Raw genomic sequence first — 144,179 nt, forward strand, 5'->3', positions numbered from 1 at the left:
TGTGCTCCCTGCAGAGCCCTTCTGCCTCCCCGCAGGTAACGTTCCCCATTCCTTCTGGGTTAGCTCGAGGAACATTTCTTCTGAGTTCCTTCTTCATCTTTATGGCCCTTGCTCTGCTTTTATTTCCTTGTTATCCTGTAGGTGGGGAGATCAGCGTACTACACACTCTTCATGATGTGACCTACTTGCTAGTGACTTTATCTCTAGAAAAGAAGATTTTGCATTATCAGTATTTCTTTGTCCTGATCTGTCCTGCATACAGTCCTGATCTTGTTTGCCTCACCCGTATCTTCCCTGGGAGGGCAGTGGGCAGATGTTTGCATGCCTGTAAAGGAACACAGCACAGCTGCTGAGGTGGTAAGAAATTGGTCCAGGGCAAGATCTGAATTTCTCTGGGTGTTTTCCAGGGGCAAAGAGCCTTGGAAATGTTGGTGTTTTGTTGTGTGTGTTTGTTTTTTGTTTTGTTTTAAACAATCAGAAAAAGGAGAAATCAATACTTATACCAATGCAAAAGAACACTGTGTTTTGCCACTCTGCTGGCTTGCAAGTGACACCTATAGTCATGAGTGCAGAGCTCCTTCCTGTTAATGGGCTCCTGGGAGGGACAGGTCCTGCTGTTCTGCTGCTGTTATGTGCTGCAAATTAATTGGCAGAAGAAATATTGTTTGGTCCTCCTGAGAAATTGGGTTTGAATGGGAAGACGTCATTAAAGCTTTTCTTTCTTTATTACTTGTATAAAGTAGAAAACAGTCATTCATGAGGAGTCATTCTGGTGGGTCACCATGAGGTTGCCTGGTAGTGCATTTTGTACCAGCATCTGTCCAAAGGCTGCAGGTAGCACTGATGCTTTCTCCCCATGTTACAGAGGATAAGATTGACTCACAAAGATGTTCTTGCCAACTTCTTCAAAAGCATTCTGAATCATAGAACGGCCTGGGTTGCAAAGGCCCACAGTGCTCACCCAGCTCCAACCCCCTGCTGTGTGCAGGGTCACCAACCAGCAGCCCAGGCTGCCCAGAGCCACATCCAGCCTGGCCTTGAATGCCTGCAGGGATGGGGCATCCACAGCTTCTCTTCAAGGGCTGGCTGTGCTGGCAGTGAGATGCACACCAGGTTCCAACATGAGGAGGGATCAGCTGCTGTTCTTCACAACTGGAAGGGCAGAACAGGTCGTTACGTTGAGACAGAATGAATTCTGTATCACCTTTAGCTTCTAAATAATTCCTTACCATTAATTTCTTAATTGTGTCGCCTATTCCTTTTCCAGAACATTTGCATTGTAGCGCATTGCTATTTAAGACAATATACATAAGAAGTCTACTTTTGTTTCCAGCATATGCTGCTGTTTTTTTTTCCTCCTTCATTTGAAAGAGGAGAAGCAGAGGAGGAAGGAAAAGGATTTTATTTTTTTATTGCACTGTAGCATTTACACAATTTCTCTAAATAGAGATTTGGGGAGATTTTTCACCTTTTTCCTCTCTTCTTAAGGTTTTCAGCACCTCAAGTAGCCAAAGCAGTTAAAGTTAATACTTAATGCACCACACTTTAAGAGATAGGCATTTCTTGCAGTCAGGTCTCAATTAAGAGATAAAAGACAAAAAGTGCAAAGCGCTTGATAAAGCTAAGAATACAAGGACCGGCATGGAAGTGCTTGAAGCTGTCCATAGCGATAACTGGATAGCCAGCTGGAATCTTCTTGAAATGAAGTGGGTGCTCTAACTTATCAAATTCCACATATGGGGAAATTATTGGTGCCTACAGGGGTGATTAACACTAACTCAGTGGGTCAGAAACAAGCTGGGATAAAGGTGAAAACTGTATCTGACTATCAACACCAAATACATCCATTTAGAGGAAGATAGCGGTATTTTCTTCGCCTCTCTATATATCTTCAGTTGTGCAGGTTGTCAGGGTAGGCGCAGAGGAGAGGCTGCACATATAGAGTGTGCTGTATAATGTGCAAATTGCAGTGCACATTAAAATGTAATCTATTTTAATAAGTCATATTAAGATTACATTTTAGATAATTGTGTGTTTATCTTATACAACAAATATTTGCCCTGCTGCATATACTCTCTGTCTCTGTCACACTCTCTCTCCCTTTAAATTAGAAGCACCAAAGGAGGAAACGCTGTAGTCAGTGCTGTGGCAGTTAGCTTAAAGCCTGGATTAAGGCTCTGTGCACTGCTTACTTGTGAAGTTATTTGAGTTTGGGTTGGATGCTAGGAATTATTCCTTCTCCAAAGGAGAATCAGGTGCTGGAATGGGCTGCCAGGGAGGTGTCACCACCCTGGAGGTGCTTGAGAAACATTTAGCTGTTGTACTGAGTAGACATGGTTAAGCAGGGAAGCCACTAATGAAAGGCGAGTGGTTGGACTGGTTGGTCTTGGAGTTCTTTTCCAGCCTTGGTGATCCTATGAACGTGGGTTCAGGGTTCACGTGCTTTTGGTGCTTTGGCTTTTATGGCTTTATTCATCATCTCACTCCTGGTTTGAGTGGTTACTCTTGCTTACTATGTGGTTACTGTTGCTTACTATGTTGTTGTTTCCTGAGAACTGTGGAGCTGCCTGAGGTTTTTATTAGCAGTACTGCAGAGATGGAAGCTGATCACAAGTTGACACCCGCAGTGTGTCTCAGGACCACTTATGGCAATGGTCTGTAGTGCAGCAGAACCGTGATCCAGCCGTAACCTCTGTGGTTTAAATGGTTAAACTGACAATGTTTGCTTTTTATTTTGGATCAGAAGCTGAAAATTCAAATCACGAGCTGCTGGGCCCTTTGCTGCTGTAATACGCAGCTATTTCTTCTATCTAGACCACCACAAATGCTGCATGTCTGTTGCAGCTGGGGGTGCTGGATACCTTAACTTGGTGTGTGTGCTGTAGGGGTTGTTTGTTCAGCCTCAGATCCCACCCTTTTTTGCTCATTCTGTGGATAATCCTTTTCATTTTGGATAAATCTTTTCCCACCTTTTCAAATAGGTGGTAATTTTTAAATGAGGGTTCGCTCGTTTGGCAGAAAATTAATCAGCGGCTGGAAAATGAGACAAAATCTTAGTAAGGAAGTGTTCAGGAGCAACCAGCTGAGCAGTGGGGTCAGCAACAGGACTTGAGTGAAGCTGGGCTGATGGTGGCTGACCCTGCCTGTAATCTTTGCTCTTGAGCATCGTGCTGAATGTCAGTAGGTTATAGTCACAGTCACATCCCTCGGCCTGGAGATCTGAGGGTATTAAGCATCTTCTTCCCTGGCCACAAACAAACTAACAGATACAAATGGCTCTTAACCTTCATCTCCATGAGCTCCAAAGGACCAGTGTGAGATGTCTTTGTCCCTCATCGCTGCAGAAGTCCAAGGACAATGTGATCAGTGGGCTCAGGGGTTGTGCCTCCTTATCTGCAAACATCTTCTTACGTTCCCCTTCCCTTAAAAACCCAGGAGAAAAAAAAAAACAGTGTTTCAGTGTTTTAGTGTAGCCCCTTCTACCCATGGGTACTTATGGTGAAGCAGTTCCAAACTCTTGATGTGAAAAAGAATAACATCTTATCCAGACAGTACTCGTATCTGTGTTTGTTTTCTGTGCGTTGCATGTTGTCAGTAAAAGGAATTTTGGGGGTACCACACAACCTTTTCTTCTTTGATGTGTTTATTTTCCTCTTGCACTTTTTTGCCATGAAAATTACACAGAAGAAACAGCATTAAAGCAATGCCAGATTTAAATAGTTCAGCATCTCTGAATCGGGATGCTCGGAGTGTAAGATAACCCCTTAATAGTTGCGTGCTTTATTTCTCTTCATTAACAGTGCATCATTAACACTGTTACCCCATTAAAGGAAATGCTGTAATTTGCCTGAGGTAGCAACAAAGGCAGAACAGCAGCATCATGTTTGTGCTCTGACTGCAGTGTTTGCATGGAGCAATAGAGAGGCCTGATGCTACCTGGGATGGGGTGATGCTGTTAGGAACACTGGGGGAACTTAGTAGTAATTGCTTAATATTCCCTGCCTGGAGGCATTTTGTGTTGCTGGGGCTGCTGCCTGGGGAAAAACCATCTACTCCTCAGGGAAAAAAAGTTGAAATATCTTAAGGAAGCGTGTTATCTTCTGAGTATAAAGCAAATGTTAATCAAAGTTGTGTCTTGCTAAAATGAAGTAGAAAGCATAATTGTACTCCTTGCATTTGTGGCTGGAGGCAGCATAAATCTGAGAGTGATCAGCAGTACTGTCATGGTAAAACCCAGGTTGAATTGGGCTCTGGGCAGCCTCATCTGCTGGGTGACAGCCCTGTCCACAGCTAATCATTCCCAGTCAAAGATAAGCCAGAAGCTGTTGCTCTGTCTTCTTATTTTCAGTAGTATGGGTTGGCACTTCCAACCTCACAGCTAATATAGCAGTCTACATGGGCTTTTCTTCTTTATAAGGAACGGGGCAGAAGGACAACCCACATTCCAAGGCCTGTTTGATAGTGTGCCACAACTTGAGTTAAGCAGGTGGCCGGGTGAGATATAAAGGGCTTGCTAAACAAAGAATTTTTATTTCCTGGTTTGTGCCTGCAGGGGGGGAATAATGAAAGCAAAGCAGAAATCTGACAGCCAAAGAGCATCCCGAATTTTTAAATGAGCTGTTTTATAGCTGTTTTATAAAGCTATGCAGATTAACTACAATTTACAAATAAAAGAGGCTTTTGCAATGATGAACCCTTAAAAAATGAACAGAATGTCAGAGTGGTCCATTATACCTTAAGAAGTTGCTTTCTGAGGCTGCCAGAATAAGCTGCCCTCATCTGCCTGGTTCTCATCTGCAAACTGCAGGTAGCAAAGCTCGGTTGGGCCGCGTGCTTTTTGACCTACAGAAGTATGAAGTGGTGCGCAAGTGGTGGTGGCTCTGTTTCTCAGGGAGGTGAGCAGCTTTGGGGTGCCCCATCCCAGCCTTCACCTCACCTGCTCCATAATAACAGCATCTACAAACCATGAGCTGCGCCGTGAGCTCCGGCGGCGAAACTGCACTGAGCAATAAGCAACCCTTGCATTGCTGAAATTAATAAAGTTAGTTTGAACCTCAAATGTCACCTATTTGCTTTCCTATTTTCATAGGTGATTTCACTAAGCAGAAGCACTTGCTAATCCCACATTCACATAGATAGAAGGTCAAAGTTGGTCAGTGAGCCAAGAAATACCATATCAGGGTTTCTTTCCTCTCCAATTGAAAGAGGTATAAATTGTGGAATTAGTGTATTGATTGAAGGCTACAACTTCAAGCAATCAGTTTTTCTGGCTTGACAAGATTATTTTATCCTACTTTTCTTTTATTATTATGTGTTGTATTTGAGTCATCCTTCAGGCAGATGAAGTGACAGCTTGATTTAACTCAATAAAATCCACCAGTTAGGAAACCTACTGAGCCGAACAAAAGATGAAAACGGCTGCGAGGGGAAGGTGCACAGTTAGTGTAAGCAAGCATAGCATGCTGAAAGAGGGCAATATTAACCAAAATTATGCTCTAATCAATGCATTTCCTTGGGAACTTGGGAGAAATGTGTAGGACCCTTGTGCTGGGCCAGCAAACAGAGAATGCTGTGGGTTTCTTTGGTTTAAAAGATATCTATAGATATTTTTTGCAGTGTTATTGAAAGTGTGCTATTTAGGAAGACACTGTACAAAAGAGTGACTGAAGGCTAGTTGTTTCTACCTCTGTGTGAACCTGTTTGTAAATAAAGAAACACAATGGCCTGGGTTAAAAAGGGCCATAACGATCATTTAGTTTCAACCCCCATGCCATGGGCAGGGTCGCCAAGCAGCAGCCCAGGCTGCCCAGAGCCACATCCAGCCTGGCCTTGAATGCCTGCAGGGATGGGGCATCCACAGCCTCCTTGGGCAACCTGTGAACAGTGCGTCACTACCATCTGGGTGAAAAAGTAGCACTGCTTCCTCTTCCTTCCATTGGATCTGCTCCCTGCAAGGTGAGCGATTCCTTTCAGTAGGACGGCTGAAGGCAACCTCCTTCCAGTTTTCACTGCTTCTTTGGGAACAGCATTTAGGTGTTAGGACCTGAGGGTGCCGTGCAGCACCTAGAGAGATGCTGTGTATAAATAAAGCAGCCTTATGGTCCACTGTGCTGGCTGTTAACTGAGCATAGCTGGCACAATAAATCAGAATTGTTGTACCTTGTCCTATTCTGGGAGGTTTCCTGGAGCGCTGATACCGCCCTCAGCAATTGGCCTTGATTTCCCTTGGGACTGCATTGCTGTTTGATTTTCTTTCTGTAAAGAACTTTGCCCAGCAGCAGGAAGATGCGGCTCCATCAGTGTCCCTCCAGGGGCTGCTGGGGCCTGGGACCCACTGGCTTTTTGGGTGTGTTGGGGGGGGAATGGTCCCAGTTCCTCCTTTCCCTGCCCAAAAACCTCAGCGTGCATTAAAGCAGTGTATTTGGAGAACAGCTTTATTTGGGAGTGGAGTACAAGATCAGAATCCTCACTGCTGACTCATAAATAATCTCCTGCACAGTTTCCTTGCGGAGCCTTTGGATTTACTAGCAGAATGTTTTTTGCCGCTTTAAAGAATATTTTGCATGTTTGCAGTCTGAGACATTCAGTTGTGTGAGAACTGCTTTCAGAGTTACATCTCACGGCGTGTAAATACATATCGAATCCCCTGCTCTAAATAGCGTTCCCGTGGCTAATAACAATAATTGTAAACCAGTTGTGTACCATTAACGTGGCGCACCTGACTCCCTTCCACGTGGTCTGAGGACTCTGCCCGTTCCATTTCAGCCCCTGTCATTAAGGTGAGGTTAGAGCACGCAAAGGACAGCCGTGATTGCCAGTTCCATGCTGAAGATCAGTCTGCTGCGTAATTATTTCAAAAGACATGGTTTGTGACTTTCAAGGAGGGAGGGCGGTGCATTAACATTTGTTAACTTGTGTGTAATTTCTCCCACCCAACATTTCTTTACCATTTAAAGTTGTTTTCGTCTTTCTGGGAAGAGAGTGTGTTGCCTTGATCTCCTTAAGCTGCAGTTTGGTGAATGACTTGTTTAAATTTAAGGAAAAGAGGTTGTTGATAAGTATAGTTTTCTAATACTCTTCCTCAGCTGTCATTTACTTTGACTAAATTTATTTAAACCACCTTAACCTTTCAGAGAAAGGCCAGGAGATGTTTAAAAGAATAATATGTGTCTGACATTTTGGTTTACCAAAAGGACACCATCATAATTCTGTAGTGCCTCTGTTAAAAAATAAGCGAAGAAAAGGAAACGAAAATCTTTCTCTTTCTGCTTAATTTTGAAAGAGTGGAAGGGAATGTGATAGATGGCTGCATTAGGAAGTGGCCTGTGAAGGTGGTCACCAGCTGCGTGGGTCTGGCACTACACCAGGAGATGCTGAGCACCCTCCACCCATTGGCTGTCTTTCTCTCTCGGTGTTTGGTTGGCGAGCACTTGCTCTGCCTGATGCTGACCTCTCTTTGCCTTTACCTTGCCATGCCTTTACCTTGCCATGGTGCTCCAATGTCAGCCAGAGTTCCTGACACACTTCAACCTAATTTTGCCTTTCCTTCCAAGTATTTCTTCTAATAGCGATTCCCATTTCAGTGTTCCAGAGCCGTGCTGATTTCTTCTCAAAAGTCTTTAAGATTTAAAGATCTCTTCTAGCAGAGCTGTACAGCTTCTTCCACTCATGTTTTTGCTCTCAATGAAACTGTGTGATACTGAGAATCGATAAGCAACGCAAACACAAAGGTTTTACATGTTGTAGTTTTGTTATCCTGTGATTGCAGGTGCAAAAGTTTCAATTAAGTCTCATATTTTTATGGGGTTCTGGGAGATCAATCCAGACATACCTGGATTTTAGCAGTGGGTGAAGTGACCAAATATCATCATATATGTCTGTATGTTCAGCCTGGAGAAGAGAAGGCTGTGGGGAGACCTCATTGCAGCCTTCCAGTACCTCAGTGGAGACTATAAGCAGGAAAGGAGTCAACTCTTTGTAAGGGCAGATAACAGCAGGACAAGGGGAAATGATTTTAAGTTGAAGGAAAGAAGATGTAGGTTGGATGCCAGGGGGAAGTTCTTTGCTCTGAGAGTGTTGAGGTGCTGGCACAGCTGCCCAGAGAGGCTGTGGATGCCCCATCCATCCCTGGAGGTGTTCAAGGCCAGGTTGGATGGGGCCCTGGGCAGCCTGGGCTGGTATTCAATGTGGAAGTTGGTGGCCCTGCATGTGGTGGTGGGGGATGTGGAGCTTCGTGATCCTTGATGTCCCTTCCAACCCAAGTGCTTGCATGCAGCAAAGCTTGGCTGTGTTTGAAGCTCTTTGGTGCAGCCCAGGTGGGGTGAGGCTGAGCAGGAACACCTCTCCCTATCAAAGCTGGCTCTGACTGAAGCACCACCCCTGCCCCAAATGCTGCTCTGAGAACTTAGCAGGGAGGTGAGGGAGCTGATCTGTAATCAGAAAATTCCTGTTGGTGTTTAATGCTTCTGGGGGATTTATTAAATGAGGGAAAATAGTAAAACTAGAACGAGGCAAAACTAATGATGCTACAAATGTGTAGGTTCTATTTCACTGTTTCATTATGCAGAAGCAGAGTGGATCATCTGTGAATCCTGTCCTAAAATCTGCTCGAGTTATTGTGCAGAATCCCATTAAACCCATTAAAATTGTTAAGTAAGCAAACACTGCAGAGTGAACAAGTGGTTTTGGGTTGAGAATCTCGGCTATGTAGTTGATAAAGGATCAGATGTGTCGTTTACTTTCACTTTTAAGAGGTGAGTGGGTGGGAAAATACTACTTTCTGTTGAGTTGCTGGTTTGCTGTTGTTTTAACTTCAGCCCAGCTGCTCCAAGGGCTCAGCTTGCATATAGTACTTTAACTGTGTTGTATTGGTGATGATGGGTTGATGGTTGAGTTTGCTGATCTTACAGGTCTTTCCTGACCTTAATGATTCTACGATTCAATGATTCTATTATTTGTGTGAGATTTTATTGTTTACTCCTTTGTAACATTCAGAAGGTGTAGTGATGTCATGGCCGTATACGTGCTCACATTATTGCTAGTATATGATTCCTATGGTAGAACTGGCATAATGAGTTCCTGTACAGGGTGAACGCTTCATGATATTCCAGCTTTCCTAGGTGGTTCTCTGTAGTTTCTTGTTTTGCTCAATCCAAGAGTGGTAACAAAACCAGTTTTTGTAGATAAAATCTTGGGCAGCACCTCTGGCCTGCAAGGAAAAGAGCAGCCCGTGAGTTGGGCACAGGAGCTGCATTAAAAGTAATTGCTAATTTCCGTGAAAAGATTTTCTTCCGCTGAACAGAAGGGTTAAAAATTTTAAAGGGATGCGTTAAGACGTGGTTACAAAATGACAGAAATCAAAGTCTGCAGACTTCACACCATGGCTGCGGATGCACTCCTGCCCTCCTGTCCTTCCCAGCCGCTGTGTGAATTAGGGGCAGTGTCAGCTATGGCTCTGCGCTCCCCAGCTTTTGTCACTTTGTGTCACAACCTGAAGTGAACTTTAAAAAAACAGAATACATATCTATATTTAATATTCATCTTCAAGCCGTAATTCCTGTTAGTAAAAGTGACATTTTGTAAAGTTCATTTTTTTTAATTTTTTTTTTTTTTACAGAGAAATCTCAGGCACTTAAGAAAAAAAGAAGTAGGCATTAGATAATGGAACAGTGGTGTCTCCAGGCTGGCAGCCATCCCCGCAGTTTGTCATTTCAATATGCAAATACCTGTGAGAAAGATATTTGATACTTCCTGCGTTATTTAGCCTGACCCAGGCGACCAGCTGCTTGGGAACTGAATCCATCAGCGCGTGCTGCATCGTAACACCTCTGCAGCTCCTTGGCATCCAACGGCCACCCCATGTCTGTGCTGCTTTTGATGCTTCTGCGTGGCATTTTCAAGCAGCGGTGCACCATGAAAACCTCTGTCGGGTTTATCTCCAGCTGTGGTTTCATGGGTGTGTGGCACAGCGTGGGCACCATGAGCTCTTACCTTGTGTGTGCCCGATGAGTGATCAGATGGTATCGTGGCGTGGGAGAAGTGGGCTGGAGATGCGTGATGTCCGTGGCTCTTCCAGGAGTACCCAGTATGGCCACAACTCCTTACTTTGAAGGGGTGGTGTAGTAAGAGGCAGCTGCCCCTCTGTGGAATGAGGTTAGGCTTACAGGATACAAGACTGGTTGGAAAAAGTGATGGAAAAGGCAGGTTTTGACTGTTTATGCAATGTTGTTGAGTGAATTGTAATGTAGAATTTATTCCTGCTGGGAAGACTGTAGAAGTGCCAGTATGTGCTCCCACCATCCCAACTGCTGAGCGGGTTTGAGCTCTTCTATTTTTCCACTCTCAGGAGGCAACTAGCAGGCAAATGATTCCTTAGCCATCTCAGGCCTTGAGAACAGCAAGCACACCAACGTCAAATGCACTGTGATGAGTAGGAGGGGCAGCAGGAAATGGCCTTGTGATGCTTCTGCATGAAGCCCCATTGCTTTGGGGTAAGCAAGGGAGAGGGTTTTTGGACCTGATTTGTTTCCCAAATGGAAATGCGGCCAACTGGCCTTTAAAGTTGGATATTCTTATGCCTTTTCATTTACAGGAACACGACAGAAGGAAAATGTGTTCTCCTGTACTTTTCTTAGGGCACAATTATCCAGATCCTGTAATGTAAAAAATGAATTTGATACTTGAGTTGGGAGATATGGAAAAAAGACCAAACTACCATTAAATCTGAAAGTTTCAGACATGACTGTCATGATTAAGGCTTGGGGTTTATTTAGCATATATCTATTGTTGTTGTGAGAATAAATATCCTATATTTGAGGGGAGGGGGTTGGGGAAGTGAAAAATGAATAGGATTTTGCTAAGATGTGTGTTATGATTTTGCTTCATCCAGAAATGTGCTACTATGGGAAATTAGTAACAAAATAACCTATGTAGTTTGTATGGGTGGTTTTATGGAAGGCAGGCAGGCTCTGCGAGTGTGGTACCTGAAAGCATCTGGAGGGCATCAAAGCTTGAACTGGAGAGAACCAGCACTCCTCTATGACTGTTTCAGCCACTGCAATCAGCAGCCTTATTCTGAGCCTTGTGCCAGCAGACTCCAGTATCTCCTTTAGATAGCAGCTTTTAGAAGATGAAGCAGACCTACAGACAGGGTGCCATAGGAGGTTGCAATGTTGCAGCCACTAGCAGCCCCTGTAACTGATGGGATGTAATTCAGGGTGTGCTTTAGTACTAATGGAGCAGTGGAACTTGAGAATGATGTTGAACTTGGTGATCCCATGAGGTCCCTTCCAACCCATGTGATTCTGTGGCTTTATGCTGAGAGATACAAGCACGGTCATGTCTTGTTCTTGCTAGCTAAATGCCGGCTCAGGTATTTGAAGTTCAGCCCTGACAGGTAACTTTCAGGGGACACCTCTGTGCTCTTTGTGTCTGTTGGACAGGAATGACCACTGCCCACAGCTGTGCTGCAGCCAGCCTAGGGGCACCTGGACACATCACCATCCCCTCATCCCAAGTTCTGTCCTCGTGATGTTTCCATCAGGCAGCATTTTGCCATCTTTTGTGGCATTTAAGGAGAGCTCTGGGTCGGTGCTTGTAATAAAGTGCATCTTTAATGGAATGACTTGGTGATGGAGAGTGTAGGATCCCATAAGTAAGGAGGAGAGGGGGACCTGTTTGTCACAGTCTGTGCCTGCTGTCAGCAGCTGATTTTTGTCGTACCTGAGCTGAGTGCTGTAAGCCTCCTGCAGGGGCAGGTCCCCTTCCCTTGCAGTGATGCTCCATCAGGTGCCTGGTGTCACATCCCTTGTATGACAAACATTTGATGTGACACTTATGCACGCAGGTTGCTCCAGAGATATTTTTATAGGTCAGACTAAATATCACACATCCAGCCCTTCAGTCAGGTAGTGGAGCAGGCTGTGATTGCAGCTAATGGTCTTGGAAGTTGCTATGGTGCCTGGTAAACAGCAACCTGCGGCTTCTGCTCTCCTCTGCACCCAAGCAAGGAGGCAGGAAGCGTTGGGGCCATTGGGTGAGTGGGCACCAGCATTAGCTCCAGGTCACTCTGTGCAGTCAGCTAACCCAGCTGGCTATCATTTCTATTTATTTCCCCTCCCTGATGGACTCTCACCTGCTAGCTGCCTTCTCCTCAACCCCACATTCAGCTGTGTCCAGCTGCTCAGTGTCTGGATGTACTGTGCCAGGCCCTATGTAGCACACCACAAGTCAATGGTTTGTCTCCAGCTAAGGCTTGTGGTGAATGCTTGAAAGAAGAGTGTATGGCCACGAAGCAAAGGAGAACGTGAGCAGGGGGGGCCTTGGAGGTGTGTGCACATTGAGATGTAGGCAGTTATGCGGTGTGCAGCAGTGCAAAGCCCTGCCTGAACCGCTTGGGTCTGTCCCCATTGGTGCCCTAATGCAAAGAGTGTGATGTAACAGCAAAGCTGGTACTGAGAGATTACAAACCATCTAGAAATTGGCTGTAGCTGTTGGGGTGTTTCGTCTGATGACAAACTGAGGATGGTGATAGTTAACATTTGGAAATGTAGCTTCATAAAACAAATGTGGTGGGTTTTAATTTTCCTTTAGTCATCTCCCAGCTCTCTTTTGGCTGATGATTTACAAGATGGGCTTTCCTGGTATCTCTGATGTCTTACAGGAGACTCTTGGGGAAGGGAGCATTGCAATGTGAGAGCTAGCAAGCAGTGCTCTGCTTTGTCCCCCTCTTCCTCCCATGCTCGTTGCTTGCTGTGGAGGTAATTCAGCACTGGAATCTCTGATTAGCTCAATTTTCAATTATGCTTTCCTGTCACCTTTAAACAACCGCTGCTTAACCCACGTTACAGAGAATGAGTTGCAGATTCAGAAACAGATATCTACCCAATTATGTTCTTTTATGTATTCCAGATAATGCCAAACAGGGTTTGTATTTACTTACGTAGGGCATTCTCAGGCTCTGTGTGCTGTGGGTGTTTTGTTATCTCCAGTTGACGCCACGGGGACTCTGTTGCAATGCTGTCTGTGAACAGCTCTGTCTAAACATCTTAAATGCTTCTAACATAAATACAGAAAAACACCGTGTACCAATTATTAAACCGGCACAAACGTCTTACTGATTTTAACAGCGTTCGAGTGGTAGTTTGTTCTTCCTTAAGGTAAACAAGGAATCTAATTGGAATGCCTCAAAAAGATCTGCTAAGAGGAGCACCAGAAAGGAAGCAGCCAGAGGTGCTGTCTGGAGGGTGGGCAGGGGAAGGCGCTCATGCAGGGAAATGCTGCTGTGCTTTGGAATTTAGGAAACGAGTGTAATGTGTGGAGTTTTGGAAGTGTAAAACTCAGAAGAAGATGGGAAGCAGCAGGAGAGGCTGAGGAATGGAGGATGAAGACATGCTGTGTGAGTGTTGTTTTATTACTTAATGAAATAGTAAAGTGAAGAAAGAATGTTAATTCACTGTCATTCATTGTGCTGGGCACTCACCAGTACATATGAAAATCTTCCTGGCCAAAGCTGCCCCTCAGCCCTTGAGCAGAAAGGTGCATGGATCAGAGGGGAGCAGGGGGGGCCCGCAGGGTGTCCTGCAGAGCAGTGATGTGCTGGAAGGACAAAGCTGGGCAGGGAGGATGGCTGAGGTTCTGCAGATGGGATGGGTTCAATGTGTGCTCTGGAACCAGAGCCATGGGTTTGCTTTCCATTGGTTTTGCTGAGGATGATGTGGGTTATGGGAAGCTGTCAGTGTTGATGAGTTACAGACCACGGGTTGTGCTGTGGTGTATTTATTGGTGCATAGGTTGGATGCTGAACTTAAAGCTAAATTGGTGCTTTGACAAACGCTACCCCTTTCATCAGGGGTTATTGGTTTGAAATGCAGAGCCCAGCCTTTGGGTGAGAGCTGAGGGGTTTCCTGGGTAGGGGAGGGGACAGTGCAAAGGGCTGGGCAGCCCACTGCCCTTGGGTTCTGCCATCCCATATTCATGGTGCCAGTCCTGCCGTCATCTGGAAGTGATGTTCGATTTACCCCAGATTGTTCGAGCAGAGGTGGCTGTCTCCAGACTCCCTGTCTATGCCTTTCATCCAGTTCTGACATAATTTATTGGAAACAAGGGGAATTGTTTCAGAACAAGCATCCCTGACAGCTTGGCAGATTGATAGAGAGGTTTTCCGATTTCATCTCTTTTCCTACTTATAATGATGCCTTCTGACCACTTGCCAATCTCTCAAGTACCGTTGGTGTCATGGTAGCAGATGCCGAGATAGCAAGTTCCTGAGTTAGTGTTGCAAAGAGGAGCTTGTTTAATCAATTGTGCCCTATCTTTTGGCTATTTATCCTCTTATAAAACTACTAAGTCTTCTAGTGACATGCAGAGTGTGTGAACTGTGAATTTTATTCAGCCTAGGAGGAACCTCAGCCAATGTACTGTGGGTGCTGAGCTGGCACTGAGCAAGCCGTGTCAGTCAGAACCCAATCCTGCAATGGGCAGAGAGGCAGAATTCTCATAGTCCAGGGGGTTGGAGCTGGATGAGCACTGTGGGCCTTTGCAACCCAGGCCATTCTATGACTCTATGAAGGTGTAACTTATGGTCCCATGAAAAAGGTTTAATGAAGTATTTTTTTCTCCTTTTCAAGTAAATAAACATTTTATTTTGGATAAACTGCTAAGCATCCAAGTAGTTCTTGGGATCAGCAAAAGCCCATTTCTCTGTCATGGTCCATACCCCTGTCTGGTGGTAACTGGACTCTGCTGATGGCAGGAGAGACCCAACGGTTTGTGCCAGCTGAGGCTGTAGCAGCTATTTGAAAAGGCAGGAACGGATCATGGCTCTGCTCTGAAGTCGGTTTAACTGAAATGCAAAAGATTCTTGCAGGTTAGGTGCACATTTAATTAATTGTAATCCAACCTCCCTAGACAAACCACAGATGCTCTGCTTATTTAGCACAGCATCTCCTAACCAGCTGCACTCATCTATTCCCTAATACTACCCTGTAGCTAAACATCTGGAGAAAGCTGGGAAAGAGAATAATAAATAGTGCAGACATCCAACAGGGCAGACACCTCCAAGTGACTGTACAGCAAAGCGAGGTGTGATTGGGTGTGTGGGTGAGAAGCCAGGCTTGGGGCCTAATGCAGCCTTGGGGAGAGGAGCATCCCAGAACCAATGTAGATAATGCACTGATCCAGCATCTGGTGGTCAGCACAGTGGCTCACGCTCTGTATTTCATCGCCTGGAAGTGGCCAGTTAAAATATTAACATGCAGTTCTGTGAGCTCAGCTGGAGACAGAACATCTCAACTGCATGGATGGAGCACTGAGATTTTTAAAGTCATCCCCAGACACCATTCTTTTGGGAAATACACCTCAACATGAGGACACCTCCAATTTCACACTGGGACCTCAGGATTTAACATAGACATTTCATAGAACCACAGAACAGCCTGTGTTGCAAAGGCCCACAGTGCTGCACCCAAGCTCCAACCCCTTGCTGTGTGCAGGTCACCAAACCAGCAGCCCAGCTTGCCCAGAGCCACATCCAGCCTGGCCTTAATGCCTGCAGGGATGGGGCATCCACAGCCTCCTTGGGCAACCTGTGAACAGTGCACGTAAGGAATTAACATGTTTGTGGCTGTCTAAATTAAAAACAAAATCTTTTATATGTATGTGTATACAATTATATATATATATATATAATTTATTTATTTATTGCTTTTATTTATTGGAGTCATAGAGGAAGTCAGCAACATTTTAGTAGAAAAAAATGATAATTGGCACAAATATTCATCAGAATTGCAGCTCCAGTCTGCCCTACTTGTAGTTATGTTTGTAGTTATGTAGTTATGCTTGTGATGCTTCGATGAGTTCTGCCTTAATTCCCTATTAGGTCTTCCATCATTATCTGAGTGTTTGGAAAATGTTTTTTTATGGCTTTCTGTTCTGCCTTGGAAAGCTTTCCAAACCATTCCCAGAATTGTTGTCCCATCAATTAAATTACCCCATAAGTAAATGTTATCTATCAACTAATCTGGGAAGAATGGAAACAGACTGATGTTGCTGTGCTCCTGATGCTCATCAGATGCTTTGGATGTGTGTCACATTGCTGCAGCGGGTTGGTTAGTACTGGTTTGTCTCCCCGCTTTGTGGCCCTACACAGGTTGTTAGTCCTGAATGGAGCAGGGCCCAATTCCCTGCTCCTCTTGTAAGGCTTCAGGTGTGCTGCTGCTTTGCACTCCATCCCTTTGACATCCCCAAGGTAGCAAGACAACTAACTTGCCCTTTAAACCAGGGGATAAACCTGCAGGCACGTTTGGAGGAGGCTGCACTGCTCCCCAGACCTTTGTTCTGTCCTTTCCCACCCTCCCAGCACATCTCCAGCCCCGCGCTGCTGCGTTCTGCAGTGCCAGCACCTTCCTCCTCCCCCTGCCCTTCTGCGGCCGCTGCGGGAATGGGAAAACGCTTTTCACCTCCAAAGGCTAACCAGCCCTTTTCACATTCCTTTAAATAGGTATCAATACCTGGCTTTTACAAACAGGAGAAATTAAACTTTGTAGCATTTTGCTATTTGAATGACCTACTCAGTGGAATTACAGTGGCAAACTAATCCTTTAGGAGAGATGGCTCTATCAATCTTTGGATTTTTCTAATGTGGAAGCTACTCAATTGCATCTCAGAAATCAGGGAGGTAATTACTCATGCAGACAGCACAAAATGAAAAAAAAAAATGCAAGTTCTGCTGAGTATCCCTTTTAGAACAAGCAGTGGAACAAGGAAAACAACCTCTATAATCAGTCAAATTCTTCCACTAATTTTTCAGGTGTTGAAGGCTATAGTGAGGATACATGCTATGAAAGTTAACAAAGCAAAGTGGCTCTAACAGAGGGTTTTACCGGAGAAAAATGCCTCTTATTAGGCAAACATCCTCTTCTGGATCCAGTTCTCCGTATTACAACTTCATTGTTGAAAACAGACGTGCTCTGAACTGAATGTATTTGCAGATCCCTTCCGTGGTATTGGGCTGCCCTCTTCCATGAGGTATCTGACATGAACAGGGGTAATGTTGGCTTTCAGGTAGGCACAGACCAAATTCTGCAGCCTGGCTCCAACACAGCATTGCGATGTGAAGGCGTTTCTTTCTTTCTCTCCTGTGTGGGATCAGGCTAAGTGCAGCCATCTGGTCAGGTTAACCTGAGATGAACCCAACTTTTGGTAGGTTTCTTATAACGGTAAGACATTTGTTTTCTCATCCTATGGTTATTATTTATTTATTTTTGAAGTGCACATTCTGCCTTGTGCTAAACAAACAAACAAACAAACAAAACAAGCTACCAAAAAAACCCAAAACAGATAAAACTGTGTGAAGGTCGACCAGATTTGGTGGTTGGGGCAAAGAAGGCAGCTATTGCCACGGTTGTTTCCAAGTCCTTTGCCAGCACATCTCCTGCTCCATTCAACAGCAGTGCTTTTCCTGGTCTTCCTTCCTTCTGCAGGTGACAATCATGGAACTGTTCAGAAATGCTCAGCTCTACTTTCCCTTCCCTTTAAGGTGCAAAATATGTTTTTAATGTAAGCCACATACCCTTAAACATGAGCAAAAGATTAAGCAAATACTTTGGAGAGCGTTACTGTATTAAGACAGCAGTGACTGCCACGCGCTGTTGTTGATGCCAGTGTGGGCCCGGTGACGTATGCAAAGATCTTCTTAAAAGATTCATGAAGTGAGCAGTCGTAGTTTTTGTTTAAATCTTGAGACTCCCAAGAAAACGAGGAGGGAGCGGTGCTGCCATCAAATGCGCTGTCAGTTAGACTAAAAATCAAAGGGATGCTTTCAGTGTATGTGAGGGCCCAGAGGGTCTCTCAGTGACTTCATGCCAGATGCTGGAGCAGGGGTGAGGTCTGCTCAGCGCCCACCCTGAGAATTCCTTCCGTGCTCTGCTGTGTTTGGGAAGCCCAGCTTGTCTGCTCACATGTGGTTCCTAATTGGAAATAATGATACTTGGGAAATACTGAGTGAGCATAAATGAAGAACGCCAAGTCCCAAAGTTCTGCTAGCTTTCTTGATTACAGTGAAGTTACAGCGACGTATGCCCATCCAAATCCAGCTGTGAAGGGTTGCAAAGGGAAGCCTTTTCAAATTCCTGCCATTGCTTTGTGTGCACATCACTCAGCTTCTATGTAGAGTTGCTGAAATCCATTCTACAAAAACAAATGCTTTAGAAGTCATCCTGTTGGATATGAATTTCTGCTTATTATGAGTGTGGTTTTCTTGAAAGCAAAAGCAGGAGTGCTGCACAACGGTGCTCTGTGCTGGCCGAACACTGGGCACCTGGAGCTCTGTGCAGGCTGCCAGCATGTGCCCATCCCCAGGGATGCTTCCACCCCACTCCTTCTCAGAACTTGAGCTCTGGTGTCAGGCAGAGGGGAAACACTCCCTGAGAGCCTGTGCTAAAGCCAAGAGAGTCCCTGTTCCTGAATCATAGAATGGTTTGGGTTGGAAGGGACCTGTAAGATCCATCTCATTCCAACCCCCTGCTATAGGTAGGGATACCTCCCTCTAGAGCAGGTTGCTCACAGCTTCATCCAGCCTGACCTTGAGTGCTTCCAGGGAGGGAGCATCCACAGCCTCACTGGGTAAGACTGAAGACTGAAAACCTCTGGGTAGGCGTTGCAGGCTCTGTAACCCCTTGTGCACTGGGGATGTTTATTTTTCCAACCTACTGCTGTTCCTTTTGACCCCTGTCATTGTCTAGCTGCATTCATGTCTGGGTGCCCTCAGAGATAACTGGGTTTTGGTTTGTTTTCTGGGTTACTTTTGGTAACGGTGCTTGGCTCAGCCCTCTCTAGCCCATGTGCATGGGGATGAGGCAGGAGCCATGGAGGTGAGCATGTCCTGAGATCAGCTCCATCTCTCCATGCATTCTGAAACAAGGAGACCATGCTTCTGGTCTGGGCAACAATGTTGATCTGTCCAAACCTCCCCTGCTTTCCGCTGACAAGAAAAAAGACTCCTGGCTTCTGTCCTAAGCTGGTAGCACTGCTGTGTGTGTTACCGTTAAACGTTTCCATCACCCAACTCGTGGAATGGTTCGAGGCTTAATTATGCAGTATCTGCAAAGCACCTTAAGATCTGCAGATGAAAGGCTCCACAGAAGTGCAAAGTATTATTTTTATTGTAGGTTTCACAGGCAGAAGTGGGTGCGTGCTTGACCTGATAACGTTAAAAGCCTGGTGGGTTTGCCAAGCTTTAATATGATCTGTTAAGGCAGAATTAGTGGGGTGTCCGGGTCTGAAGAGCCACGGCTCTGACGACAAAGGATTCGTGCTCCCTCGCTGCTGCAGGCACAGCTCTTGTGCAATTACTGCTGGGGTTTGTGGAAGGAGAAGGAATTTTTCACTGCCTTTTTTTTTTGCTCCTTATTTTTACTCATCCGTAGCATCCTTCTACGCGCTCACACCGAGTGGGTGTTCGTTCCCATTTGATATAAGCAAAGGGTTTTTATTTTTAAAACAAGGCAATAATCCTTTTCTTTTTTTTTTTTTCTTCCCAAGCCTTGCACAACGTTTGCCAAATTTGGAAATATTCCCTCTTTCTCATCAATCCATCTTACATTTGTGTGTAATTGTTAGAACTCGTGTCATAGAATCACCAAGGTTGGAAAAGACCTAAAAGATCATCCAGTCCACCACGTGTTAGCAAACATTTGCATTGTTTCATCTAATTATTTCTACAGCTGATCTTTAAAAGTAAAAGATGAAATTAAGAAAATTAGCAGAGGTGAGAGATCAGCTCTCAGCACACACACATTTATATGTATACAGGCACGCTCATGTATGTGGCTGTATGTGTGTGTGTGCGTGTGCTCCGGTGATGTCTGTGTGGGATATAAATAAAAGCTTACGATTCGTACTCACTTCACTGGCATGAAATCACAGATCCACCCCCAAAGGCGTTGCAGTAATTGCTGGAGCAAGAGCAGAAAAATGGAAATAATCTTTCAAGGGTATCGTTTTCTGAAAGCAAGAAGCTACAGCATAGCTTGCTGTTGGTATGTGTGTAATGGAAGTGTTCGGAAGGTGGGCAGCTCCTCTGTTTTGGGACTGAAATCTTGCCTGCTCCTTGTGCAGTACTGGGAGATGTGATCCCGTTATAATGATCCGTGGTACTTTTAAGGGATCACACATGTTTAAAAGCACATATTTGACGCCAACATTTTAAATTGTAAAGTAAAGCAGAAGCATTTTGTGTGGTGTGTTCTGCAGAAGGAGCTCTCAGGAGAAGAAGGAAAAACAAAACATTGCTTGCACATAATCCGCTGCATGGATCGTGTTCTTGTAAGGGAGTTTAAAAACCGTGATCCGATTAAAAATGCTGGATAGAGCTGAATTTATCTGTATTGGCGTGTTTAATTACAACCTCAATATATGTCGACATGATGCCCCAGAAAATAATGCAAGCTAAAATAAGTAAAGTGTGTCCAGGTGAGTTTGCAGTTGAGTGTTACTGCCGTGCTGTGTAGGTCACTGCATCGTGCTCATCTTCACACCGGGGTAAACTTGCTCTGTATTCTGCTCACAAAGCTTATACTGTTTATTTTTCTGTTTTCTGGTATCTACCAGGTGCTGCTCGGTCCAAACTCATGATGGAGTCCCTTCTGCCATGGAGTTGACCACAATGCCCCCCAACACTGGGTGCTGGGCGCCGTGCAGATGTGCCCCAAGGACGCCTCCTGCAGCACCAGGTGTGTTCCACCTCTTGCTTTGTGCAGCACCCAACCTGGTCTAACAACCAACCTCCTATGGGCAGCTGTATTGTTGCTGTTTTTTATGTGACAAATGCTGTTGATGAATGTTTTCTACTTAGTTAATTAGCAGAACAGGGACTCCAACTGGCCCTCTGTTGGTCTCAGAGTGGTTTAGCGACTGTAGGTTTCACTGGTTGCTATCAGTTTGTATTTACTTTCTGTGTCATCTTCTGCTTAAATGACACACTGCAGGACTCCTCATGCTGAATAACGTCTTTCTGGTTGCTTCTCCCCTAAAGAAAATCAGTGTTCATGGCTGTCTCCCTCCTCGCTCTGCCCTTTAGCCGATGTCAATCCATTTTATGTTACATTTCTGTCTATTCCGCTTCCTTTCTTTCTGTAGACCTCAATCTCCGTGCAAAGACCTTAATCTCTGATGTGGAACTTTGTCAAACACTGTCTGGTAGTCTGGAGGCTGGCTGCCCAGCATGGGGAGGTGTGAGCCTGAAGGTGACAGTGTGGCTGAGTGAGGAGCAATGCATTTTTGCTGCTGCAGAGGTTTCGGGCTGTAGCCCCGTGCATGCCCACAGACACCACTTTGCATTATTGCCCTTTAATGCAAATTAATGCCCTTTAACCTACCCCCCAAAGCACTTTGCTTTGCCATGAGAGCGCAGTGTGTGAACAGAACTGCTCAGATAAAATTGGTTGTAGAGGAATCATAGAATGACCTGGGTTGCAAAGGCCCACAGTGCTCATCCAGCTCCAACCCCCTGCTGTGTGCAGGGTCACCAACCAGCAGCCCAGGCTGCCCAGAGCCACATCCAGCCTGGCCTTGAATGCCTGCAGGGATGGGGCATCCACAGCCTCCTTGGGCAACCTGTGAACAGTGTGTCACCACCCTCTGGGTGAGTAGTTTAGTTCACATTTTGCAGTGCTGCTGAAGACAGACTGTGTTATTTTCCTTGAAGTGTAAGGAAAAGTTAAATTGAGGGCAGGAAAAGTTGTGTTGTGGTTTTTTGTGTTTATTTTTTATATATCAGATTTAATTTGTTTAGGAAGTAAATGTTATCAAATACGTGCAAAGAAGCACTTGAAGTCTGCAGCGTACTGCTAGTTTTGCCCCTGCCAAACACTTGGAAAGTCTCTTAATCTTTGTGTGCATCAGCACTATAAGACAGGTAGTGCTTATCAGTTTGTGAGGGATTTTGCAGCCTTTGCATGCCAGACGCCTTGGAAGCACCAAGAACTTTGGTGCCTGTGGTTTCTCGCTAACAATTCCCCTTTTCTGTTCTTACGATTTTTTAAAAAATATTTCTTCCAAGCAATAAGTAAAACAATGCCACAAAAATGCAATAAACAAACCCATTAGTGAGCCTGCCCTCCATCCCAGCCTGCTTCCCTTCCCACGTTCCTGGCCAGACAAAGGGGAAAATGAGAAGTTGCTTTCCCAGCGCGGGACAGCACAACCAGAACCACCGCGAAGCAAGGCAGCGCGGTGCATTCTCATTACTCATCAGCTAATTGTTCTGTGCATTTCCAGCTCTCTGCTCCCACACCTACAGGAGCTTGCTGACTCCAGTGCCGCGTGCCGCTCTATGCAGCCAAAGCTCTTCTGATGGTCAGGGAATGGATTCAGCCCACCAAAATATGTTGCATGTTGCAAGTGGAATTTGCCCTCTGGCCTTCTGCTCCCCCTCTCCTGTGACCAACAAGTGCTGTTTTCTCCTCTCTTCCCCTTGCTGGTGAAAGCTGCCTTTAGCTCGCTGCGGGTTCTTGGTTTGGAGCCAGTGACGAGTTTCCTTCACGCCTCCGTCTGCTGTGCAGCCAGAGGAAAAGCAATGTGTGCCATTTTCCTCTGCAGTGGGCAAAGCCGCTGCTTCCCAAGCACCCTCCCTGCCCCACCAGGGGGGGGGGGGGGGGGGGGGGGGAGGGGGCACCGAACAAGCCTCATTTTGTCTCATTTCTTAGTATCTGTGGTGACACAAAGTGAAGTAGTGATAATGGAAATTGAGTCTTGGGCATCAAAATATAAACCAATTGATAGTGAAAATCAGGAACAGGAGGGCAGGCTAGGATGAGAGTGATGGAATGAGAGGTGTTGACTGTAAGTTGCGCTAGAAGAGGTTCAGGTGGGATACTAGGAACCATTCCTTCTCCAAGGAGCAGTCAGGCAGTGGCACAGCAGCACAGGGAGTGAGGGGCCACCAGCTCTCGGGGTGTCCCAGAGCCGTGGAGATGTGGCACTGTGGGCAGTGGGCATGGAGGGAGAGGGAGGAGGGTTGGACTTTTCCAACCTTAGAGATTCTGTGATTCTACGACTATAAATACAGCAAAGCACAGGAGGTGACTGCACTTGTGTGGTGTTGCTGTGTTAGTCTGTGTAGGAAGCTGTGTCTTGAGCTGAGGGTTTGCTGTGTTCGGGGAGCCTCTGGCCCAATGGCAGTGCTGATATTCCCCATAAAGGCTCTCCCTTCTGTCCTCCCAGGAGCGGCATCCCCCGCTCTGCATCCTTCACTGACACTGGGGGACTCACTATTGGAATGGTGGTTTTGTAGTCGAGGGTGCTGCGAGGAGTTCACACCATTCTTCTGTAAAGTCAGGCTGCTGTGGTCTGAAAAACTTTGTGTATGTGTTGGTAAGAAAAATCTCTGAAAGAATCCTCTCCTTGTGAGAAAGAAATTCTTTTCATGTGGTGCTGCTTTATCAGTGCCATGCAGGCATCTAAAGCAGAGGCTCAGGAGGAAGAGCGGATACAATTAGAAATGGGATCCAGAAAGCGGGTGCTGGGAGAGGAGAGCTGTATGCTCCCAGCACTGGGGCAGGGCTGGCTGCAAGCTGGGCTCTGCTCACAGGGTGCAGGTGGAATGGGAACATCTTTGTTTTTTATCCACACTCTTCTGGAGTTACATAGCCAAAGTGTAACATTTGGTTTCAAAGCCGGATGGAAAACGCAGTCTTTCATCAGGACAGCTCTTTTGTATTTCGTTATTAACCAGTTATCAGTCTTTTGTTGATGATTTTTTTCCTGCTTTATTAATGTAGCTGAGCTAGCCCTGATTTCTGCATTACCTTCAGCAGAATGATGTTTTTTCTCACTGTAAGACTAATTCTCGGTACGTTTTTAGCTGTGATTTTGGAGTTGCGTCATTACTAATAATGAGAAGGTGAGCAATAGCTTCATTAATATAGTGCAGAAGAAATGAATAAGATTTCCTTTTGCTTGTCTTTGAAACTGTGTCACCACTGCTCATCCAGCATGCTGCTGCTCCTTGAAATACACTTGCAGGATCCATTCTTTCATAGCCAGCTTGTTTTCTGTCTAACATATCCACATCCACCCACAGAGGCCAGTAATAAAGAACTGAAAATTAGCTGGATTTTGGCAAACTTTAAATCTGTTCCTGCGCAAAAAAAAATCATTTTTAACTACTTGTGGGAACAGGGCATTAAAATGAAAGGTAAGAAAGCAGCAACAGGTGAAAAATTAAAGTATAAATTTCCATGTTGCAATTTCACGTGCAAATATTGCTCAGTTCATATTTAATTCCAATAGAACTAAGCCTGCTTCTTCCTTCTCTTTATATTGTTTTATTGGAGAAGATGCTGGCCTGTATTAGCCACTTATTAGATAAATACAGGAAAACTGCTTGTCATTTATGGGTTTATCTGTTATCAGCGCGAACATCGGATGGAGCAGCCTGATTTCAAAGTGACAGCTGGTGGGACCTCTTCTTGATACATGCTAATCCAGTTTTTATTATGGAAAAATTGCCTGTGCTTCCAGACGGTGAAAGGCAGTTACAAGACTTAGCTGCCGAGGGTGGAACCTTATGATCTCTACTCTAACAGCCTAAAAATGAACTATTATCTGCCAGCGTAATAGCATCCTGATAAAATACAGACTGTGGGTAATGGATGGCACGAGCACGTCAGCACGTACAGTTACTCTTAGGGTCTCTTTCGTGCAGTAAATAAAGAATAGCCGGTTCTGCAGCAGCTCCAATTCGTGTGATGGATGATTGGGTGGGATTGGTGCACACACTGTGCTGCCTCTGGAGGGGTTGTGGTGCTGGGAAGGTGTCCCTGGGCTCTGGGGACCCCTGGGGCTCTTTGGTGGGAGGCAACACTTCAGATCAGAAATGGTGGTGACTGGGAGCTGCCACAATGCGGGGCTGCTGCTCCTTTCCGAAACCCCAACCCAGTCAATGTGGCACTGCCTGTGGGGTGGGGAGGAGCGGCTCGCTGGGGGCTGAACCGCCAGGTGGAGAAATGGGCTGTTTGTTGCATTCTTCCCACATTATCGGCCTCTCTCTAAAAATATTAATACAGCTGCTATATAACAGAGCGTCGTTTAATCAGGAGTATAATAGATGCTCTGAACTTTGAAGAAAGGCCAGCGAGGAGCTCCAGTCTCAAAATAGTGAGGTAGCAGCAGGAGATGGGGTTAAATATGGCTTTGAGACGTGGTGAGCAGTTGCTTTTGGTGAGGCTGTCTTACGTATTTCAAAGAGAAATCAAGTGCTCAGGCACAGAAGCAGCGTTAGATGCTCAAGAAGTAGCTAATTAAGCTCCCAAAGATGCACGGTCCCCGTTCCATATGGTCTGTGCATGAACCACACGCAGGGACCGGAGCTGGTTGTGTGCTGGGTTAGAGAGACTTTATGAGAACAGAACGGCCCCTGCAAAGCGCATTGGCTGCTCTGCCATCCTGGTGCAGCCGACAGCCTGGCCAGAAACATTTTTGGGAAGAGCGTGCCATCGCTCCTGTGAAATGCAGTTCTGGGCTGCGTTGGGGGTTGATTTTGTTGGGAAGCTGGCTATGAATTCATTTCAGTGGCACTTATTAATAATCCCCATCCCTTTTGCTATGGTGGGTGCGCGCCGCTCCCATCAGAGAGGTTTTGTCCTGGGCTCCAGGGTGGAAATACGTTTTGTTTTCTGAGGATGTTTCCCATACGCAGGGATTGTGCATGCTATTTTCTTTACTCCATGTACTACATCTATCTGCGCATATGTGATATTACAATGAAAGGAACAAATTCTGAGCCTTAAGAGAGCCCATTGGGGTGCTGGGTCCCATGGATGTGAGGGGGCTCAGCACAGCGCTGTGTCCATGGTTCTGAATTCCCCAGGTTCTGAGGATTTAATGCGTTTGAATGCAGTTTTCTGTGATTTAAATGCAGAATTATTTCAGTTCCCAAACTGGGAGGAAAATAGCCGACACTCTTTTTGCTGCTGCTCCCCCTCTTCTTCCCCCCCCCCCCCCCCCCCAACCCGCCTTTTAAAGGAAAGAGCTTTATCTTAATTAAAGTTTAATTAAGGATCACGTTTGGCAGTACTTTTCACACCGATCTCCACCAGCAGATTTTCTAAGGCTTAACTTTATCGTGCAGAAAATCCTCTTTTATTACTCCCAACCTGTTGTAAAAGCTGTTGGCATGGCGCGGTGGCTGCCTCATTCGGTGGCCTTGTTTGCCGCTGGAAAATTCCCAAGTCTCCAGAGATAGCACCACTGTGGTTCAATTTAATATCTGTCCCATCACTACAAGACTCCGGCTCATTATTAATGATACTATTCATTAATTTCTTGTTGGGCTGATGTTGTTATTTATTAAAATATTAAAGAAAGCTCCTGAGACACATACATAATGAGGGACACCTCCATTTGGTGAGCTGCACCAGCGGAGGGAATGAATGCAGCACAGATTTAGCCGTGCCGTATCCCTCCCTCATTAGTCCTGCCGCATCTCTGAGTGACACCGTAAATTCATTTCACACACTGTCCAATCGGAGCCTAATACAAATGTGGGGCTCTTTTTTTTTTTTTAATGAGCCATTCCTATGCAAAATGAATTGACTACTGTCCGACTCATCTAATCGGCGCGTATTTGGGGGAAGGACTAAATGGCCTACATTTATATAGGAAATAAATAAAAGTCGGCTTATTTTTTCCCTTTCCAGTCTCGCGTTTGGAGAATTTCAACATCATAAATTCTGCATTTTAAGAACCTGCCGCCTCAGTTAACTGAATCCCAGCATGACATTTAGACGGGCGATGGTTGTGTTGAAAAGAAAAAAGCCTCGACAAGCAGTTTGTGCCCAGTGCCGGCCATTTGATGTGTCTTTCCTCCCATCCCAGGTGTAGCACACGGAAGGCCCCGCAGCACTTGATGTATTGCTCACTCTTTTAATCAGGGAGGTTTCTGACCGCGCTGCTTTGAGTGCGAGGCTGCACGGAGGGAACCGCGCAGCAAAACGCATCAGGCAAACTTGGAATTAGTTGAGCCATGACGTCACGTGCTTGTTCTGATTGCTGGGAGAGGGGCTGGTATTAAGGGTCTTTTTTCAGGCCAAATGAAGATCTGCATGACAATCGAGGTAGCATCTGAAGGTAAAGTTTTAATTTGTTCTATATGGTTGTTATTTCCACCCTGTGCAAATAATTACCGCAGTGAAGAAATACCTCAGTTTTAAGAGGATTAACAGGGTGTAATTGCAGCCTGGTCTGCTCCCTCCTTTAATAACTATGCTCTCCATCCATGCTCAGGGCAGCAGCTTTGTGTGCTGCTCGAGGGCTCTGTGCCAGGACCCCCCAGCCAGGTGCTGATCGGGATGGTGTGTCACAGTGTCACACGTGGGCATGGGCTGCAGCGCTGCGCCCTGCTTTTTGTGGCATGAGGGGTTGTGGTGATGCAGGATGGGGTGCTGAAAGCAGGGGCTGCACGGCAGTGAACGTTGCTGTAGAAAGTAAACTGCAGAGCACTCCTCTTCCTTTCCTACTTGTCAAGAAATATGAGGTTCCTGATGTGACCAATATATTGCTTTAGTGATATCTCTGCAAATTTAGAAACTCAGCTTGTTTAAACAAAGTCCTTTATTATATGTTCCTTGCTAATAGTCTGGCTTGCCCGCATGAACTTACTCCTTAACTTGGTTTCTTTCCTCAAGGCTGACCTCTGTGGGGTGTGTTTACTCATTCCCATCATACCTACAGCGATGTGGTGGTCCCATGCTGTGCACTCCTGTTCCCCGTGGCCCTCAGTGGGGTCTGATGGTCCACACTGTGCTCTCCCATGCAGCTCTCCAAGGCAGAGCTGTACCCAGCAGCCAGGCTGCACATTCCTTGCTGTGGGAGCAGGGTTGGCTCAAGCAGTGCAGGTGAGCATTTCTTAGATTAGATACCAGTGTGATGATGTGTCAGCCTGGGGTAGAAAGCTCAGCAACCTTGTGATTTTCCCCACAACTTCCCCACGTTAAACATGAAGTATTTTACTAGGCAGGTCTGAATTTGCATCTTCAGTAAGTGATGTGAGAGGAGGTTTCCTTAAGGCAATCCGTGAGTACTCTCAGAGGTCACGGTTAGGCTTTGAGGTGCACCTGACCCACCTGTGGCAGGGTTTCCCTTTTGCCTTTGAAAGCTTGATTGAGTAGGGTGGTATTATTTGACAACTTGCTTAATACCCTGTTCACACCTTCACTACCTCTCTCATGTGCATGCAGACACAGTGTGTGACTTGAGGTCACCCAGTGAGATAGTAAAGGACCAGAAGAACCTGTGGGTGAAATTCTAATTCTGCCTGCAATGAGAAAAAGTCTGTTCTGAACCTAAAAAGGAAGGCATGGTGCTCAGATTGATGGAAAGTATTCCGGTGCTCCTGTCAGAACTGTAACCCATGCTCTTTGTGCTTGAAGTCAAAGCTCAAGATTATTAATGATAATTAAAAAAGATTGGGAAGTCTGAAAGCAAAGGAGAGAGCAGATTTAATAAAACTCCTGGAAGGAAACAGATTCAGAATGCTGTGTCCCTAAGATCTGAGAACACTGGGAGGAAAAGGAGCCTCTCCTTGCAGTCTCAGAGAATTGCTGGACCAGCTGAGTGTTCAGGCACATTTCTGTGTGTATGTTAAAGAGGTTTGGACTCTGCTCATCAAAAATAGCGATGTTTTTTGGATGAAACATTGAAGGTGAATGGCACAATCAGAGTTCTTGCGTTAAGGGAGGCTGTGGATGCCCCATCCCTGCAGGCATTCAAGGCCAGGCTGGATGTGGCTCTGGGCAGCCTGGGCTGCTGGTTGGTGACCCTGCACACAGCAGGAGGTTGGAGCTGGATGAGCACTGTGGGCCTTTGCAAACCAGTCCATGCTGTGATTCTATGATCATTTCGTCACCAGTCCCCCTGTGCTGCTGAGCAGTGCTGGCTTGTTCAGGCACTGAGCTGCTGTATTGCCAAGTCAGTTGTTAAAAACTGTTACAGGATGACACCCCAAAATTTGCTGACTGTTAACAGAAAAATCTTTGCACAGTTTTGTTTCGATGGCGCATTTTATTGCTTAATTGTACCTTTCCAAGCTACTATAGGTTGCTACAAGTTTTTCTTGCAAAGCTGTGCTCCAGAACATAGTTGCAGTTTTCCATACTTGCATACTATCCATGTAACACTCCAAGGCTCTCATTTAAAAGCCAGGAAGGCTGGAACTGTTGAGCACCAGCAACTGCCCAGCTCACCTCTGAGCTGTCTGCATGGAGAGCACCAGCATTGCACCTGGCTGCTGTGGCTGCAGTGAGTCAGTACTGACTGCTTTCAGAGAGATGAAGGCATCGAGCATGGCACTGTAATTAACAGCCCCATCCATCTGATTGGAAAATAGACCATTTTCCATGAGAAACCACCCTAACAGTGCAACGGTTCTGATTCCAAAGACTGTGATTTTCTTTAAATTCTTTCCATCACCTGTTGTGAGCTTTAGTCAGCCTGTGTGCCATAAGCTCTTACAGCAGATACACTGCCAAGGCTGGCTGCTGCTTGGAGCCCGTGGGCAGCACCGGCTGCTGGGGGTCTGTGGGGCTCTGCAGGAGGGTTAATAACGCCCAGGGAGTTGGGAAAAAAGGAAGAACTGTGTCTCTTGCAACTTGCAAGGCTGGGAAATGCTTCCTCGTGTAATTTTCTTGAAGTTAAAGTCGAGGTTATTAGGGTTCACTTAGCAGATAAAGTTTGCCACAATTTTCCTGGTCTCCGCGATAAGATGACAAGATATCTAATTTATAAAAGCAGAGCAGTGCGCTGAGGGCTCTGAACCATGCTTGAGGGATGCACCGAGCTACTGCCAGCTCTTCTCTTTCCCGTGTATTTTTATTTACGAGGAAATTTGAAAGCAACGTGCTTGAACTTCACTCGGTAACCCTCAGAGCTGCTTTCAATTTGTTTCTTTGTAAAACAATCCATGGTGGCTGCACGGAGCTGAGGCAGTGGGGTGGGATGGGAAGCAGTGCTCACTGCAGGATCCCATGCCCCATTGCACTCCTGGCCCCATACCTACATGAAACCTCTGTTTATCCCCATCCATGGGGATAAACACTGTGACGCCTTCTACCATCTTATTTAACTTAGCTGTTTAATTTTATGTATTTTATATCATCTGGTTTCGTAATACCATAAAAGATACCTATAGGTATGTTACATATAAACGTGTATATGTTCACTGTTTTTGAATAATTTGAGGCTGAGGGATGCAAATTCAGCTGTAGTTTTAGCAAGAGGTGTGAATTCTGCTGCTTTCCCCCCCTACACACACACACAGGAAAGCCCTCCTGTTGCCCTACTGGGAAAGGTACAGGCACAGCTAGTCAAAACACGCCCTAAGGCATCTGTCTGCTGCTGGATCTTCTGGGTCTTTATGTAGGAAATGAGGGAAGGCCTTGGCATCAGCAATTTGTTACCCACACGAGTAATTTAGGTCATGCTCAAGTCACAGAGTCATAGAATGACATGGGTTGGATGGGACCTCAGAGGTGATGGAATGGCATCTTCTGAGTACACTACATAGGTGGACCTTCTTGATGCTCTCTGCCTGCTGTGGGTTCTGCAGACTCCAGTCAGTCCTGTAGCACTTCTCAGGAAGCTTTAAAATCTTTAAACACTGTTTGTGAAAGCTGAACTTTAGAAGAGTTGTCCTATAATAGATTGTCCCATTAATGGTCTTGCCAATGGTGTATGCATAGATAAAATCACCCTCCTTTTTCTACTTTGATAGTCAGTTTCCTGTTGCTTTCATGTTATTACAAGAAGTAGAGAGAGGTTGAAGTTATTTCTATCTTCTTTTGGTTTTATGAGTGGGAGAGAAGAATTACAAGCTACCTTCCTTGTCAGTGATGTTTGTTGTCTTAATGAGGGAAAAATAGCCATTAACTGGCCTTAAGCATGTACTTGAATTTCACTAAGTGTTTTCTTTGTGTAACTGAGGACAGGTTACAGATCAGAATTAGTAGCTACTGGATGTGACCAATTTATAAATGCTTCATTTGTAAGATTTTCTGATGCCACAATGTGTATCTTAAATTAAATAACTGATCATGGGAACTCATCAAGTGCTTGATTTTTAGGTCTCACTGTTTCACCCAAGGTAAAGGCGAGAAGACGTGTCTCAGAGATGCAGAAATACTCTCAGCTGTTCCAAATTGGTTAATACCTCTTCATGCACAGCCTAAAGTGGAGCGTGTCTTCAGGCAGCTCTTGCATATTGCACAGGTTGCGTAGTAGAAGAAAACACAAGGACAGTAGTATGTCTAAAGAAGGTGGAAATAAACAAGAGGCTCTCTTTGAACTCTAATATACCTCTGTGGCACATGAATGTGGCACTGCTTTTCAGGAGATAATAATTAACGACATTCAGTTGGCTTCCCTTATCTTAAATTAGGGTAAGCTTAAGGTCTAAGGACTCTTGTGCTGGGTGTCTGGAAATAATGGCTGTGGAGTTCAGGTTTCTTCAGCATTGTGGAGTATTTATTTTTCTGTTGAATTTCTACTTCTTGCTGTGCACTCAACCTCTTGTCTTTCACAGCTGAAAGAAAAAGTGAAGATACAAATCTGTGTTTCACCTAAAATTTTGTTAGATGGGTGTTTCGAACAGTGGATTTATATATATATATATATATATATGTGATGTAAATATATATATATATATATATATATATATATAAAATGTCCTTCTTCTAGGCATATTTTGCTTTCAAGGGCAGTTTTTAGCAAGGAAATGCATGTAAATAGTAAGTCTTCTGTCTAAAGTTGCTATTTATTCGTTCTGCAGTTGTGCTGGAATACAGAGGCTCATTCAGGACACCTCTGTTACATGGAGACTCTTCACGCTGTTGAACTCCAGCGCTGTACTAAATTTTATGTTAAACAAAAAGTGCTTAAAGCTTTGAAAACATTGCAAGAAGAGAAGCGCGGGGCTCTGCCTGCTTGCCAAAGTGCGAAAATCATTTTTATTCTCTCCTTTTCAAACTCCCATACATATGCTTTGTGACTGTAATTACGCTCCTTGGGGTGTGCAAGGCAAAAGGTGGTAGTCAGGTGAAAAACAACACTGGGAGATTGATGATGCTGTGTTTTGTTAATACAGTGCAAAAGATGCTAGAAGATTATGATGCTCACATTTGCCTGTTCTATTACTGTGGTCTAAATGTTGTTTCCTCAGTGGCTTCTGAGCTGATATTTCAGTTATCTCAACTGTCTTTATTAAAAAAATGATTAAAGCCCCCCAAGAAAAATGAAAACAGGAGAACAAAATAATCTCGCCCTCATTTTCTATGAAACCATTTTAAAGGCTCTCGGGACATTGTTTTTCATCTTCAGATTAGAGATGTGTGCTTCTTCAGATAATCTCTTCTGCATACAATATGGGCTAATGCTGCCTACCTGGGTGCAGAGGGGAGCCTGAAAATACGAAGGCAACTGATGAAATGAAGGTTCCCGTGTACTTTTAATTGGACAGACTGCAAGTTTCCCTAGGACAAAGTCAGATAAAGACATATAAGAATAGATCTGAAATGTAAGCAAGTGGTTCTGCTTCTGGTGTAAGCAAAGCCTTTTGATTAGCAGTCATGGATTATAAGAGGTTTAACAGCTTTTTGTTTTCCTGGGCAGGTGAAGCACTCACAGTTTCTGAGTGAGTCCCCAGTTGTTTCATGCTGCTGTGTGCATCCATGGTCATGATTCTCCTGGTGGAATTCCAGTGGTGTTTCATTTAACGATACTACTGAACTCCTCATTACTATTTTTTTTTAACTTCTTAGCTGTTACATGTGATTGTTCTGTATTATCTCCTACCTTTCTTCTGGGACAAAAGGGCCCAGCTTAACATGCAAGGAAAGCTCGTTTTTTATTCCTGCTTCTTATTTGCAGTGACGTGCAGTTGGTGTATGACCTGCCATAGATATTGCATGAGAAATGTGATTCCAACAGCATGTTTACCGCTCTTGCTATTCCCCTGCCCAGGGCGGTGGTGGATTCACCGACCCTGGGGGTGTTCAAGGAATGTTTGGATGTCATGCTGAGGGACTTGGTTTAGTGAGAACTGTTGGTGATGGTGGTTGGACTGGGTGATCCTGTGGGTCTTTTCCATCCTTGGTGACTCTGTGGTTTATGACATGCCTGCCCATGGAATTACGGCAGGAGCAGCTTATGAGTGTAAGCTACAAAATGGCAAAACCAGGACGCTCTCGTGTCCGAAAGCACAGAGTTTGTAAAGGGTAATTGTATAACGTGACTTCCAGCTTACATGGTAGTAATTTGGAGCTTCTTGTCATTACTGGGATGAGTTTGGCAGGTGAGGGTTTCCATGCACCTGGCTACAAATGTTACGTGTGTTTTGGCTGGGTCCCTTTGCGTTTGGGTTTTTAAGAAGACATTTTAAAATCAAAATTGTATAAATTAGATGATTTAAAAATACTCAGTGTCCTGCTGGTTCTCATTCCAAAGTGGCTGTCACCTTTTGGCCATTTTTTAGCAACAGGGCAATTCTTAGAACTCGGGGTCAGCCATCTTTGCGGTGTCCTCCAAATCTCCATGCTGAGGTGCTTTAGAAGTCCCAGCTTGGTGTTTGTTTGATTCCTGCTGTTGGAAGGCATCATTCTGCATCTCTGATGTCGGGCTGGCAGAGACCCTTTTGCATTTTCTCAGTAGCTTTGCACCCAAAACATCAATGCCCTCATTTTTACCTCGGTTTGACGAGGACCGCTGTCACATATTACAGATTAAAATCACATTCAAAGTCTTTGAGTTTTGAGCTTTACGGTAATCCAGGCAAAATCGCCATCGCTCATCTGATTCTGCACCCCCCTTTTTTCTAAAGCTTTTTGCCACCTGCGTGGAAGTCCCGCTATCTGATTTTTTATATGCTGCTGCCATTAGGCTGAAATGATTTTTCCTCAGTTTGCTCAAAGACAGATTTAAAGTCAGGTCCCAGAGGTAGCAGGAAAGTCGATCCCCTAAGCTACTCAGTCGTTGTTTGCTTTTTTACATGTAATATCCCATTTCTAAGCCAGAGTGTAATTTAAAATACAACACACACCACAAAAATACGTCCTTCAGAAATGTTGTAATTTGACATTTAATGGAAATTAACGGCTTTTATTGTCAAGTTTTCTTGCACTCCGGACCTGAAGAAAGGATAAGGGTATCTGGGATTGTTTAGAAATATTTCCCAGCCTTTTCTTTTGGCCGGAGTTCCCTGACTTTAAATCAGTACAGCTCTAGAATAATGCTGTTGAACTCATTTAAAATACATCCAAAAATATATAATGTTGAGTGCATTAATTCACCTAAAAATAAAATCTCTCTCTGACCTCGTAGTTGTGTTTTCATCCCCACTGAATACGCGCAGGTCTGCAGGGAAATACCCATTAAACCCTCACATTTATTGCAGAGCTGAGAGCAGCAAAGGGTTACTTCAGCCCCGGCATTGTAAGTACAAGCAACAGGACTCCATTGGCTTTAATTTGTCCATGTCTTTCATTTGATACTACCAGTATTAATAGCTTCGCAAGGAAATTCTGCAGTCATTAATCATAATAATTAATCAGATCCAATTATATTGCATATAAATGCGAACAAATTGCTGAAAAAATAATGATCTATCACCAACATGTCAGAAGGAAAAAGAGACTAAAATAGTAATTAGAAGCAGGGCTGTAGTTGTGTACAGGTACCCCGCGACTGATTTTAACAGTAGGATCATCTGATGATGTAATTAGTGGGAAGAAGGTCCGGCTGGTTCTGCGGCAGCCCCCCACATACTGGGGGTGGGGGAGCAAGAAGTCATCTTCCCTTCAGTGACCGTTTTTACATTCACCACCGATTCCCTGCTTTTGACAAAGAAGATGCAGGAAATGTGGCTGTGGTCATTTTACACCAAAGTTTGGCTCGGTGTATTTCCAAAATCCCTCAGAGCCCCTCTCAGGCTGGAGAGGAGCAGCAGCATTTCCCCCCTCCCACCGCCCACCCCCCCACCATGAAGGTGCCATTTAGTGAAGATTTGTGCAGCTCAGAGGAAACACTCAAGTGGGATTATCCTATAACAGGGACCCTGCTCCCCCAGGTCCACGCGTCCGCTCCTTTCCCTGCAAGGCAGACTTTCAGTATGGGCTTTTTGTGTGCCGTGGTTTGTTGTGCACGCTGCCGATGGGTGCACGTTCAGTGAGTATTAAAGCATCCCCTTTTAGAGAAAGCACCCCCAGATCTTCAAATCCTTCTGCAGCGGTGCAGTGGATTACACTTGAAACAGTTAAGGACTGATGAGCAGTTTTGTGATAGATTTTCTACTCGAAAATAAATGTGAAGTTCATCATAGTTTTCAATAGTAAGCACTGCACTTTGCTGCCTTTGATCTCAGCGTTGTGACTACTACAAAGAAATAAAACCTTATCTTACCTTTTCCAGCATCTACTGCGGAAGACCTCAATAATGCATAAGAACATCTGGAAGTGCGGTAATTTCAGCTATCAGAGATAAGAATTGACACAAAACAGGTAAACCCTACAAAGTCATCGTGTTGAAATGAGCTGATTAAGGTCTGCTAACATAAAACATCATGTAGAGTATTTCCATGCTTGCTACATCTTCCCATTTTATATATGAAAAAAGGAATGCCAATTATTTAATCCCTCTCGGTGTGTTTAATAGGTTGATTAGCTGGGAGCTATATTATATTTTTCCATAAAGAGACGGAATAGGCTGCAAATCTATTGCCGTACCCATCTATTTCGAGCTAACCGTGAGTTCATAGAAAATACATGGGCATAGTAAACAGGGTTTTGAAATGACAATTTTTTACTGGTTGCAAGTGCTAATTGCTAGTTTCTCAAGGGTATAGAATTAATCACCTGCTAGATTTACAGTCTCTAGGTTGAGACCTGAGGATGGAGGCAATAAGAAAAGCTCTTGAGGGACATATCATATGGTGAGTCTAAATATCAGTCTCTATGCATATGTAAATTGGCAACAAAGTTTTTTCAAAGCTCAAGTATGCTAATTTCAAACAGGCAAGACTAAAGCTAGCTTTTAGCAGCTGTTTAACGTCTGCCTGTGGGTGGTAGAGAGAGCTTAAAATACAAGCAAACAGTGGTGCATAAGTAATTAAGCAACATTTTGCCGGGCATAAATAATTCTGTTTATATTGCTCTTTGAAGAGTATAGAATACAAAATAACAGATCAAGTGCACCTTTGGTCGCCAGAGGTTAACTGCTCTTCCTCTTCACCTTTTCCTTGCTTTCTGATTCTTTTAGAGAAGAATTAAGTGGGGGTCGGTGCTGTTCCCTGTTACTTGTATATCGAAGGCAAGTTTAGGATGTGCCATTTTGGTGGCTCAGTAGCATCCCCAGATGATTCCTCATCCTAGGATAAACTTTTCTGGCGATACGGGGTGGGTCTGATGTGGACCTGTATCTGTATTTCGAGCACCGTGCTTTCCCCAGGTCAGACAAGGCTGGTAAAATTATGCTAGATTCACTCTTTTGTTAAACTTACAGAAATTGGTGAGTGGACTCGGCTGCGTTCAAGGCCACAGGGCTGCTGATGGGCCGTAGAACAAACTAATCAGGCTTCAGCAGTCTTCGTAATTTAAATTATCCACTGTGTTGAGACCATAGAGGAGTTGTTGTGATCACATTCTCCTGAAACCCCGAGCTCCCGATGCGGCCGAAAACAAAGTGCTCCCAGAATTTGGCTGGATGCTCTGGGTTAGCAGGATTGGCTAAAAGCCTGAAAGGCTGCAACAGGGGGGTTTAAAACATATCCTGTTGGATTCAGTAAGGAGCTTGAAATTAATCGGAAGGAAGATGAAAGATTTAACGTGATTTGGAAACACCTCCTCTGGAAAAAGGATTATGAGTACTAACAGTGATAAGAGCCGGGATTTTAACACTTGATTTTGATGAGATGTTGATGCTTTAAGGAATGAATAGGTGAAGCGCTAATGGTTACGAGAGGAAGCTGTGCGTGTGGATGTGCTGTGTTGCTATAGCAAAGGCTCGTGTAGGTATTGCCACCCTTCAGACAGTGACCAGTTTGCTGTCCTGAGAGGGCAGGAGGCTTGAAGAGAGGGAAGGGATGTGGTGATTTGCTGGTTGAAGATGTGTTTAGTGTTTGCAAAGCAGCACAGGTGCCCACGCGTGGGGTGACTTCCCTTGTACACAGCAGCTAGGGCTGACACTGAGCACAGCCTGGCCAGGCTAACTCAGGACATGGCTGCCAGCCTCTCATCATTCCAGCTTCCCTCAGCATCTCCTATTTCTCTGAGTTTAATTATTCATTTCTTAATTCCCTTGCATCTCCCTGCAGCACCCAAGGGTAATTTGTCATTGCGTCTGGGGGATGTGGTGTGGATCAGGCATTGCACCCATGGGGATGGGTGGGAGGGCACTCCATGAGCTCTGCCTCCAGCACTGCACAGCCCACTGCAGTTTGAAAGGGACCTTAGAAATTGTAGAGCCACAGAATGATTGGCTTGGAAGGGACCTTCAGGACTGTCCATTTCCAACCCCTGCTGTTGTCAGCCACCAGGCACAAAATCACGCTGCCTGAGGCCGCATCCAGTCTGGCCTTGAATGCCTCCATGGATCAGCACTGACCATCCGTGTATTCACTGCCACAGAGATGTCACTGCACAGGCTGCGAGCCATGAGCAAGAGGTGGCCCACAAGGTCTAGGGGTGGAAATCACTCCTGTCTGGGTGGAAATGGAAGCTCCCTTTTGTCCCCATGAGGGTATCCTGTGGCATGAGAATTTCTACATACACACACAAGGGGGGAGGATTGGTCCCCTGGCTTACCCTGAACGCCCTCTGATGAGCACAGTGGTGTGGCTCTGGAATGCTGCCTTGTAATGGCATATCTGGAGAACAACATCTTGTATTGATTTTTCATTTTATTTTGTTTTTCCTCAGGGCTTTTTTATTGGTATGATTATGTGAGTTGGCTCCCACCTGCTACCAAGCGCTTGCTTTCATCTTATGGGCACTCATTTACATAAAACCTAAAAGCAAGAGATAATAACAAATATTTGGCTATCCCATGAATTTTAAAGCTGTTTTCATCAGCGGGGAGAAATATGAGTTCCTACTGAATATTTGACTGCTGTCTGTAAAGTAAAAACTCCAAACAGATGATGAAGGGAGTTTCCTATTTCTCTTCTTTTGACAAGAGCTTTGCATTTGCTTGAATGTAAATACTTTACAATGGAAGCCCTCTGATTAAAAGGAAGCAACGCGCTGCCAGTGCTGCTGCTTCCCAGTGTTGTTACAGTGTTGGAAGACCACATCCATTATGAGTCCATCAGCACTGGGAGGATTTCTGTTAGCTCTGGAAACTTGCACGTTATATTAAAAAAAAAAGAGCCCCCTTCAGCTGTCACGCTGCAGTGGCAGAATTTCGTTCTGTTCTCAAGAGCTTCCTTGTCCCATGAGTGCAAAGACAATAGTACACTATATAGAGAGCCAATAAATCAATTAGCTTTAACAGCCGGCGTTCAGGAAATGCATTTATTCTCCTCAATGAAAACACAGTTTTTACTTGTAGCCATACTTCATACTGTTAAGGTCAATTTTTCATGTGGAAATTAAATCCGGTGGATGAAAAACTGCTTGTATATTCCATAAAGGGGGAAAGGACTGTTCTTACTGATGTGAGATCACAAGTTTGCTTTATTTGTAATTATCCTTCTTAAGAGTAATTGAGATTCTAAACAGTGGCTAATAGCTCGGCTGTCTCAAATTACCACCGTCTGCAACTTTACCTTTCCAAAAATAAGTGAGCTTTTCAATTGCAACACAACTACTAAAGCCTGGGTCATTTTAGAACAATTAATTGAAAGAGGTGATTAATAGCTTAATAATGGGTTGCTCTATAAGTGCCGGGAAGGTGTAGAAAAGGAATATTGCAATTTTGTATCCCTAAAACACTGCCTAATTGAAAACCTAGCAGTCAGTTTTCCTGTGGAGGCCTGGGGCTTTGGAGCCCGATGACTTGGACACCCAGATCAGCCCCTTGCCCTGGGCTCATGCCCAGCACAGTGAGAAGGCTGCAGGGTAACCCATACTTGGGGGGTGCTGGGGGTCTTTATGCATGGCACTGCCCAGCTTTGCAGCTTTGCTCAGCTGTGGGCAGGCACCACCAGTCCTGGTTTACAGATGGAGGTGTGGGGAGAGAGCTGGAGGAATGGGTGAGGAGCGGCTGAGGGAGCTGGGATGGCTCAGTCTGGAGAAGAGGATGCTCAGGGGAGACCTCACTGCTCCCTGCAGCTCCTGACAGGAGGTTGTGGTGAGGTGGGGGTCAGCCTCTGCTCCCAGGTAACAGCAATAGGATGAGAGGGGATGGCCTCAGGTTGTGATGGAGGAAGGTCAGGGTGGGTATTAGGAGCCATTCCTTACCCAAAGAGCAGTCAGGCAGTGGCAGAGCTGCCCAGGGAGTGGGGGGTCACCATCTGTGGAGGTGTCCCAGGTGTGGCACAGAGGGATGTGGGCAGTGGGCGTGGAGGGGTGGGTTGGGCTTGAGCGTCTTTTCCAACCTGAATGATTCTATGAATCACCCAAAGCAACAAGCCCAGGGAGGGGAATCGGGATTTCCAGTAGTGCATTCCTTCATCTGCTGTAGCATCCTTACCTGTGGGTCTGATGAGCCACTGGGAGAGAAGAGGATGGAGAAGCATCAGTGCGAAGGACACAAAACAAAAGAAAGGCATTTTAGAGGAGAACCACTATTGATGGTCATGTGCCTTGGGGAGACAGCAACAGGCAAGGCAAGCTGCCCTGCTGGGTGCACAGATGCTGGCAGTGTGAGCAGGGCTCCCTGCAGCTCTGAAGGTCCTGAGCTCCTGCAAGGGAGAGTCCTTTGCCTGCCACCATGAAAAGCAGCTTTGGTGCCTGTAAGGTGACTTCTGGTTTGCTTCCTCGTTTCTCACTGCCCCTCTCCTGATGTGCCCAATCTGCTCTGATCACAGGAAGTGGCAGCATTTTATTTTTTCCCCTTCCTTTTTGTAATTTTAATTCTCTCCCTTGCTAGGCCACCCCCAGTGCCTCTCCCTTACTGCTCCTCGCTGTTCCTTTGCACCAATGCTGATGACCTTGGTACAAATGACACCTTCACACCACTGGCATGGACAGGCTGCCTGGCGGCTCTGCTCCTCCAGGTCAGCATTCATAGCCAATTTCAGGGGAAGCACTGGGGCACTTTTGAAATTACAAATCCTGTGTGTTATTTAAAGAGTTCTGCCCAGGTTGTCCTCTGCTGCTGTGTTTAATCATTCTGAACAGAGGGCTCAGAGCAGTTACAAGTTAGACCTATTTAATCATTGTTTTTAAAGGAGCGTAGCCACGAGATGCTTACAGGCCCAAAGTTCTTTATGGCTGTTCTCTTCTAACATCTGCTGACCCTTTGTGTCCCTTATATGCTTACAGAGCAGTTCCTTACGCAAAGCCATCCCTGCTTGCTGCCACTCATGATGTTTACAGACAGGATGACACAAATCCTTCCACGACCCCTTTCCTGCACTTGTTCCGCTGGTTAACACAAGGGAGAGGAGCAGGCTGTGAGATGAGATGATCCCTGGTCTGCATTCAAAGGGAGAAGTAGGGATGATTCTGGCCCTGCATCCCCTGCAGGGAAGGAACCCAAGCGCTGCTGCATGCTTCAGAGCAACGTGCTGGGGTAGAATATGATTTACACTAAGTTTAAACAAACTTCATTTTAAAACCAACTAATGCATTCATTTACGTTAATTAATGCATCCCAAGCTATAGTAATTAGTTGTAATTAGCATTTGGCTGAAGTACAGGTAGAACTCGGAGTGTGGCTGCTCAGTCTGGGATTTTTGCATTTTCCATAGACAAAGCAACGTCTGCAACGTATCTGCTGCGTGGGGAGGCATTCTTGGAGAGCAGATATCTCTGTATAGATTTGCATATTGGATATCAATGAAAAGATTCTTAAAATTTCATGAGAAACAATTTCAGCTGTCTCGGAGCCTTGCAGGAGTAATGTTCTCTAAATGCTCTTGGGCAGTATCACAGCACAGCAGAATCATTAAGGTTGGAAAAGACTTTTAAGATCGCCAATCCAGCCCCAACCTATGCCCACCGTGCCCACCAACCACATTCCTAACCAGCTCCAGTATGCAGAACGCCTCTGTTTTGCATCGGTGTTACCTGTTCAAGGTTTAGCTCCTGGGATGGGAAGCAATAAGAATGCACTCTCTGGAGGTCCAGAAATGGTAGAAGCCCAATATGGACTATATGCGCTGGGTCCTGAAGCATTTGAGGTCATACTGGAGCTGCAGGGGGGAACTGGGTGGGAAGGGTTTTGTACATCTCTGTTGGAGCAGTTGATCTCATGCTGAGTTTCCACAGACTCAGGTCAATAATGAGCTCATCTGTTTGCACCTTTTTGTCTGATGAATGTGTCAGAAAGGGTGAATGGAGGTAAATAGGATGTGGCTCTGAAAAGGAAGTGGGAAATAATATTTTTGTGGTAGCATTTGCATGATTGGCATCTCACCGAATTTCTTGCAGATAATAAGAGGAAGAATCACAGGATCGTAGAATCCTTAGCATTAGAAGGGACCTGTAAAGGTCACCTAGTCCAGCTCCCCTGTGATGGACAGGGACACCACAGCTAGGTCAGGTTGCCCAGCACCTGGTCCAGGCTGACCTTGAAAGTCCCCAGGAGATGGGAACACATAGGTTGAGGATGGACAGTCAGTTTTTAGTCATGTTAGAATGTTTTCTCTATTTGATAGCGTAGGAATAACACTGTCATGGTGCCAATGTTTGAGAGAGGCGCTGAACAGAGCATGGGGAGCTCCAGGATCAATGTGCTGTGATTGCAGGGCATGGGGCACCATGTGGGAGGAAAATGTGCACCAGCAGTGTGTGCTGGGGGACGGGTGGCTGTGTGCGGGGCTGGTGGCAGTGGGGTGGGAGGAGGCTCTATGGGGCGAAGAATGGGGCATGAGGAATGGGTTCTGATGGAGATTCATGTAACCCACCTGCAGGAACCTAATTTGTGCACAGAAAGTGAAGGGTTGGGTAAAAGCTGCTTACTGTATTTAATACAGGAGACCTCCAGCCTCCTTGGTACAGGCACCGTTCCGCACTTGTACAGGCTGCTGCCGTTGGTGCAATCATGGGCTCTTTGTTTTCATTTTCCCATGTTCTTGTAGTGCGTTAGCAGAGGATGTCATTTAGAGAAGATGAACATGTTTTTTAACAGTTTCATTGCCAACACATTCATGGAGCACCCAAAGGCTCTTTTTTTTCCCCTCACCTTTATGTGAGCAGGGGGTGTGTAATTAATTTAAGGAATTTAAGATTAAATACGATGATAATAACTGACCACAGCTAAACAGATGGAAGGGCTCCTGATTGTTTTATGCTAATTGTTGAAGACGTTGTCAGATTTGGAAAGGATTTCAATTCATGCTTGAAATGTATTGATTAGTGAGACTTAATTTTTCTTGAGCTCCGATAGTGTTGTAAATATTTTCATTTGTTACGCATAACAAAATATACATGAATCTGTCAGAATAGAAATGGTTTTCTTCTGGCCACGATGGCTTGAGGGATTTATTCCAAGTCAGTTGTGTTACTGTTTGCCCTCAGGATGTATAATGTATATTTTAAGGGAATGCGGATTACTGTAAGACACTTATATTATTTGTGTGATTAATATTAGTGTTACGATGAATGAGGTCTTGTGGTCTTACTTTGCTCTTAGAGTGACTTAATCATTTCTCATAAGAGCGAAGTCATCTTAATAAAACATTCCATGGAGTAGTTTGCGTGTTCTCGGATATGACAAATGCAGCTGTGGTAAGGTGTGAATTTTCTGTTATTAAATATATAGTATCATGAATTTAATTTACTCTAAGACACATACATGATATCGTTATGTAGCTGAGTGAGATCTGAATTCAGGCCCATTGCTCCTAGCCTGGGTGGGCCCGAAAGGAAGCCCGGTGTGAAACTCTGCATTTTCAAAGCTGATTTCCAACCAACAAACTCATTGCTGAAGTTCTGGGTGTGGGATTTCACACGCTGGAAAGGTCAGCCCTGCCGAGGTGTGCTTGTGGTTGTATGCGTGTAATTTCCCATGGTGGGCACTGGGCACTGGCTGCTACCCCAGCAGGGAGTGCAGGGCTGTGTTCCTTTGCTTCTCTTATGGACTTGGCAGCTCCATGTATGGGCCCTACTGCTGCAGTAATGGGGTCTCTCAGGGGTGAGCCTTCCTTGGGTCTGGTGCTCAAGGGCTGTAGGCATTGCTTCTGCAACATCAGGTGCTGCTGTCTGTGGTGGCACTCCGTGTCATCAGCATCAGCAATAGATGTGTGGAAGGCAGGGTCCCTTCTCCAGTGCTTTGAAAAAAGTTTACAGTGTGTGGACAGGATGCTTTATGAAAGAACCACGGTAAAATACCAGCCTTCTTTCATAGCAAATCTGCATCGTGCATTTTATGCTTGAAAAGTACTTAAAATTGTCAGGGTTCTAGTGAAAGTTGTCTACACTGCAAAAGAATGATGCTGGTAATTACAATAAATTCAGCTAGGATACGGTGGACAAGAGCTTTAGAAACTTCAGAAACATCAATTAAAGCCCAAGTTCTGTGCAATAAGCATCAAAAATTGATAAAAACTGAAATTTAGGTTTTTAGATTTAGTGTTTAAATCAATCAACTGCAAACAAGATTTAATTAAAGAATATTATTTCAAAGTGTAATTACCTACTGGGATTAGAATGAACCTCTATTGCCCATAATGTTCTCCCACTGTGATCCCACACTGAAAAATGTTGAGTTTTAGATTAATATGCATCTTGTAAGTACAAGTCCTAATCTCAATCTTAAAGGACATTTAAAACACACTTGGAACCTTCTATGCAATCAAGCACAGTGTGACTACAATGTCCACCATGCGAAATTTGTGATTACATTTTTTATGTGCATGATTTAAATCGCTTTAGCAGCCGTCCAGGGAGCATTTTACCCTGCATATTAATTACACAAAGGCTTTGTCATGTGAGGGTCTCAGTGGTCATGGTCTGTAATCCAGCTCATTTGAACTGTGAGTACAGTTTTTGAGCATGCTGTGCACATCAAGCTCAGCTTTAAAGCTAGAATACGCTGAGATGGTTAACAGGTATGGTTCCTGCTTAAGGAATGAATGCCATTTATTTAGTGACATCTGCAAACTAATTGCTTAAGAATCTGAAACTGGAAAAGCATGGTCACGGAGCTTTTATGAATCCACTGTATCCATGGGCTGGTATTCCTGCCTTCTGGTATCTTCAAAAGGCAAAATACCAGAAAACACCACAATTGTTACTCAAATTAGATACTTAACGTTATTTGAGTATCCTTACCCTTGTGAAAAAGGGGTATCTTGTCTGGCGTGGCTTGGTTTCTCTTTGTCCATCTTATTTGGACATCGCACACTCTTAGTTTGCAGGGAACGTAATATAGCATTTAACACTGCAGATCGAGCAAGTGAAGCCAGAACGGTGCTGAAGAAGCATCCCAGTGCTCATATTTTTCTCTGCCCATGTGTGTATATTTTAACATCTGCTTCGATCATTTTGAAACATGTCATTGTGGTGCATAGCAGAATGCATCCCTTGTGTCTAGAGGTGGGAGCAGAGGAGGCACAGGGGCTTAGGGTTGCCCAGTGCTTGCACTGGGGCTGTGGGCTCCTCCCGCAGGAGTTGGGTTTCCAGTTGACTCACAGACAGGATTCTGCAATTCTTAATTATTTCACACTTAGGAAGCATAAAGGAAGCCGTAAGGCCATATTTTTATTGTTCTAATGAGATTCATGGGACTAATCATGTAGCAGAGGTGGACCAGGAAGCTCCGTTCCCTTTCCTTTTTGTGCAGGAGCAAGATGAGGATAAGGATACACTAAAGTTTTGCTCAAATCTTTGGGGAAAAGGTGCTTTTAGTGTAACTGGCTTGTGGAACTCACTGATGTGCAAAGCCAAAGTCTGAGAGCCTTATGTGTGTCAAAGGCAGGCATGCATCATTTGAATGGAAACTCTTCTTGTTTCGTTTTAGTCAGATTTTAAGGTCTGAATTAGTAAGCAAAATGGAAAGGAAAGGTTCAAAATAAGAAGCTGGAATGCTTAGCTCTGAAATACCCATGTAATATATACATATTTCAGTAGTAGTTCTTGTGTCATCAACTTCATGAATTTGGTGTTTCCCTGTTTTTGTTTTTGCTGTTCCCACCCCAAAATACGGTTAATCCAATCAAAACTGACATAAATGGAATTCAAAATGTCTATTCCTTTTATTCCTTCTTCTCCAACACATTCCCATTGGGAGCACATGGTGACCTGATCCCATGCAGGGGATGCTGCTCTCCATTTAGTTGGGTCACAGTGTTCAGTGCTGGGTTCCTCTGGCCAGCTTTGCTGCCACGTTGCTGGATGTCTTTCCCTTGTCCCCTGTTTGCCACACAGGAGCTTTGGTGCTTGCTTTTCATCACTCGTACATCTTGGCTGTGTTTGGTGAAGGTGTGCACCATCATGCCTTCTGTCCATGGCTGTGCATGGCAGATCAGAGGTGTGTGGTTGCTGGGACTGGGGTGGTTTCATGTGAGGTACGGCTTGGCTTTGTGTAAATTGCCTCAGTTTCCCTTGTGCAGTTTTCTCTCAGTTTTCTAACACAACTTTCCTTTCTTGAAACTTATGCGGAAAGGCCCACATGGATTTTGAAGTGAAAATGCCACTGACGTGGTTTATAGTGCCTTCTAATAGAGAAAGACGTTAATGAAATCTGTACTTTCAAGTTGGGAAGCTATTTTTCTTGAAAACCCACCCCAAATCTGTGGCCTTTTCTATTAGATTTTAATCAGTCCTGAATTTTGAAATCTCAGCATAAAGCTGTTGATATCGGTCCCCTTTGATAAATTATAAAGGTAAACCTTAATGAACAGTGAATAGAATCACCTTTGCTACTTGGGGGTAATAGAATAAAAAAGCAAACAAACACATTTTTCTTACTGCCACATGCCTCTCCTTAATAATAAGTTTTGTGTCTTCCGCAGAAATAGACGCCGTATAAAGTCTCATTAAATTAGCTGACTGATGGAATAAATACACAGCCCGTGGCTCTCCAGTCCGCAGTAAACTAAGCAAGGGTCTCGATATCTCAGAGTTCTGCTTATTTACACACGCCTCGGACTCTTCTCACAGATATGTAAATTATTCTGGTTAAAACTAAATGCTAAAGTCTACACCATTAGTCTTCCACTTCATGATCTCCACATGGGGCTGTTAGAGGGATAATGTACCATACAATACACGGTTTACTTTTAATTAATAGAAAAAAAATGTGGAATGAATATTAAATGTAGCTTAATGTGCAAGAAACCTCAAAGCAGTATGGTTGTTGTTATTATTTTTTAAATATTCAGCTCTGCTTCAACATTAGGAAATAAGAAAAGTAGATGTAGTGAAGCAGCGCCGGTAAGGCAGAGAGGAGGAAGAGGAAGAGAGGGTGCAGGACATGGGGCCCTTCCATCAGCACTGGGGCTGCCCAGAGCCCAAGGGGCAGCGGGACCCCCATGGGGCTGCAGCCCATTGCTCAGCACGCGGCCCAGAGAGCCCGGCGTTAAATCTTAATATGAAAAACCTCATCAAATGGGAGCATTTAATTAAAACACAAGATCTGTTTGTCTGCGTTATAATTCAACGTGTCAAAATTAATGCCCCTGTTTTTAATAAATAGAATTACCAATTCGCAAACAGTTTATCACACTGTTCTCAACAACGGAATGGAATTTTAATGATATACCATTATTTATTGCAACGAAACGAGGCTGTTCCATAATATTTGCCGAGAGTACAAGTTAGGATTTAAGAAGAAAAGCTCCATTAAGTCGAGATGCTCTCTGGCGGCATCCCCTTTGTCTCATTTGGCTCACCTAGGATAAGGTAAGACTCTCAGACTGAGACAAAGGCTGCCAACAGCTCTGCCGGGGCTCTAGGAGATAACAAAGTACTCACCGAAGGCACTTATTTGTCAGATTAAAGGGTTTGAGCTAAAGCCTGAAATTAGTAACTTCTCATCCCTTCTACCGAGGCAAGCCTGTGTTTTGCAATAAAATAAAGACCCTGCATTTTAAAACCTCTTCAGCGGGCAGGGTGTGAGGCTAAAAGCTACTTGCTCATTTTTAAATTATTCATACATTCTTAATTGTGATGTTATCCTTATAAATGGTAGTAATGGTGCCGTTTAAAGCCTAAAAACCAGCAAGCACCTGCCAGTGAAACGGGTTCATTTAATGCACAGCGGCTGAATCTTTAATACGGGGATAAATGAGGAGGCTCTGCTGGCAAAAATACAGGAAGACACTTGGTTTTTTTCAATGAGGTGACAAGTAACCTGATCCAACTGCTGGGTGGGAAGGGAAATTCAGAGCCTGATTCCTGGCCAAGCCTCGCGTTGGTGTGGTTGGATCCTACTGGGCTCTGACAGGAAAGGGGCTGCAGTACACCAGCAAGCTTTGCCTGAAAGCAGTTCAACTTCCATGGAACTTTTCTAGTTTTCTTTGAAAAATTACACTGTTTGTCCTCTTTAAGTGTCAACACTTTTCACTCTGGCCACGTTGTGGTCACTTTTCACTCTTGCTACTGTTGTGAATGTGGCTTGAGGAGATTCTCATGCTGTTTCCTCTGGTAGGTGAAACCATAGAGCATACCATCATGTGATAGCTTCGCGTGTGATCTTGAAAGCAAGAAATACTGCAGAAGGAAGCACGTTGGCAGTTGGACTGGGTGATCTTTGAAGGTCGCTTTCAACTTTTGTGTTGTGTTGTGTTCTGCCCTACCCTGCTCTACTCTGTTCTGTTCTATTCTACTGCGTCCTACCTTACCATACACCGTTCTCACTCTAGTACTCAAAGAAGAAAATGGACTCAGAGTGGGTGGTTCCAAATCCTCTTTACTAGCACAGTAAATAGGGGATGGGAAAATGGAACTACATGGAAGAGCCCGGCAATCTCTGAGAGTTGTTTAGAGGTAAAATGGTCTTTACAAAATCTGTTTTGCCCAAGCTGAACTGATGATGCTTTTAAATGCCATAATATTCTGAGCACTTCTTACGAACATTTTTATTGGTTGCCCATGTGGGACTCTTTGGAGGCTCCCAGGAGGTTCCTATTGTCTCCTAGGGTAAAGCCCTCAGGTGCAGCAGTGGCCAGGGCTTTCAGAGGCTGTTGGATGCCATTGAAGTTAAGGGAAAGGTCAGACTGTCCAAGGAAATGCTTTTTGTCTTCCTAGATTTGGCTGCTATCCAGTAAAAAACTCAGAGAAAGAAGGCTTGTTTAATAGGGTAGAATAAAATATCTGCTCCCAGAGTAGGTCAGGGAACCACTCCATTTTCACCTTTTTCTCTGTGAGTCAGACCACAGGGGGAAATGCCCCCATAATTAGATCTTGTATTTTCAGCTAGAAATCTGGAAAGATCTGGTCTGCAAACTTGATCTTTGGAACTTCATCTGCACCACAAACCTGATAGCGAGGGAAGCCATGGTGTCTCATTTCTGCCTTCAAGGCGTACTGTGAGCTACACAACTTGATGAGGGAGAGGGGACTGGATTTACACTTTGGTGGTTGGAACTTATCGGAGTCACTGTGCAACACGTGAGTCTCCACCATTGAGCACTGCTGGGTGCTGGGCACTGCCGTGCCCGGTGCTCCAGTAGGGGCTGCAGCTGTGGGCTGGGTGCTGGGGGTGGCACTGGTGGAAAGTGGCTCTGCTGGAGGAGGTCTCCACTGATCCTACCACTGACAATTAGCAGCTTTCTTCAGACTGTTAAAGAAAAAACAAATTCCTAATGGGCTCCCAAATAGGTCAGAGGATCATACATTGAAGATGAGAGTGATTTCTCATGTTTTACAACAAACTTACACAAAAGTATTAATAGCATTTCAATTCTCTGTGTAATAGAAATACTCTTAGCTCGGTCGTATTACAAACATCACATTTAAGATCACTTGAGATCCCCAAAGCCAAACTATATTTATTTACAGATGAATATATCCCAGTGCTGTAACAAATGCAGCAAATTCCCAATGGGATTCCTTTTCCATGCTTGCTTCAAAGTGTGATTCACAGACAATTTTCTGTGTGGGTTATGCCTCAGGGCACTGTTATTAAGGGAAAGAAAAAGTGGATTAATTTAGTTAACCAACCTTTTGTACCTTTTCTTCATAGTGTTCTCCAGGTAGGTTTTCATTTCCTAAATAACAGGGCCCAAAGCTCTGCCTTGGGAGCCTCCTCCATGCCATAGAATTTAACTTTTGCACAGAACACAGGATAAAAGGATGCATTCTCTTGCCTGAGTTGTGCTTTTGTCTGTTTTTCAACAGGAGTAAAGGTTATGGCCATAGCAAAGCACAGACCTGTGGATATGGCAGGGAGCTGGTGCAGAAGGTGGGTTTTGAGGATGGATGGTGGCATCTTGCTTGCAGCCTGGACAGGGCAAGAGGCCAAAGGGGACCCATGGGCTTCCCCATCCCAGATATGGTGAGGCATGAGCTGCTCTTGTATGGGGTGGGGGGGTTCCCATCCTTCTGGTGGGGAAAATGAATGTATTCAGCCAATGTATGCTCATGAAAGCTGAGTGCAGTGGCTTTACAGACGGCAGGGGCAGTCTTAATTCTCGAGATGTGAGCGTTATTTGCGAATAAATGCCCTTCGTAGTCTCACAGAATTATTATTCAGGATGTCTTCCCATCTCACAGATGAACTATGAACTAATGGTTCTTTTTTGCATAGTTCACTTGACAAAGAATTGGTAGATTTTCTGTGTAATTTGCTATTATCCTAAAACTCTCAGCAAACCAAAATGCCAACCTGGGTTTTAAAATGTGATGTGTTTGAAAATGGAAATTTGACCACTCCAAATAGCAAAATCTTCATTTCCATTAGGATTTTTATGAACTGTCTGATTATAGATCAGAAAAACTCACACTGTTCCACAGCCTCCCGCAACGCACTAGGCAAAATGATGAAAACAAAGGCAATTATTTGTACTGGGAACGGCGTGTTTCATTTAACGCTTTATCGCAGGGTATAGTCACATTGGAGGCTATTAGGTTTTCAAGGATTTATTTACCTGAAGTGGCTATGAGTCCCTGTCGGGCCCCATGCTCGCCCTGCCATGAGAGCAGCAGAGCTCCCCAAGGGCAGAGCACCATGAAGACACTGGGGTGGAGTTTCTGAGGTCGATTCCTTCAGGGAGAGGTTTCTGCCTATTCTGCAGCTGTTAAATACAAGTGGAATACATAGCCATTAAAGCAAGCAAGAGACCTCACTCTTTTCTAAACTGTGATGCTCACGTGCTTTGGTGAAGCAGGCATAACGGTGCTGCTCTTGGGGTGTTGCTGCTGCCTTGTTCTAGCAAGGACAGCTGTCTGGAGGCTGAGCTTGGTGGCCACACACCCCCTGCTCCCACCCTGCCCATAGCCAGGGCTTGGCATTGTGTTGCTGCACCCCCTGCACTCCCAGCAAGGGGCTGTGGGGCTCCCCAGCCTGCAAGCTCGCTATTGCCTGGAGCAACCCGGGCACAAAGGCAGCCACAATGCACAGCAACGCGTCCTCTGCCCTTGCAAATGTGCGGTACAGCTGGAGGAGGTCTCCAAGGGCTCATTTGTATCTCTCCTCTCCCCAGGGCTCAGCTTGCTTTTGGTGCATGAGCAGCGTCTTGGCAGTGATGCCAACCTTGAGGTTCACGCACGCTCACTCATTGCAGCACAAATCATGGGGACTGATTTAGGATCCTGGTACGCTCCCTGACCGGATTCCAACATCACGAGCAGACTGTGAAATTATGATGCATGTCAAAACTGCCAATGGGCAGAGACAAGAGCAGCAGGAGGAAAAAATACAGTTCCGTGCGACTCCAAGAGCTCACTTTGCATAAAATGCTCGTGCCAGATTGCGCTCCAACATGTGTGTCCGTTTCTAAGTAGGTCCCTTCACTGTGCTGCTAATCTACACAGTCTGACTGGTGTGAACTTGTATGCATACCAGGGAGGAGGTTTTAATTTGTTGGGAGGCAGATTTTGTCTACTGCTTCTTCTTAGCATTGCTCTTAGCATTGGAATGGTTCCACAGAGAAAGCCACATTCAGATTATATATGAGTTGTGTCGCGGCTCACATGGTGTGAGCACCCCGGTCTTGGCAGAGTGCTCCGAGTTCAGAACGGAGTGCTGCACAAGGAGCAGCCCAGGGAAAACAGGGTGTGTGCAATGCACGAGCAGCAGTACAAAGTGCCCAGTGTGCTGGGGGTACCATAGCTGTGCTGATGGGCATGTGCTGTCTGGCCGGGGGGCTCTACTTGTGCTGTTGGAAGCTCAGGAGGAAAGGTCTAGGATTCCATTTCTATTTTTCTTCCATTCTGGTCATGTATTATACAGTTAATTATTTCACTGCCTCAGGAGGCAGCATTGTTGGTTCTAGACCAAGTTTAGGGACGGTCTGTGGTATCTGAAAGATTCAGGTGGCAGAGATGGGGGAGAAATTGTGAAAGCTGTGGTTTCCAACCCTTCATTTTCTCTCAGGATCGCCCCACCTGGAATGGGTGGCGGTGAACCCCAGATCCGACTTTGAGATCTGAGCTCCTTTCTATAGCGCATTGCTTAAAACAACAAAGTTATGCATAGGCATGTTAATAAGTCAGTTTGTTATGCACCCCAGAACTCCCCAGCGTATGGCTGGCTTTGCTTACACTGGAAGGGTTTCATGGATGAGTTGTGTTGGTTGCAGTCTCACAAGAAGTAGATGTCAGTGGCTCCCTCATCTTTTCATTCAGCAGCTTGGGTATCCTCAGAGTTTGTTGACCCATCTATAAGGCACCAAAGGGGCCTAATCTGATCCCCTGATCACTTCTTACAAGTACCCAATATTATCTCAGACAACAGAGTAGCTCATCTCTCCAGCTTGCTCCATGGGTTTCTGCTTCTCCTTCTCCCTTTGGAGGCTCAACCTGCACTGTGGGGACCCGCGTGTGTGTGTGGATGCAGACCATCCCTGGAGCAGCAGCTGACGTTCTGGCAGGTGGACTCAGCACTGCTTGGAGAGGGAGAGATTGTAGAATTTGAATAGGGATTTATGGGCTGTGGAAACGGGACATGTGTATGTGCTGTTGTGCAGCTGCAGAGCTGGTCTGGAGCACAGATACATCTTACAGATATCTTTTTATAGGTGCGACAGTTTGCATGGATAAATATGAGATTTTAAGCAGAAACTGTGTTCTAATAAAGAATTTTTAATCGTGTGATGAAACCCAAATACCTTCAAATATTTTGTTTTGGATCCTGTTCTTTTCTTGGCTGTTTAAGTTTTAATGACTTATACAGCAGATGTCTGTTTAGGCATGCGGTAGGGAAGCTGAGTGCCACAGTTCAATCGTAGAGAATAAAAGCAGCTTGCTTTTAAGTCAGATTCTAGAAATAGGAAGCCTGTTTGTCTCTTTGTAATTATTCCTATGTATTTTCGTTCTGTTGCTAGAAGAGTTTTTTTATTTGAACGTTAATTCTAATAATGCAGTACACAAACATGGTGGTGCTCCTCCCAAGCACAGTGATGTGTTACAAGGTGTTAGCAATTAGAGAGTACGATAACGATCAGTATTGCAGCACTTTAATCACGTCGAGAAGAATTTTCCAAAGTGTATGCAAAGGTTTGTGTCTTCCTTCCGTTGACTTTCAGTAGTGTTGGCCAGGGACTGGGCTGCCTCTTCTGTCCCCATCCCTGCAGGCATTCAAGGCCAGGCTGGATGTAGCTCTGGGCAGCCTGGGCTGCTGGTTGGTGACCCTGCACACAGCAGGGGGTTGGAACTGGATGAGCACTGTGGGCCTTTACAACCCAGGCCATTCTAGGATTCTCCTTACAGTGCTGGGATGCAAAAGCTGAAATTTGGAAAGCTCGTGCTGTATCAAAATTCAGCAATGTGATAGGCATGGGTTTGGAACTGTTCCAACAGAGTCAAAGCCATCCAGAAAGATAATTACCATAAGAGAACAAATTCAATTCTTTGTTTCTATCTAATGTGCATTTAGCATGTTTTCACCAGTCTTGAGCAATAGCTCTGCCAGGCTGAAGGTGCTGGAGCTGTGTGTGCAGGTGAATCTCTGTAGGCGAGGATCTCTCTCACCGCTCCAAGCAGCAGATTTGGAGCAGGGTTTTCAGGGCACTCAGCGCTGGGTACTCCTGGTTCCCAGCTTTGGTTGGCGTTTTGCAGGGCACGACATGGAGAACAGTGGTTCTTTGTGGTGGGTGTGCGGGGCGTTGGCGGGGATGTCCCAGGCTGACGGCAGCCGCTGGTCCCCACATGCAGTGCTGACCACAATGTGCTCCTTGTGCCCTGGTGGGCGGCCGTGGGCTGCTGTGACTCACGGGGACGCGTCTGCTCCTGCAGTGCCTGGACCCATATGTGAACGGACTCATTCAGGAAAGCCCCTCAGCCAACCCAGGCCTCCAGCTGAAGCTCTTTGTTGTTGGAGGTCGGCTCACCAAGCTGCTTCCTCCCTCCTTGCAGATTGTGTTGGAGTGGCTGGGCAGTGCAAGCCTGAGATTTATGACTCACTGTGGTTTCTCTTTCCCCAGTTCAATGGGATGTAGAAATAAGGCTGAGGAAGCTGTGCTGGGGTAGGGAGCACAGAGAATGGGTGAGAGTTGGGATGCCGGTTGGGGTGGGTTGATCTGGAGCAGAAGCCGAGGTTGAGGCTAGGCTAGGGGTGTCCCCAGGTTGGAGCCACGGGCACTGCTTGCCCCCCAGGTGCTGTGTTGGCCACCACTGCCCAAGCTGAGCCGTGCCCTTGCCTGCTCACACGTGGGCAGCAGTGCTGGCAACTGTGCTGGGTGATCCCTCCCAGCCAAGGGGACTGCTGGAAAGCAATCCCAAAGGTTAATCTATCCATTATTATAAATATTTATAAATGGGTTGGATAAATCATACTGTGTAATTATCTACCTAACTAGTCAAGCCATTAGGACATTAAATAGCACAAATCAGAACTCATTTGGTTCATCATGAGCCTGATATTGTTATGAAACAGCTGAGCAGTGCTGTGAACCTTCCAGGGGTTTCAGGGCAGGGGGTTGGGTGGGAACTTTGTCTGTGAGGTGTGCAAGGCCCTATGAGCTGGAGAACTGGAGGTACCTGGTTAAATGGGAGGTCTGTAATGGGGAAGCCCTCGAGGGCCGGAGCATTTTACCAGCTTTAATAAGGCAAATGATAGCAGACCGACAAAGCCATGACAAAGCTGGCATCCGAACACCAACAGCACTGAAACATCCAAACCCCCATCTCTGTCCTGGGGTGTTTTGTTGAGGATGCTCATTCAAAGAATCTTCCACTGTTATTTAACTTACATCATTTGTGGTCATCTTTGGTTGTGGGAGAAACAGCACAGCTTTGAGTCCAACTTTCAATAGTATGAATGTAACAAACAAATTCAATTGCAAAGAGGCTGTTGTGAAGTGCCCCCACGTGCCTTCTGTGTGCAGTTAGTTGCTAAACTTCAACTAAACCACTGGGGAATTCTGTAGAAGTTAGTGGATCAGACCCAGGTGCATGGCTCAGGTTGCAGTCCATACTTAAGGCATTCCTGTGATGAGCAAACCCTTCTGTTCTATGCCTCTTCCATTCAGAGGAATGTCAACAGTGCAACTTCTTGCAGCCCCGCTGAGCAGTGTTTTGGAGGCCGCTGAAGACCCCCAAAAAGCAGATTTCTGCACTTCTCTCAAGTCCAGCGTGCAAAGCCGTGTGTCAGGAACTGCGTGCAAGGTGTTGGAGTGTGGTGGAGGGGAGGAGGTGCTGTGCAAGTGCTCACAGAGCATCCCTCATCCCGCGGAGATTGACAGCACAGGCACCCAGCTCCTGCAGCCTGCGGGTACGGGCAGCTGCCGGCCCCAGGCAATGTGCAGCACCGCTGTGATCTGCGGCAGCGGCCCTGGGTGTACGCGACCGAGCAGATTTGCTGCTGGTTTGTTTGTATACAAATTGGAGGAATTATTTTGCTGTGACATTTAAATAACAATGATAAAAAGTGGGAACTGACTCCTTAGGAGTATGCTCTGCGCCTGGTGCCTGCGCGTAGCTCCCACCGGTATTGATGGGAATTTTGCAGATGCATCCGAGGAAGAAAAAAACCCTTTAGCATTGCATAACCAGCCCGGATTTCTCCTGAGACTGATGGATGCTGAAGCGGTTGGTCGAGGTTGCTGCATTTGAGAAGTTATTTGTTTTACCTGCAGATCAAACTCCAACCTATATTTTCCTTTCAGCAGCGTATCACCCATCCGCCTGGGGGAAAACAGCGCGTGAGCGTCCGAGTTAAATTATATTTCACACTGTGCCTAAATACATTTCCTGAAATGAGATTCAAACAATTAAGTACGTCTTCTATGATTTTGTCTCCGTTAGTCCAGCAGCCTAATAATTACCTCAGCTGTTTTAATGTGACTTGCACCACACCGTTGATTTATTTAGTTGGAATTAGTTTCCTATTTCTTTTTGTAAGTGTTGCCTGTTTACTTAACAATATTTGGCTTTGCCTAATGATATGTACAGAAGACAGGGCTAAGTGGAACATCAGCTGTTTACATCAGCTCCAACAATTAATGCATGTTAATTTTTAATTACACTGATTGTACTAGAGGCAGAATGTATGTTTTTTCGCAGAACAGATGTAGCAGTCAGCTTTGCTGGCGAACACGCATATCGATTAGATGTTGATGCTGCCAGCGTTTTGGGGGTGTCAGCTCCTGATGTATGGATTGTGTACACACTGTGCAGCCATCTCTGGGGCGGGAGATGGTTCTGCAGTGCTGGGTCCCCAATGGGTCCGTTCTGGTGGTGGCTTGTTGGATGTCCTCATGGAGTGGAGGGGATGGCAGGGAGTTAGGGGTGCACATGGCTGTGGGGAATTTGCCCCAGACAACAGCAAAGTGAGGTGTGTGTGGCTTCAGATAATGCTCCTGCTTAGGCTGTGCTGGTGGGTGATTTTTTTTCTTTGCCTTCCCACAGTTTCCTTCTGAATGGAGGAGGTGGCACGAGAAGTCAGCCAGGATGACGAGAGAGTGTTTGGCTGTATGAGGCCGGAGTTCTCATCAGGCAGACACAGAATCAAACACAAAATTCTCTGAAGTCAGCTTTTGAATAGAAAACTGCTGTAATTCCAGGGGACAGTAGAGGAGAAAAGCAGCCGTATGAAAGCATGCCTCTCCTAATTGGTAACAAACTCATTTACATAGGATGATAGAATCCTAGAATGGCTTGGGTTGGAAGGGTCCTTAAAGGTCATCCAGTTCTCACGATAAGTGCGGGACCAAAGCTACTAGACTGAGTGCAAGAGTGGTTCTGTTTCAACGTGTTTGCCCTGATGTGCACTCTTGCATCTGGTAGATGTCTCAGTAGTTACTAAAGAAGTTAAGAATTACAAATATTGCAGGTAGCATAGATTTCGTGCATAAACTGCAGTATTCATAGAGTACCAACGAAGCCACCTAACGAGTAGTAAAAATGAATCATAGTCCTCTCTCAAGACATATAATGCACAAGTATTATATGGCTATGAAGAGAACCTTGCCAGTTCTGCTGCATCTCGTGGGCCTTGTGTACAAGCTGCACTGATAACTTCCTTGAAAAAAAGAAGAAAAACAAATACACTGAAATATTTCCTCTTCCCTGTCACAGGGAATTACTTTACTGACCCGATGGAAACAAATGGGAGTTGCACCGTTTTCAGTGGGGCTGCGTGTTGTAGTCATCATAAGTGTTCGTACATTGAATGAAATCAAGCAGTCAAAGACAGACTGTGACCAAAATGGTTTGCTGTGGTTTGGTGGCCTCAGCACACGAGTGAGCTGGGAAGTGCCAGGCTGGATAAAAGGGAGAAGGGCATCACCAGCAGTGTGCAGGTACTGCTCAACAAGTCGTAACTGCTGGGTTACCAATAACCCCAGGTCTAGTAGTGTGCAGATAAATGCTGAGCAGGAAGGATGGTCTGGGATGCTTTTTCTGAGTATTCTGGACCCTTCTGTAGTGCAAAGCTGCAAACAAAGTTACCAAAAGTGCCTTTTTTTTTGTGGAGTTCCTTCAGCGTGTTTAAAAGTGATCTTTTCTAGGAGGCTGCTCTCTCCTTTGACTGATATGAGCACAGGCATATGTATGAAAGGCTGGAATTGAGAAGGCTTCCTCTCCAGTATGAGGGCAGATTGCACATATGCATTTCTACATACGCAGTTTTTCAATGATAGTGGTGGACCCAATGCCCATAAAATCACTTTGTTTTTTGATGCATGAAAGCAACAGTATCTAAAACTCATGTATGGCAATCTATACTTCAGAGAGACAGCAAATATATTAATCCAGAGGGAATGCATCATTTTAAGTGAAAAATCCATAAATAACAGCATTTGGTGTCTTTTTTTTTTTAATGTTAAAATATGTTCCTTTTTAATTAGTCATTATACGTATTGATTGATGCTTACTGTACTTCTGATGCCTTTCCTTCAGGGCTTTGTGCCTTTCGTAGATTGTGAGATGTAAAAATACTTTAAATCAAAGCAGTAAAATAAGCATAGTTAGAGGGAGAACACGAGGGTTTTTTCTTCATTTACATTCATTACATATTATGAGTTTAATTACCTCCCTCAAATAATACCGGTTTGAAGGAATGATGCTGAAGAAGGCGTACTTCTATGATGATTTTATTGATTGTGACTGATGGATGGCATCAACATTTCATAGTGAAGAATCATGGTTTTGTTACATCAGGAAAATTAAATTGGGAGAGTTATTTTCTTTCCCAGTGATAGTGGCAGTTAGAATATTTCACCTGTAATGAGATGTGTGCGTTATGTGCCATAGTGAACCACTGCTGAGCCATTAAATATATGTAAATGAAGAGAAACACAAGAGAGCCTGGGTATAATAACGCGCAGAACAGAGAAATGGATCCTGGAAAGTGATTAATTTATTTGATGATGCCTCAAGTGAGGAATTTTAGGTCACAAATGAAGTGACAGAATGACAAATTACCATTTTAAAGAATTTACTGGGCATCATTACTGAACAATTGTCAGGTAGTTTATGGTGGCTGAGAAGATGGTATAAATATAGATCTTTTCCTTATCCGAGATGAATTATTAATCACCTTTTTAAAAATCTTTGTGAGTGATGGTTGGCTGTCTGATTGGAAATAATGTGTTCTACAATTTTAACTAAATTCTAATATGATATGTAACAGGAATCTTTACAATTAAAGTCTCAGCGGAGAGTGGTGGGAGGTTTACAGTCAATTGCGGTTTTAATGTGATAAAAGAGGCTGAATTCGCCAGCATATTTCAATAGGTTTCCTTAGGTATATTATCCCTGCTGTGATGTTAGTCAAATGTTTACCGTTTATTTTCATTTGAAAAATGACATTCAGATACTTAAATTGTTTTCCTTGGTTTGTTAGTTAATGAAAATGAAATTCGTGTAATTACTGTATTTTTGCTGCCTGCCACGTTGTTTAAAGGGAAGTGACTGCTTTTGTCAGCCAGGTTGTAAATGCCGTCGCCTCGTGTTTTGTTCGGCTTCTGTTTGCTTTATGTATGTCATGTCCCTTCCCTGTCTGTGTCACTGCAGCACCAGCAACAGCTGGGGTGGATGAGGAAAGAAGTAGCTATGGGAAAGGAAAAGAGAAACAGTGACGCTCTCCTATGTTTATTTCATCTGTTTGATGATGAAAACCACTTCAGCTTATCACTGAGCAGAAGTTCTCTATTCCCCGGCGGTGAATGTGCCGAAGCTTCTGGCTGGCAATACTACCGAGGCTTTCTGGCTGTGTGTGTGCCTGTGTGTTGTTGCTTTCCTTTATAGCCGTGTACACGTGTAAACATGTGTGCAATGCTCACAGCCCTACAGAAGGAGACACTTGAGCATACAGTAGGCTCGCACAAGTGCATTAGAATCGGTAATTACTCTCTCCTTCTCCATAGAGATTTAAGGGTCGATCCGCATCTCCTAGTGTAAAAATTTTCTCATTCAAAAGTATTGAAGGACTCAGGATAAATACAGCTGTTCCACAATTAAGAATAATTCAGGTTGTTCTGCTTGTTGTTGTGTTTCTCTACTACTTGCTGGCTCACAAAAGTCCACCCCTCCATTTTGGTGGCTGTGGGGCTCCACCACTGCATCACTATGGGGCTGCTTGCCTCCAGCTGACATCACATGTTGTGACACCACACATTGTGACACTTACAAATTCCCATTACGCATTTACTTTGTATTTTATAATTCAATAATCAATTTACCTTTGAAATATTGGGCACAGAATCACAGCATGGCCTGGGTTGCAAAGGCCCACAGTGCTCATCCAGCTCCAACCCCCTGCTGTGTGCAGGGTCACCAACCAGCAGCCCAGGCTGCCCAGAGCCACATCCAGCCTGGCCTTGAATGCCTGCAGGGATGGGGCATCCACAGCCTCCTTGGGAAACTTGTAGCTAACTTAAATTTTGCAGCCTATTGGAAAGTATCTCTCAAATTATGGAAGTGTTGACTTGTAGTATCACTATTTCACATCACTAAAGGGGTGAAGTAAATCAAAGTGAATTTCTTTTTAACCACTTCTGACCATGTGTTCCATTTTCCCCCAGATGGAGTACTGAAAGTCATTTTCTTTACTTACCACACTCCCCACTGTAGGTGGTTACTTGCTCGGCATCTCCTGCTGCCACAGTGCTGCAAAGCCTGGTCCTCTGCATTAACTCACTGCTCTCAAGTTTCTACACAATACCCATGGAAGCAGATGGATAGCCAGCACATGTACCCCGAGTACAGCGTTGTGCAGTGCTGCTATCTGTTGCTTGTCATTGACAAAGCACAGATTCCTGCTCTGCTGCAGCAGGGTCCATTCCGGTGACAAATGGGAACGTTTCTGATGCGGCTGTGTGCTGCATCACTCAGAGAAATCATGCAATGTCTGAGTGCTGGAATTGCTAATTGCCTGCTTTGCTTTGCGATTGGGTACCTGAGATCCTCCAAGGAGGTGCAGACAGAGTGACTTTGAGGAATTCTTTCCCTCTCGTGGATTTTGGATTACTCCCTCTGGTTGTTCAGGTTCATGAGGAAGAGAGAGACCTTTTCGTGTTCACACCTCATAATGGCAGTAAATAAAGAAGTAACTCTGTGACTTTGGGTTCTGGGCTGTGGTTGGGGCATTAAATAGATGCAAATGATCTTGATTTTCTCTTTTGCAACCATCGCCCCCAGCAGAATTGACATTTTGTAGGTAACGTAGCAAGGCGTTCGGTAAGAGGTTCATTTCTAAGGACGTGAAAATTGTGTTGTTGGGTTGTTGTTTTTTTACCTTCACATTTTCAAAGTGCTGTTTATGGGCAAGGACATCTTAGATTGCAGAGTTAGAACTGCAGCATTTGGGGCAGGGCTGAAAGTCTCCTACAGGACCCAAATCTCTTTGGTGTTGAGTTGCAGCTGAAATGAGTGAAGCTGGCTCTGGGGCTCCCACATGTGCTCTCCCCAACCCATCACCTCCTGAACCTCAACTCCTATTTATTAATCTCCTCACTTAAAAATTCCCATTTGTTCATCTCTTATCATCCCTACTGGGTTTAAATCGCAGCGTAACTCGGAAAAAGAACTGTGCCACTTCCAGAGGTGTTTGGGAAGAGCTCCACGTGCTCCGCTGCATGCAGTTGGTGCCCGTGGGTTGCTGGTGTAATACTGTAAGTGTTCGTAAACTTTTGTGTGTATCCATTACAAAGACTGTTGTCATAAATTCACCTTAATTGTTACTTACTGGCAGAGGTAAAAGGAAGTGCATGATGGATGCTGCCCAGTGGAGACCCAATAAAATATATAATCTATTCGAGTCTACAAATTCTGAGCTCGTAACTTACTGAGACTCGGATCTGACAAACTCCAAATTACATATACTGTAGAAAATTTAATATTTAATAAAATCCATTCTCTGCCCTATAATCCTTAATGGCCACACTGTATTTTAAGAGGAGGATGGAAAATAAGGCTGTAGTGGAAGTACTGACCGCGTTCCCTATGATAGATTCAGTAATCGGGTGTTTGCTTACAAGTGATTTATCTCAGTGCATACAGACACCTGAGGTGCTCCAACATCTCCCAGTAAAACGGGTCCTGGAGTTTGGGAAGGTTAAGTATTAGGACAGTAATACTGCAGATGAAAGAATAAAGTGTTTTATGCAGCAGATGGAGGATGGCCCGAAAGTAAACTGTGCAGCAGTGCTCAGCCTGTAGTTGCTGCTGTTGCTTTTGCTGTGTTGACATTGCTGTTAATGGACAGTCCTGGTGCTTCCAGAAGACTGGGGGCAGTGCAGAGTGATTGGTGTGCCAATAGCTTACAACCAAGACTGCGCATTAAGACAGGCCAATGAGGGGGGGAAACATCATTATGTTGTAACCACGTAAAAAGTTCTTCCTCAATACAATTCAGATTCATCACAGAAGTGCAGCATAAACCAAAAGGTGTGACTGTGGATCCAGGACTCCTGCAGTTGTTTATCTGAACTGAGGTCTGTCTGGCTTGCTCATCTGGGAGAGCCACCCTTTCCTGTCAGGGTCTTAGGGCAAGGATGGGTTTCATTGCAGTAAATAGGATTTAGTTTTGTGGATGTAGAAGCAGAGAATCTCTTGCTCTGATAAGGGTAGCCCAGAGCCACTGCGGGGTCTCCTCCTTGGAAATCTCCAGCAGCCACCTGTTCATGGTCTGGGGCAGCTGGTGCAGGTGGCCCTAATGGAGCAGGTGGGTCCACATGGACCTGAGGTCCCCTTAATTAAAACTCTGCCTTTCTTCCAGGGTTTGGGAAAAGAGGCAGGGCTCCAATTGCAGAAGGCGGAGGGGTCTCCCTCAAGGTGAGGAGCAGAGCAGGTCAGCAGCCAGCTGCCCAGGGGCATCACTTCTCAGCTCTCTCTCTCAAGAAGGCTGCAGTTTGGGATGCAGAGACGCATCTGCATTTCGCTCCGGCCCATTGCTGCTTTTCTGCTTTTGTTTTCTGCAGTCTTTCTCATTCCTTAAAACACTCTGTACCAAATCTCCAGCCTTTGATACGAGGCACTGTGTTAATTTGTTGGGTTTTTTTTTTTCTCTGTGGGGAAGCCTTGATGAGAAATTATTGTAATTCATGAAAGCTTTATTTGTGCTGCTGATGACTCAAAAGTTAGCAATGCTGCTTTGCTGTGATTACTCGGTTCTCAAAAATGGCACAAATGAAAGTGGGACTTTCTGATTTCAGCAGAAGTACTTTGTGTGAGGCAAAGAACAAAAGGATTTTTATCATTATCGTTCGCTCCCTTCAGAAGAGCTGTGCTCGCTCCTCGCTTTACAAGGCACGATGAATCTAAAACGATATTCATCTGCTTGGCGCACTTCTAAGGGAGTGAATAAGTAAGAGAGGATCAGCAAACCTTGGGAGCTTTGGGGAATGTTGAGTTAAAAGCCAAGTTAAGGATGGCGAAGGTGTGTAAAGTAAAGGAACAGTGCTGTATTCTATGGAACTGGCTGAGAAACAGAGGGGAGTTGAAAGGAGGGGAGGGAGCTGCAGAACATTGGGGAGTCCATGGGAAGGTGCCCCCAGCTTCTGTTTGCAGGTTGCTTTCTTTGTTGTTGTTTTGTTTTGAGTTTTTTTTTGTTGTAAAAAGAGAATTTGAAAATGAAACTGGGCAAATTAGAAGGGGAATTTACATGGTATTTGAGGGATTTCCTTTGTCTTACAAATACTTTATCTTTTCTATTAAAAAAACCATGAGGAGGTCTGAAAGGAAGGAGCTAAAAGGTCAGGCTGTGAGCTCATTTGCTCTGGTGTAAATCTGGACCAATACCTTTAATATCTGTGCAGCCGCCCTGGATTTGTCCAAGTGTGGATGAGAGAGATCCGAGCACTACAGTCTCCTCTGGTGGCCTTGGGTTGGTGTGTGCCATCGACTTGGAGCAGGACACACTGAGAGGGGTTTTGTTGCATGTTGTGCAGCTCAGGAAAGGAAAGGGTGGAAATTAGGCTGGAGGTCGGGATGAAACCTTTGTTAAAACAGAGTGCCGTGCAGATGTTTGCAGCTCTCTGGTGTGGTGCACTTGACTCTTTAAGTTTCTTGGAGCCAGAGATTAAGTTGGTTGGTGTGTCCCCAGGAACGTCCTTGGAATGCAGGTGTGGAAGGCTGCAGAGTTAAAAACCGCAGCTCCTGGGAGGAGAGAATTGGGAAAAAATGGTTTATTGAGTGCAGTGTTTAATGATATTTTTAATGCATGTTACGTATGAATTGGTACTTCTCATTCTGTTGTAGACAGAGCAAATATGCATCTCTCGCAGAACTCCTCGGGCAGACATGTGAATGTCTGAGAGTACAGAGGGGCTGCTGTGGATATCTTTGTCCATATGAAGGAGGGTAAGTGATAGACCTGGCCCTCAGCTGTCTTATTTTAATTGTAAGGTGATCACTTTAAACTTAGGCCGTGGGTTTGTGCTTTTTTATTCTCCATCCCTTGTTCCTTCCCTCCCTTCCTTCCTTCTGTCCTTCTTAAATGGTGCTGTATGAAGCAATGCCCAGACCAAAGCATTGAAGGCCTGCAGGTGGCCACATACAGAACCAGTGTTTTACACTTTTCTGTAAACTGCTTGCACAAATTGGGCTGTTCCTCTTGATTGTTGCTTGAAATAACTTTTAGGTAATGGAAGCGTTAGGCAGAACAGGGCAGGAATGCAGTAAGGCATTGGGTGTGTTTCCTTTGCCATGCTGAGACCTGTGCCATCAGGCAGTGGAGGAAGAGCTCAAGGAGTGTAGACATTGGGAAGAGTGAGCTACATTTCATACACTAGTTATGCAGAGGACAGGAAAAAAGCATGACAACAAATAAATGCATTCATTTTTTATCTCACGTAGGCCATGCTGTGGAAAGGTGTGCAGCCAGAGCTCTAAATCTGTAAAGGTCAAAGACTGATAGCAGCATTCATAACTGCCCCTACTTAACAGAACTGGCCAATTATTCTTTGTAAGTAACTTACCAAGCACTTCTGAGTCTTGTGTCAGACAAATTATTTGCTGTTGGGGAAATCCAGTTCTTAGCAGACTCTGCACAACCTTTTTTCCATAGAACCACAGAATCATTGAAGCACAGAATGGTTGGGCTGGAGGGGACCTTCAACGTCACTGATGAAACAGCTGAAGTCCAGTGCTCTCATTCAGAAAAGCATTGAAATGTAGTTTGGGGATCCCCTGTTTTTTTCCCCATGCAAGTAGCAGAGGGCAAACAGCTTGCAGAAGGCTCTGAGCAGATGAACACAAAGAAGCTCTCCTCTTGCACCTGAGGTAGCAACTTGTGAACTGCTTGATCCAAGGTGTGCGTGGGTTCAAGTGGCAGCTGAGCAGCATCGTTGACAAGAGAGAAGGCTATTAAATACAAAGCTGAGATCTCTGCATCAGGAAATTCTAGAGCTGCAAATAGACAGATTGCTGGGAAGTGGTGTGGGGAAATACCATGGGGTGTTTGCTGTGTGCTCAGACTCCTCCCTCAGGTCAATGGCTCTGTGATACGAACCAGGACAGCCATTCCTGTGCTGTGCTTGAGGCAGGGCCTGGCAGCTGTCTTCGGTAGGAATGAAGCCCAGCTGAGATGGGCTCTGAGTTTCCTTGTGCTCCAATGGGAGGCTGAGCTGTTAGAATGCAATTTCCTCTTTTCTTTTGCTTTATCTTTTTGGAGTCTCCCTGACCAGGTCAAACGTTGGTGAGCTGCCTTCCAAACCATGAGTAGACACCAGGTTAATGGTGGAACTGAGCAGAGTCTGGGTGCAAGATGACAAGCAAGGAAAAGTGCAAGTACTGACCAATTGATGCTTATTGAATGCTGTGTGTTTACGCATAAAGCACGTGCCTTTAAAATGCAGGTGAATATGAGAATATGAGCGATGAAGAGGTGTCTGAATTTTAATGCAAGTACTGTATGGATCATCGTGTGGGCTGGGCCGTCAACTCAAGCATGTCTGGAAGGCAAATCTATGAAGCTGCATTAGGAATGCTTTCCACGTAGTGGTTGGGTGGGGAGTGTGGGGATGGCGAGAGGGAAGAGAGCTTTGGGTTACAAAGACCTGGAAGTACCTTGGAAATCATGGATTAGTTTTGTTTAATGGGCACACTCTGAAAATGATGTTTCTGCACATATTCTGGAGATTCAGTCTGAAGCCTCAACGTTTTCAACGTCTCGCCTCGAGAAAAATAGCTGCAGTTGAAAATCAGGAATTGTCAGTGTGCATTGTCAAAACAACTTTATTTTATCAAGTCAAGATAATGTTGAGAGAAGTCTATACCCACTTTAATTGCTTTGACATTCAATTAGCAAGACATTCTACTCCTCTCCAATAGAATGAGCTTCTGTGTGGCTCACAGGAAAACCTGGCTGGAAAAGCACCGGGGGATGTCATCAGGGCTGTGTTCCCAGCGCGGTTCACCTTACCCATCTCACTGCTGACAGCGCATGCACCTTCCTGCTCTCCCGTGTTAGAAATTCCCCAAGAAACCTATTCCGGTTCTTTACACTCCCCTATTCATTTTCTTTTCCCCTACCACAGGACTTGAATCTCCCTCACTGCAATTTAAATCCCTGAATTTTTTGCTCGGTTCACCCTTAGAGTGAAAAAAATGATTTTCCCTCCATCTTTGCTGCCAGCAAACCTGAAAACTGTTATCGTGTGCTCTACTAACTGCTCTTTTTTTTTTAGGATAAACAGCCCCAACTCTTCTAATCTTTCCTCATATGTCAGGTTTCCCAGACCCCTGATTAATTTCATTGCTTTCCTTGAGATGCATTATGCTCGGTGAATAATGGCCCTTGTCCCCTAGGATAGGTCATTTATACATATAGCCGAATATTTATTCATTTAATCATTTCACAACATGTCGACTGACGTAGCAGCTGAGTGCTCGCGTAGTTCTTACAGCTGTGAGCTTCAAACTGTTGGAGGACTGAAGAAGTGGTGACAATTAAATCAGATAAAGACACGCTGCTCTGGATCTTGTCAGACTTTGGCATTAACAGATGGTTCAAAGTGACTCTTAATTCTGACAAACTGAACGTGTTGCATGTGGGCACCCAAAAAATACCATTGTTGGTGTATTGAGTTTACCAGAAGAGTGGAAAGATCCTGTGTCACGGAAAGAAATGAAAGTTAGTGCGAAGTTCTGGTTCTGCTACTCCTTAGGATTGTCTAAACTTGCTATAATAGGACATTTTGAGGGCTTGTTAGGGGAAGTGAGGAGGGCAGTGTTTAAGCATGGGCAGTGTGGGGACATCTTGGTACTGTGGGACACAGGTCCTGGGCAGGCATCTGCTCTGTGAGCAGTGCAGCAGGCTCCATGCTTTGCTGTTTGCCTGTACTTTTTGCTAGGAAGGCAAATCATACAGAAATCAGATTCTAGGCAAAAAGAAATAGTCCTTAATAACGAGTTTTCAGATGCATGGAATTTTCACCCAGAGGGTGTTGATGCACTGTTCACAGGTTGCCCAAGGAGGCTGTGGATGCCCCATCCCTGCAGGCATTCAAGGCCAGGCTGGATGTGGCTCTGGGCAGCCTGGGCTGCTGGTTGGTGACCCTGCACACAGCAGGGGGTTGGTGTCTGGGGTGTCCCAGAGCCGTGGGGATGTGGCACTGAGGGATGTGGGCAGGGGGCATGGGAGGGGTTGGGCACGGGGATCCGAGAGGTCTCTTCCAGCCTTAACAGTTCCACAGCTGTATGATTCCACCAGCACCAGATGTTTCCCTTGGGCCAGGCTCTGCAGCAGGCGGTGGCTCCCAGCCCGGTGGGATGCTGCTGGTTTGCTCTGACCGCAGCCGCACTGCCAGCCCAGCACACCGCACTCTATGGAACGCACATTCTGCATTTCAGATCAGCTTTGAATGATTAGGTAATTTGTACCAAATCTGAGCTTGATGTTAATTTACTTAGCTCTTTTCGTTACTAGATTGAGAACTATCTATCAAATTTACATGTAATGAATTTTTGATAAACAGGTTAGGCGTTATTATGTGCAGAACAGGGGGACGTTGGGAGGGCACGGTGAAAGAGCATCGCCAGCATTTCGGGGGTGCCGGGGCTGCTCTCCTCTGCGTGCCCGGGGCTCTGCGGAGGGCTGCTAACAACGATCCCTTGCAATTCCCTCCGGCTGGTGGCAGGAGGAGCAGCGCTTATCTGGGTTAGGACTGAGAAGTGCCAGCCCAGGCTGCCAAGCGAGAGCTCACTTTGGATGTCTTCATTTGTCATTTTCCCAGCTCAAATATTTTGGCTGGGGTTTGGAAAGGTGCCGAGCACCTCCTCGGTGCAAAGAGAAGAGATTTCAAACCTTAACAACGAAAAAAGAAAAAGAAAAAAGAAAAAGAAAAAGAGCAAATCTCTCTTTAGAAATCAGTCATTTTTGTTCTCCTCCAGGCCCGCGTGTGCTGAGCGCTAGATATTGTGAGCTGGGAAAGCAGACTTTACACGTGGCAGTTCATATGTAAATACCCGGCATTTGAGCATCCTCAAAAGGAAGCCACAGAAAAGTGGTTCTCCTTAGCATGAAAGGAGGCAGCGTGAGAACCATTAATAGGGCTCTTTAAATTACAAAGTCTCTTCTTTTAACCCATAAATATTTACACTCCACATTTCTCGAAACATCTGTTCTAAATGTGTAGACAAGTAGCCCCATAACCGTACATATGACGCTAACGGTTAAACTGATAAAGAGTAATAATTAATGTGAAAGTCGCAAGAAATTAACTAGCTCATTTGCATTTTCAGATTGTGCCATTTCAGAAAGTGATAAAGTGTGGCTCCTGTCTGCGCCCCTCCGACCCCCGGTGGGTGGGAGGTTATCGCTGAGCTTCTCTGGGCAGGTTTAATGGGGGGGGAGGGGGGTGAGCACCCTCCAGCCATTTCCCGATGTTTAAACAATTTGTGCCCCTCCACCCGTCATTTTGCGGAGCCGTTTGTGAAGCGAATCTTTTATATATATATATATGTATATATATGTTTTTTTCCTCCTTTAAAATGTATAAGGAGAAGGAACTGATGTGACACGAATTAAGTCGCGCCGTGACGAAAAGCCGGTCTCCCCATCAGAGTGCCCATGTTAAGGCACTAAAAAGACATTGTCCTTAATGAATACCAAATGTAATGGGCACATGACAAGTCAGTTACCGTCACCCTGAGGCGATCCGAACTTATACATCTTTTTTCTTTTCTTTTCTTTTTTTTTTTTTCCCTTAATTTGAGAACATTTTAATTTATGTGGGTACTTGAAATGTTAGGAGGCACGGTATCCTATTCCGGCTGGTGCACCAGTGCAAAGAACAGACAGGGACACGTGTCAAAGGCTGAGTGGCCGCCCCAGTGCTTCCCCAGTGCTGGGCTCAGCCTTGCAGGACTCTGTGGGGCAGAGACCAGAGACCCTGCTGAGCATCGCCGAGTCCCACCTCCGTGCAGCCTCTCAGCACGGATGGAGATGTCAGGCTGCTGAGTGCTGGTGCCGGTATTGCCTTTGGCAGCAGCTGGCTGCAGGTGCAGGGAGGTGATGCTCTTGGAGCTCAGCTGCTGGCCGTGGGCTGACCACCAGGCTCAGAAACTGTGAGAGCTGCTATCTGATGATACCTTGCACTGCCTGCCTTCTGTGTAATCAGTGTTACCGTAAACGATGCTCTGTGAAGCAGACTTTACAGCTCGGGTTGTGTATGTTATTCTCCAGGTGAAGGTATGCCCGGGCTGAAGCACAGATTTGTGGACCTTATCCTATTTATCTTTCGTCTTGGATGTGGCAGCTCGGCTATACTGGCTTTTTTTTTTTTTTTTTTTAATGATAAATGGTGGCTATTGTAAACAGAAGCACTCAAATCATGGTCTCACTGCACATGTCTTTCATGACTGTGCTGCCACAATAATGAGGAATAGGAGATAATGACTTAAGGAAAAAGTGCTGGATTAAGTGGGACAGTAAATTAGGCATTTATCTCTCTCCATTGGAAGCCTGTTTCCACTTCCATTCCAGTCTCAGCTGAGCTCTATTTAAAAGTAAACCACGTCGTATTTCACAAAGCCAACCCACTCCATAGAAATCAGCATATAAGCGCTCACATTAAATTACCATATTACCCAGGAGGTCCAGGTTTTCAGGAAGGTCAGAGTTGAGGTGTGTTAGCAAGAAAAAATAAGGCTATACTGTTCTATCTTACTCCTAAGCAGCTGGAGTATGGAAAATTCCCACTTACCATCTTAGTCTCTCTTTTTTTTCCCCTCCTCTGTTTAAAATTCTGGTAATTTTGAGATGATAAGGAAAGTACTGTGTACAGAAATCACATGCCTGCAGTTTCCTCTCAAGGGGAAGGGATTGTATGGTATTAGGTTCAATGAAGTGTGTATGACTGTGTGTATGTTAGAGTGTTTCGCTCAGGAAACTCTGGCAAAGATGATTATTGCGGTAGCAAAGTCATAGGACCCTCGTTTTATTTAATTCAGAGGTTGAACTACTTAGAGAACGACTCAGGATTGCACAGTGGAGAAGGCTGCTGCCTCCTGTATTATTTGTTGCAAAGGTAGAATGAGTTTCGGAGGAGAGAGATTTGGGCAACTAAAGCTGGTTTTGATTAATCTGAATCTCTTCCTGCACATCTCTTCTTCACAAATACGATGGAGGTGTGTTTGCACTGTGGTGCTGCTCATAAGGATCCAGGCAGGGAAGGACTGTAATGTCCAGTCTCCTGCTATTTCAGGCTGCCAAATCACATAACTGGTGTAAAATCTGCTAATTTTCTCCACTGAATTGGCCCTTACTGAGATGCTGTTTGTTCTGATGGTAGGGAGCTGTCTTCCTTTTAAGCCACAATATTGGATGACCATCTTACTCCTGCTTTTCTTACAACAGCAGCATTTTAAAGACTGAATGAAAGTTGTTCTTCCTTGCTATTTACTTTTTAAAAAGAATAAGGAAAATCACATATCGCTGTACCAATTTTATCTCACTCATTGGAGTGACTTTGCTCTTTTACTCCTTTTTGCACCAGACTTTTCTCTCCTGGTCACCTTTATAGATTTCCTGTTTTGAATTCAGTTTTATTCTGATGGCTGTGTTCTAAAATCAGATGTGTTTTCACCTGCGTGCTACACTATTAGTGATGGATAACAATGATAGCAATATAATATATATATATATATATATTTATTATCTGCTAAAACAAGTCATGCTAACTAAACTTTTAACTGGCAGCCTTTCTTATGGGCGCTTGACTTTGATCTGTTTTGGAGAAGTGCTGAGCTGTATTTTCTGCAACTTATATTAATGAAAGCCGAGCTTTGAAGGAAATTTGATGGCAATTCATAGAATCACAGAATGGATTGCAAAGGCCCACAGTGCTCATCCAGTTCCAACCTCCTGCTATGTGCAAGGTTGCCAACCAGCAGACCAGGCTGCCCAGAGCCACATCCAACCTGGATCAGCTTGGACGACCATCACAACTTTATTTCTGAAGGGAATGGAATTTCTTTGCTTTTCAAGCTTCCCACTGGCAGGCTGACCTGTCCTTGCTCTCAGAAAATAGCTGAATACTGGCAAGCTTATTCGCGGCATTTGGTGCTGGAAGTTGATCTCCTAGTTAGTTACCTTGTAGGTCAGAACACCGTTAATAAATTGCATTAAGTATTGAGGCAAAGGTTGGAGAAGGCAGAATCCAGATTGATATTTTACTTGGTTATAGTATTTAATTAAAATATGTAAAATTATATATTTCTGCATACTTATTTTCTGTTCTTCGTGATGTTTTCTAAACCAAATTTCCTTAGACTTACAAAAAGTAATGCAGAAACATATTCTCGACATTACAGTATCCACATCTGAACTCAAGCAGGGTCAGAGGGGCAAACTTTTTAGGTGTTAGCACCATGGAAGTTGATAATCAGGAAAAGGAGGCTGATACCATGAAAATATCAATGATTCTAATTGCTGCAAAATCAAGTCCTGACCTTCATTTCTAACAAACTTTGTAGATTAATTCAGACATGAGATATTTATATGGCACCATCTGAAAACTTTCAGTTTTCCAAAGCAAGACTAATACTCTGAATGGAACTTTAACTAAGCGAGCAGCTCCTGAGCTTGGCAGTGATATCAGGTAACGTTAATTCAGCTTTTTATCCATAGCAGCGAGAAAGAGGGAGAAAAGTCGAATCATGTATATCTGAAACAATTTGCAGGTCCTTCACATGAAGGGCTGTAAATGGAGCTGCTTTTCTGTCACAATCCAAGTGGAAGTAAACTCTGATACTGGAGAGGAAAAAGAGAAATGTGATGTCTAGTGCATGTTATAGAACGTACTGCAATGTAAATTCATTTCAAGAGCTACCTAATTCCCTGTGTTCATATGGGTATTTGGGCAGTTTTGTTTTATGGCTTGTTTTCCTGCAGATGCTGTTTGGTTTGGCCCACTGCTTTTCTTACTAATGCCCTTACAGCTCCTTGTGCAAAGGTGGCATTGGGGAATCAGGAACAGACACTGAGGGTATCTTGCTGGAGGTGTTTTTTGAATCCATGTGTTGGAATGTGTGTATCTGAGTTGCTTGCACTTAGGAGGATTTCTTTTCCAAATTTGCCACTGTCTCAAGACTTGACGAAGTTGCCCATGTGCACTGAAATTCATAAACTGCCTATTTGCCAAGATTTAAATATCTAACCTTTCTGATGGCACTTGGGATTGAACTATGGTTCTTGAGAGAGGTTATTAAGCCACTGTGCCCGTTATGCTTAATTTTTTGAGGATAGGAAGTAACGTCTGCACTGTAGCCAGAATTCCTCTCTATGCTCAGCTCAGCATATTTCTTAATGTCAACAATTAAGAATTGCCATTAAGGAGTATCACAATCAAAGAATGTCTGCAACTCAGGACAAATTAATGAGGTACGCTAAAGCCTCTACCACATTTTCATGTTCCTGGAGAAAAGCCTTTTTTCCCTCTTCTTTAGTAAAGCCACCTGTAGCCACCGTAGTTCTTTTTAGTGCCTTTAAGTGAAACTACTCAGAGGTTGTGTACTTTTTATCGTTATAGTAGAGGTAATTCACTGGCAACAAGGATGTGCGTGCATGTATCCATAATGTATATGTGTAAACCTGTTAATGTGGAGCCTTGCTCTGGACATGCCATGTGTGACCTGAAGAGAGTACTGCTGAGGAAGAAATACAGCAGTGACCACTTAAAATCAATGATGGCAACTAAGGTAAAATCTCAGTGCTTTCATTGATTTACGGAGAAACAGACTTTCACCACTGTAGTGCTTGCAGTTTCCATAAACATTAGAGTATCTTTGGGTTTGTCTGTAGAGCTGAATGTCTGACATTTTTCTTATAAATGAGACTGCAGTATTTCAGGTGTAAAGCCTAATCTCTGTTTTTCATAGAAAAAAATAAAGGAAAAAAAAGAATATTCTAGAGTATTTGTATCCTTATCATGAAATCACAGAATGGCCTGGGTTGCAAAGGCCCACAGTGCTCATCCAGCTCCAACCCCCTGCTGTGTGCAGGGTCACCAACCAGCAGCCCAGGCTGCCCAGAGCCACATCCAGCCTGGCCTTGAATGCCTGCAAGGATGGGGCATCCACAGCCTCCTTGGGCAACCTGTGAACAGTGCGTCACCACCCTCTGGGGGAAAAACTTCCTCCTAAGATCTAAACTAAACCTCCCCTGTCTCAGTTTCAAACCATTCCCCCTTGTCTATCACTGCCCACCCTCACAAACAGACGTTCCCCCTCCTGTTTTAAATGCTCCCTTCAAGTACTGGAAGGCCACAATGAGGTCGCCCCTCAGCCTTCTCCAGGCTAAACAAACCTGGTTCCCACAACCTTTTCTCATAGGAGAGCTGCTCCAGCCCTCTGATAATCTCTGTGGCCATCTCTGCACCCACTCCAAGAGCTCCATGTCCTTCCTGTGCTGGGGGCCCCAGGCCCGGGTGCATTATATGTGGGGTTCCATCACCGCACATACTGGAAACAGCAACTAACAGCCCTTTCCTGGAGCAAGTAGGTTTCAGATCTTTCTGAGGNTGGCCTTGAATGCCTGCAGGGATGGGGCATCCACAGCCTCCTTGGGCAACCTGTTCCAGTGCGTCACCACCCTCTGGGGGAAAAACTTCCTCCTAAGATCCAACCTAAACCTCCCCTGTCTCAGTTTCAAACCATTCCCCCTTGTCCTATCACTGCCCACCCTCACAAACAGCCATTCCCCTTCCTGTTTTAAATGCTCCCTTCAAGTACTGGAAGGCTACAATGAGGTCTCCCCTCAGCCTTCTCTTCTCCAGGCTAAACAAGCCTAGATCCCTCAACCTTTCCTCATAGGAGAGCTGCTCCAGCCCTCTGACCATCTCAGTGGCCTCCTCTGGACCCACTCCAAGAGCTCCATGTCCTTCCTGTGCTGGGGGCCCCAGGCCTGGGTGCATTATATGTGGGGTTCCATCACTACACATACTGGAAACAGCAACTAACAGCCCTTTCCTGGAGCAAGTAGGTTTCAGATCCCACTCTTTCTGAGGGGCTGCTGCTGCGAGTTTCCACCTTGAAATATTTTTGTTTCAGGGTAAAACTGTGTCAGCAGAAAAGAAAATAAACAAACAATGAGATAAAAACCACTGACTGCACTGCTTGGGAAGCATGAATAGCATTTTCAAACAGATTGGAAGCAATTTGCTTTTTAAATTCTTGCATGCACGTTTTGCCATGCTTTGTGATTAACACCTTACAGAATTCTTTATTTCCTTCACATTTTGCCATTGCGTTGCAAAGATCAGTGTTTGTGTGGTAGGGAAGCATTCCTCTCAGGAGTACATGATCTCAGGGTGGGAAATGCTGTTTTCAGAAAAACTCTGTGCTTAATGAATTCTTGTGAAGGTCTGTGGCACATGCTCTTAAGTCAGCTGCTGGAGAGTTGGGCTGCCACGGTGCTGAGCTGCTTTGGTTCCCTGCTCTGGATCAGGGCAAAGGCTGAGGCCTCAGCTCTTGGTTTCACCCTCTCAGGCATTTTTTTTTACAGTTTCACTTAACGTGGTGAGATGGTGATGGGTTAAGACTGTAAGAAAGGACAATTTTAGCACTGAATAGCACGCGTCTCTGAAAGTAACTGAAACCCACTGGGGGATGTAATGCATAACAGCAGTGGAAAGGAGAACTGAGCATCTCTGGGCAGAGCCATTTGAATGAGCCTCTCCTTTATAAAGGTCATTGCACAGCCAGGCTGGGGGCATGGACTGGAGGCTTGGTGGGGGATACACTTTGACTGGCCCAGTAGGGCACAGATTTCAGGTAGGGACCAGGGAGAGCAAACCTCATGGCCCTCTTTCCGGAGAGCTCTAAACTCTGAGGGATATGATAATGGAGGATTTCTTTTTACTGAGTGATTTGGGAGTTTGGACAAAGAGCGATGGAAACTATTACAGACTGTTCCCAAAGCTGGCAGACCTGCTGGATTTGTTGTGAAATGAGGGAATATTTGGCTTTGGGAAAAAAATAAAATCAAAGAAATAAGGAAAAAGAGCAGCTCAGGCTGGAGCTGTTATTTCATTAATGTGTGTGCAAAGGGAAGATGTTTTCAGGCTTTCATTTTTTCTTGTTTTAATTTTTTTTCCCTTCCAGAAAGCCGTGGCAGCTGGATTGCTCTGATCAATAACATTATAGCGTGGAAGCAGCTCGCGGTTCGTCTGCAGGTTCAAATCCAGCTCTGGTGAGGTGATCAATAACTTTGTTTATAATGACATCTAGCTGGCAATGTGTGGTTGTTGCTGAAAAGCCTTATCAAAAAAAGTTGGTCTGAGTAATAATGATGTTTGAATTACCATATGGGACCAAGTGTGGCCTCTTTTGGCGTGTTTTAAGATGAAGTTCCCGGACATAATGGGAATGAATGTAGATATGACAACTTATTTATGTCCTTGAAGAGAAAAAAACCATTTTTTTTTTTTTTTTTTCCTAATACTTGTGATACTTGCAGGAGTTGGACTTTCAGTGATCCTTATGGGTCCATTCCAACCCTGGGTATTTTATAATTCTTACAAATGATGTCCCTATCCTCTTATGATGATATAGCTGTGTGTCCCACTTCCACTGCACTGTGAGCGCTTGATGGAGCTGTGGGTGTCCCTGTTTGCTGCAGGGCTGTGGGACCAGGTAGCCTTTAAGGGTCCCTTCCAGTTCACACCATCTGTGATAATGCATGCTGGGTGAGGTTCCTAGGCCTTGGACCTCGGCCTGGTGGTGTAACAAGGCTCTTAAAAATAATTCCGACTTGCAACTGTTAGAAACCATGTAGAAACTTTTAAAGGAAACAATGAAAACAAATCCTTATTCGTTTTTGGTACAACAAAATAATGGCTGAAAGAAAGATGCTCCATGCACTTCAGCCTGGGGGTTTCGCTGATGGTTTTCCAGGCACTTTTCATCCTTGGGTTTCCAGGCACTTTTCATCCTTGGGTTTCCAGGCACTTTTCATCCTTGAGCTGAATGCTGCCTGTGGGGCTGGGAGGAGGATGGAAACGAGGACTAGAAGGCTTTTGCACGCCATGCTGGTGGGCAGATCGCAGCGAGGCCAGTGCAGGACCTGGTGCTGGTGCAGTGGGGCCGCGTGAAGCCTGGGCCTAATTGTCTGTGTTCGGAAGTTAGCGTTATTGGCAGCTGCCATTCCCACGCCTGGCCTGCTGTCACTGGCATGGCCGACCCGCCTGCGCTAATTGCAGTGGCCTTTTCATCGCGTCCGCTTGCCCGGCTAACCACACAGAGCTGTCTCCTTGCTGTTAGCGCTCGACGGGCCGCGCGGTGCGGGCATGATGGGGCTGTCATATCGCTGCGGCCTCTCCCAGCCTCGCCGTTAGCACAGACCCACACGGCCAGCTCTGCCCTGCGCCCCATAACCCCACACCCCCCTTGTTTCCGAGGGCGCCAGGCCCAAGCTGAGTGCGGCATGGCGGGCAGCCCTGACAAGAGATCAATAGTGTCCTCCGCTCGCCGGGCGGCTGGCTCTGTCAGGGGATGTGCGCTGTAATTGGATCGGGTGCGGGAGCCATCCAGCCGCCGTCAGCGCTGTCACAGCTGTCAGATGTCATCCCACCCTACAGCTGTCACCGCGGGAGGGCCGGCCGCCTCCTCCCTCCTCACCCCATGCAAATGTCCACTTAGCGGGGGAATATGGAGGGTATTAGACACTTCTCTATGCCTTTATGCAAAATAAGGATCTGTGTCATCTGCAGATTTCATGGAAATAAGTTGCAATTTATTCACTCTGAGAAAAGTGAAGTGAAGCCTGTAGAAATGAGAAATTATTTGGTTCAGGCTATTAAAAAAAATAAGAAGATTTTTAGAGAATAAACAAAATATGCAGCTTTTCTTCTGAAAAGTAAAAAATCTCAGATAAATATAAATATATATATATATGGAATGAAATAGCATTTTCATACTAGAATGTTGCTTTTTGTGTCTCATTTCTTGACACCCTTCCTCAGAGAGAGCACTGAGGGTAGAGTAAACTTTGGTTTCTTCCAAAAACCAAAAAAGAAGCATATAGATTTCTGAGCAATGCGACCTGCCGGCTGTTTCCTGGCAGTGCAGCCTGGGTGCAGCTTTAGGCTGCGCTGGAGGCAGCTTTGGGGCAGCAGGATGGACAGACATCCCCACACACATAGACATGGGGCCACGCTAGGCCTGGTGCCTCCTGCAGCTGCTGTGTGTGGGTCAGCACAGGTCCTTCCTTCTGTCAGTACCATGAGTTGTGCCTCAGTGTGAAATTAACCGGGCTGCCATGCTGAACTGATGAGTGTGATGTGGGGAGATAAGGGCTGTCAGCCTGTGAGCGGTGCTGCGGGTTGGCTCTGTTATCTCACGTCCTGCGGAACTGGGAGAGTCCCGTGGTGTCCTTACAGAGAGGAATGAGCTGCACTGTGATGAGCTAAGGAATGGAAAGGCAGCTCTGATGGGCATCTCAGCAAAGCTGGCCTGGCTGTTGGTTCCAGAGAGCAGAAAAGTGAGATTTCCATTGAGTTGAACAGCAGCAGTTGCTTTGGTTTTTGCACTCTTCGGGCAGCTCACAGCAGATGTTGCACCACTTTTGCTTTCTCATGGTGCAGTTGGAGGACTTTGCTTCCCGGTGTAAGCAAAGGGAAAGGTCAGGTAGGGAAAGGTGCTGCATGGGCTGCACATGTGGCACAGTTATGGTGACAAAGGAAGTACTTATTTCCTTTTTATTTTTTTTCCTTTTAATTTAAAAAAAAGTGGTTTATGGCCAATTACATCAGAGATCCCAAACAGTCCTTCTTACATTTTCATTAGTAAGGTGCATCACATGATCTATACTTGAGTAGGAGTGTACATCAAGGGTAGATTAAGGGTTGGTTAGGCATCAAACTATCTTCCATATGTAAATTTATAGCAATGATGTGCTGCGGACTGATAGCTTACCCTCAATTTCTGTGCTACTAAATAAAATTAAAAATTCACAACTCTGCTTTATGGGGATTTAAATGAATTTGATCTCTCTTTTGGGCAGGGCAAATAAGTGTTTTGTGATGTATTATTTTACAAAAAGGGGGAAAAAAAAAAGAAAAGGAAGAAGAAAAAAAAAAAAAAGACCATCGTTCTGGCTCATTTAATTTTGCGAGTGAATGATCTAAGATTAACTACAGACTAGTCAGTGCAGTTTAAAAGCTGAAAGCAATTTTCAGCCATAGATGGTAATGCCACATTTAGTCCACAACCGAATGACTCTAAATGACTAAGCTGCAAGGTCTTTGTATATGACCACAGGGCCTGATAAAGCCATAGGAACACAGTAAAAGCACAAAAATAGTTCCAATTTATTTGGTGCCATCACCTTAATGAGATTAATACGGACGTGTTCATGTGCCTAATTGGTGATTTTGTTTTAACTGGTAATGAAGGATTAAATCTTCAGGCAACAGGCTACTTACAGGAAGGGGGATTTGAGAAAAAAGTTTTTAATTATAAAAGGCAGCTAGTGAAATATACCACTGCAAAGTTAACAATGCATCTTTAATAAAATATAAATATGTCACATTTGCCACTTCGCTGTTTGCCTGAATAGTTTCAGGGAGTATTTCGTTGGAGGAAGCGGTGAACACAGTCGTGTGTCATCAGTGTCTCTCCGTAGCAGCAAATGTGAAAGCCAGGCATGCGGCACGCTCTGCTTCCGAATTGGGCATCTGGAAACCCGCACAGCCCATAGATTCAAAGTGTTGCTACAGATGTTCTTGCGTTTCTGAGCAGAGTCTGGGGAAAGCAGCGCCCGGGGCTGTGCTGGGCTCTGCCCTGCTGCCCGGGCACCGGCAAACAGCCGCACTGCAGCTGAACTTCGCCCCGCCATGCAGCGAGCGCTGCCCTCCACGTCTGGTTGTGACCATTTAAATGCTAACGCTATTAAACATGCTGCCAAAACACAAACACCCAGCCTGAGTCATTAGAATGTAATTACAAGGGGGCAGCTGAGCCTGCTTGGAGTTTTGACTCAGAGGAATCCTCCAAAAGAAACCAATGCATAAAGCCCAGAGCACCCACCCAAGACTGCTTCTAGCTCCAGGCCCGCCGGCAGGCAGCTGAGCAAGAGAAGTCTGCCTCTTGGAGCAGCTCTTGGCTGTCATTTGGGCACATTGCTTTGGTTTGCTTTGGTGATTTTTATGTACCTTTTGCAGATGGGTGTGTAGTGTCAATCCTACCATGGTGCTCTTTTTAAGTTGATCTTAGAGTAGAGACAACGGCAAAAAGGTCTTTAGCACGCTGTATGGAATGTGTCCTTATGTTGTTAAAGCATTCTTCACTCTGAGTGGCATTTGAGTAAGGAGGCATGTATTAATTGAAGGACTTGTTGGTAACAAAGCAGATTTGGGAGTAGTCCTGATGAAGCAGCAGCTGTGTCACTGTGCATTTTCCCACCTCTCCTCTGCTATCTGAAACCAGGAGGCACACTCTATATTTTCTCACGTTTTCCATGGTTCTATTTTACCAAGGAGAACAACAACAACAACAACAAAAAACAAACAAACAAAAAACCCCAAACCTCTGACAATGACCAGCACCCCAAAAAGCCCAAACCTGACCAGCACTGCCTCCGGGCAAAACACTGTGAACTTCAGTGCTGCATTATGAAGTGCCGTGAAAGGGCTCTGGGTAGCGATAGCACGCGCTGCGAGATGCTACCTTCCCGGGCAATGAGGATGGGAATATATTTTCCATTTCTTGTCAGATTGAACTTTAAGACATCTCGAGAGCTGTGCGTGTAATGCAGCCCTCGCAGCCCAAATGGCAGCACGGCGCTCGGTTCCGGCGGCGCGGAGGAGGCGGTGGTGCCCACATGGGCGCAGTGCCGCTCCGTGCCGCGCTGCCGGCAGCGTGTCGAGCCATTATAGCGGGGAGCCGAATGTCACGGCGGTCTCAATGGTTCGTCAGCTGAAGGATATGGTTAACAAATGTAAAACCAAACTTCAGAGGAGCTGCTTTTCTGTGCTAAGTGATCTGTATTCCCTCTGAATTTACTTTCCCCTAACCCCGTGAAATTAACAGTACTTTCTGACATTCGACCCCCTGACCTCACATATAATAAGAATTTAAAAAGCACCATGCATGAGTGTGTCTGTGTAATGCAAAACTGGAAAAAATGACCATGTCACAGTTTTATTATACAAAACCTTCTCAATCTCCATTGCATGCTTCATATATGAGCGCTCAGTTTAAAGTTATTATAAAGAAAAACACAGTTTTAACAGTAATAATTCACCGCTCGTGACTTTTATAGACAATAAATTGTAGCAAATACATATTGCTGCAAAAAAAGAAGCTCCGTTGTCCATTAATGCAGATATTTACCGCGCTCGGTGTGAAAACCAGGCGGTGGGCAGGGGTGGGGGGCAGCCAGGGGCCGCTTCTGGGGGGCTGGTTGCCAGGGGTGCAAGTGCATGCACAATGTGTAGGTCTTGGGGTTTAAGAGGCAGAAGCAGAAAAGTGTTATGTGGAAATGATTTTGCAGTTATCAGGCTCAGGGGATGACAGCATACAAGAGTAAGAACAAGGTGCTATGTGGCTTTTTCTTCACTGTGAAGTAAAGATTGGCAGCTGGAAGTAAGGCTTACAGGCAGACCTGCACACAGGACCTCTTCACCCAGGACTCATAATCACTACTCAAAGGAAAACGCATTTACCAGTAAAAAGCGGCTGTAGCCATCAGAAGTGTGCTTAAAACACCACTTAAATATCACTTTATACGCTATTACTTGCAAACTGTGGCTTGGTATTAAATTATACTTGCATAGGCTTTTGCTTAGGTGCTGATAATGCTTTTGAGGTTGCATTGGTGAGGAAGAATTTAGGCTGCTTTACAAGAGACGTGACTGGAATATCCCACCGTGCTGACAGTGACAGGGTGAAAAATTGCAGAACTGTACTTTCTTTCCCCATATAGATTGTAATTTTAATTGTCATTGTGGCCCTTCTGTTTTAATTATGGGACTTCTTTGATATATACCAGGACATCGTATTGAATGAAAATATGGTGCTATAATAGTCTCTTTATAATTAATGACCACATGTAGATCTTGGTGCATAAAAGGAAAGGAATAAATGAACAATTTATTTAACTAGGTTTTGGATTTCTTTCTGTCTTCCACTGAATATAAAATGATCCTGGGGCTTCTGAGGCTGTTTGATGTAAGAACCGCACTGAATATCTAATAAAATTACATTGGTGTAGATTACAAAACATATTAGGTGGTTTTACTTAAAAACGGTCCCATTACCGACGGTGAATTTCTCCTATTTACTGTGTTAGCCTTCCTCGCTTTCAGCTTTTGAAACAAATGATCATCTTTTAGTTCATTTGCAGAGGTGCTTAAAAAAATTAAAGCAGCTTCTCCTCCCAAAGCAGCCGTTGGAGGTGGGAGCTGACGTGAACTGGAGGTAATATCTCTCCGGAAGGTGATTTGTATACGTACTGTGCCGCGCAGATAGCCGTGCCTCCCCCCGAACTTTTGGTTTCAAAATATGATGGATTTATGTTCTGTTAATTTCTGGTTGAAGAACTCGTTCTGTGCGTCCAATCCCAAGCAGAAGCAGCGCCGGGAAACACAATAAAAATACAAATGACTGCTAGCTGAGGGCTTTGCGTGGTGGGGAGGAGGAAAAAGCGAGGAGCACGGAGCGAGTGCCACTCTGCCCCGGTGCTCGCGCCTGCTGCTTTCCCATCCAGGAAAGCAGAGACTTGCAAATCTGACCGCCTGCTATACATTTCAGGAGAGTACAAACCTCTGTGGATTTCTGAAAAGCAGACATATTTGTCCAGTGTCTGTCACCGTAAAACCCGAAAATACGCCCTGACAAGCTTCTGCTAATTTTATTGCGGCGCGGAGTAGTGTGCATACATCCCGCGCAGTGTGACTGCAGTTCAATTGCAGAGCACGATAAAATTGGATCGGCAGAGACAGGGACTACCCTGGGGTCAGCCGCGACCATGCCACTTCGATGTGATGTCTAGTTGGGGTGATGGTGTGTAAATAAACGTGGGGAATTGCAAATCTTGTCATGGCCACGCAGAGCAGCTCAAGCATTTAAAGATGGTTGCCCGCAAACCTGGCTGGGAGGTGGTTGCTCTGTGTGGTGGCGGAGGAAAAGCGCCCTTCTGCGCCCGGCTCTTCTCCTTCTTGACATCTCAGGGAGCACTGACCCAGCGCTTCGTTGCTGAAGGGATTAATCACCAAATTGTTTTTCATCTTAGTGGAAAGTAAAGAAACTAACTGAGCGCCTTCTAATATTGTTCTTTTAAAGCCGAGCTGCCTGATGCTGACGGATGCTCAGGATTTGTGTTATCTAATGTGATTTATTTGTTTTGGTAGGGTTGTTTTTTTTTTCTGTTGTTTGTTTTTTAATGAGAGATCTTAATGTCCCACTGCTTAATGAATTTAGGCACATTAAAGTTCCATGAGGTCTTTTCATTATTGTGAACTTTGCTAATGCTGGGAAGTAAGATATTATAGAACTCGCATTTTCTGCGTGTGAATCTGATTTATTTAAATGCTGCTTCCCGCAATCATTAAAACATGCTTCAGTTTTGCTGCCTTGGACCAGTAAGAGGTACATATATATATATATATATATTTTACCAGTTTTACATTTGCATGTATCTGTTTTTCTGTTACTTTTCCCACACGACAATTACCTTTCATTACAAATTTATAAAATCATTTACATTTTAGCAGTTTAAATGTTTCTGCTGACATTTTGTAACTATTACCCTCTCCTAGAATGGCATATGTTCAGGCAGTTAATAAAAAATTAAATGGAATAGCAGTAGACAAGGTGAAGCTTTGTAGCAGGGTGTTCGGCACATTTCTGAAAATACCATCTTTGTGTTGCAAACTGTGAAGCGAGGTTAGGGCTGTGCCAATATGTGTATTTGTCATAACTGTCACAGAGTCCGTGAACTAGCCAATCATCCCGCTCTTAATTAGACAGTTACATTTTGCTTTTTAGAAAGCGTCCTCGTGTAAAATGGTGTCTGAGCTGCGGGAAAGGTGCTGGGAGCAGAGGGGGCAGAGAAGATGGGCGGCAAAACACTTTTTATCTGGAGGAAACAGAGTTTTGAGCAGCTGCGTGACTTCTAAATGAGGGGTAGCGATTGTGTGCCGTCAGGAGCCCTCCCTGCCCCATATGGGGGGCACATCCCTGCGGCGGGCGGAGGGGCTGCCTGCCTGTGGGGCTGCTCAGTTGTGGGCTGCCTGCGGGGCCACACCAGTGAGGGTGTGCATGCACAAAAAGCTGCGCCCTAGCTGACGTAGGGCTTGGTCGGAGGGCTGTGCTGGGCCCGTTGTGCTGGTGTTGTGCTGGAAGGGCTTGTTTGCATAACGCTGCAGCTCGCGTCAGGCGCAGCTCTTGTCTCGTAAATCTGATCTGACTTCATGCAGATATTTACAGCACTTTGCACTAAACAGGACTTCGGCGGCGAGATTTGGGATAAGGGGAGCAAAAATAGTGTTAAAACTCACCCTGTGTGCCTGCTGTGTTCCTGCCTGCCTTTTTGTCCCTCGCTGTTTCAGTAGGAATTTGGGAATATATGTATACTTAAAACAACATACAAACAAAACACTTTTGCAGCCCTTCGTTTATGACCGACTGTGCTGCTTACAGCCGTACCATAAAGCTGTGCTTAATTGGAAGTTCTCAAAGACCGCTTTTAGAAACAGACCTTGGTTTACTCTGCGAGAAGTCAGGGTTTGTCTGATCAGTGCTGGGTGTCCGGGAGGAATTATCAGCATTCACCACTGAATTTACCTTGGGATACGGCTGTGCTGAATTCCTCAGCACCGGATTTAAGCGAGAAGCACAATGAGGAATCCGGCGGCTGTCTGTGCTGCTGGCAGAGATGGAAGGAGCTGTGCAGCAGTCAGCCCACAGCTGAGCAGCGAGCGCTGCCGAGGGGCAGACAAAGAGCGCTTTGTGGAGTTCCCAAAGTGCAGCCCAGGCGGGGACTGCAGGCTGTGCCCTAACAGTGGGGATGTTGTGGGGCACGGGCAAACTTTAAGGAAGAGAGCAGAAAGGAAACAATTTGGGGTGGCTCGCATGGCTCGTCCTGCTTTCAATCTTTATTCCGTGGGCATATCAGAGAAGTTTTAACAGTCACAGCAGATTAACCTTCCTGTGCTTTGTGTGGCTGCACGTCTGATGAATTTACATGCAGCCGGACGAAAATGCTATTTGGAGAGAGATTGAGAGTTTATTTGATTAAATCCCTTTCTCCAATACCTTGACCTCTTTCTTGTGAAATAATCAGAACTGTTTAGCAAGAATATTCTGGCATTAATAATGAATAGCTTTCAAGCGGGGCTGTCCTGCTCTGCAACAAACCCACCCTTGCCTGTGCTTGAGGCCGGAGGACTGCGCCGAGTGCTCGGTGCTGCAGACACCTCGTGCTGGGAGATGCGCTCTCTGAGCCGTGATCTGCAAGCCAGTGTTTTTCTTAGGGGTGTGCTCCACTGTAGTGCACAGTGCCTGACGGGTGGCATGGGGCTGGGAAGCTGTGCAGGCCCTGCCTGGGGGCTGTGGGGCTGCGGGTGTTGCACAGCCATTGCTCCTGACCCTCTGCCTCCTGCTGCATTCAGAGCAGTGAAATGTGCCTTCTGCCCAAAGTTTGCTCTGTGTGCCCGTTGTTTGAGTGCTGACTGGCTCCGTATTTGTTATTTTGAAAAGAGCATTTGTCAGTCATGATCACAGAATGCGTTTGAAGCCACGCTGATGACTTGATAGCATTGCTTGACTCTAAGGTGACAAGCTCCATGCGAGGCCAGGAAGGTGCGATGCAGTTGCCGGGTCCTTCAGTGCCGTGCTCCTTTTGCTTCACACCGGTGGGGTAGCAGCAAAGGGAGATACCTCCCTGCATTGCCAGCACGGCAAGGTATCTCATCTCCCAACTAAATTAAGCTCCATTATAATTTGTTTCTTAATAACATGCACTTCACTGTAATATGTAAAACGCTTGGCTTTCATGAACAACTCTATGGGAAAGCTGTACAGTATCTCATTTGCATTTAGCAATTATATTATATTACAATATATTAAGCTGCAGAAAACCTAATCTAACATCATAATTTAAAATCATAATTTACGGTACTTTACAAGGAGCATACAAGGCAGGTTACAATAACACATTGCCAGTAAAATTATTTACTCATCTATTTAGTTTTCCAAAATGTTCTGTATAAATTTTACCCGTAACGTGCAGGGAGAGCTGAAGGCAGAACTCCACCAGCCTGCCCCAACCTGCCCAACGGTGCCACTGCCCTATTCACCCAAATTCAGTGGCTGCTGCTTGGTCTGATAACTGTTTGGGTGGAATGTTTGCGTTACGAGGGGTGTGGTTTAAGAAAAGAAAGGTTGTTCGAGGAAGATTGGGTTTATGCAGATGGCCCATGCTGCTAGAGTCGGATGAAATGAGGAAGGATCCATTTTTTAAGTCTTGGTACAGGTTGTGACACAGCATTTGATGAATCATTTAATATGCGACACGTGATGGCAGAGAGTCAACACCCGGATCCTGTTGCAGCCTTTGTTTGTAGCCGGGCTCGCGCGGGCACAGACTAACTTCAGAAGGCAGCAGATGCCGCCCCTCCCCACTGCTGGTCCACAGCGATGGGAGCAGCTTTTTGCTATTGGGAATTACTGTTTAAATCTATCATCAAGAATCTAGCACTGAAAGGAACATGGGCTACTGAGTCACCAACCTATTAGTTAAAGGTTTAATCTGAAGATAATATCTGGCTTCAATTTAATATTTGGGCTATCAATGTGTTGTTATCTGCCTATATATTAAGCAGCATTTTTGAGTTGGCCCTGCAGAAGCAAGCAAGGTGCATCGGGTCGAATTCTCTTCTATTGCAAAGAGCACTTCTCTGTGGACCAGCACAGTGACATTGGCTCCATGTCAGTTGCTTTTGTAGAACAATAAACCCCAGGATGCTGTGAGCAAGGCATAGCGTGAGTACAATAGAAGTGTAGTATGAGCATATTATGACAGTGTGGAAATAAGCCATGTGCGGTTTTGGATGGAAGGTGTCATATTCAGCAGGAGCATCTCTGTTCCCATCAGTTCAGGAGCTAGAGTGGCTTTATATGTGTCCAGTGCACTAGTTCTAAGTTTTGGCTGCTCTCTTTTATTATGTTTTATTTAAATATATGTGTATATATATACATATATGTATGTATAAGTTTTGTCACTTATATACATCAACTGTGTTTTACTTCTCATATATGCCCCAAGGCAGATCACCTTCACTCTGTGCAGTCCAGAAAGCCAAAAGTTTGGACATACGTGGCCCAGAGCAAATCATGTGTACAGTGCCGGTGAATGATTACTGTGCTGTGCTTTGATAAACAGAAATACTCTGTATTTTAAACTGTGTGCTGAATCGTTCTGCACAGTGATACTAATGCTTCAGTGTATGACATTAGAGTACTTTTCTGTTGAGAATATTAATGATGTCGTTGCATGCTTGCAGTATATGTGATAATTACATAATTTTCAAAACCAGAAATTGCCTCAGATAAGCTTGGGATGCAAAAGCTCTGAGGTTTATTTGGTGCCTCTTTTAGCTACATCTTATGTGGTACAACTACCTCCATAACCACAGTCCCACCAGAGTGAGCATTTTGGAGTTCAGGTGACTGGAGGAGGTCACTGCTCCTCCCAGTGAAATTGCTAGCTGCTTTCTTCCCAGCTGTTGGATTTTGGATGATGCAGATACAGGATGAGGAGGTTTAGGTCTTGATGGAAAAGACCATCGCCCTACTGTGAAGCTTTCCAAATTCACGTTTGTGTATTTCGTTTTTGTACCTCTGCTGTAGAACCGAGGAAAGCAAATTTCTAACTGCTGTTAGCCTTTTCTTTTGCCCAAATATTGCTCTTCAAGTCTTCTCCCGCGTGTCATCACATGCCACATTCACATTCAGCTCTTTGGCCTTTGCTGTGCTCCTATGCACAGTCTCATGCATCCCAAAAACCTACCTCTTGATTCCTGTGAGCTCTTGGAGCAAGACCAAAGTTCAGTTTTCTCTTCCAAAGGCTGAAATGGGGACAAAGTCTGAGACTTTACGGAATCCTAAGCCAGCTCCTTACCACCTGGCAAGGAGAAATGAGATGCAGTTTTTCCACCTCACGCTTCCAAGCTTCATCTTGCGCTGAATCCCAATTGCAATCTGCGGTTCGCTCTACATTCGTAGCGAAGGCAGCAAACAACATCATTTCCATAGAAAGCCTGTGCTCTGTGATGTCCCGGTGAAGGCTTCAGTATAAATGGTGTGCGTATGCAAATCAACACCTACGTTTAAAACATTTAATGGTTTCCACTATTACATGTTCAAAAGCAAGTCTGGTGGTAAACGTTAGCTTGTATTCTGTATTGTTGGTATATGGTGATGGAATAAGCAAAAGTTGGGGAAGTAAATGTTGTAAAAAGAACTAGTCTAGAAATTGCATGCAAGACGGTCACAGCATATTAGCCTTTAAATACTAGCAGAAGCATAGAGGAAAATCAGTGCAGTTATTTGCCCAGTCCCGCCTGTGATGTTCTGTGATAAGTTAACCACGATAAGGGCGATAAGCCAAAGCACGAAGAGATAAGTTGCAGTATCTCCTGGTAAGATTATGTAGTGAAAATGTATCCTTACATTAAAAGTGTTCTGAATTGAGTTGCTTTTCCTAGGCATATGCCTGTATTTTGGAGCAATATTCCCTGAAATCGAAGGGGCCCTTTGTTCTCACGTGTAGTTCTTAACCCTGGAGCTGCCTTGGAGGGTGTTCAGACTGCTGCAGCCTTTGGGTGGCTGACTTCCAGCCACAGCAAAGTCCGAGGTGAAAAGTCCTTGAACTTTCTATTCATTGTCTGTCTTCTTCTTTATTACATTTAAATTGATTGACTCTGCAATGCCATTAGAAGTGTAATATTTCCAAGTTATTTAGCTGTGCTCTATTTTTGCTGAGGCCTCATGATATATTGCATCCTCACCCCTCACAGATCTACTTCTGTGTTCAAGTTTCTTTTGGAGACATTTCAGGACGTGTGTGCAAAGTTCCCCCTGATAAATGCCTTTGTTTGGGAAACTCATGTCATGCATATGCTTATGACATTATGAATGTCAGCCAAAGGAAAAGAAAAAAAAAAGAGAAAGAAAGAAAAGAGAAATCTTGAGAATGACTCTCGTCTCTCATGTCTAATTTTTTTAATTGTTTGAGAGACAATGTGCATGCAGTCAGCAGGATGGAAATGCCATTGCGCAAATAAAGACCTCGGAGTCCTTTCCGTTGCTCCTGGGCTCAGACAGCTGCACTTTGGTTGGGGGCTGCAGAGCATCGGCTGGGTCTCACAACCCTGTGGCAGTGTGGGGCAGGAGCATCCCCAGGCAGCCCCATGGACAGACTGCCCCTCCCCACCCAGAATGGGGCCAGTGACCTGCAGGTTTGTACCTGTGCATAATGGAGCAACTGCAGGGCTTGGGTGATGGCATTCTGGGCTGAAATAGGAGCTGGTTGGGTAAGAGCATTCAAGAGAGCACACTGCTGTCCAGAATGATATTGTTCTTACATACAGCTGCAATAGTAAAATGTACAATTGTCTTTAGTCTTCCCTTTGGTTGTTTGAACTCATATCCTAGCCCTGACCCTCCAGATGAAACAGACAAACACCAGGTGTTGCAGAGCAGATTCTGCCTTTCTGCTAGCTGTCCTTGCTCTGCAGGTCCTCACATCTAGGTGACAGCTGATGCTAACAACACGCAAGCATGCACTCAGACGTGATTAAAGATATCACGTTATGTTTTAAAGTGTGCTTTAAGAAAAGGAAAGCACAGCCCCCACATCCTCTGGGGAGTGGGAAGGACAGGAGCAGGCTGGCGATTTGCTTTTGGTCCCTCACACAAAAGGAAGAGGACAGAAAAGGGGCCATGAAGCGGGACGTTTTCCTTCAGCAGGCAGCAGCACAGTGGACAGCACTCTACAGCAAACTGTGGTTTTGTCTGCGGTTATTCTCTTTGATTCAGGGCTGCGCTGCTGAGTTTAAGGACAAAACCACCCCGCTGTATTTATTCACATACCTCTGAGCATAGTTAACATATGCATAATAGATATTCGGGGCACACATGTAGCAGGTATGTGTGCACACCCGGCTGTGCAAACAGCAACGTGGGCTGGGCAGGAGGGCTGCAATGCCCTGGTGTGCTCAGAGACATCCCTGGACTCTTTGAAGAGCAAACGCAGCACTGCTTCCCTCACAGTGAAATGTAAGAATATTCTGTCCTATATCCTTCATATTACCCCGCGAATATATATGTTTGCATGAGTCACCACAACGTAAATATACATCTTTTGGCTATAAGACCAAACTGACGTCTTGATCATTAAAGACCGCGTGACATTTTTATAGCAGTACAGGTGTTAACCTTTATGTCTTAGCTCGGTGCAAATGTGGGTAATTACGGAGTAAGCGATCCTGCTGCCCGCTGAGCAGCCCCGGCAATGTGGATAGGAGTGTGCCTGCCTGCTGGGATTGGGGCAGAGCTGTGCCTGCGTGGGTTGAGATGGGCTGAAATACACCCAGCAATGGTCTGCTGCAAGGACAGCCTGGGGCAGGAGGGATGGGGCACTGGGCAGTGCTGTGGGGAGTGGGGCGGGCTTGTTATCGCAGTGTGCACACCAGGATGCCTTATCAGCAGGCAGAGGAACCAGATAGCACCGATAATCTCGAGTTCCTGCTTGTGTGCTGTGCATTTGCAGGGCCTTGCAGAGACAGGGAAGGACCATGAGAGGAGGAAAAAAGATACGTGCATATGTATGTGTGCAGAGCATCTTCTACCCTTTATGATGTGGATATTTTCAAGAGTTTTAAATGCCATCTGCGGAGCATGGGATTCAGATGGCACATGGAGGGAAGGGAGAAAAGTTCAGAGTATCTTTTAGAGGCTGTTTGAAAAGGTGCAGTAAATTAGTTACCACAAGGGTAGATGTGGCACTGAGAGGCATGGTCAGTGTGCATGGTGGAATGGGTTGGGGTTGGACTCGTGGATCTGAGTGGTCTTTTCCTACTTTAATGACTCTGTGATTCTGTGAACATCACCATCTGCCACAGGCACGATGGTATCTCACCATGGCTGAGGGCTGTGACATACCATTAAGGGAATATGGTGGATTGGGAAGCGCCATCTTCCCGTCCCCGTTCACTCTTGCAACACTGCATTAATGGCAGTGGGATTGATGTAAGGCTTTAGGCTCAATTTTAATGGCATTCAAGCAATGGAAGCACGTGGCTCAGGGCATCTCCTTGGTGAGGAGCAGCCTGGCAAAGGACCGAGAAGAAGCTGTGCTGGCTGTGGAGTTAACAGCCTTTCCCTGCAGCGTTTAAATTGAGATGTTTTTACCCTGTGTTTTCTTTCCCATACTTTATTTTATTCTTCTCTCATGGTTTTCTCATCCGTGCAGTGATCAGCCCTGATATACGATAGGGATTTTCACTTGAAGGACTGTGCATCTTTAAAATGTCTTCCCTTTATTCTTCCTAGTTCTTACACATGTAATTTCCCCTTTAATTTGACATCATTTAACGGCACATTACACGTCAATGATGTGATCTGTGAATATTTACAATGTTCGTGTCATTTTTATTTTCTAATCCAATTTAAGTAGCTCTGCTTTTTATGACATCATGAATTCTTCAGTCTTTTTACTCTTTTTGGAACTAATTATTCCATCGGTTCCTTTGAACTGGCTCTGTGTTGTCAGTCATTTTCCTCCCTTTTGATCACAAGACCTTTGCTGCCCTCCTTTGCATGTGCTGCCGGAGCCTGAGGAAGATGTGACCGCTGCAAGTAGCTCTTCCCGCTGCCCCCCATCCTCCAGCCACGTTTTGCTGCTGAAACAAAACTACAGAGCAAGTCCTTTGAATGTATTCATCTGGGGAAGTTTCATCTGATTCAGACTTTAGTGCTTCGCACTGAGGGTCTGCAGTGGCCCTTCCCAACCTGGGGGCTGCAGAGGATGCAGCCATAAGGCAATTGCTCGTGCATCTTGCAGGAGATGTCACAAAGCCCAGAGCGAATGGGTTTGAGTGTAAAAAGGAAAGAAAATGTGAAACAAATCTCTCTTGCTGCCATATGGTCCAGCTCCTATATTATGACTCATGATTTATGCTTAATTTTTACTATCTGGGCTTGATATACGGACTGAGGAAAACGGGTTGAACTTGTGAAGCAGCCCTGGCTTCCCTGGCACCCAGGGCAGCAGCAAGGCTCCTTGAGAGCACTCCCAGAGTGCCACAGGACACAGCTCCCTGTTTACCGGGGATATTTAACGTTTCCTTGAATGCTAAAGATCTCTGTTGTCTGTTGCTGCCCTCTGTAGTGATATAGCAGAGACCACAAGACTGTGCAGCAGTGATTCTTTTTATTAGTGATCGTAAATGCATTATATAATTAACCGTTAGTGTGCAGCTCAGGGTTTCTCTCTCTCTCTGTTCCTGAGGCTTTCTCTTGTTCAGGATTGTGTGTTCTTCTCAGGTTTATGAGAATGGCAGGGCTGCGTGTCATCCTCCTTTCTATTCATTTAGCCTTCAGAATGTGCCAGGATAACGTTTCTGGCATTGCTTTCAGTACAGCATCATAAAGCCTATCAAAAACCAAAATAATTCTGCAACAACCATAGGAAAGGAAAAGGCGTTCCTCTCCATTTCTTAGCTCTGCATTTGTTTTTCTAAAAGGAAAAAGCACATTCACAGAAAATCCCCTGCTCATTGTCTCATCTCCTGGAAACTTTAGCAACTTGTTGTGCAGTTGGATAAGAAAAGACGTGCTTCTTGGGGAGTGAAAGGCAAATATTGACATTTGTCTGTTGTCCGGCCTGTTACATCACCGAGCAGGTTTCTCCTCAGGACAATGCTCGCTGATAAGCACCAGGGCTGTGCAATGGCAGTAAGTGCAGTGTAAACTGTGACTGTTGAGAAGAGCGTGTTGCCAGGTAGTGCCATCACCTCACCTCCCCGTGCTGCCCAAATTAATCTTCTTGCTGGTATGAAAATGAAATGCTTCGTGTTTGAAAATGGGGGAGTTTAGAAAACTTTTAGCAAAACTGGACAATGTGTGGTAAAAAGAAATTTGGAAATCCTTGTGTTTTAGGTGATGGAAGGAGAAACCTCCCATTGTTGTCTTAAGGAAGCTTTCAAGTAGTGGTGTCTTAGTGGTGGTTGTGGGCTCTATGTGGGGCTTTCTGTAGCAGCAAATAGCTTAATTTTCAGAAGGCAGCCTCTAAAGCTGAGCCTAGCCATCTCCCAGGTCACACAGCAGGCTTGGCATGATGGAATGCTTCTTTTGGTCTGGAGCGTGTGGGACGTGATGCTGGAAACACATGCTGTTCACTTTAGGTTGTGTTCATCAGAACAGGGCATTTTAACTGGGGGGTCAGAATGACTGCTATGTTGGAAGGGGTGTTTGCACCAGTGCATCTGTGCTGGGTCTCATCTGTAACAATGCATCATCTGCTCTGACATCACTAAAGGAAGGTAAGAAATGGCATATATAGTAATTCAAATAGAGGAAAATAAGCTTAGGAATTGCAGAACAACTGTTTTTGTTTTCATAACTCTCAGGTTTCTGCAGGGTTACTTTGAAATTTCCTTTCTATTTTCATTCTCACCCTCTAGTTCTCCCATCTCTTCGCTGTTGCCTGGTGCCTCTCATTGCCATGGGGGTGCAGACAGATGCCCCCAGCTGTGCTTAGGTGGGTCTGGTCTGAAGGCAGGAGCCTTCTGTGTATGGTTTCCTTCAAGGCTCGTTAACTTCAGCTTTATTATCTTGGATGCAAACGTGTACATACATAGCAGCTACCTAAAGTGCTCTCAGCAGAGAAGTATGGCATTGTTTGAGCAATTGCCAGAAGTTCTCTCTGCAGTTCCCAGTTGAGCTTCCCCCTGTTTTTGCCTGTGTCACACCAGCAGCAGGGCTATTGCCTATGGTAGGCAAAGAGAGTTTGTGTTCCTAGAAGCTCTCAATTAGGCAAGATATAAAATTTTCACCAAAACAATCATAGAATAAAATCACAGAATTGCTCTGGTCGGAAAAGACCTCAAAGATCATCATGTCCAACCCCAACCCAACCATCCTACCCTAACTAACAGCCCTCCGCTCAATCACGGCCCTGAGCACCACATCCAAAGGGTTGTTAAACACATCAGGGATGGGGACTCAACCACCTCCCTGGGCAGCCCATCCCAGTGCTGAACAGCCCTTTCTGTACAGAAGTTCTTCCTGATATCCAACCTGAGAGTGGTGCTGAGCCTGGACCCTGCACACACAGCAGACCACAATACATCCTACATTGCACTCACTGCTCTCCCCTAAGCTGAGAAAAAGGCTTGTGTGCTTAAATACTCAAGAGCAAGGGATACAAAAATTGATTCGGACATTTATCTTCAATCTCCTGTGTAATTATTTTAAGTGTACTAAAAATGAAAGTCTGTGGGGATCTGAAAGAAAGGTATTTTAAGCAATGAATAAGATTTTGAGCAATAAATAAGATTCAATAACAAAAATACAATAAAAAAGCCCAGAAAACAATAATGTCAGACAAATAACTACCGACGTTAAATAAGTAAGGGAAATAATGAAAGACATGTAGTCACAACAGCAGAGCTAGGTGTTAAATTTATATGCTAATAATTACATATTTTTTAGAAAGAGTGGTTGAAATCAGTCTGATCACGTAGAAGGAAAAGCAGTAAAATGCATTGTGGAAAGGATTTTCTTTAATCCTACTTGCCTGGCCTATATGTATGTGTGTGTTTTTGCTCTCTGGGAGAGGTCTCTAGGGAAGGGCTGCTGCCCCCCGCCAGGCAGAAGAGCTTCCTTTTCCTTTCAGGAGCATCTTTTGAAATGTTTCCTGTGTTCAGAAGTTTAAAAGACTGCCACTAGACCCTACTGAATTCATTAATAACCATTTTCCCCCCCCCTCTACCACATTATCTGCAAAGGGAGCTAAAAATACCCCCCCCCCCCCCCAAAAACCAACCAAACCAAAGACCCAACCCCAAATAAAATACAAAGCACCTTTTATAACCAAGTTGCATTGTCAAAGCCTTTATTGCTGACGTATTGCAAATACAACCCCGTTTGTTACTCTTTCAAGTGCAAATGGGAAGAAACACATATTCCTCTTCTGAACGGAGGATATTTAGTTTGTAATCACTTAGGAGCAATGAAGTGGAACTCCATTAGGTCTGCAGCCGTTCTGAAGCCGCTGTGCCGATGCTCGGTGAGGGTGGTGCTCAGCAGAGTCACGTTAAATGGAAGAAGGAATTACTGCAGCTGTCTGATAGAAAAGTCTGTCTGGTGTCATTACCCAGCTCTTGCGTTCATAATAATCACTGTAGAGGCCATAGGCAAAGCAAGATGCTTAGTTAAGGCTCTGTGCATCTTCCACGTGTTTACATTGCTTCTGCACACTGAAGAAGTACCATCCATTGGGCCCAGCTGGGTGGGATGAGGGGAGCTGCCCCAACCAGGTTAGGATAAGAAGTTACTTAATTCATCTCCTGTGATGGTTTTGGCAAACAGGATAGCTGGGCCTATGATTCTATGATCTCTAGATATTGTAAGACTCACACAATTTCTGTTAGTTTCAAGGGAAAGTTTTACACCCAAAACTACACGTGTATGCCTCCAGCTGGACCACTTGAACTATCTCAATTTCTTCTCATTTCTAATACGCTGTAAGTAATTTCCAATCTCAGAAAACCGATGCTCGGTTTCTGCTGAGCAGCATTTGAATTATATGAATATCGATTGCTTTGCTAGGGGAACTGCAGTCGGATTTTCCGTTATTTATACATCTGTGTCTATATTTTGGCATTTATTGGTCCAACCCCCAGGTAGATTGCCTGCATTTGTAGTGTCTGTATCTTGATATGTGTTGGTCCAACCCACTGCTAGATTGCCTGCACTCGTGTCTCCCTGCAGGCATGTCCGTGCTGTCTCCATCCCCATCCCTGTCCCCAGGACGTGCTGTCCTGCTCTGCTGCAGTTTGCTTGATGTGGTAGAGGGGATTTGTTCATCTCTGTCCAAATGCAATAAAGCCCTTTGCACAGCTCTGCCTGGAGGCTCCAAGGTGGTAAAATTCACTGCTGGGGGTTAAGTCCAATTCAGCGCAGCTTTCCTCGGCTGCAAAATGCGTCGAATAAACAGTTTCAGCTCTTTCAGCGTCAGGAAACGCTTGAGTCTCAGAAAAGCCCATAATTGAGTGTACCTGTGGCACAGGGCTGCGTCTAATCAGTCGCTGTGTAGGTGGGTAGTGTCAAGTGCCATTCATCTGCTTCCCCTGAGATCTGTGGAAACAAGGAGGAGGGGAAGCGATAAGACAAAGATATATAACCATGTTGACCACTGAAGTACATGGTTAACAACTTAATTATCTGAGTTCAGCTATCAGTCAGAAACAAACCTGTACAATTTAGACATACTTTATAATTTGCTATAAAAATGGCATAATGATAAGGACAGTGTCGCTAGAATTAGAATCTGCATTAAGTGTGTTTAATTTAATTTTTCTAATTAAATTTCTAATAGCTTAAATATGTGCACTGATAAAATGGTTAGCCACCTGCATTTAAATGCCACCTGATGCGTTTATTTTGGAACAGTGGAAGATTGATATAATTTGAGCTCGAGTTCCTCTGAAAATTCCTTTATTAATGGGCGTTAAATTATTCTCTGTGGCGATGCTGCTCGTGGAGTCGGAGTACTGCTGCCGTTGTGGGAAGCACTGTGAGATGCTGCGCATCCAAAGACGGTCACCGCATCTTCTGTGCTGATGGGAAGGGCTCTGTTTAATTAGGAATGAAAAGGCGGGCTGGCACGCTGTGTGTCTTTGGGCTGCCTTTGCAGGGGGACTCTTGGTTAAGTCGCCTTGAGCTCGCACATTTTTGCATCGTGGTGTCTGCATTGAGGGTGTTCCTGTGTCAGTTACGGATTTACCTAATTAACTTTATGGCCAAAAATGCCACGCACCATGCATTGCAGTTTCAAGGAGATCTGCCTCTTCTCCTTGAGGTTTACTAGTTTACCCTTTTCTGATCTGGATCTGTACACTTCTGCATAGACCTCTGTCCAAAAGAGTGTTTAAAAAGTGACCACAAAAATAGGGGGAAAAAAAAACCACCCTCCTTCCTTTCATCTGAGTAAGTGAAAATTGGTGTTCTGTTTTAATGCTGTGCAGCTGGTCCTGCCAGGGGATCTCTCCAGGCCAATTTGAAATGTGTAATAAATTACAAATAAAACAGTGATTAGAAAGCCCACTATTAAAAAATCAAAACAGCTTAATTTCATGAATTTCACACTGCAGATATTGCTACGGGGCTAAGAAAGAAGCATAAACCCACCAAATCAATGTTTATTAATAGTTTATTTGTACTCAGAGCTCCATTCATTTTTTGTATTTTACAGCCCAAAGAGAGAGCTATGCTTCCACATCAATCCAGAGAATACAGAGGAGAGCAGGAGCCCTTCTGCAAGGACAAATTAAACCTGGACTGTGTGTGGATGGAAAATAGAAATGCTAAGAGGCAAGGTCAGAACAAACCTTTCTCCCTGACTTCAGCTCTTCCACCAGGGCCATAAGCAGCAGTCCTCGTTCCATGCCATCTCTGATGCTGCTTGGGAGCCTCTGCTTCACAGACCCAGTGCTGTTCATGAAGGAGGTAGTTAAGGGTTCACTGATGTTAAATCTCTTCAACAAATAGCCTAAAAGACAGCAAAAAAAAAAAAAAAAAAAAAAAAAAAAAAAAAACGGCTAAGCACAGCTTGAGAAACTCCATAGCTCGATGTGCCCTCAGCTAAGCCCTGCTGGGGTCTGTGGGGACATGGGCAGCTGTGGCTGTTGAGGCTCCATCTGGAAACTCCACCCCAATGTTGGTGGATGGAGAGGGTGGCAATGTAAGTTTTACATTAGATTAGAGGTTTCATTTGAGAGAGGTGAGGCCCTGGCACTGCTGCCTAGAGCCGTGGGTGCCCTGTTCCTGGACGTGCCTTGGGCAGCCTGAGCTGGTGGTGACAGCCAGCCTGAAGCAGAGGTGGGGATTGGGGATTGGGGGAGCTTTGGGGTCCCTTCCAACCCAGCCATTCCATGGTTCTGTGTTTTTTAATGTCTCTTCTAACCCAACCATTCGGTGGTTCTATTATAGTGCCAAGTGCTGATGGATCGAGCCGGCAGCACATGATGCTGAGTGCCAGTGGATGGAGGAGGTAGCAGTAATGTTGAGTGCTGATTGCCAGCAAAGAGGCTTGTGGGGCCAGCGTTGTCTGTTGAGCCTGTGCTCGGAGTTAAACTCATACTTTCTCCCTTCCCCAGGGAATGCCACCACCCAGCATCCCTCAGCAGTGATTTACCTCAGTTTTGTGTCATGATGCAGTCTGTCTCAGCTCCGATTCCTGCTCCTTTGGTTCTGCCACACCCTACCTACCCTTGAGCCCTTGCCCTTCTCCGCCGTAGACAAACGCCGCCGGGTCGAACCCAACACCCAAACACAGACAACAAGCCCAATTTTTCCCCTTACACCCTCTTCCCCTTCTATGCCCTTTTCTTCACACTCCTGTGCACGTCCCAGGGTGAGTTTTTAAAGAACACCCAAAGGCCATTTTAATGTTAGATTTCTAGCAACTGAACGTGGAATGGGCCAAAGCCGGAGTGTGCAAGAATCTCACCCTAAGCACTTTAAACAGGGAGAGCACTGATTTTTCAGAACAAAACACGAGGAAACTCCACACTCTGCCTAAGCTCCTTGGAAGTCCGTGGGGATTCCTTTTATTGACTCCGCTGAGCGCTGGATAAGGCAGCAGAAGTGAACACTGCTCAGACAGAGGGACCCCGACTGCTCGGTGTAGGATTGTTTTCAATTTCCTGGCCCCTTGATCTCATATGGATTCCCTTAACATTTACCTTGATATAAGAAATATGTCCGGCTGCTTGCACCGTTGGGTGTTAATCCTGGAATATGCACACCTGGAGCTGGGTGGGGGGTGGGGCACCTGCCCTGTGCCCACAGCTGCATTCAGCTTTCCTGGATTTGCCACCCATCAGTATATTTTCTATTCGAGTCTGTTCTAACAGCTGGTTAGAACTGATAAATACACCATTAGAAAGTGATGTCCTTTTTGCCTCCAGCCTTTAGCTGATCTTTGCTGGGGGCGAGTGTCGAAACTAGATGGTTATTTTGGGTTCTTTTGAACCCAGGCCATTCTGTGGTTTGCTTTGCTTGAAGGCCAGCCACAAGATCATTTAGGAGGTGACCCATTGAGTTTGGTGCCAGGGTACAACTGGGCGATGCTACTCCCACACCTGTGGGCTTGTGCTGAATGCAGCACTCACCAATGGCTCAGTATAAGAAGCACTCAGTCTAGATCATCTGCCTGAGAAGAACGATAAACCATAACCAGGTTTTATTGTCTTTTGTTTGAATGAAATTCTAATGAAATGAATTAATCCCCTTTTTTATCTCCACAGAAAAGTAGCAGTGTTTATAGCTGTAAATGTGTATCAGAAATGAACGACAAATTTGCTGTGACCGTTTTAGGGCCGGCCCTTTCTTGCACCCGAGTGTTTTGTGTACAGTCCTGTTATTGTTCACTTGTGCTCTACATGGTTATTCTTTTGGCAGCAGTGTGTTCTGTTTGAAGAAACCTCATTACATGCGATATTGCCAACACCTGTGTTCAGAACAGCCACTGCTACTAATGGTGCTCTTGGGTGCATGGCCGGCAGCCAGTGAGGGTGCTGCTGTGGGCAAAGAGGCCAAGAAGGGCATGGGGACAGGGGCACACTCCCTGTGTCTGCACTGCAGTCTGCAGTCCAGCCCGCCCAGCTGTTTGCTGGAGCCCCCAGTCCTATGCTTCACTGAGAAATACTTTTAAAATGCTTCATTATAGCAGGCGGCCGAGAGACAAGAGAGATGAGTGAGTACAAGAAAATGAAAATCAGTCTTTAATTACTAAATATTCTACATCTAAAATAAAAAAAAAAAAGCTTAAAATAATTCAGTTTGATTTGGTCTAATTAGCCTGATTTCCTAGTATTTAGCCCTAATTATGTGATACATAAGCCCTAATTATGTGGTACGTATACAGTGTGCTCTCTAAAGTTAAAGATCAGAACGGATACTGACTTAAATGATAAAATATGTTAAATTATTAATTATAATTAATCTTACAAAATAGGCATAATTAGTTTAAGTACTTTAGATATTCTACTTAATAGCGTTACGCATTATATGCAAGGTTGAAACATTTTACAAATACTGCCTCAAATGACAAATGCCAGCAGGTCCATGGGTTTCCCATCTGCAGCCCCTGTAGGGTCGAAAGGGACAAGTCCAGAGGGGCTGAGAAAAAACCCTTCCTATTGTTGGGGGCTGTGTGCATGGCGGGTGGATTGGAGGAAGCTTGTGAATGTCTGTAAACATGTTGTAACTGGGACAACTTGTTGCTGAGTTCACTTCACACTTCTGGACACTGGAACAGGTTGCCCAAGGAGGCTGTGGATGCCCCATCCCTGCAGGCATTCAAGGCCAGGCTGGATGCTGGCTCTGGGCAGCCTGGCTGCTTGGTTTGGTGACCCTGCACACAGCAGGGGGTTGGAAGCTGGATGAGCACTGTGGGCCTTTGCAACCCAGCTTCTATGATTCTAGGAGTTGCTGCCTAGCACACAAGTAGCAGGAGAGCTTGAAAAACGGTGGGCTTTACAGGTTTCAAGATACACCTTTACAACATTGTCTCTTTGCTTGATAAACAGTAGAGTTGCCCCAGGTATGATACTGCTAGATAAAGCAAAGCGCCCTCCAAGGCAGAGATATTTATAGTTCTGCTATTAAAATGTGCCTTACAGCTCATTTCTCTAATGTAATGTTGGCAAAATTAGGCTGAAATTACTGCGAAAACTGCTTCTCACCAGATTCTTTTTTATAGTTCTGTCCTTTGATTAGGTCGGGAGTTGGCGGGGTCGGCTTTCCTCGGTCACTGTGGTGAGTATGCAGCACTGTGCAATAGAGAAATAAGAGCTGACTCCAAAGTCACTTGCAGAAGTGTTTTCTATTTCAAGATTTGTGGAACGGAGGGGAGGAAGGCATTCCAGGATATTCTCTTAAACCAGCTCACCAGGTGCTGAAACCCATGTAGGCAATTGGCAGCACCTCCCTGCGACCTGGCACACCGACCAACTATTAATGGGCCTAATGAAAAACAGTGATGAGTTCACCTTGAAAACGGTCACGTTATCAATATCACAAAGGTTCTCTGTATTTTATCTTTCAATTTCCTGCTGTAAAAAGTCGACCAAAATGTGCTTGAAAGCATTATTTGTAGACCTTCTAGTTGTGTTCTGATGGAAGTTATAGAATACCCTGTAATCTATTGCTACATCATTCTTTTATTTTTTTTAATATCTTATAAGTATTTGTGTATGTATTCCAGTGCAATATGAAAGCATGTGTGTTGCAACGAGGTGTAAGTGCGTTGTGAACTGTGTGTGCGTGCATCTAAGTAGTCATCTACAGCATCATGTCTTCATCTTGGGAATGCACAGGCACAAGGCAGGCTTGTGAGTCTGAAGATGCACTATAAGATACAGGGGATTTAATCTGCCATACATTTTTTGTTTCCTATATAATGACAAAAAAAACTATGGTGAGGAAGACTTGAAGATAGGAAACTAAGCATAGAAACATTGTACGTGTGTGCACTGGAGATCCCTTTAAATAATTCAAACTATTTATACCAACACAACGTTTGAGGTGTTGGCAATGCCAAGAGCATCATAGTAAGTGTGGAGAAGCTAAATTGTGAGAGAAGTAACCCAGGGTGTAGTTTATAATTAATACAATCAAGTATAGAGGGGCAATAAGTGTCAGTGCTAGGAGAACGTTCACCATCCCATGGGGTGTCCCAGAGCCGTGGGGATGTGGCACTGAGGTATGTGGGCAGTGGGCATGGTGGGGTGGGTGGGGTTGTATGTGGGGATCTCAGAGGTCTTTTTCAGCCCTAAAGGTTCTATCTATCTTCACTTGTCCGGAATGAAGTGGGACAAGGAAGCTGTTGTTTGCTGTGTGGGGAAGAGCCAGCTGCTGCAAAACAGAGCGAGGTGGTGAGATCTTTGGCTTGGGATGCTTTGGGCCAGAAGAGGTGGTTTTGTTTCATGCAGTTTGCCTCCCCATGTGTGCATCTCCCATGTGCAGTGTCCCAGAAGGTGCCAGGAGATTCCCACCAGGAGCTTCCTACCAGCTGCCCAGCCTGATGCTGAGTAGGTACTGGATCCAGTGTCCCCAGGTGCTGCCTGCTCACAGTCAGGCAAGCTGCTAGCCCCGTTCCTTCCATTTCACCAGTGTCCTCCTGTTTCTGCTCCATGCCGTATTGGCTGTCTTCTCATCCTGTAGCAACATACGCATTTGAATAATGGAAAGGACACCTTAAATTACGTTGTCCGCAGATATTACTCGGGCTCCCAGGATTTGCCAAGCTGGATCAGAGCACTGGTCCATCTCATGGGGCTCCTGCCCTGCAGCACCTGTGTGCAGTGCACGGCACTGCTCAGCTACACCAGCGCTCACAGGGGGCACCCCAGGCCCTGCTCAGGGCACCTGTATGCTCTCTTTCTGAGCTGCTACCTTGACACAAAATGCCTTTTCTCCCTTAGTTAAACTCCCCTTAAGGTTTTCTCCCATTTTTACAATTTACACCCTTCTTCTCCCCCCCATTTGCATTATTTTAATAGTTTGTTTTAACCAAGCTTGATTTTTCAGGCCATCCTTTTGCAGCATGGACCACGCTATCAAGAAGATGTGAAATAAATGTGACAAAGTGATACAGTCCTTTAAATCTGCCTTAATTTTACTGGGAACACTGGTGAGTGAGCCTGCAGTGGCTGAGATATCTGCATGTCTCTGCACACATGGGTGCACAGAAGGGCTGATTGCGATGTTACGTGTAACACTTTAGATCTTTTCTGAATTTTCTCATTGCCACGTCGGTCTCTTTTCATCACCCTTTGCGTAGCTAAGCCTATCTCTGCTCTGTCAAACCAATCTCCCCTTGCACTTCAGCCCCTCCTGTGGATACTGGTCCAACACCAACACAAGGCCCTGCTCATCGCCAGCTGGGATTGCTCTTCCCATCCATCCATTCATTCTTTGCCTGTGCTACATAACAGGCAGAGGATGTAGTGCTGAGCCAACCATGGGAAATAGCATAGTGCAAAAGTGTACTTATTTTTTCTTGAAAAAGAGAGGATTTGCTCTGGTGAGGGCTGATGAGTGCTCAGGGGGCTTCCTCACTGGAGTTCAGGTGGGCAGGGGCTCCTGGTATCTCTTTGTCTTCCCTGGAAGCAGATGGCCCAGTGCAGAGGGAATCAGCATAGCACAGAGCGAGGGACTCTGGCTAAGACCATGTGCAAACACATTGTAAGCTGTGCTTTCCTGGGGCATTAATCCATGAAGATATTAAAGAAGCTACCAGCAGCACATCCCCGCATAGAGGCCTGCTGGCAAGCCATGGTCACTGGTGCAGTTTTCCACCCTGTTGTTTCCCATGAGACCCCTTGCCTCCTCTGCTCGCGTGGGTCCTCATGTCTGCTAGGGATACGTTGAGGTCAGGAGCATTGTGGAATTCTCCTCTAGAAAAAATACGTTGGAGCATTTTGTAACATAGGATGGTGTAAGCAATAGAGAGCTGCAGAGGTACAAGTACACACAGGTGTTAATGGAGGCACAGTCCATAAGGGATTCACTCAGTCTCAGATTCAAAAGAATGGTTCCTATCCTATCCCATGGTGTACTCCTCAATGGCACAGACTTCTGTTTTGTGCCTTTTTTGTGCCTTTGAGTCTCTCTTGTTATTTAAAGGAAATCCTCTTTCTCCTTGACAACTGCACATGAATACCCAAACCCATCTAAAACTTGGGTTAGACCAGTTACTCCACAAACCAGACACGAAACCAGGCATCTGACCTGATGTCACATTTGATAACAGAAGGGCTGGAAGGAGGAGGCATGGCAATGAGAAGTTTGGATGTGTTTTAGAAAGCAGAAGCAAATCCACTAACCTGCACTTGTCAAGTGTGTTGTGCATCGTTCTGTTTCCAGTGAGCAGGATGGGCTTGCTTCCATCTATTCTGCCTTCCATCCACTCTGCCTTCCATCCACTCTGCCTTCCATCCCTGCTGCCTTCCATCCCTGCTCCCTTCCATCCACGCTGCTCATGACACTCAGCAGCCATGGGTAGGGGTGTGTGCTCAGCTCTTTGTTCTCGCCCAGCGGGAGGCAGGTTCCTACTTTCCGTGTGCCTAGGTGCTCTTTAAGCTAGTATTTGTCTTATTAAAATAGCTGAATACAACAAAGATCTTTTGGTTTATTGAAACTGCCTAGGAAAAAAAATTATTTCAACTAATACACAAAGGAATTCCTAAATCTTGGTTTTGTTGTGGGGGTTTTTTTGTTGTTTCTTTTAATTCTGCATTACAATACAGAAAAAAAGATCTGTCCTTCTGTCTGGCTAATGTTAGTTTGATGATTATACTAATATTAACTGCTTTACTTGAGTAAGCAAAGAAAAGGTAAAATACCAGTCAGACCAGCTGCTAATTCACAGAGTGTTGTACGACGGTTATTAAAAATACCCAAAAGATGTACCTTTGTGGTTCAGTCTTTTGAATTAGAAGCAGAATATTAATTTAGGCCTGAAGCATGATTAAACATTGTAAGGCCCCCTAAGAATTTTCACCAAATTTTCTTGGATTTCTCTTTATTGGGTCTTCCTCGACTGTGTTTAGCTCTGTAATTGCTTTGCTCCTTTGTTGATAGGCTAAAGCACAATGTGATTTTCTCCATGTCGTAATATTTAAGAGGACGGTTCAATGTTCCGCATGTATGATGTGCAGCTGGGGCACACGGAGCCATGATGGGGGTGTGGGCTCTCGGTAGCTTTTCCTTTTCCCTTTTCCTTTCCATTTTTTTCTTCTCCTTTTTATTTTTTTCTCATTACTTTTGCAGCTCTGCGGAAGGAAGTCACAAAATTTGTCCGTGTGGGCAACAACCCAGAAAATGCAATATGTGTCTGTATGGGGAGGAAAAGAGCAGACCCTGCCCCAGCACCTGGTGCTACACAGAATGAATCCCTGCCCAAAGGCTCGTGTTATTTTGCTTTTTTGTCCAGTTAAACTGTATTTGGAGGTTTACTGAAAATACAGATGATTTCCAAAGCAGAGTTGTAGGAAATTCAAATTGTAGATTAAAAAAAGTGGTAGAAAATCCAGCTCCTTCCCTGCTCTCCTCTTTTGGAGAATGAATTCAAAACATTACACTGATTCAAGTTCCCTGGGGGTGACTGAAGAGTTAAAATGTAATTGGTGAAATCCATTATATGTGTTACAAAAGGAAAAACATGTTTGGCAGTAAGAAAAAAAGAAAGTAAAAAGATCCCAGAGCGTGAAGAGGATGTCAGCAGCATCATAAGGTCTTCTCAATGCCTAGATCTGGGATGCACAGAGTCAGGTCCTTGCTAGGTCCATCCATCCCTGGTGCTCTGCCAGCTGCAGGAGGGGTGGTGAGAGGGAGAAGGGCTGCGGTGCTGAGCACCTGCAAGGCTTCCTGGGGAAAGCTTAGCCAGAAAGGAGGGTGTGCTGTCACAGGGGTATGCGTGTATATCACTCCGAGATCCTGAATTGCTTTGGAAGGCCCAAGATTTGGCTGCAGTTAGGTAACTTATATATAGAACCACTAAAACTCTTCATATGTCGGCAGAAATGCCAGCCTAGTTCCGAAGTGCCATCAGATAGAGATATTCAGACGTATTGATAACATTACCCAAGAAGGTAATGATCATCTCCTACATACATTGATAAAGGCCTCCAATTTGCTAAAAATACCAGAATTTCCATTTTACACGATACAAAATAAGAGAGATCGAATGCAAAAGGACCGTGCTACATCTGAGATGTGCCCCAAGGCTGCCTGCAAGAGCAGGGTGGGGATGACAGTCAGCAGAGGTCTGAAACACATTTTATTTGAGCATCTTCAGTGAAAGTTGGGAAGAACAGCAAATCTGTACTGACAGCAATGCTGAATATTGAAGCATATCAACAGTATGGAGAATGAGCTAGCTGTTCATTAAGAAATGATGATTTATGAGGATAATAATGACAAAAAAATCCAAACATATTTTGAGGTATTGCATCCAAAAATCTTTTATTTAAATTCTTTATGAAAGAGGGAGGAAAAAAAAGAAAGGAGGAAGATATTAATTATATAGAGAAGAAATTTTTAATCAGAGGTTTGATTTGAATTGGGATAGTAAAGGTTACAACCAAGTATCAGAGTCTGCAGGAAGCACTGTGTGGCATCTCAGAGCATCAAGGTAAAAGGTCACTGAAGCTCTAATCATAAACTCTCTCAAGCATTACTCAGAGCTTCTGTGACTCCTCCTGGAAGAGCAGTGGAAACAGAAATGGCCAACAGGCCTTGAGAATGCCCAGGATATCGAACTGAGCGGCATTCGTGATTGCTGCGCTGCAGTGGCTTTAACTTTGTTCTGCATAGAGTCAGCAGCAACAACGAGGATCTCCATATCAGCAGGGGAACTGCACCCAAATAATTATACAGAGTCGGTAATGAACATTTCTGAAGTACAAAAAAACAGGCAGCCCCAAAATGTGTTGTCCTGGTCGAGCTCGCGTGGAGCAGTCAGTGCATTAATTAGCGGTAAAAGCGTGCAGACTCTCGGTTTTCTGATTCAACAGTGCAATTAAAACCCCGCAGCTCCCCGAAAGCACCGGCTGTTAGCTGGGATTTGGGATCAGTTTCCTTTCAGACTTTCTCTGGCTGTGATTCATGTGAGTTTGGAGTCCCAGTTAAGTCATGTGATACCAAAAAATCACTTACAGTCTTGTGAATACGATTTGAGTATGTTCAAATCAAACGGGTGTTCTGATGCACTGTTTTTAAGTTTCCTAAGATGGGGTGGGCTCTTTGTTTAAAAAGGAATTAATTGCATTTCTTCCTCTAGCACAATGTTTGTAACCCTGCAGTTCTACCATAGCACCCAGTGGGCTCCCTTAATGATGCAGCCTGTTCCCCAAGGGCTGCCTGCTCCCATTTGCTCCCATTGATAGCTTACATACAAATTCAGTTCAGAGCAATTGCGCCATAGATGACCTAAGTCAAACTATTGAGAGAAATACAGAAATCAGTGTTTTGAAGTCCTCAGTACAGTCTGAATGCAGTACTTCAGTAGGAAGTGTGAAATACATGTTTCCCTTTGCTGCCTTGTTCTAAATCAGACCCCAGGAGAGTCCACGGAACTTCCCTACTCCCTTCCCATGCAGCAGGAGCTTCTGTCACAAACCCAGGATGTGGAAATATCCCACCCTGCTATGGGTTAATGTGGGGGGAATCATAGAAACAGGGAACCGTGAAGACTGGAAGAGCCCTCTAGGATCCCCAAGCCCAGCCCCAGCCCACCGTGCCCCTCAGTGCCACATCACCATGGCTTTGGAAAACTGGATGGATCACAGAATCATAGAAATGGCCTGGGTTGCAAAGGCCCACAGTGCTCATCCAGCTCCAACCCCCTGCTGTGTGCAGGGTCACCAACCAGTAGCCCAGGCTGCTCAGAGCCACATCCAGCCTGGCCTTGAATGCCTGCAGGGATGGGGCATCCACAGCCTCCTTGGGCAACCTGTTCCAGTGACCGATTGTGCCGTCCTCCACTCAACTCATTTTTAACCACATATCCTCGTTTTTGTGTTCTGTACAGTTGCTGTGCATTTCAGCCATTGGTAAGAGTTTATGCTGAAGCTCTGAGTTTTCCCAAGAAAGCAGAGAAGAGACCAGTGTAGCAGGTGGAAGCATGCAGTGAGTCCCATCCTTGCTCTGCAAGATGAACCCTTTTCTGTTTCTCCAGTTGGTTTTGTCTCATGTGTGATGCTGGCTAATGGGGCCTGTGTTAATGAGTTGATGTCCTCAGCAGCTCCTACCACACTCTTGGGAAGGTTCCTGCATTCAGTGCTGCCTTTGGGGAGGGCTCTTGGTGTGCAGCTCTGCCATCCCAGCCGGTGAGTGCTATGAATAACAATGCTGCTCACAGGGAGTCACTGCAAACTCACTATCATTTGCTTTCTGCATTATCATTTTTCCATATGGGAAGTGGAAAATCATTTTGAGTGTGTAGAAGCAGATAAGTATTCTGGTCCTGGACATTTTCTGAGCTTGTTTACAGAGCACCCGGGCTCCAATCGCTAGATCTAATTGACCAGGAGCAGCGTGCAGCTCCACTCTGATTATTGTTGGAGTTATCTGCACCGAGAGGAGCAGTGACTGCCAACAGGGGCTGACGTCCATGCCCATCCACTGGGGCCCTGGATCTCCTGGCACTGCCCCAGCAGCACATAGCTGGGGCAGAGCCCATTGAGCAGCCCTTGGGTTGTTTTTGGATCATGCTGCCCTGGTGATAGCACCTATAGAGGTCTTTGGGGCAATCTTCAGATCCATTCAAAAAAATTAATTCAAGAAACCAACCAAGTAAACACAGGCTTGCAAGATCCCTGGAACCCCCCTGTCTGTGTCATTTCAGGGAACTTTAATTTTAGGTGTGGAAAAAGTGAAGAACTGCGACCTATTGTACCACCTATAAATGAAAAGTAGGTACTAAATATTTTATTTTTCCCCACTTCTCTGTTTATTCTTCTGCCTCGCTTTTCAATCTTCATGCAAAGTTTGTGCATGAGTGTGTGTGTGTGCTTTTCTCTCCAAGAGCACATACAGTATCGGTAACCATGGGCAGGATTTAATAATTCAAAGTAATATGAAACCTTGCTGGTATGGAAATGGGCTTGTGATTGGCTCGATCTGCTAGCTGGATGGGATGAAAAATCTCATTTTTGGAAAAATAATCAAAGATTATCAGCCGCATCCAGGAATTGTTGGGCTCTCGCAGAGTGGTCGATTTCTTGGCACACGTGTATTCAGTCCCCTCCACTGACACACAAATATAATGCTTATATTCAACATGCACCCGAATATCTTCACGTTGTACCCCTGTCACCTGTCTTGCTTCCTGTTTTTTGTGTTGTTTTTTCCCAAGGTACCAGTGAAAGAATAAGGTCTTTGCATGAAGACCAGTAACTCTGGTTACCAGTGTACAGAGGGAGAGCATTAACAGAAATGTTGGAAATAACACACAGCTGTATCAGCTCTGGTCTTTCATCTCTTGCTCTCTTCATCATTTACAGAAATGTATTTGTCTTAAGATATTTAGCATTTCGCTACCAAAAAGAATAAGGATTCAAGGAATGTAGTCTAAACTACAGCACAAAGAAACAACATATAAATAGGTCCACATATATATACTGTAGGCATTAGGTACAGATTCTCACACATCACAGAGGAAAAAAGGTATCTTTAGCAGAGTGATGCCCTTCATTTGAAAATATTCTGGCCATCACCCAGTTAAGGTCCTCAGTCTCTCTGCTCTTCATAATGCCTTCATAAATACGTGTATGAGCATATGTAGATGCACATAGATTTAAACAATATATGTACATATGCTATTTTTTCTACCTCTTATATAAATATAGATACAAAGCATCACGATTGGAGTTCCCAGGGGGTGCTTATGTGGAACTTCAGAGTGAACGTGGCTGACACTTGTTCTTTGTTGCCCCTGGGCTACTGGTTTGATCACTGACTGAATGGATTTATCCGTGTCAGCGGAAGGAATTCTTCACTCTTGTCGTACGTATATTTTACAAACCTTTCTAATGTGTAAATGCAGTGCAAGTACATTCAGGTGCTCGGTGTTTCAGCCAGCTTTGGTGAGGCAAAGAGAAGGGTGCCAGCGGGTAGAAGGGCTAAGAGCTGAAACCCTCTTTTATCGAGCAACTCCAGGAAACATGCTGCAGTGGAGAGGCCTGATTTGTTCTGAGCATGGATAGCAGGCACATGGAATGCCAGAGAGCAGCACTGAAATAATTGGTACGAAGATAGAGAAGCTTAATTTTGATGAAGCAATTAGCAGTTGTTTCCTGATTGCTCTTACTACTCTGAAGAGGAGGTGGGAAAGATCGTGTCACCTCTATCAATTCCAAACCATCTCAGGGCTCAGGAGACCTTTTGCCCCAGGATTGGGCACCAGAAAAGTTGCTTTGAATTTTTTTTTTTTGGAAGTGTGTTCTCAAGAAGGTTAAACATAAATTAGTTATAAAGCCAACAAAAGAGAGAGGAAGGGATGGGACTGGATGATTTTCATCCAAATCTCTGTGTTTCCAAACTGTTAGTATTAAATTTGAGGGGAGAGGAGGGGAAGCAACACCCCACACCAAAATAAAAGAAGAGCTGAGTTCTTTTTCTCCTTAAAATAACGATAATAGAAACCCTTTGGAAAACAGCTCCGTTTATGACCTCAGACATGAATGTGCGAGGTAATGCTGCAGATCTGAGTGGTGTTTAAGACAACAAAGTGCTATTTGATAGTGTAGCCTTTCTGTGGAACAGCTCCTCTTCCTGCCTTTGATGTCCGGATGGTTTATTTAATCAATTATTAATCAAAGCGGTGGCATTCTTCTTATATATTTAGGTAAAAAAGAAAAAAAACCTAAAAGATGCCTTTTCTTGCTTAAATAGAATGAGGAAATACTTGCTTTTGAAGACATAAAAAATATATATTGGAGAGATTCCAGCTTTGAGTGCTCGAGCAGCACACGGTGCGCCGAGGAACAAGGAGGGGAAAAAAAGCCCGTTTGTGAGTTGTGCTGAGAGTGCGAACTGCTCGGCTCGGCCGCCTCTGTGCAACAAAAGCACTACAAATAATCAGATTAGTGCTTCCCTGGCACAGGTGCTGAACCCGACACGGAGCAGCGCCATGGAGCGGGGCGGGCAGCCGGACAGCGCGGAGCATCACGAGCAGTTGGTAACATTTGGCAGCTTAACAGAGAAAAAAATGACTGCTAGGGAAATCTCAACCGCCGCTAATTAGCAGCAATGAACTGTGGGTAAGGACAGTACATTTTAATGTGAGAAGAATTTTACAATAACCACCACACTGAAAGAAATAGAACGAAATGCTCCCTAGCTGACCCTTGTGGCAATCTAAGCTGCATATTGCAATAATCCTGTAAATTACTATGCTTTTTTATACAGTAACTTGGAGTTAATTAGTAATTTAACATTCCTCTACGCTATTAAATGTCTTTCTTGCATTATATTATGTTGTTTCATGGTCTTACCTTAACACTAATGGGGTTTAGTTATATTTTCTCAAAACAGTAACAGTAAAATAAAACCGGGATGGAAAATTAATTAGCTCTTTTTTACCTCTGATTTACCTGTCGGTAACAATTAGGCAACCAGGCTGGGCATTGCTGGGGCACGGCGGGGATGGAGGGGGTGGGGGAGCTTGGGGCCAGGCAGGAGCTGGGTGTGGTGGGACACAATGGGAACCAATGGGACACAATGGGACACAATGGGATGCAATGGGATGCAATGGGATGTAATGGGATGCAATGGGATGCAATGGGATGCAATGGGATGTAATAGGATGCAATGGGACGCAATAGGATGCAGTGGGACACACTGGGAGACGGTGAGATGCAATGGAACATGATGGGACACAATGGGATGCGATGGAGCACGTTGGCACACGATGGGCTGCAGCAGGATGGTGCTGACAGAGCAGTGGGGAGATGTCCCCAGGGCGCATGCACCCAGCGAGGATGGAGCTCAGCGCTGTTTGAGCCTTCCTCTGCCCCTCCCTGCCAATGCACAGCTCCGTGGGCTAATTAGGCCAACCAGAAATGACGGAACCTGTGATCTGAGGGAAAGTTTTGTCTATAATTATATGGGGCATCAGGTGAAAGCGTCTCCTCTAGATTAATCCCACACAAATTAAAAGTTGGAGCACTTTTTGTCTCCCTTTCTGCTTGCTGGCCACCTTCTCAGCTGCAATCTTTGCTTTGGGTTTTGTGGATGTTGGTTTGGAGCTGCCGTCCTCTCACCTCCCTGGGGTCAATGCGGGCACCATAATGGAGCGGTTCAGTGGGACAGGCCTGGGAGGAAGGGATGGTGTGCTGGGAAGGGCTGAATCCAACACAAAACAGTTCCAGAGGACTTTGTCTCTGGGGGCTCCTGCTAAAAGCAGAGCTGCTACCATTTAAAACCCCATTCTTTGCAGCTGGATTTGAGCATCCATAAAAAATTCATCCGTGCTTTAAGAGATTTCTGCTTTTCTGTCCTCTCCATTGTTAGACAAATTGAAGTGTGCACTCTGAAGGAGTGTGGCAGTGAACTGAGAATTTATTTACTCATTCGATTCTAATATTGAGAGAATCTGCTCTCCCCGTTCAAAGGGTAGAGCAACAATGCGAGTGACATCGGGTCAGCGGCACTTCACAGCTACCTGTGAGATAGAATTGTTCTCCTGGCAGATAGGAAGTGACTGAAACCTCTTTTTCTCATCAATGTCTATTATGATTGATGGCTCTATGGTCACACTGAATATGCCCTTTTTAAATAATTCACAATGTCATCATCATAGTACTAGTTTATAACTAGCCTGTTATTTTTACCTTTGTTCATTCACTAACAGGAGATTCGATAAATTAAGTGCTATGGATTTTGGTAGCATTAGGGCTGACTGAAACCTTCCTTTTCCTTTGTGTTTTCTTCTTTCTTTCTTCCTTCCTTCTTTCTTTTTTCCTTTCTTATTTTTAAGACGAAGCCTTCTCACACACTGTACCAAAGAGTTTTAAAAAGCCACAAGCATCAGGTATGATGATTCATTAAAAAACAGCTTACCAAATCAATATATTCTCTTGATGACATTAATTAAAATATAAACAAAGTACCGAAATGAAGCAGCTGCCGTAACTTAGCTCGGCTTGCAGTTCATCTATCATTCAGAGAGCAGCAAGGACGCGTTTCAGACATCACAAATGCATGCCGTGGGTTCAGCATGAGAACCCGTCGTTAATTGGTGCCGAATATTGTTCTTGGAGTGCACTGGAAATAGTCCAAGTAAAAGGTGCTCAGTTTGGATAGCAGAATGATTTTAACGGTGCCTAATGGATAAAATATTTAACAGTGTACTTTGCAAATCAGGTTTTATTTGTTTAACTTGGAAATTGGGCTTAGTGAGTTCTATTAGAGGGTTGCTGAGCATTTATCTTCTTAACTGTGGAAATGCTGCTGATAATTAGTGGATGTTAGGAATCACCAGATATGTTTCTTTGCCAAGTCTTTGTAATTGGAAGGCTTTATGCAATTCTCACGTTGCTTGAATTACTTTTCATTTAACAGCTGTAGATGTCTACTTTGTTCCTAAGCCCTTTTTGTCCCCGGCCATGGGGCTGTCCTGGAGCACCATGGATGTGCCCACAGCAGCAGCAGGGCCTGAGCAGCCATGGGAGGGACATGGACAGCATCAGTGGTGCAAATGCAAAGGATGAAGCCGCCCTGGGGAGAGGATGGTCTCAGCACATGACAACACAAATGTGGCTGAGCTGGAGATTCCCATGCCTGGACATGGGAGCAAGAAATCTGAACCTGCTGTGGGTTGAAGAAGCCTGAAATTGTGTTCTTGGTGATGTATGAAATCTTCTGATCCCTGGGATTTTTGACTGGAGTCATTAAGAACATGACTGCCTTCTGTTTCCTACAAGTACGTACCTGAGATTCCTGCACCTTGTAAACCAGAGCTGGGTGACCACTGGCTCTTCAAATCTCAAGTTGCACACCCAAAATCTTTTGTATTTTCTTAACTTTTTCTTCCCAGAAAGAAGCAGATGCTTCTACAAAGACTGAGGTTTTGGAGATGCTCAAAGATGATGCCTCACGGGAGCGGAGATGATGCTGTCGCCCTGCAACTCCCTCTAGGACCCCATGGTAGTAATTAATAAGAAGTCAAGTTCTCAACTAGCTGTGACAAATTGGAAAGCTGTGAATTTGGAGATAAGAGCGGAGGGTCACAGTTTATTTGTAACTGGGTTATCTAATCGTAATAAGCACTTAGAGCAAAAAAGCATCATAAAAGAAAATAGTACGGTACAAGAACCTTGGAGTAATTGGGTTTTCCCACACAAATAAGATCCGCGTAGCAGAAGAATTTCCCTTTGAAGCAGCTGTTATAAATTTTGGGTCCACAGTTTCCATTAGCCCCTCATCATTACTGGTCCATTGCAAAATAGATAAAATGCATAAAGCATCACCAACATTTGATATCGTAATCCTATTTGGTTTTATATTTCCTGATGTTTCTCAATGTGGCTGTGAGCACTGGCAAAATCACAAGAGGGATAATACGACATTTAGTTCTCTTTCATTAAAATATTATTATGAGGGTTTTGGTTCTTTTTAATTTTTGCTTTTTCATTATTTGATGATTGGCTTAAAAATGTACCTAATTTTGTGCACCATCAGCTCAGAGATTTAAATTTAAAAGGTGACAGATTCATTCACAGCCTCCAGAAGAATTTCTTCATTCTGCTTGGAAGGGAGGGTGGGAATTAAGGAACGACAAAGTAATAGGGAAAATAATGTTTTATTTTCTGGGGCGGGAAACTGAAAGGTGAAGTGCTGACTCTGCAGCAGGTAACTGCAAACCTTCTGTATCAGCACTGCAAGATTGCTGGGGTTTTGGACAAAAGGTTTGGACTCGATTTAATTTCATTTCTCACCAGGCTTTGGGAGCCAGACTTTGCGAGCACATCTTCCCTAGCAGGGATACTGCTGCAGCAGCAAGCAGGGAAAATTACCCTGAGTTTTCAGAAACATCAGAAACACCTTCCCTTTTTCTTCACAAGCATCAGCCTCTCTGCAGCTCCCTCCTGCATCAGTGCCAAGAGAGCAAAGGCCTCCAATGCTGGTGTCAGGGGGTAATTGTTCTTCACATGGCACATCTCAGCCAGGTGGGTGACAAATCACAGGAGCCCTCTGAAACACTCTGAAGCATTGCACAAGACTCCCAAATGTTGGTGGGAGGGAGAAGGAATCCATTGCTTTGTGGGTGACGTTTACAGCCAGCCAGCACAACCCAGGGCTGCCTGGAGAAGGGAGGGAGGTTTGGCTTGATGAAGGTGGAAGCAACAGAGGTTGTAGGCAACTGCTTCTGACCTATGGCCCATGCTTGTTCTCTAAGCCATCCCTACCAGTCCCATGTACCTCCAGGGCCATCTCATAGCCTTACAATGACAACATCTGCACTATAAGTAAAACTCTTGTCTACTCTCTTTCCACCTGCTGTTTAGCAAGGCCCAGACCACAGACCATTCCCGGTTAGTCTGAGCTTTCCCTTGTTAGAGATACAGACTGAGGACTGAGCCCTCATCTTGAGCACAGGAACCATCCTGGAGGGGACCATCAATGTCTGCATGAGAATGATCATCATGTTGCAAATCTACTTTGTCCACGTGGGATAGACACATCTATATGTATACCACAGGTAGGAACGTGATATACACACCCCATTCAAAATTAGCATACCCTAAGGAGAGATTTATCCATAATAAAGAGCTCTGGATAATGAAGTTTAAACAAACACTGTATTTCTAATAGATTATTTGTTCTAGACAGCAGCAGATCTTATGTCCCATCAGCTTGCAGTAGGGATACCTTCACCCTGAGCCCCTGGGTGCTATGTGTCTCTCTGGCCTTGCCATTGGTGATGCACTGTGCCAATGGGGATGCTTGATGCTTTTGGAGACATTCAGTGCTGCAAGGACACTCAGTGTCATAGGGGATGCTCAGTGCCACTGGGGAAGTGTGGTGCTAGTGGAGACATTTAGTGCCATTGGAGACATTCAGTGCCACTGGGGATGTTTGGTGCCATTAGAGACATTTGGTGCCACTGGGGATGCTTGGTTTCAATGGAGACATTTTGTACCATTAGGGATGCTTGATGCCATCGGGGATGCTTGGTACCATTAGAGACATTTGGTGCCATTGGAGATGCTTGGTACCATTAGAGACATTTGGTGCCATTAGAGACATTTGGTGCCGTTGGAGATGCTTGGTACCATTAGAGACATTTGGTGCCATTGGGGATGCTTGGTTTCAGTAGAGACATTTGGTGCCATTGGAGATGCTTGGTACCATTAGAGACATTTGGTGCCATTAGAGACATTTGGTGCCATTGGGGATGCTTGGTTTCAGTAGAGACATTTGGTGCCATTGGAGATGCACGGTGCCCTGGGACAGGAATCACTAAGCTCCCCCACCCATGAAAAAATGTGCTAGGTGGGGCTGTGGCGTCTGGATCAACGTCTTTAGTTTATGAAAATTATAATTATTTTGATTTTTGTTCCCAGACAGCTTGAAATGTTGCAAAACTCTGCAGGTGCTCTCTGTTATAACAAAACCCCGGAACAGATGGCACAAGGTACCAGGCCAGCTCAAGGGATTAAACGCAAGGCTTTTGAAATTTAAAATTAAAGCCGGGTGATCTTGGGAAAATGTGCTGCCAAACAAGCGCTCTTAAGAAAAAAAAAGTTCTCCAAGTTCTCCATGCAAGCTGATTTAAATTCAAATGAGACAAAAATTGGGCACTTTAAAAGTGCTTAAGAGAGGATTAACAAGAAAAAAGGGAAGCAGACGCGTTGCTTGTTGCTGCAGCAGGACTGTTTGTGTCCGAAGGCGGGTTTGCTCTTCGTTCTATCCGCAGTGCTCTGGCAGGTCATTGTGGGTGAGCGCTCCCCGGACGTTTTCACCCCTCTGCCCATCGTAGGACCTGTCCCCGAAGGGTCACTCACACGTGGGCGCTGCTGCCCCGGCCTCGGGGGCAGAACTGGCTCCGGAATGCAGCGGGGAAGGGATGCGCCCGGTGTGTCGCGGTGCCGTCGTGCGGGCGGGGTGATGCGGCGTGCCCTGCGCGGCCGTGCTCGTGGTGCCCGTGTTCCAGATGTCCCCTTTGTTTCAGCCGTATTGTTTCCCCTGCCCGGAGCAGTTCCAATTTCTCATTGGCACGGGACGCTGTTTTCTGCATATTTTTGAAAATGGCTCTTAATCGCGAGCCTCGTGGGGGCACCGAGGCTCACAATGAAGAAAAAGCCCACGGGGGTGAGAAAGCGGCAACCTCGGGGCTTTGATGGCCTTGTTGGCCCGAGCCTGGACTCCAGCAAGCAGCAGCTACGGCTCCATTCAGCACCGAAAGGGCTGGCAGGTCCAGCGACGCTGGCCGGTGTTTGCGAAAGCCTTTGTTAATGTGTTAGATAACCTATTAATCACAACTTCTATATTCATATGCAAAACGTGCCCGGAGGACAATTTAAGCGCTGATTGCGGTGCTTTCTGTGTTTGCGTTTTGCTCCCCCCACGTGAAGCTCCCGGGCGGGTTTGGTGCCGGTCTGAACGCGGTGTGACTGCAGCCCCGAAAGGGTGCTCTTATTTTCCTTAGTGATCCCCGTCTCGTCTTGTCATCCTAAAGGTTTGTAAGGACTTTAATTAGGTACGCCGGGTAGAGAGACGACAGGGAGCAGCCCTTTCCACGCCCAGACACTTGATGGAGGATGATCACTTTGGCAGGTACAGGCTGGCAAGATGAACCGGTGTAAATTAACTAGGAAAGGTTAAATTAGAGTAAAATGAGGATTGCAGACAAATCTTGGAAGCCGAGTTAATCCAATGCGGGGCCGTAGGCTACCTGTGCTGCTGCGTCCTCCACGTCGGGGCTGCGGTGGGGCGGCCATTCCGTGTGGGGCAGCAGGAACCGCAGCAGAGGGGAAAACTGAAAGCGGTGCCAACGTGGTGGCAAAGCATCAGCGTCAATGAGTCCGCATTATTATGCTCTATGCGGAGAGGCTTATTAGCCATGAATTGTTCTGGATTGCTTTTTAGAGCTGTAAGCAAACAGAGATTGATCCTACCTTTTTTTTTTCTTTTTTCTTTTTGAATTAAAAAAAAAAAATCACTTTCGTGTTTTCTCAGGACAGCTCTTTGTTTCGGTATTCAATTACAGGGCTCATTACGTGGAGGTACCTTTGGCTATATTTCATCTTTCCTTTGCTGTGTGACTTCGCACACGAGGAAGGACCTCCTGCCCACCTCGGTGCCTGCAGCCCGGAGGTGCCCTTTGCTTCATTCGGTTGGGGCTCATCGCCGTGTTTCCAGATGGAGACCTTCTGCACCCCACCAGTGCAGCCAAAGGCGTCACCTCCGTGAGGGGTGTGGGAAAACGCTCCGAGGTCCCGCAGCCCCATTTTATCACAGCTGTAATGGCTGAGAAAATGTTTGTAATTTGTTTGGCAGCCGTTAATCTACCCCTTTGTTCGAGTGTTTGGTATTGAAGTGTTTCTTCAAGGACTTCGCGGTGGCTCTAGATATTTTCTCCCACAATAAGGATTATATGGCACGTAATCCCGCGAAAAGATACAGTAATTAATTTGAAAATTGCCGAGGAGTCGATAAGTATTTAAAGCCTTAATGACATGCGGCCCTGCTATTTTTTTCTATCCTCTTGGTGCTACCAAGGGGCCGGGCACACGGTGGCCGAGCACACAGCATGGCAGCCCCCAGCCCCGAGCTGCCCCCGGCAGCACCAGGCACTGCACAGAGCGCAGGGAAGTCGCTCTTTAAAGCTCCGGAGAGATGCAGTGCATTTATCAGCTGTGAGTGGATATCATTGTGTTTATAACAGAGTGGAGGCACCATGCAATTTTGCTCTTGAAATTGGTTTATATAGATGACTGGTTGCTGTGAAGTGTGTGTCAGAGTTGCATGCAGCGGTTATGAAGTAGTACAATTGTCATCGCTTCTTACATGGTTGTTGAGAAGAGCTTGAGAGCCCGGCTCAGTCAGCTGTTGAATAGATAACCCAACACAGTTAACGTGGCATACATTGTAAAGAATTACATGCCTGCTACAATGAGCTCTGGGCCTTTGGTCTAGATAATAATCCTGGTGGGTGTACCACGTGTGCGGCTGTCTGATCGCTCAGATATGACTGACGAAACATAAAGAAAAATGTCAGTCGCCGAAAAGAAAAATGCTGCTGGAAGTTTGTTTAAGGTTCACGTCAACGGCGGAGCTTTTGGATTTAACCCCGACGCTCCCACAGCCCCGGCTGTCGGCTCCATGCATCGCTGTGTGTGCTGTGGGTGGGCTCCGTTTGGGCTGTGCTGGGCTCTGTTGGCTGCAATAAGGGCCCGGCCATCCCTCTGTGCTTCATGCTGAGTGTGGTCCCCTTGTCACTTCCCATTTGTGACATGTGAGCCCAACGCCACTAAAAAGGGTGAATGTTCGCGGCTTCTTAAGTGCCGTGGCAGAACTCATTTCCCTGAATTGAAGCAAGCCAGAATAATCGAGCTGGCAATGCGGACTGGACTGCAGAAGTAGTAATTAATAGTGCTAGCAAATTAGAAAAGAAAAAATAAATAAATGAGAGAGATTTGCTGTGCAGAAATCAGTGCTCTGTGCACCGGGAGGCGGCTCACTCAGCACCCCGGCTGTGGGCTGGTACTTCACCCTCAGGTGTTTTCACTGTGTGGAAGGGATTGTTTGAGAGTTGCTTTTGTTTGTTCATCTGAAGCGTGAGGTTGGCCAGGGAAGTGTTGTCCCATCAAGAATCCCAGATTGGCAAGCTTGTTCATGATGAAATAAAACCTCAAAATCAGAGGCTCACAGGATGGTGTGTGTTGGGAGGACCTCGCAGCCAGACAGGGTGTGGGCATCCCACTTAGGTCATGTCCACGGAGCAGCAGCAGTGCCTGTGCCATGGCTGCCATTTAGGGAAGCTCCTGCCCCACTCCAACCCCTCACGCTGCTTTGAGTCCTTTTCTCTTCTTGCACAGCAGTCATGGCACCAGTAATACCTCCATGGCACAGCAGGACACTCGGTGCTGGGTTTGGGCATTTGCATTTTTATTTAAAAATTGGAGCCGAGCAGCAATCTGAAAAGAATCTATCAAAGATAGTAAATAAGGATTTGATAAAGCTGCGTGTTGCAAGCCCCTGTAGACAGAGACAAGGAGAAGCCACGTCCTGAACAGCCCCAGGATGGCTGTGTGACCCTGCAAGTGATGTGTTTCAACAAGGGTTTGCTACTGAAAGAAAGCAAAGGCTGTGCACGCCTTTCTCTTTGGGAGCATCTCAGAGCAATCTGCTTTAACATGCGGGGTTCCTCCTCTGCTCCCTCTACTTTGGGGTCTGTGGGTTAGGGGCTGCTGTCCCAGGAGCTGCTGGGAGCTTGGGGGTGTTCTCATTTTCAGGTCAGCAAATCTGAGTGAAGTTCCTCCCTTTGCAGGGCACACGTGGTGCTGCTTTCCAGACACCTGTCCAGATTAACCCTCATCTGAACGCTCTCCTGTTGCACAAACATTGCCTGGAGCACAACCACGACCCACAGCGATCTGATATTTTTATTGCTGGGACATGGCCAGCCATAATTTGGCCACTTGCATCGTTCCTCTCTTCCTTTCACCCCTCAACACTTTTTATTTTCTCTTTACAGAAGTCACCTTTCGGGAATTGCCTCTGAAAATGTCTAATAACAGAGCTGCCAGTCTGCTCTTATTTTGGAAGGTGGGGGTAGGGGGATGGGGGGGGGGTTAAAGCATTGTATAAAGCATTATACTGAAGCAGTCTGATATTGCACACTTATTTGGCACAGGGAAGGGTTCAGAACTTATCCCACAAGGTAAAAAAATCTCAGGGCAAAAAAGAATTCCAAACAGCATCTATGTTATGTTCAGTCCTATGGTGGAGGCAAGACTAAAAGGAATTTATGATGCCAAATAATGGGAAGAAAGCAACAGAATGTGCCATTTTGCAGCTCTATTCACAAAGGTGAGGGAGTTTTTCCCTGACACGTGATGGAAAGCCATTCTTTACACAGCCAAACTGGGCCTTCCTTGTTGAGATTCTCAGAGTTGCCCTCTGGAGGCACCTGTCTGCTCCTCTGAATAGTTTAACTGAAATCAATAGCAGCAGGAGGCAGCTCCGGGTCTGGCCAACAAGCGTGTGCCCTTCCTATTCGTTCTTAGCGGCATAACCATGTCCTAATTTCTGCAGTGACGCTGGAGGATCCCATGTTTACATACACATGACATATGTGTCTGCATTTCAAAATGAAATCCCTTCTAGCGGGTTTGCAGTCTCCAGTGATGCAATTCGTGCTGCGGTTTCTCCATTTCTGTAGCTGCATTTTACTTACGCTGCTCAGATTTTGACTTACGTTAAAAACCCACCTCAAACCCATTAAAACAGATGAGAAAACACCACTTCAGAGAAAACCCTTCCACTGCTTGCAGATTTTCTCCAAAATGTGCAAAATGAATGAACTTGACTGCCCGTTGTGGCTCTGGGACCTGGAAGACCATCAAGGGTTGGTTCCATTCTGTTCTTTTTCCTCTGCAGTGAGTTTGGGGCTGTGTTACTGCTGGTCAGTAGCTTTACTTTAATAACTGTAACCAGCTCTGTTTGCTTCCTTTAGCCATAAATCCCCACAGTGATTACATTCCTTTGCTAATGGAAATAAAAGGTGAGAGAACTAAAAATAATAATAAAAATACTTCAGGTCTCTACACTTGAATTCAATTAATGCCTCCATCTTAGCTAGCAAACACTTGAGAGAGGCACAATAAGAGGAAATATATCTATAAGTGCCTAAACAAAGTGGTCAACAGCCTCACAGCTGTATAAATCACCACCTCCTCATCACTTGTGTTGCCCTCCATTACTTCAGCCCTTACAGCCCCGCGGGTTGCCCTGGGCACTGCCCTGCCAGCTGCGAGTTGCACAGCTCTGGGTTGGCAAAATGAGCTGCTGCAAATTCATCAGTTTTGAAGTGTGAGTGCCTGGGGATGAGGTAGGGGATCATAGAATCACAGAATGGTTTGGGTCAGAAGGGACCTTTAAGACCATGTAGTTCCAACCCCCTGCTATAGTCACAGACACCTACCTCTATCCCATGTTGTTCACAGCCCCATCCAGCCTGGCCTTGAGTGCTTCCAGTGAAGAAGGGAGTCTCTGTCTGCTCCTCGGAACATTCCCAACCAGAGGTGAGCACAAACTGAGTGTTTCACTTTTGGAAACCCCTCCACATCTCAGAGGAGGAGCAGAGTCCGCTGTCCCACTGACCTCATATTGGGCCATAGAAAGGCATACCTCCGTTTGTCACTTTCCAGATTTCTAGGAAACACTTCAGCAAAAATACAGCTGCTTTATTAGTGTCAATAATTCCCCAAACCTTCTTTGTTAAGAGTCATTTTGGTGCTGAGCACATGCTTAATTTCCATGAGACGAATGCGTGTTTGCAGATGGCAAGAAAAGTGCCCAAATGTCACCATTTCTTGCTGCTCCTGACAACTGTTATTTTCACTATGATCATTGTACAGTAGGGTACCTTCTCCTGGAAGGACCGGTGAGGCTGAAAGATTTCCCTCTTGTAGAACAGAAATCATTAATCCCTTTTAACGTTGTTTTTGTGGCGTTGTATTTTTTGTCATCCATTCCATTCCCAACTCCAGCATCGTTGATTTGAGTAATCTGGAAGTGTAAAAACCTTTTGAAAAAATTAAGATGTTTCCACACTTGTACCCATTCATTACTACTGAGGTGTTAAAATAATTTATTCCGTTATATTAACGACTGTTTGATGCATCAAAAGATAATTTGCCATGTAATTTTGTTAAACCTGAAACTGTAGCGTATTTTCTTGATAATACCATTAATATATCAAGAGTAAATAAAATGTTTAGTGGTAGGCACATTAATTATCGCCTTCATCTACCGGTGCTTAAAACCAAGAAATAATTAAATGCGCTTTAATAAGATATGGTTCTGGGGAAGCCGGATCGTTTATGAATTGCTGGAGGTGCGTGCAGCTGCCTTTCCCCTGAGAGGAGGAATTTATGCCGAACACCCCGCTGATTGTTCAGGAGGTAAGGAACCAATAGCTGCATGTACAGAGGTTTAATTTAAAGTGTGTTTCTCACTAGGCTGCTCACAACACTTAATTAAACTCTGCTGTTTTGGCAATGACAAATGCTGTAGTGCAAAAGGAACCAGAGTAGCGGTGACTGAGAAGCTCCCGTAATTTCTTTCATGCGCGCTGGCAGCCAGATCCAGGGCAGACAGAAGGGGAGACAAAAAGAAGATTTATGGAAGGTGTTCGGAGGAAGTTGCCACTTCCACATGGCTGCCCCAAGTCCTCGAGGCGTGAATGGGCCCCTGCATGGGAACACGGTGCTGTGCCACCAATCTGCAGCATTCCTGCTCATCGGAGGATGCTCATCACACTGGGCTCTGTGTTACAGAACTCAGAACAAGGGGAAGCTGATGAACGCCCAGTTACTGCCTGCCTTGCCCCATGAGGCTCCCACTGGCACAGGCTGGTCCCATGATGGGCGTGTAGTGCTATGTAGGTGGCTGCAAGCGGTAGATCTGATCCCACTTTTGGACAGGCTGTCATCCTCTATTCAGATAGCAAATTTCTTCCCTGCCAGTGCAAAAAATCTGTTTTTATTTTCACACTTCAGCCATGAAACAACAGCCTGAACAGTGAGGAAACACTCTTTCAAATGCATTTTTAGCTTGAGCTCCTTTATTTCAGGTACGTGTGGATATAAATGGTGTTGCATGATGGGTTACCTTTGTCTCTGCTTTTATTTCCCTGCTCCCCTGGACACCTATCCACACACTCTCTGAAGGCTGATGCACAGCAGCAGGAATGCACAGTCTCATTTAGTACGTGCATTAATAACAAAGCAGGGGGAAAGCTATCACTGATAATTACCAGATTTTTTTTGCCTATTTCTATCCCCATCTCTCCAATCCTAACACAGAGCGTTGTGAGCACGTGTACTTGGAGAACCTGGTTGTCCATTTAACTCTGAGTTCAACTTGAAGGTGCTTTGCAGTGTAAACCTGTACTGCAACAGTAAATTGTGGAGAGTCCTAAGTAGGTCTTAAACTTCTTCTATGGAGGTAAACGTTTGAAACAAACAAACAAGCTCTGGAGCAGACCCTTGTGCCCATGGGTGCTGTGCAATGCTGCCCAGTGCCTGGTGGCTCCCGAGCCACATCAGTGCTGGGTGAGCTCCTGCTTTGGTCCCAGAAATGGGAGATGGTTCTGCACTGGAGTCATGGAGACTTGTTGGGTCTGGTGGTCATATCTTGTTGGGTCTGGTGGTTGTATCTATGAAAATATCACACCATTTGAAGCCACCTTCTTCTTTTTTTTTTTTTTTTCCTTTTTTTTTTCCCTTTGAAGGGCATTTTGATGAATTCTGATGTAAAGCGTTTTGTTAATTAAATTGATTTCTTTTCTTTTCAGAGAAGACTTAAGTAAAAGCCCGCGTGAGTCCCCAGGGCTGAGACTTCCCTTTGATCTAAGCTCTTCCCGCGCTCCCCCAGCCTCCTCCTCTCCCTGTCCCCATACAGGGCTCTCTGCAGCCCCCCACCCCCAACACTGCCCAGACCTCCAGCCCTTCCAGGCCCCAGAGCACTCAGGTGTTAAGGCAAAACTTTCTGTAATACTGTTTACTGCAGACAGAGCAATTCAGCCAAGTCCTATTTCCCCTCCCCCCCCCCCCCACCTTTATTTAAAAGTCCAACAATAAAATCAGCCCATTGTGAATGACAGATAAAATGCATGGGAATTGATGAATGCCTTTCAGTGAGTACAGTTGAGTTTCCATGAGGTTTTATACATTAAATACATTTATACATACGGTGATTGTGGCTGCAGCTGGGATGTTGTTATGACCGTGTTGCAGTACTTCTGCTGGGAGGCTATTGGGGAGGCACAGCTGGAAGCATTGGTGGCATTTCATGTTCATGGCCTGCAGTAATTGCAGCATTTTATAACAGGAGCCAACAAATCTGCAGCAAGGAATTAAGCAGCCACAGTTCCTTCCCAGCACCCAGCAGTGCCGGGACTGGGCCGTGCTGCTGGCTGACTCAGGGCTGTTTTATTTCCATGCCTTACATAGCATTTTTACCCGCTTACAACACTCACTAAGCAAGTAACTATACATCTACAAGCATATTTATATATGCGCTTTGCTCGTCAGTGTTTAAGTAGTTTCCTGACCCTTTCCTTTGCACTCCACTCATAACTAGAAACAGCAAACCTGGCTGGATGGTTTTGCAGAAGCAGCTGTTCCCAGAGCCTTCAGGGAGGTGGTGTGTGCCTGTGCCTCTGGGGCATCGTGCTTCTCTTTGGAAGCAGATGAGAAATAAGGGCAGCTTACAAGTCTGCCGTATTTTACAGCCATGGTGAGAAGTCTGATGGAGTCTCAGCAAACCATATCCATGAGACACAGGAGGTCTGGGTGGTCTGTTGCACAGAAGTGATGCTACCCAAAAACCATTGCAGTGTACTTATGGAAGGGCTCTTGCATGGTGGCTAGGATGAATGGGATTTGGCTGAAGAATAGCAGAATTTGAGTGTGTTCAACAGGGCATCAACATTACATCTCTCTCTGTCCTGAGGACGTGGTTCTCCATCAGGTGGTGTTGGATGCTCAAATGGCATCGGATGCTCTTGCAGGGACCCTAAGCATGGCCAGCTTCATTTCCCAGCAAGCCCACAACGTTGTTGCATCTGTATTTCTTTTGCACTTAACTGAGGTTTCCACCCCAGCAGCTTGCCTGGGGTTGGGTCCCACACACCGGCCTTGATCCCAGTATACAGAACTGCGCTGCCGTGGCTAAAGCTGTGGATTCAGTGTGCGTACTGCCTTTGTATACATACATACTTTGCTCCTGAATCTAAATGTTTGCTCTGAATCTTTTCCCACTTTTCTCCCCTTCTTTCATTTTATCTCCCTTCCATTGACTAGTTACAGTCTCAAGATGTTTGCCAAATATTCTGCAGTACAGCACAAAATCCATGTTGAGAGATACCAAATTCCTGTTAGCTGTTAAGGTTGGAAGAGGTGTGTTAGGTAGCCCATCACATAAAGCTTGATAAAAATCCCTGAGTAAATGCCACAGGAACCCTCCAGGAATAGAGCCTTTAATCTTTAGATCGTCTAAAAGGAGCCTGGTGACATGACTGGGCTTATTGCAGAAAGCTAATTTCAGTGACTCTTGCGATATTGTGAAGATGCTCCAGTCCTTTGCGCCATCCCGCTCTGGGAAGCAGAAGTGGGTTCTTGCTCATGACATGCTGCTTTTGTTGTGTTGGTTTTGCTTTTATTTCTTTCCTATGTTGAAATATTTTAAATTACCAAGAAACTCAACCAGCAAACAGAGATATTTAAGCATGTCTTACCTTTCCAAGTGCCAGTCCCACCTGCTTTGCCTTTCTCTGGGGCACAGAGAAGTTTGAGGCACTTTGGAAGTGCCAGCTCATTGTTGTCTGTTGGAAAATGGGGTCACCATTCTGCTGTGCAATTACAAAAGCATGGCTTCATGGAACAGGAACAGCCTGCTTCCAGGAGAGCACCGTCCTGGGAACAAAACTCAGCAGATGAGAGTAGAAGCTGTGATGTTTAAGTTCATATAAGACATTAAATATTGACAGATATTGGTATCTGAAAACTCCAAGTGACGCTTTGAAGAGAAAATAAGCTGAAAAGGAAAGTCTTCACAAAGTAACTTTCCTCCTGTTTTAAGTTGATGGCACCCACACACCTGCCTCGCAATGACTGAGCGCATCTTTTCTCAGCATACATCTCAATGAGTGACAAAACTTGGCGTATCATTTATCACTGCTCTTCTTGAAATCTTGCTTCATCAGTGGGCAGAGATGCACTGAGGGGTGGAACAGACATTGGGGGGGTCTGCACACAGGCTGTGGACTCGGGTTCAAATACTCCCTGCTGTCACTTGGCCTTCATACAGCCTGCTCCATTCTGCTGCAGAATGTGTGAGTGAGGCTTTCTTTGGCAGGTAAATGAAATTAAAGAGTAAAAATTCAGGAGGTTCAAATGTTTCAGTAGCTAGCATACCTGTTGTGGTGTAACACAACTTAAGACCTGTATGTATAGCCTGTGTAAGCCATCAGCATTCCAGCTGTACTAAGGTGGTGAACCGGTGGCCTTAGTGGTCAGCATCTCAGCTCAAGAGGGGCATGGGAAGGTGTTGCTGCCCTACAATCATAGAACCATGGAGCAGTTGGGTCAGAAGGGACCTTAAAGCCCATCCATTTCCAACCCCCTGCCACGGGCAGGGCCGTCCCATCCTGGGCTCTGTCCTCTCCCCTTCTCCCGGAGCACAGCAGTCCCTGTGCTTTGTTCACTTCATTTTATTCATCTTCACACTTAAAAATCGCACATATCCCAGCTGCCCGAGGCTGGCTATTAGCATATTAAGGCTATTGCTGTCATTTTTGTGTTTCACCCCATGCAGGTGACAAAAGGGAAAGGCTAGGAGCTCTAGCAGAAGCACAGCAAGCCAACTGTTTAACAATAAATACCAATTAAGTGGGCAAAGCCTTTATTTTCTGCTTAATAAGCCATCAAGTTTGGCGTTCACTAAAGCCAGCAGCTACCTAGTGCTGTGCTGCAGCTGGCCAGGCACTACCCATGTAGACTGCAGCCATACCCCAGGATGCAGAAGGGTGTGTGGGTGTCCTCTGCATTGCTCTCAGCTGCTCCTTCATGAAGGGCCCCTCAAAGATGCAGATGTGTGAAGCCAAACAAGTGAGCCCTGGGTTGGAGTTTGGAGGAGCACTCCTTTTTGTGCTCCAGATTCAATTGAAGTTCATGTATGGGGTCACTCTTAGCCCAGAATAAAATTCAGGACAGTTCTTACTTTGTGTCATTTGGTTCTTATCTCCCTAATCTCAAATTTCAATGTTTGCCCAGCAGAAGCAGCAGTGATTCAGAGAGGACCGATGCTTCTGTGGGAGATGAGGGGAGTTTTACTTTTGGCTGCAGTAGGAAAAAGCAGTGTAACATTAATCTCGTATCAAGATATAACATAGGCATAATCTGGGTGCTGAGTGGATGTTTGGTGCAAAAATTGTTTAACAGGGGATGGGCTGATAGCAGAATTGTGCTTCTGCTGCTCTGACCTGCAGCGGGTGCTGGGTGACTTCCATCATTCAGTCTTTCTTCCCAAAGCATTTCCCCTGTCAAGCAATGATAAAGCAAATGTCTAAGTGATGTGATTTGCCTTTTTAGTTTCCAAGTGTGTTTTGAATATTCAAATACAAATGGAAGCGCATGGTGGGTAAGTGTGGCTGTGTGCTGCAAACCCCATGGCACAGGGTTGGGCTTAAGGGACCAGCTTTTTTTTGGACAAACTGTGTGAGCTGGCATCACTTTTCTGTAGTAAAAGAAAATAACAATTCTTGTGTAGTTACATCTTATTTAGAAGTTTACTGGCATGAGCTTTCCAAGGGATATCTTCCTTCCTAATGACAAAGCATACTTGATAAATGTTTCTTGCCATGCTCATGGAAAAGATGGACCATGGTTCCTCGTTTGGTATCCTGTTCACACTAAAAGTAAATACACAAATATTTCCATTAGGGTAAGACTAAAACCATTTGATCCATAGCAATATAGCACTGCTCTGAAAAATTTAAATAATAATAAATGCTGCTTGCTGAACGACGTTCTGGAGGTGCCGCCGGTGTCCTCCTAGCAGTTAATAAAGTAGTCACAAATGATTCTGCCCACTTTTGTCCCAAAGAGGATCATATTTAATGCTCCATTTAATTTGCTCAAATGTCAGGGAACATCAAAAGGGGAAATTTATTGTATTAGTCACTGAAAGAGATATAGTAGGAGCATCATGCTATCTAAAGATGATTAATAAAAATAGCTATTGATTTTGCAAAGTCAATAACTCCAGCTGTTCAAGTGCTGGCATGGAGCAGTGGCAGGGACTGGCTGAGTTGCTGGGCACTCATCCACCTGTGGTGCATTACATTTCAGCTGTAGTCTCATTGCTTTGCTTGGTGCAAGGACTGACCTGGTGCTGTCACCGATTCACTGCAAAGCTACAGGCTGGGCTGGCCGAATGCAGTGCCTGAAAGGGGTGGCCATAGGAAAGAAGGAAAGGGCTGCTTCATAAAACAGACCCTATAATCACTACTTTTTCTTGGCTTTGTGTTTCCAGCATCGTGCACAGAAATGTTCCTGAGACTTTCGGGCCTCACTTTGAGGCAGCAGGTATTGAGGGAGCAGAATGGTCCCCTCCCTCCCACTGTAAAGGGTGGACTGTTGTGAATCACAGCTTCTACCATCTGAGCAGCTGCTATAGGGCAGAGCTGCAGGAGCCCCAGCCATGCCCAACAGAACTTCTCACAGGTGGCCAAGGCAGGCTGCTGCACTCTTCTCCCAGTGCCGTAAGCCTTGGGTTCTTTCTAATACCTGTTAAGAGACCTAAAATAAGTCAGTGTTTGGCAATGGAAAGTGGAAAACTCAGGCTGATCTGAACATGTCCTTTTCTGTTTATTTTCTCAGCGAGGCCAGATGTCACGGTGCTAATTTCTCTTAGGTTAATGATGGGGAAAAATGAGGATGCTAACTTAAGTTTTAAAAATACTACTACAGCTGTATTATTTCTATGTTACCCTTCTAAACTCCCAAGAAGTTGAGCTTCATTTGCAACAGCATCCATTATGGATTTGTAGATAGCACAGCTACCTACACCTTTTGGTAGGGAAAAAGCCATCTGTAATTAAATGCTTAACCTCCCTTCCCCCTCTTCTCCATGAATGCTGTGACCATGGTCTTAATTACAACTGGGTGAGCCACCTGAACTTACAAGCAGGTGGGCTGAGTTACCCATCACCTGAGGTATTTCTCTGGAGGCAGTCCTCCAGCAGCCCTTTGGCCAGGAGCAGTTGTGTTGTATGCAGGAGGAGGTACATGCATTGTCCTGCCTTGCCTGGAAGGTAAGATGGAATTGCTTTCTTTATGCTTCTTTGATTTCTGATGGGAATTTTCCTTGTGTTCTCCCAAAAAGCACTGCTGTTCTTGAGACCTCTACAGGTCTGACATCTGTCTGTAAGAAGCAGGCAAGATGCTCCAAGCCTGTACCTTGTTTTCTGAGGCTGCTGGTGCTGTACTGTGTCACTTTCCTGACATGGCTTGTGTTTTTCCAGGTTAAGCTGTTGTTTTTTGTGCCTTCAGGTTTTTAAGGGTTTTCTTCTTGAGAATCTCACTTATAATAAGGATCAAATATGTTAGTGCTTGCTAGTGATAGTGAGTTTTGTACTATTCTGTGCTGTGAAATCCTATTGAACCATGGATCACCTTGGGTTGGAAGGGATCCTGAAGCCCATCCGTAAAGCCATGGGTGGGGTTGCCATGCAATAGACTAGGCTGCCTAGAGCCTTTCTTGAAAGTCTGAGTGTGCCCTGACTGCTCAGGCAGGCAGGAGGTGGCTCTGGGGTGCCCTGCTGAGATGAAGATGGCAGCAGGATGAAGATGGTGGCCATTACAGCAGAGGGAAGGTAATGTCTTGCACCCACATTAGTCGCGGTGGGCGCAGGAGCGTGGCAGCCTCTGAGGCAGGCACCCAAGGAGACCTCATCTGGTGGGAATGGAGACATTAGTGAACGTGTTCCTTTGTGAGAGTGTTCTTATCTCAGACCTTGCATATGTACCGTGGGCTTCTGCGGTGCCTGCGATAAGTAGTGCTCCTTGTTTCATTGAATGGCGGAGTAAATAGTCACATAAAACCCATATAATTTGCTGGCTTGTAAGTTAAAGCCCCAGGCAGTCTTATCACTTCTTTTGTCATGTCCCTTACACTTCTAGGGCAATTCTGTGTCAAATTGCTCTGTATTTTGCACCCTGACCCGGGGAGAGTGGAAACCTGCACAAAACTTCCCATCTTCTCTCTTTTCTTCTTCCCTTCCCATTTTGTGCCTTATGAAGCAAACTATTCTTTCCACTCCGGAGAGCTCAATGTCTGCGTAGCAATGCTGTGAGCACATCATTTCGCCGGGGCTCATCTGTGCCATCAGAGTACAAAGGAAAAACATCAGTGTTTGGCTAACTTTAAAAGTGAAGATATTAATTATTGAGCAGGAGAGACCTTACCTTAATGCCGGCGCTCGGGCAGTGCCATATTTATCTTGAAGCACCTCAGAGCAAAGAACCCGAGAGGAAGACGGTTACCTTTGCAACCATATTTATCATGTAAATAGCTCAGAAAAGGATACTGCCAGTTACGTCTTTAAAATACAAAAATGCATGCATTTCACTATTTTGTAAATGCCAGAGAGATGCAGCATCCGTTAGAGTTAACGGTGCGGCACTTTTGTGTTCAGTAGCATGAATCATTAATCATGAGGCAGGCCATATTCTTGTACTGCTTCTGCTTTCATTACTTGGCCTAATTAAACAGTTCTCTGAACTGGAATCTCAGATTCCTCTGTTACAGATTATCATTAATTATGGTGAAAGTGCTCAGAGATGTTGGACTCAATTATATTCTGCTCAACTCTGGCACTGTGTGATTCATTGCACAGCCTGCTCTGCAGATGTACTCTTTTCTTATCTTGCACTCCCACTTTTGTAAATTGGGCTCTGCCAGCCAACAAACTAAGAGTTATGTGCTGCGTTTTCATTAAAAACGTGTTGGAGAAGCACACACCAATTAAGGGTTCTGCATCCTACCCTATTTGCAAGGAGGCGAGCGCCAGGTTTGGGAGGCAGAGCCGAGTGGAGCAGCTATGCTCCCTCATGCTATTGGCAGTGCGCCCTTCTGGCTGCAGGATGGGCCCCGTGCCCACTGCCCCAACCTGGAGCCACCAAGGCTGTGGGCACCATGACTCCAGGGCAGCACTGGTGATCTCAGTGTTATTGAGACTCATCCAAAGAGTACTGATGGTGCAGACCAGCAGTGCAACGGTTCATATTAACATACAGCTATGCTTTACACGTCTTGCTTCCACCAGGTACCCTAATAGATGGACAGGTGAAGTAAGCCTGTGGTTTTAATTGTCAGCAAAGATGAGCATTGGCAATGATGAGCATCAGTACTTAAAAACTAGGGTCTAAAATGCATTGCTGTTGCAAAGAATGCTTTTTTTTTTCAATTTATTTTTACTTCTATCTGAGTCAGACTCCTGAAAGTCAAGGGTTGCAGCAGCCAGCTGTGCTCCATGGGTATCTGCAGAGCAGCATTGCCATCGGTGAAGTCCCGTTGCGTTGTGCAGAAATGTGTTATGGTGGAAGTGATGCAGCTTGACTCCTGGATGTGGGATGAGAGCAGCTGTGTGTGTTCCTCCCTTCAGTTGCCCCCTGTGGGGGGCCGTGGGGATGGGGGTCTGCCCTGATTTGCTCACGGCTGCAATGCCTGTGATGGTCCATTGTGCAGCGCCTTTGGGTGCAACATGGAGAAGCCACCCTTCGTGCTTCCCTCCATGGCTCCTGCACTAACACCCAGTGCTCTGTCCTAGAGCTCAGCTGTTCATGAAGTAAAATAGATTGCCAGCAAAATTGCTTATCCTCCTCATACATTGCTGACACGTGGGTGTGTATGGATTGCAGGTTAACATGGCTCACATGAGAGAGCCTTGGCTGGGAAAACTTCAACATTCAGCATGCAGAAAATTGATATTCACCATCAGCTTTATGCTGAGCATGAGGCGTGTTTGTACTGATATGTGATTAGCTAAATTCACCTGTGATAAATGGGTTTGTTTCTTGGTGCCCAAACACACCCTGAGATTACATGCGGGTAGGCTGAGGCACAGTTACTGATGGAGTTGTTTGGGGAGAGGCAAGCTTTGCATTGATTGTATGGGCAGATACAGGTGTGGGACAGAGGGGTCGTGCATGGAGCTCCCCCCCCTCTTGCAGTCTTCCTCCTCCTCCTCCCCGCGCTGGGCTGTTTGGTGTGGTGACCACTGTGTGTATTTGTGGTTCTGGGTCCTCACAGAGCATCCCCCTTTGTTCTGATGCAGCTGAATTAGAGCAAAGCCCCAGAAGTTCTAAACGGAGCTCTCGGGCACTGCTTTTCTGCTGTAGTTGTGGGTTTTAATATATATGAAAATCAGTCTTCGTGTATCTTTGCATATGTGCCTTTTGTAATAGAATTTTGACAGATGGCGAGAGCGATAATTCAAGCTCCACGCTATAGAAAGCCTTGCCTTGACTCGTGCTCCCCAAACTTGCTTTCAGCTGCTTCTGCATTTTATTTTTTAAATATAGATGTGTTTTTCCCTTAGTCTGCTTTTGTTTTTATTTTCAGCGTCGCTACCAAACATTCCCAGCCTGTTTCCCCCATACAAACTGCAACGAGCTCAGATTTCTTTGTTATCAGCCCTACTCGGTGCATAATGCTGGTGACTTTGCTATTCTGCATGTCTCCTTATTAAAAACAATCATGCATCCCCGTCCCTGTTTTCACTGCTGACAATGCTGACAAGGATTCCGACAAATTCCTGCTCTCTCGGGGTGCTGGGGAAGCGCGACCAGGAAGCAGTTTGCTCTGCCGGCAGCTCCAGACAGGCTGCTCATTGAAAATGTAATACACTGCTGCCATGTCACAGGTCAGCTGGCAAATGGCAATCTGAATTTTAAAAGGAATATGAATAAAATTCTGTTTTATTTTGAAAATGAACTTTGTGCCCTCCATCATGAATCCAATATATGTCTTAATCTTCTCTGCTCTTGAAGCCTGCGGCTCCTGGCGGAGTCCTTTGACTCCTGAACCTAATAAGGAAATAGGTTGTTTTCTCATCCTCGTCTCATTTTTAGAGGGGCTGAAACAAACAGTCCCTATTTCAAATGTAATTGGCAAAGCATAAAAACATGTGTGTTATAATTTTAGCTTTACGGCGGAGCCCGACGCGGGGATGTTTTGTTTTAAAATTTGATTAAGATGCGATACGTCTGGAAATACGCTGTCAGGATCCACGCCCGAATTCACCAGCGGCTGCGGTCCATGTGTACCTGGTGGTGGCTGTGGGAACCTGCTTGGGGATTGAGAGCCTGGAGCTGTATGTCTAACCTGTGCCCTGTGTGCTGCCATGTGGGCAGAGCCCTGTGCTGGCAGTGCATTGCCATGTGCAAGGTGCCCTGTGGGGAGGAGGGGGGATGGCTATCGTAGGGCTGACGCTGGCATTTGGGTGGTGATGCACTGGAACAGGTTGCCCAAGGAGGCTGTGGATGCCCCATCCCTGCAGGCATTCAAGGCCAGGCTGGATGTGGCTCTGGGCAGCCTGGGCTGCTGGTTGGTGACCCTGCACACAGCAGGGGGTTGGAGCTGGATGAGCACTGTGGCCTTTGCAGCCCTTTATAAACACCTCACCAGGGTTTTTAACTTTGAGCAAAGCCTGAGAAGTTGAGCTTCTTACCCCTATAGGCTAAATGAAAAGGCTTCAGCAATTTTAATCCACTGATCATAGTGAGATGTGGCAGAGATGAGGGTGAATGGGGGTTCATTGCAGTGCTTCAGCTTCTGCTCCACTGTGAAAATGTGGCAGGTAGGAAGTCAGCACTCAACATTCCCTGCTGCTGTGACCAGGACTGTTGTTCTTAAAAAATAAATAAAAGAGAAGAAAAAGGAAGAAAGAAAGGAAGTTACTGTAGGAACCTGGAGGGATGTCTGAGGGATTTGAGGTGGATGAGGATGGGATTGTTGGGGCAAGCAGCCAGCAATGATCAGAGCTAAGCAGGTTGCTGTGGTAGCACAGCCTGGAGAGGCAACCCTTGGAGATGGCTGGTGTGGCCACAGGCACATGTGGGACAGAGTGGGCTACTGGGACACCTAGAACCTTGGGAAGAAGCAGTGGGTGAAGACCTCTGGCACACAGATGTCTCTGGCTGTGGGTCTATGTACCATATAGCTAAGAAGTTTTCAGCAATGTTTTTTTCCTAGGATGTCCCCACTTCCAGGGTGTCTGGGGGTTGGCATGTCTGACTTCAGCAGCTGGTGGGCAACCTCCCTTTGGGCAAAGAGGGGGGTATTTAATTCTAGTCAAGCCTGGGATTTCTTGTCCAGCAGAGACGCTAATTGGATAAGTGTTTGTACCTGGAGTGGGCATGTAATGCTGCTTTTCTTGAGTGATAAATTACCTTTGCATTATCAGAAAAGCAACAGTTATGGCATCTGAGAATCTGCTCTGTGATACATGGTCCCAACACGGGTGTGAGCACTGCTGCAATGGGGCTGTGCCTCTAGACATTTCCTTTTGCTGCAGAAGGAAACCACAGGGCAGCAGAAAGGAACAATTAAAAAAGAAATTATTTTTGTTTGTTTGTTTGCAGAGCGTGTGTTTTCAAGTTGGAAATTACAAAGGGAATTCTCTGAGATCAGCTGGAGTTTCCAGCGTGCTTTTGGCAATGCAAGGGTTATGGCTGTAACGTATTCAGGAGTGATGTAAAACATGGAAACCTCCGTACCTGACATGCCAAGAGAAGGTCAGGTATTTGGGGGCTGGGGAGTGTCCCTGGGCTGTGAAGCACAGCAATTATTTCATTACCCATCCACCTCTCATTTAGAACCAGCTCCTGTTTGTGTTTGATTGCTGTTCTGATAATGATGATGTTGAGAATTGCTGTGATGAGAAATTGCAATCAGCTAAATAGCAGCCGAGGTTCCCCAAGGGATGGGGCCTTATATAATCCCACACAGGATTGTTTGGGGCAGGTTCTTCTTTGTCTGGGGGGAAGTGGATGGTACCCTTGGGTATGTGAGTGGGGTTATGGTGTGGGGTGGTGATCCTGTTTGCAGGGTAGGCAGCTCAGGGCTTGCTGCATTTTTCTGCCATTGATATATCAGTATTTCAGCATGTCTGTTGGAAGTGTTGATCTGCCTGGGGGTAGGAAGGCCCTGCAGAGGATCAGGACAGGCTGATCACTGCACTGAGGCCAATGGGGTGAAGTTCAGCATGACCAGTTGCCAGGTCCTGCGCTTTGGCCACAGCAACCCCATGCAGCACTACAGCATGGGGGCAGTGGTTAGAAAGCTGTGCAGAGGCAAAGGATCTGGGGGTGTTTGTGGATGGCTGCTGACCATGAGCAAACAGGGTGGCCAAGAAGGCCAATGGCCTTTTGGCACAGCTGCACAGGAAGCAGGAGAAGGGGATGGTCTCCATCCCTGGGGGTGTTCCAGAGCCATGGGGATGTGGCACTGAGGGATGTGAACAGTAGGCATGGTGGGGTAGTGTTGGATTTGGGGATTCTTGGGGGTCTTTTCCTGCCTTAATGATTCTATGGTTCTGCAGTACTGAAGCATACTGCTGTGCACCACCCCTTTGGCCTCCTGGACACAGGTCCTGGGCTGGGGGCATCTCCATGCCTTGTGGTGTGGAAGCAGCCACAGTGCAGATCGACCTGCCAGCATGCAGCCCTCCCATGGCTGCTACCGACTGCTGGATGTTGCCATAGCAATGCTGGCGCTGGACGCCCTTTGCTAAAATTCTCCCTTAGATGGATTGTGTTGCTGGGTGCACCAACCTTGTGGTGCCCTGCATGGCACTGCTACTTGTTGGGGAACATGAGTGCTGCTCAGCCTTCAAAAACTGGAGAATCTTTGAGAAAGCAGAATTGACTTTTTTAGTAATTATTAAAGATCCAGTTTCAGTAGTGAATGAAATTAAGGCCACGTTCTAGGAAGGAACTGCTCGCAGGTACTATTTAATAGTTACCTTTCAGTAATTACTTTCCTTCCCAGTGACTGGAGAGGTCTGTGTGTGAGACACTCAGGGCACACACACCGCCTGCTGCTGGAGGGAAATGATTGAAGATGAGATGTGGGAAAAACATCCACAATTTTTGGCATGTGAGAGGGTGCCACCTTCCCTGCAGTGTTCCTGAGCCATGGGGATGTGGCACTGAGGGATGTAGGCAGTGGGCATGGTGGCTTGGCTGGGGTCAGGGTCCTAGAGGTCTTCACCAGCCTCAATAGCCCTGTGACCCTACAATGTTGTGCTCCAGCAGAATGCTCTGTGTGGGAGCCCGGTGTGCATTTTGCATTGGGGTCTTACAAGTGAGGCAGTGCAGAAACGTTTTAAAGCCACAGTGCGTAGAAGGGATGAATAAGTCCTGTGCTTCCTGCTGCTTCCCTCTGTTTTTTCACCTTTCCTACATGGTTTCTACTTTTGTTATGACTTTAATTCCTATTCCTTATAAAATATATGTAACACTCAAGCACAATGTGAGAAATCTGCCTGGCGGTAAGTGGAAGCATCCTTGGGAGAGAGTTCCTACTACAACAGTGATGGGAGCCAGTGCTGTATCTCTTATACATTTTGCATGTTTTGTGACATCCTTTCATCCAGACAGCAGAGGGAATTCGGAGCAGGAAACAGGTCTGGAAAGGACCGCGTGCAGTCTGAGTTAAACACTCACAGGAACTTTAGCCAAGTGAGACGCATTCATTATAACAGAAGTATCTGAAATTACATGGGAAACAGCTGCCACAATTGGCAGATTGTGGTTCAAGTACTTGTAAATTTTTATGATTCTGCAATGTGTGTATGTGTATATATATATATATATATATATATATACATGTACATATATATGCACTGGTGCATATATATATATTACTAGCGCAACGACACATCATCAGTAGGGTAAAACTAACCTGTCTCATGACAGTCTAAGCCCAACTCATGTTCCCTATTAGTGGGAGAAAAATCCAACAATCCAAAAAAAAAAAAAAATATATATATATATATATATATGGATTGTTATAATATATATATATTTCCTTATGCTTATATATATATATACACATAAGGAAAGCATCTTGGTAGGTTTAGGGAATAGCAGAGGCTTGGAAAGCCTTCTTGGCTGTACCTAATGGTAGTGAGGTGGGAGCAGACCCAGCCCCATGGTGACCCTCTGGGATCAGTCCCTGCCCCCTGCATGTGGGATGTGAGCATCCTCCCCCCACTGCAGGATTAGCATGGCAGACATTAATCCGAGCCCCTCGAACCTACTGGGATTCATTAACTGCAGGCTTAGAATTATCTTCCAGGTTAAACAAAAGAATTAGATTTCTCATCTATCTCTACAGATTGCAGATTATCTCGGCAATATTTTTTCCCTATGCTTTCCTGTAACTAAAAATCTCTGAAAATAATTTCTGGAACACTACTCAGAGATAGTGAGAGCTCCGGTCTTAAATAAAGATATTACACTTAATTAAGCATTATGCCCATGGGGCCGAGCACGCCAGGTTCAGCTGAGAAATCTCCTGTTATGTGGATTTATCATTGGATGTAATGGCTGGAGCAACTTCTATGGTCAGGGCTGTGGGCTGTGAGGGTATCCAAGGCATTTTAGGAGTGGAAAATACCGATGCAACACAAGCTTGTAGTGTTGTTCAGGTGAAAGTGCTGTGAGAATGCACAGATGAAGTCAGAAATGTTCCCTTCATCCTAAGCAGAATAATAGGATTCTTACTGGAAGATGGGTATATATGTATTTTTTTTCCATGATGTGAAATTAGGCTTTGATTGTGTGCGGATGTAAATGGAGAGAGCCACTTTTCTAGAGCCTGCTATTTATCTTTTTAAAAAGAAAAAAAAAAAAAGAAAAAGAAAAAGAAAGAAAAAAAATCCCCTAAAGTTTGACTGACACTAATTTCCTGAACAAGATACCCTAGAAACTCCAGTTTATCTCATAAAATCATAACAGACAGGGTTTGTGATGTCCCCTCTGCAAGATTCTTTATTCTGTCAGTTTATAGCATTTGAGATGACGGAGGGAGATGCGCCGCGCTCATATGCCAGCGAGGAGAACAGAACCTGTCACCAGCAGTGTAATGTGCTGTGTATTATCACTCAGACTGATCCGGGGGCCCGGAGACTGTCATCTTTTTAGACTGTACAAGTCAACACAAATAAAACTGAGGAGGCAAATGATAATGTCTGAGATAGATCCAGGCTCATTCTAGCCATTACTTTTTATTCAAACCTTAGAGATGACATGATGTGAAAAATGAGCCTGTGTCTAGTTCAGTGCCCATTAGTGTGTGAGCACATTATCTTCCACTTTTCACATTGAATCTCCCTGTACATACTATGGCAGCTCTATCTATGCAGCCCGTCAGGTTTCGGGGGCTGTGAGCACCTTTCCCTGCTTAACGTATAGCAAATATTGCCCCTCAAATGATGTATTGTGATGCTTTGGGCTGCGCTTCTTCAGGAATGAGACTTTAAGTACCCCTCATGCATTGGTTTTCCTCCTTCCCATTGAAGAGTTGCGAACATCCTGCTGTTGTGGGCTGGAGGTGGGGTTGCTGTGAGCAGCGGCTGTGTGCTCAGCCCCACCACGTGCCCCAAACAACCTGTGCTCATGCCAGTGGTGTCCCCAAGCCAACTGTGCACGGCAGCCACCCCTGCATTGCCCACCCCTGCCTTCCCAAACACCAGGAGGGACATGAATTGCTTTCCCAAGGTGGTTTTAGCACAGTTGCCAATGCTATCAGTACCCAAGTAAAATTCCTATTACTCTCCTGCATAACCTTTAATTACCCCCACCACCCCAAAAATATCCCTCAATTACCTTCTGGGCAGAATTATGCATATTTTTAAAGTTCTCCTAGGGATATAACACTAAACGTTGGGTTGTTATGGTTCAGTGGTTTAAATTACAGTGTACTTAATTAAAACAGCGTAAAAAGCTGTCAGTATTCCGTATAATATGAAAGACTTTGATTAGGGAATTTTTTTATAATTATTCTTTTCTTACTGTTACAGCATACTTAGCTTTCCCATTGCACTGCCTTTTGCTGGCTCCTTGCTTTGGAGTGATGCATCATCTCCTGGCACTGCAAAAACATGCAAAAGATGTGAGCTCCTAGAAAAAGAAGGAGAGGAGCACCAATATTTCTGTTCCTGTGCTTTGAGGAGGGAGGAAAGCCGAGTCTTAGGTTAGCTCTGCAGCTTCTTGTGCGCTGTCCACATGTGTGCTGTGCAGTGGGACCATGGGCTCAGCACGGGTTGATGACAGCCCCGATTACAGTGAAATGTTGCACTGGGAGATTAGCAGTACGCTTAAGGATTCTTTTTATGTAATGCGTGTTTAGTTAAAAACCAGCGGTTTGACAGTGCCTGCGTTTTTATTGAGGCTTTTTATTACAGCCACACATGAGGCCGTAACTGTGAACAACAAAATCTCGTTTAGCCACAGGCTAAACATCGAAGCGCTGTGATACGGATGAACTTAAAACCCTGTTTCACTTTTTAGATTATAGGACTGAGCAAATATTTCTTTAAAATACGGTTAGAGAAAAAGCATGTGATCAGAACTCACCATGGGTTTTGTTGGTTTTGTTTCCGGTTCAGGGAGTTTTCAAACCTATTTGCTTGCTGGAGATGTGCAGATGCATTCATGCTTGCTTGAAAAATTATCCCGTTTTTAAGTAATGACTTGCTGGTAATTGTTATCTCCGTCTAACTCGGGCTCAATCACATAAATGTGCTCTGATCCACCGGGCCTGATCCTTCCAATGAAACTGGATTATTTCCTCTTTATGATATGGCAAAAATATGGTATGCTAGAAAAATAAGAGAAGAAAAAAGGGTGAGGGCTGGTCATCAGCTGTCCCGGTGATGCACTGGTAGTGGCAGTGAGCTGACAGTACAGCTTTGAGAGTAACAGTGAGAGAAACAAGCTCTTTGCTGGCTATTTTTGTCAAAATATTTATCAAAATACATGTTCTGTGTTTATTTTATCCAGTGAAATCAGAGGAGAGTTGGATTGGAATGGACATCAAAGGTCAAAGAGCCGTGAAATGGTTGGGTTGGAAGAGACCTCAAAGATCATCCACCTCCAACCCATAATATTTCTTTTTTATTGTCCTACTTTTTTTGTCTGTTCTCCAGTCAGCACTGAACTAAGGCTGTAGACATGGAGGTGCCATATTCTGCCTAAGCTCTGGGTCTTTCATCAGTTTCCACCATTGAAGCAATGCGGTGAGGATGTCTGGGATTCACTCTGCAAGGGTGCAAGGGCTCTCGTTGCAGCAGGAGCAATGAGGACATTGGCTTGCAGGAAGGGAAAGCATGAGAAAGCTTCCTGGCCGTTTACTGAAGATGTGCTGGAGGAAAAGGGCCGATGCCCCAGCAATGGTAACAATGAGTAGCTGCATTCCCACCACTGGGAGGGTTTATCGTTGCAACCTGGACAAAATATTCAGGAGCAAATTATCGCTGCGCAGCTAAATCTTGCTTAAAAGTGTGTTAACAAAAGAGAAAACCATGTAGTCCTATGATCCAAAATCAATGCACAGATGACGAATCTTGAAAAGATTCCGGTGAAATGAGGCAGCTCATGTAATTATGGTTGTATGTTTACTGACACTTCAAGCACCTTGTGTCGCTGGGGATGGGAGAAGCAGTTTTGCCATCAGAGACTTAATGTGTAGAAGGGTGGTCACCTGTTCTAAAAGGTCTAATTGCCTGGGCTGATTCTCCCTTTAAAGTAATTTATATTGCTGAAAGGATGACTCCCTTAGGGGTATATTCTTTGAAACTGTTGCTAACAGAGAAAAAGATTTTTTTCCATCATTCAAATAGAGAAATTCTGCCCGTTCCCTGGCTGCAGCTGCCCTGCTCTGCCCGGAACCCTCTGCCCCATGGGGAACCCCTGGGCACAGAGCAGCCGTGCATTGGGGTGAGGGCCTGGCAGCACTGCTGGGAGCCGCACCACACCGGCAGCAGACGCTCTGCAGTGAATCTTAATTAGGCATATGCAGATAGCTCAAAATCTGCTCAAGATGGATTATCTGAATGAATACTAGTAAATTATCCTTTTATTATCCTTTTAGTGTCCGCTGGGGAGATTGGATTGGATAGCAGGCATCTGATACTTTTACTCTCTAGAACTGGAATGAGAAAGGAGAAAAGTGATGAGAAAATTGCATGCAGGGCACTTGGAGTCTGCAGCAGAATGAGGGGAGGAGGCTGCAGTTGTGGATAATAGGCTGTGCAGGGCCACTGGTACTTAAGAATGTACCTGAGTGATCTGGAAGTTGTGCTTTGGAAGGGATGTTCTAGAGGTGTACCACCATGGTACCAAATTGAGGGTTATTGAACTGCAATAGCAACAATCCCTGGAGGTGTTCAAGGCCAGGCAGGGTGGGGCCCTGGGAAACCTCATCTGGAGCCTGAAATAGTGATTGGCGATCCTGAGGCAGTGTGCTTGGAACAAGATGGTCTTTGAGGTCCCTTCCAACCCAAGCTATTCTATGATTCTGTGAATGACTGTCTGGAGAAGGTTTTGGTCCATTGTTTGGGCATCAAGCATCTTGAACACAGGCTGTATTAATGGTGCATGTGGAGCCATTTAATGGTGCCCAAACAGTCCCAGAGGTGCTACCATGGTTTTGTTAATGTGTAGGGTAAAGCTTCAGCAACCTGGGCTGTGTGGTGTCTTCCTCCCATACTAAATCTGGAGAATAATCCCTAGGGCATGCCCAAGGGATTTTGCTCAGAAGCATTTAAATACGTGGCATGCTAAAAGTAGGGTAAGATGCTGCTTGCTTTCTTCCAAAAGAAAACTCCATATGGTCCCTGTGGGAGACAGTGGAGTCTCGCGGCTGGATGGGAACGTCTCACTCCCAAAGTGATAGGAGCTTCAGTGTAGCCGAATTCTTGTATTGTAGCCCCAACAATCAGGAGAAAAAGATTTCTCCCAACTGCCCATGTGAAAACAAGGAGGGGTGTGCTGGGGGAGGAAGCTGCAATCTTGGCTTTCTCATTTATCTGTGTGCAAATTCAGTAACCACAGACCTAACATCCAGCATGTTTTCTGCTGGCAATTTTTGGTGCCTTGCTCAAAGGCATCGTGGCTTGAAAAGCACAACACAAATGCCCTTTATATTTGTTTTGATTGTATTCTTTTTCTTTTATTGATTACGTTTCACAGGCAGCATGTGCCGGAGCAGCAGCTTCTCCCTTTGGTTTGCTTGTCAAAGCTTACCATGCTGGAGATGCTTGGCACCCAGGTGTAACTGCCCAAAGGTGGTACCCAGCACTATTAGTCTTCTTAGATAGCAATAGCAATGCTATGTGCCCAGTGGTGATTTCCAGGTGCCGTTCTCCTTACCTCATTTATAATTAGCAATGTATTGGTGTGTCTTCCTATATTCCTTCAGTAAGCAAACAAAGGAATGTAGACTGCAAAAGTTCTCATGTCCACAGAAAAAGAAATGACTATAAAATGCCTGACTTCTGCTCCTCAGCAACCCCTATGCTCTTTTGCTCTCGCTCTTTCCCTAGCATCTAACAGGCCTTTTCAAGTATGGCTTGAATTTTGAGTGCATTTCCGAGCCTTTTATTCCATCATAATTTATTTGCTCAGCCCCTTGGTGAGCTCGGCACAGCGGTCAGCACAGCTGCTGGAATTCAGCTCCCCAATGTCCAGCCGCGCCAGGCAGGGCAAATTCCTTCACAGACTATTTATCCAGATTGCTAATTCCCTGCACAGATGGCTCTGCATAAGACTGTGTGGGAGAAGAGTGGCTTTTTAAGCCAATTAAATAGAAACCTTGTCCAAGAAGGATTTTCGAAATGCTTATGCATGTGAATTCATGACGTATTGTACTGTGTATTCTGGCAGAGCTGCTTCTCTCAATAGGAAGAGATGGAGTGATGTTCAGAATTTCCTCAGGTTGTTAAGGTCATTTCTGATTTAAAAAAGAAAGAAGAGAGAGAGGAAAAAAAAGAAGTAGTTTTTGTATTTTAGTATATTGTGTACATTTTTTAATAGGATAAAAATCCATCGTCATTTCTATCAATTAATTCTCACCATCAAGCTCGTCAGTGTGCCTCTCAGTATGTAAAGCAAGCTACGATTTGTGATACGACAGATGAGAGGAGGAGAGACCCAGAGAGCAGGGTATTAAATAACATCCAAAGGGGAAAATACTAGCTAATTAATTTAATACTTCTTTATTATTACTGCGGCATTTGGGCTCAGTAATCCAAAAAGCTGCAGGAAAAATCCACCCAGTTCAGGGAGAGAAGTCAGCACATCAAAACCGTCCCTGTTATATGCTTTATATTGATAGCAATGGTTGAGTGTGGGAAGAACAAGGAAGGTCAGTGCATTATATACTGTGAGGTCTTGACTTCCACCCCATTAAATTAACACCACAACTGACTATATTAGATAGAATTAAGTGCCAGGAAAATAATTGCAGTGTTTCATACTCAGGCAAAACTTCTGTAAGAACATCTGCAGTCCTGCCAAGAGGTAAATGAGAGAACAGTATTTGCAGAACTGAGCTGAGCCCAGACAAATCATCTCCCAGCTGGATGGCTTCACCCGAAGGTGCTGCAAGTGTGTCGGGTTCAGGAGCATTGCTGTGGACAATCCATGGTTTCCTCAAGTCATGCAAGACCACAAACACACTAAGAAACAACACAGAGCACCACAGAAACTCTGAGCAGGAACAAGGCTGCAGTTAAACTAGGAACTGAGCTGACCACTTGTGGATATGTACCTGTAGTAGAAGCAGCATAAATTACTGTAAGTGCTGTATTCTACCTTGCAATTGTCATCTCCTGTCTGGAAGACTGGAAGCTTTCAATTAGGCCTTGCTCCAACACTGAACAAGACCCCCCACACACACACTGAGACATCTGTTCCTGTATCTGATGCTGCATGAGCTACATGTCTATGGTGCTTGTGTGACTCTTGAGGTCAGTGAGATACGCATGTGGTGGTCCGATGAACTTCTGTGTGGCTATGAACAGACACTGGCTAATGTCTGTTCTTCTTGCTCTTTTGCTTTTTCTTCATTCCCCATCCTCTCATCTTTTCATTCTGTATCTATCTTAATCAAAGGAATGTCCATTCTCTAGAAGACGTTACGGAGTCCCAAAATAATAATTTAAATAGAATGATAATAATACAATGAATAATAGGGATGGAACCAGTTGGTTGTTTAGAACAGTTTGCCAAGAAGATGTATGATAGGAAAGGTAATGAGAGTTCTCTTCTTTGCACTGAAAAATCAGTCTTCTATGTCACTACTGCAGCAGCGAGATGTTTAATGCAATTGGAGACCTGGAGTTAGTAGATTTGTAAAAAAAAAAAAGTTTATAATATCTGTTCCTTTGAGAATGATGTCAGCACAGTGATGTGTGCAGTAATCTGCAGGATTCCTTTCGCAGGTGTTTTTAAGCAGATTTAGGCTTACAAGGAGCAGCCCTCACAGGAATCAATTCCTACAAGATGTATGTGAACACAAGTGAAGTCAATGATGCATGTGTGTGTTTTGTAAAGTAAATATCTGAGACATTAAATAACTTTTATATTTCAAGCCTTGTGGAAAAAGTCAGCTTTTCACTAGGCAGGTTTATGTGAAGATTCAATGAGTTCATTGAACCTTGGAGTGGATTGTGTTAGGAAGGAACCTTAAAGTCTGTCCAGTTCCTACTCCCTTGCCATTGCCCTCATTTCAGGCTGTGCAGGACCCCATCAAACTGGTTTGGAGCTCTCCAAGGGGTGGGCACCCACACTTCTCTGGGCAGCCTGGCTATGGCAGTTGGCTCCAAGATGCAAGAGCAGCTATTCTATAAATCCTTGTGCCTTCCTTTGAGGCTGCAGGACACGGTCCTGCAAAGTCTGCCCCATGCTCTAATGCTGTTGGCCATCCCTCTGACCC

General features: G+C 45.2%; 2 long non-coding RNA genes across 5 annotated transcripts; both read left to right on the plus strand.

Moving 5' to 3' along the window:
- The first annotated feature begins 20,609 nt into the window (after positions 1 to 20,609).
- LOC116653699 lies at positions 20,610 to 97,131 on the plus strand. The gene is made up of 5 exons (XR_004308076.1): positions 20,610 to 20,729; positions 35,452 to 35,540; positions 74,736 to 74,823; positions 96,115 to 96,368; positions 97,019 to 97,131. It is a non-coding gene; the product is annotated as an uncharacterized LOC116653699 (long non-coding RNA).
- A 9,179-nt stretch (positions 97,132 to 106,310) lies between these two features.
- LOC107317043 lies at positions 106,311 to 109,427 on the plus strand. Of its 4 annotated transcripts, none has more exons than XR_004308065.1 (3): positions 106,311 to 107,344; positions 108,281 to 108,437; positions 109,326 to 109,427. It is a non-coding gene; the product is annotated as an uncharacterized LOC107317043 (long non-coding RNA). The 4 variants fall into 4 exon arrangements; XR_004308063.1 differs by having other exon boundaries at positions 106,311 to 106,759; positions 107,278 to 108,437; XR_004308064.1 differs by having other exon boundaries at positions 106,311 to 106,559; positions 106,675 to 108,437.
- Positions 109,428 to 144,179: the final 34,752 nt, after the last annotated feature.

The sequence above is a fragment of the Coturnix japonica genome, chromosome 7 (genome assembly GCF_001577835.2).
Source record: "Coturnix japonica isolate 7356 chromosome 7, Coturnix japonica 2.1, whole genome shotgun sequence".
NCBI classification, from domain to species: domain Eukaryota; kingdom Metazoa; phylum Chordata; class Aves; order Galliformes; family Phasianidae; genus Coturnix; species Coturnix japonica.